Source organism: Vanessa cardui, chromosome 28 (genome assembly GCF_905220365.1).
Source record: "Vanessa cardui chromosome 28, ilVanCard2.1, whole genome shotgun sequence".
Taxonomy (NCBI): domain Eukaryota; kingdom Metazoa; phylum Arthropoda; class Insecta; order Lepidoptera; family Nymphalidae; genus Vanessa; species Vanessa cardui.
The window spans coordinates 406,552-526,176 of record NC_061150.1 but is presented as its reverse complement, the minus strand read 5'-3'; the positions used below and the strand labels follow the sequence as shown (position 1 = coordinate 526,176).

Below are 119,625 nucleotides of genomic sequence, written 5' to 3'. Positions count from 1 at the left end.
CCGTAAGATATTTGCGATTTTCGGATACAAGGTGTAAAAAAATCAACCAAAATCATCTTCTTAGTTCTATTTATTTTATTTTTTTTATTTTGAACCTATATGGGTTATTTTCATTTTCTTATAAGATGCACCATCCTGACAGAAATTCTAAATCTACGCGGACGAAGTAGCGGGCAGAAGCTAGTGTATTTATATTTTGGTATTTCTTTTGACTATTAATAAATATAGCTACATTCAAAACTGGGTTTTAAATTCAATACACTTACGAAATTTAGCACACGTGCTTGGAAGCCTAAATGGATCATCACAATCAAATATATTTCAATACTAACAATGTTACATACATATCGAACTGACAACCTCCTTTTTTAGAAGTCGGTTGATAAATTTAACTCTGTTTTTCTGTCTCTTTCTTTCGATCAACGTTAGTTACTCTTTTTCAACATTTATAAATACAAAGTCATGTTAGTTAAACATAATTATATAGATATGTATGCAGCATTATAGAAAATAAACTGGAATGGTATCATATATATGTTTTATATGTTAACTGTATTTGACATTGTATTGATTGTAGTATTAGTTTTTGCTTCTTAGCTATTAGTTCAATTAAAATAAGTTTAAATTTTATTATTATTATTTAAAATCACAACGCTTCCGTCAATTTGTCGATTTAAGTTTTATTTTGAAAACCAAAGACGTTTAACATTATCCTTTATTAAAATTTTAGAATGTCATCGCATTATAAATAAAAAATTGTGATTAAGACAGTCGCGTCGTGCGCAGCGAAACTCCAGGTTAAATTTTAAATGATTATGGAAACATAAGTCAGGGTGGAAAATTATAGAAGCCTTGAGGCTCCCATGACGTGGCGCAGTTATACTTTTTATGGTGGAATATTTTTTTTTAAACAATGCACTATAAAATTGAAATGTATATGTTAGTCCCTTTGCTTAATCAGTTATAAGTTTTTTTTATAATTGATAATGTTACATAAAGAAATTAACCTTCAATAAATCAATAAATCAAAATATACTATATTCAAGTAGGTTTTTACAAGCACTTTTGAATTATCATTTAACAAATATTTTAAGTGAAGATACCACCGGTTCGGAAAGTAGATTCTACCGAGAAGAACCGCTAAGAAACTTAGTACTTTTATCAACATTTAAATATACAGTTATGTTAGTTAATTACAATTATATTTGTATGTTGTATTCACTTGGTGGTAGGGCTATGTGCAAGCCCGTCTGGGTAGGTAACACCCACTCATCAGTTATTCTACCGCCAAATAACAGTACTCAATATTGTTGTGTTCTGTTTGAAGGGTGAGTGAGCCAGTGTAACTACAGGCACAAGGGACATAACATCTTAGTTTCCGAGGTTGGTTTACAGCTTCATTGTCTATGGGTGGGTGATGGTGACCACTTGCCATCAGTTGACCTTTATGCTCTTCCGCCAATCTATACCATAAAAAAAATGTAATTTATCCTGTTTTTACATCGCCAATGATATCAATCTTGGGAGCTAAGATGTTATGTCTCTTGTGGATGGATATATTTTTGGTAAAGTAATTCTGACTACTTCAACCTTCAAAGTATTACTGTGTTCCGGACACAGTAATACTGAGTACTAAAAAATAATCAAGACTGTTTTCATTTACAAGAGGATTTAAATAAATTAGGACAATATTGCATTGCTAATAATTTGCAGCTTAATGTTGACAAGTGTTGTGTAATTAAATTTTCAAGAAAAAAAGAACAAATAATTTTTGACTATTCCATATTTAATACTAAATTAAAAAGGGTAACCGAGGTGAGAGACCTTGGGGTACAACTAGACAACAAACTCATATTCGATAAGCATGCTGAGGAAATAGCGATGAAGTCGTATAAAATGCTTGGATTTATCTTTTTGCAAGGAGCAGATTTTAAAAATATTCATACCTTTGTAATTTTGTACAATACTTTCGTTAGATCACATTTAGAGTATGCGTCAACTGTTTGGAATCCACAATATGCAAAATATGTCAACAAAATTTTTTTTTTTCTTTATTAACATAAGAATTAATATCATTAAATGCTTAAATATATACAAATATGAACTAAAACTAGTTACTGTATAAATATTGACCGCGTGGAATGGTGGTAAGAATGCTAGCAGCATTTCCCCATTGAATCGCAATTCAGATCCTCTGGGCAAACGAACGAACGAACCAGCCCTACTGTCACCAGTGGAGGCAATGAGGCGAGGTGTTATACTTTTGATGAAGCTTTTTGCACCACTACTCCAAGGGCCAAGCGTTTCGACAGCAAATGGAACAAAAAAGTAATTAGGTATAATACCCGAATATTTAGTCCTTTTTTTGCTTCAGCTTTTTCCGCAGCGGCACCGGCTCTTAACATTGTTTCTTGGATATGAGATGGGGCCAACGTGTCAACGCATCAAGGGACCGACCTCGTTCCCAGGGAACCAATGTTAATCCATCAGGTCTCTTACCATCATCACGACTAATTCCACGAGGCTCAGTAAGAGCAGGAACGTCGATGGTGGCAAGAGCCCCCTTTATTATGTCATTAAGAGAACAGTGGCGGAACTTTGTGTCAAACTGTGTAGTGTAGCGTAAACCAATGACGTGTGGCATCTCGTTTTTGCTCTAAGAGATGGTAACAGGAATTTATGTTACGAAGACAAATTGCGTAGATTTAACATGATGGATTTGGACAAACGCAGAGATTTCTTGGATCTGACTTTTTTCTATAAAATTCTCCGAGACAAGACAGACTGTCAGCTTTTGAGCGAATTTAAGTTGAGAGTACCGTACAGATATCCACGTAAGAGAATTGAGAACCTTTTTTCTATTCCAAGGCGACGTATGGTTTTAGCCCGATATTTGCCGGTTCCACGTTTATCCGGCCTGTATAATAAATTCAGTAATGCACTTGATGTATACAATGACTCATCAATTCAATTTCGCAAAAAAATTAAAAATATACTTAAACTACCCTAAGCAAATATTACTAGTAGTTCAGATTTTTGCATCGTATAGTTTTTTCGTTTGTATAGTATATGTAGATTTTTCGTTTTTTTTTTTTAATTAAGTAAGCACTCTGTTATTTAAGGTGATTGTTCTTTTTCCCTATATTTTGTTTTCTCTTTATTGTTTTACATTAGATTTATATTTTACATAGTCTAACTGATTTTAAGTATTTTAAGCACATAGTCTATAAGTTTTTAAATAAGCATGCAGTGTTTATCTATAATTAGTTGTACAATTGCGTTTGATATTTTGTTTATTTTAATTGTACCTATAGTAAGTTTTATATTGTAACAACTGTTGATAAACCTAAATAAATAAATAAATAAATAAAAAAAAAAATCCCAAAGTTTTTGTTTTGTAACTTCCTTAGGGATATCATCATTAGGGCACTTTACCTTCCAGGTCTCTATCGCCTCATTAACATTCATGATTTAGACTGATTTTGATTTTAAAATTTCTAAAAAAAGGCCTGAAATGCTATGTACAGAAGAAAGAAAGGCCGGGAAGGCAACATTTGAAATTTTTTCTCACTCCGATGCCACCAAAACGAATGGGAAGTGTAGCTTGAGTCCAAGAATATTCATCAAGAGATAAATTTAGAATTTTTTCTAAAGCTTTTTTAAGGGTGGCATCGATTTGATTGGTAAGACTATATTCTACATGCGAGCCCAATCTGGAAAGGATATTTCCAGATCGGGCTCTCATGTAGAATATACATTAATTTTGGAACAAAAAGGCAATTTTTAAGATGGTATAAGCTATATGAGAATTTTAAATGCCCAATCTGTCGAAATTGTCCGAAAATATTTTAATTTTATCGTTAAGAATATGCTCCATGCCCTCATAAAATAGTGGTGCATCAAGGTTTATGAAGAATTTTTATGGTAGGTGCAATTTTGTTAAATTTATCCATTGCCAAACTAATATTTTCTTAAGTTAAATTGTTCGTAAAAAAAAATTTACACTTTGAAAAATTCAATTTAAGACCAATTTTATCAAATTGTTCTTATATTTTAATTAAATGTTCAATAACGTCATCTACTTTACCTCCTATAGTTCCATCATCTAGGTACCAAACGTTTAATTTAGATTTTAAATTCGAAATGCAGCTATGAATACCTAAGCTAAAAAGAGCAGGACCCAATGGATCTCCTTGCTGAACGCCTACATTAGAATGAATCGTATCTTCACAAAAAAATAATTTGGAAGGTGAACTATAACATTGCCAAACGTTTGGGTAAATTTCAGGCAGATTAGAGAAGACTTCGTTAAGCAAGGTTCCTCTATCTAAGGAGTTAAAAGCATTATTTACATCAACTTTCAGAAGTACCTCGGCCTCGTTTCCTTTTAGAAAGGTACGAGTAGAGTGCACTGCTGCTTCACAACCACCTCTGCTTCCAAAACCGAGTTGAATTGGTTGAAATTTGGTTTTTAGGGTGGAGACTATGTGCCTACATGCTAATTTAGATGCCAAACGGCGAAAAGTGGTCCCGATTGCTATTGGACGGATACTTCCGTCTTTTTTATTAAAGGCACAAAGTCTTGTACCATAAAGATGTGGTAAAAAGCCTTTGGAACTCCCTTCCTATTAGCATTAGAAAAGCGCAATCCCACACCTGTTTCAAAAAATACTTAAAAGAACATTACTTGTCGCTTAATACGTCATAACTTATTTTACACTTTTGTTAATATGTATGTATATGTATATGTATATGTATATGTATATATGTGTATGTATGTGCATGTGTATGTATGTATATATTTCATTTATATCTATTATTATATATTTATATATTTTTTCCATATTGATATATATTGATTCGCATGTAATATATTTTAGTCAATTAATTTATAACTTTTGTACGCCTCCAAACCGCTTCCATTTATTTTTTTCAGTCCTATGCCCAAAGGTTGTCTGGAAGAAATTGCTACCGTAGCGATAAGACCGCCTTTGTACTCAACATCTTACCCATTTGCCTTGTTTTTTATTATTGGTGTACAATAAAGAATATTTATTATTATTATTATTATTACTTTTGGACTATTTATCTCCCTAATAATGGGGCAAATATTCCAGTCACACGGGTCAATGACCAAGTGTATCTGGGGAGTGAAAAAGTCAGTCAGTACAGTCAGTCAGCTCATTATCAGATTCCAAAAACTTACGTACTATTCGACAAGTATTTAAAATAGCAGCTTTTTGCATGGTGATGTATGTGAGAGGTGGTAAATCAAGAATTTTTAAACTTTGGTGTAAGTGTTTAGGTATGACTCCGGTAGTGGAAAGCACGATAGGGACAATAAAAACCTTATTTAAATTCCAGATTCTAATTATTTCTTCTTTTAATTCTGTATATTTATTGATCTTTTCCGTAATAGTTTTTAATAAATTATGTGTGTTTGGAACAGAAACATCAATTAAGTAAGCTATTTTAGATGATTTGTTAACTAAAGTTATATCCGGTCTATTGTAATGAATTGTTTTATCAGTAAGAATTGCTCTATCATAATAAATTTTTATTTCTTCATTTTCTAAAACGGGGTTGGGTTGGTATTCATAGTAAGGTTTTAGTGGAGTATTTGTGAAGTTATATTTGTGTGCAAGTTTTTGATGTATGTAGTGAACTATTTGGTTGTGGCGATGGGTGTAATCTGTTTGAACTAGAGTAGGGCAAGCTCCTGTAATATGTTGTATATTTTCTGGCATTCTGTGACATTTTCGACATAAATCTGATTTTATTGATTCTTTAAGTATATATTTTTTATAATTTCTTGTATTGATAACCTGGTCTTGAATAGCAATTAGAAAGCCTTCTGTTTCGGGAAACAGGTACCCTTTTTGTAACCATTTATTTGACGCATCTAAATCTATGAAATTTTGCTCTAGATCGTGGATATGCCTACCATGTAGTTCTTTTCTTCTCCAATCTTTAATTTTTTCATTTATTTGTTCTTGGATAGTTTTAAACTCTTTATTATTATTTTTAAGGTTTAAAGGTGTGAAATTATCATCGACTTCTACTATAGCTGCGTGTATCTTACTAGTATTTGCTTTATTGTGGAAAAATTTTTGAATATTATGGATTTGGTTTTGCCAAAGTATTTTTAAATCAACTACCCCTCTTCCTCCTAATTGTCTTTTTAACGTTAATCTTTCTATAGCTGATTTCGGATGGTGATAATTATGTTTAGTTAGCGTGACTCTAGTTTTTATTTCTAAATTCTTAATATCTGTCTGAGACCATTTGATTATCCCGAAGGAGTAAGTTAGGACCGGAATAGCAAAAGTATTTATTGCTTTTACGAGATTTCGCGAATAAAGATGTTTTTTGCACAGCTGGTTTACTCTTTTGATGTACTCAGTGGTAAAATCTTGTTTTAATTTTGAGTGATTAATGTCCTTAGCTTGAAGTATACCCAAATATTTATATAAGTCCCCTTCTAACATCTCGGATATATTTATTTCCTCACTTATTTCATAATTTTTCTCAATTAATTTTCCTTTCTTTATAGTTAAAGTTTTGCATTTATCTAAGCCAAAGTTCATATTTATATCTTTACTAAATTGCGCTGTAATTTTTATAATTTCTTTCATTTCTTTCACAGATTTACTAAATAGTTTTATGTCATCCATGTACATCAAATGAGAAACCGCTATGTCACGTGTTAATTGGTATCCAAATTCAGAATCTGATAGTATTCTAGATAGAGGATTTAGGGCGAGGCAAAACCACAAAGGACTGAGAGAGTCTCCCTGGAAGATGCCATTTCTAATATGGATTTCGTCACACCAGATTTTAGATGTTTTTGTTGTTAAAGTTATTGTGGTTCTCCAATTAGACATGGCCTCTTTCAAAAATTTAATAATATTAGGATGAATCTTATATATTTGTAAAATTTTAACTAACCATGAATGTGGGACACTATCAAAAGCTTTTTTGAAATCTATATATGTGACATACAAATTTCTATTAAATTTATTTGAATGTTTTAGTATAGTTGAATCTATAATTAATTGCTCTTTACATCCTCTGTGGTTTCGCCTGCATCCCTTTTGTTCCTCTGACATTACATTATGTGCTTCCAGGTGTGAGACTATCTTATTAGTAATGCAGGATGTGATTATTTTATATATTGTTGGTAGGCAGGTTATGGGACGGTACTGTGATGGATCGTGGGTGTTTTGGGTTTTTGGTAGCATGTAGGTCAAGCCGGTTGTTATAAAATTTGGGAGTGGAGTTCTACAGTTAATTAGGTCTGAAATTATTTTTGTTAGAATATCATGTAATGACGTAAACTTTTTATACCAAAAATTATGTATCTGGTCTATTCCAGCAGCTTTCCAATTTTTCGTTTTCTTTAAAACTTCAGTTAAAACATCTAATTTTAATTCTATAAATTCCATATTTTCCATATAACCCCACTTCTGATTCTCTTCTTCAATCCATTTTGCCTGTAAATTGTGGTTACTTCTTTTTTCCCAAATCCCTGCCCAGTAGTTTTTAAGTTCATCTTTATTTGGTATTTGTTCTTCTTTGTTTGTATAATTCGAGGTACAACTATTCAATGATCTGTAAAAAGCTTTTTCGTTGGTACAATATAATTTATTATCTTGTTTTCTATTAAGTGCTTTCCTGTATCTTGCAAGTCTATGTGATTTTAAAGATAGTTTCTGTTTAAGAGTGTCGATATATTCTTCTGGTTTCTTGTTTTCTCGTTCGTGAATAGTGTGCAATTTGGTATTTTTAAATATTATCTCTACTTTTTCTACTACTTTTTTAGATCTATTGCCTTTTATATATTGAGTTAACCTACCAATGTCTGCTCTAAGCTTTTTTATATCGTTTTCTAATCTATGTTCCCATGCTGGCTTATGGCTCTTTTTCTTCTGTATGCTTGAATCTTCTATATTTCCCGACTTAATTTTATAGCCAAGTTTTGTTATTATTACTAAAGCCGAACAATATATTAATGTATGTAAATGCAGTAGGTCGGAATCTAATGAAAAAAAGGTAGGTAGTATATGAGTATTGAAGGTGTAAATCAGATCATGAAGTAATTTGCTCTCTTTTAATCGCGGTAATTTTGGTCGGGTTTTAGGATCAGTACCTTGAAATTTAGTTAGTGCTGTTTCAAAAAGATTCTTTAATTCTTCAATGTTTTCTTGTTGTGGGTTTTCTAAGGTTGTAGATTGAGTATATTGTACTTCTGTATCGTGAACTAGGGATGTTAAATTTGTCTGTGTAGAAGCATCAGATTGCGTAATATTGTAAGTTTTAGGGCTAGTAACTATATTGTGTGTCTGAATTAACGGTTGTGATTGTAAATGGGGTGAATGCAACGATGTATCTGTTTGATTATTTAAATCCGCTTCCCTTCTTAATTGTTCAGCAATTTCTGATTTAAGGTGTGCTATTTCATCTTCACTTATTAATTTATTTCTAATTATTACTCTTCTTTGATCTGCGATACGTTGTTGACTTACATTCCAATCCGGATATTGTGTTTTAAATTTGTCGAATAGCCGTTTAGGGTACATAACTTTATCAGTTTCTAATTTTGTAATATAAAGATAAGTACGCATAATAAACAAGTTAACTTCTTTGTCCCACTTCATGCGTACTCTGGGTTTACCAGCCTTGGTGGTCGCAGGTTGTGAGCTAGCGGCTCCCTGCGAAACATCCTCAGTTGGCCTGTTGAAACTAACAGCAGAATTTTGACTAGCACTAATAACGGGTAAACTATTGTCGGCTGTAGATAATTGTTCGGGGGGAACCCGCCTGCTCAGTCCCCCACCGCCAGTGGATCGCATGCTGTAACACCCAGCACTGGCTCCAGGTGTGCCCCGGCGACCCCCGGGTAGCGGCCCTATACGTAATCTCTCTGAATGTTGCTCCATGTTTGATGGGTTACCATAGCCTTGTTTGCCACATAAGTTTCAGATGTATGCGTGTCCGCCCCCCACGTGGTCTGGTGTTCGACTCGGACGTAAGGTTGGATTTTGGGGGGCTTATTATTATTATTATTATTATTATTATTATTAAAAAGGATGAAATCACCACAGATAGCATAAAATTGCAAAGATTAGTTATGTCACTTAATAGGGCACTGCCAGCGTCACCGGCCGAGGCACTCACAAGATCTTTGAGATGTTGTGGAGTGATACCATCAATGCCACTAGCAGACCCTCTAGAAAATGACATAATGGCGGAATAGGTATCTTCATCTTTAACCTGTAAAAAATTGTTCTGTGTAGGCGGAGCCGGAAATACTGTTGTTGAGTATGGCAAAGGATGCTTTTCTTGCAAGGATTCTAACGTTATATCATTAAAAGGTGCGATGGTATCGCTAGAAAAAAGAATGCGAGCTGCATTCTTAAAATCTCCATCCATTGCTTTATTCTCAACATTTTTTTTTAAATCAAATTTTTGAGGTCGTGATAAGTATTTTGGTATCGAAATTTGGTTATCTAATAAACTATTTTGTTTTAATTTGGTCGATAAGGAACCATTTTTGTTTTATCGACATGAAAAAATTTAAAAGAAAACGTAAAAAGATTTTGCCATGCCGAATTACTATTAGAAAGACAATTTTGAAGTACAATCTATAAGGTATATTAGGGTAGTCTAGCTAGAGATATTCTCGCTCCCTTAGGGATTCTTTTTATTAAAGGTATATATTTTGTGACATTTTGTTAATAGATTTTCAAAATTAATCTGTATCACTGTTTGCATTAGTAGGTAAAATAGGTACCTATGACAGCGGGTTGTATGAATTTTTAAGCCTTTTTGGCTTCTGAAAAGCCTTCCATTAGTACATTGGGGACATGTTAAGAGGGCCGGCTGGGAATTATTAGACAAATTGTACTAGAAATAATAAAAAAAAAAACAACTTTTACTGGGTTCCTTAACCTCTTTTGTTCATATAAAGATTAATGTAACTTATCATAACTTATAACGTGTACTTACAGTACATTAACTGGTTAATTTAAAGATTATAGAGAACAGGTTCCGAATGAATGCTTTACTAAATAATTTTTTATCGCGTAATATATTCATGAAACTACTTAATACTATCTTATGAGTATATTTTAATTCGAAGAATTTTCATATCTTGACACATTATTATGCTGTAAATGAGAAAATGTTTATTATTATATAGAATTAGTTACATGTACTATTTAAAATATTAATTGTAAAATTGTATTGACAATTTTGATCAAGATTATTTTTTTAAATGTTGCTTAATAGTTTATTCATTGATTCTAAAAGAAGGAGGTTACCATTTCGTCTGTTTTCACCAATGGCAAGCGTCTCGAAAATCAAGATGTGATATTGTACGAGATCTTTGATTGCTTGAATATACTGAATATTGTCGTTTAAAAGTTAATTAGTAAAAAACATACCGATTTCCAGCGGCGGATTTACAAATCTGCCGCTAATAGGCTAGTAGGCTATTCAATTTTTGCCGCCATTACTTGTCTTTGCAACATTTATGATTTGTGTTCTATCGTCCTCATTACATCGGTTTTCTCTCGTTATTAGTATGATTATAAACTAGGTGATATTTCTGTCAGTTACTAGATTATTTTTCCAACCCGCTATGTAGTGATGAGTATAAGGATTACGGACGTAATGTGTATACATATTTTTTTAATTTCTCTAAGATAATAACAAAGTTGGACTAAATTTGCCGGTCCTCTAAATCTGCCGCACTTGGCTCCAGTCTACTTAGCCGATTGGTAAATCCGCCACTGCCAATTTCTTAAAGTAGTCTCGTATTATTATAGTATTCGGGTTTTTTCCGTATATAGCAGTAATTTTTAACAAGAGTTTGGACACGGGTTCATTTCCTAACTTGTTAAAATGTAGTAAAGTTTTACCACTTTTTAAAACTGGAAACAGAAGCGATCCCGGTAAATACAGGCCTATTTCAATACTCCCATCCTTAAGTAAAATTTTCGAAAAAATTATTTTAAATCAACTTCTCGTCCATTTCGGTACAAATACTATTTTTCATGGTGAGCAATTCGGTTTTAGAAGAGGTCGCTCGACAACTGATGCGGGAATTGCACTTCTCAAACATATTTACGATGCTTGGGAGAAATCACAGAACGCTATTGGAGTATTCTGTGATTTATCTAAAGCATTCGATTGTGTAGAACACGAAACGCTTCTTTATAAGCTCAAATATTACGGTGTTAAAGGTAAAGCTCTTGATCTCATCGCTTCATATTTAAGTCAAAGAATCCAGCAAGTTTTCATTAATGGAATAAAGTCTTCTGGATCTACGTTAAAAATGGGAGTTCCACAAGGTTCAATTTTGGGTCCCTTTCTATTCCTAGTATATATAAATGATCTTCCTTTCTATGTGTGATATAGTGTTGTTTGCTGACGATACTTCGCTGATTTTTAAGGTTGACAGGAAAAAAAATGACTATGACGATGTGAACGGTGCATTATCACAGATACACAATTGGTTTACAGTTAATAATTTAGTTTTGAATGCTCAAAAAACAAAATGTGTAGTTTTTACCCTACCTAATGTTAGCAAGCAAAATTATAATATATCTTTAAATGGTGATCGTCTTGAAGTAGCTGATACTACGGTGTTTTTAGGAATAGAATTGGATTCCAGACTTCAGTGGACCTCTCATTTATCATCCCTAACAGGAAGACTCAGCTCCGCAACATACGCGGTTAGAAAAGTTAGACAACTAACTGATGTTGATACCGCTCGTTTAGTTTATTTTGGTTATTTTCACAGTATTATGTCATATGGCATATTACTTTGGGGTAACGCTGCAGATATTGAATCTGTCTTTATTTTACAAAAGAGAGCAATTCGGTTTATTTATAATCTTGGAGCTAGAGACTCTCTTCGGGATGTTTTTAACAGAGTAGGAATACTTACTGTTGCGTCGCAATATATTTACAACAATATCATGTATATTCACAGTAACATTGATCACTTTGATAAAATCAGTGATAATCATTGTATATGCACTAGAAGTAAGGATAGACTTATAACGCCAAGTTTCCGACTCCGCAAAGTCAATGGATCCTTCTTGGGGCAAGGTATCCGTTTCTATAATAAAATTCCGCAGAAATTTTTAACTTTGCCGTTTAGTAAATTCAAATCGTTTGTTAAAAATACATTGGTAGAAAAAGCATACTATTCGATACAAGATTTTGTAGATGATAAAAAAGCGTGGAGTTAATACCTGTTGACTTCCAAGCAGGATACATTAATTGAAATAATTGTATTTAATTAACATGACGTTGTATTTTTTAAATGTTAAAAAAGAGTAACTACTGAGTTTCTTGCCGGTTCTTCTCGGTAGAATCTACTTTCCGAACCGGTGGTAGCTTCACTTAATTGTAAAATGACGATTCAAAAGTGCTTATAAAAGCCTACTTGAATAAAGTTTATTTTGATTTTGATTTTTTTTTGATTTTCTTGGCCTAGGAGAACTCTAAAACAAATTCTGAATATGTAATTATTTTTTTTATTTATATTAATTTGTTTTGAAATAGTGTTTTTTTGGAACTCGTTTATTGCTTTAGATAAATAAATTATTTTTAATATCATAACCTGGTATTTCTTTTGGAGGCTACGTAGTAATAATTATTATTAGGGAGTTTACGTCATAACCCTATTCTAATAAATACTAGCGAACTGTCAAATATTACAGATACTAAAAAATAAATCAGTTAGGTATCTGAGTTTCATTTTTCAAAAGTAAACATTTGAGAGCGGTTCTGGGTCAGACATCTAACCCGTTTCTTTTGGGGTTCCACAGGGTTGTCATTTGGGACCTCTATACTTCTTCGTTCTCATCAATGACTTGGCATCTGAATAAGTAAAATTTAAAATTTTATGCAGATGATTTAGTATAATGTTTAAGTGTTTAATTGGATGGCTAATTAAGCTAGATGCATGTGACATAGATAAAACAATGTTCCATTGTCAGACCGAGGGTGAGGATAAACTTGTAGTTGATTCCTATACTTAACTAACCAAACCCATGGTCTGAATCTGTTCTATAAATCAACATAATAAATAAAAATTTTAACAAAAAGAAAAACCGACTTCAAACAAAACACTATTTTAAAACAAATGAATATGCACGAAAAAGTAATAAAAATAATTGCGTATTCAACATATATTTTAGAGTCTTCCTAAGTTAAATGAAATGAAAAATATTAGACTACTTAAAAGTCGATTAACGATTATATCATGTAGTTATAATTATTGGTATATTTGGAGCCGGTGTCAGCCAATTCAGCGTCAATGTCAATGTCAGCGTTTCGGAAAGTAGATACTACCGTAAAGAACCGGCAAGAAACTCAGTAGTTACACTTTTTCAACATTTTAAAATAAAACGACAGTTACTTTTAGGCTTCCGGGATGGATATATTTTATATGTATATAATACTTAAGCTTGAATAATCTATGATATTCACTACGGATACGAGGAAAATTTGACTACCAATCTTTTTGTCAGAACTATAGAAGTAAAATTAAAGTGAATATAAGTTGTTTAGTGGAAGAGTTTTGTATTATATGTAAATATTTATTAGTCAAAAATTGTTAATAGTGCTCAATATTGTTCTATTGAGGCATTCGTAAATCTAAGTTATTTTTATGTTTTTCTTCTTTTATTGGAACTGACTATAAAGGTATGTGTTGTCTCAGCAGAATCTCAAATGTGTAAGACTCTGTTTCATATGTTATCTTTACGAAACTGACTTCTGTAATGTCAATATTTTGACTGATTAGCTATTAATATTTCTACTTTAATATAATAATAAAATTATGAATAAATCAATGAAGATTTTCAATTGTAATTAATTTAGAAATTACGATTTTTTAAATGGGAAATTTGGTTAGTGAATGAACTATATTAAAAGTAGACTTATTGCTTTATATTGTTAGACTTCTGATTGTTTTTCTTATCTGCTTAGATTATCATCTATTTATTGAAGGTTCTGAGATATATAGTATTTATAGTTTGTGTCGCTCTGAAGACAAAATATCCAATGTTCGTCCCAACAGCTGACAGGAAAGACCAAAGTTTTCTATAAATAGTAGTAATGTTATGTAAGTATTTAATTGTTACCCGTGGCTTACTGGAATTATTCAGAAAAGTAGCCTATGTCCTTCTTTGGAGTTCAAGATTGCATCATAATAAATTTTATCAAATTTGGTTTCGCTGTTTGGTGGTGAAAGAACGACAGATAATCAGAGAGATAAAGTTACTTTAACATTCATAATATTAGTATAGTTTTGTTTGGTTTCATGGGCATGGGCACAAGAAAGCCAGGCTGCTGTATTAATTGTCCAGATAGTCGTTAAACGTAGTTTGTGTGTACCTAATAGTATCATAATAAGGGTGTCATCTCCATAACTTGAAGAAGCCTATAATTTTAGATTAAAAGATTATCATTTTTCATACTTAATACTTATAATTTATAAATTCAGCCAGGCCAACAACGTGGTCCACGCGCGCCGTTTGGAGGTCAAGGAGGACCTTTTGGAGGCCCAGGTGGTGGCCCGTTTGGAGGTCCTGGAGGTGGTCCGTTTGGAGGTCCAGGAGGTGGTCCATTTGGTGGTCCAGGAGGCGGTCCTTTTGGAGGTCCAGGAGGAGGGCCCTTTGGAGGGCCAGGAGGAGGTCCTTTTGGAGGACCAGGAGGAGGGCCATTTGGAGGTCCAGGAGGAGGGCCATTTGGAGGTCCAGGGGGTGGTCCATTCGGGGGTCAAGGTCCTCCGGTGTCCGGAGGATATCCTAGCCCTGGACAAGGACCACAAGATTCTGGCGGGTATCCTGGTGGACCACCCGTCGCTAACGTTTCTCCACCGCCATACGGACAGCAAGGTCCAGGATTGCCGGGAGAGGTAGTTATGGTCATATTTTTATATTTTTTACGTATATAGTCTAACAAAAACGGGCGCCCGGCAGTACTTAGCAAAACATTGGTATGAAATAAAATCTTCCTGTATACATCCTACTACTTTTGGGATAACCCCTAATCTCCTTGTAAGGAGACAAGTGATACTACAGTATATTTAGGGTTATTATACACATAAGGAACAGCGTGGTGGAACATGTTCCCAACCTTCTCCTCAAAGGGAAAGCAGGCCATAGACCAGCAGTGGGAAATTTACAGGCTGTTGTTGTTGTAGAGGATATCATTCATCACAACAATTTAGTAAATTGCTATCAAGAATCCTCGTTATTTTTCTCCACATCTACAGCTTGCTAAAACTTTTTTTTTATGGTATAGGTTGGCGGACGAGCATATGGGCCACCTGATGGTAAGTGGTCACCATTACCCATAGACAATGACGCTGTAAGAAATATTGACTATTCCTTAAATCGTCAATGCGTCACTAATCTTTTGAACTAAGATATTATGTCCCTCGTGCCTGTAGTTACACTGGCTCACTCAGTCTTCAAATCGGAACAAAACAATATTGAGTACTGTTGTTTAGCAACAGTATGTTTATAAAGAAAAATTCAAGATAAAACTCTTGTCAAAACTTTGATTGAACTAATTCTGTTGATAAAAAAAACACATTTAATAGAATCCCTGTGATTTTAGAGCACAGTTGCACCTGGTTATCAACAAGGGTATGGCTATCCCCCGGGACAAGGGTATCCTCAAGGCTATCATCAAGGCTATCCACCTCAAGGCTATCCACCTCAAGGCTATCACAGACAGGGTTATCCAGGTAAGCAAAGCCACTTTTTAGTTTTTTTTTTAATGGCAAATATGGCACACGAGCAGGAGGCTCACCTGATGGAAAGTGACTACCACCGCCCATGGACATCTACAACACCAGGGGGCTTGCAGATGCATTGCCGACCTTTAAGAAAGGAGTACGCTCTTTTCTTGAAGGTTCCCATGTCGTATCGGTTCGGAAAAACCGCCGGCGAAAGCTGGTTGCACAAAGTGCAATTCCAAATTTTTGGTTAATTATTGAAAGTAATAAAACAATGCTGCCACGTATGTTAAATAAATTTGCGTCATAAATGCAGGTTTCCTCACGAAGATTTTCATTAACTAATGGAACATTACCACCCCATTGTCACAAACAGTCTGCTGTTTAATATGACCGTTGATACACATTCAGATCGAACGATTTTATAAATATAGAAATATAAAGTCTTTGTGTCTATTGAAATCTTCCGCAAACGGCTTTTGTCCCTTGGATATTACTTTCGTTTTTTTTTAATGTTATATTATATTTTTGACAAACGAGCAGGAGGCTTACCTGATGGAAAGTTATCTCCGCCGCCCATGGACATCTGCAACACCAAGGAGTACGCTCTTTTTTTTTTACCACTGTGACCGGAAGTAAAAAAAAAGTCTTTTTTACGATCACCATCGTGACCGGAAACCGTCTACAGGACATTCATTTATGGCTTAATAGAGACTAGCCAACTAGTATGGAGGAGATCACAGTCTTGTTATGTGCACTCCTTAGCCTCGCTCTCATAATGCAATGAAACTCCAAATTAACTCGAGAATGCTCAAATGCAAGACACGACTTTACTTACTTTCCGAGGTTACTGTAAATAAATACCGTAAAAACTTCGAATCGAACAGTGTCCTAGGATTTCAAGCCTCATAAGCCATACTAAGTGAAGAATCCGCGAAGTAATGAAATATGTTATGATTACATTTATAATTGTATTTGACTAATATGATTGTATTTTTTAAATGTTGAAAAAGAGTAACTACTGAGTTTCTTGCCGGTTCTTCTCGGTAGAATCTACTTTCCGAACCGGTGGTAGCTTCACTTAATTGTTAAATGACGATTCAAAAGTGCTTATAAAAGCCTTTTGATTTTGATTTTGATATTGATTTCGATTTCGATATCGATTTCGATTTCGATTTCGATTTCGATTTCGATTTCGATTTCGATTTCGATTTCGATTTCGATTTTGATTTTGATTTACATTTTGATTTTGATTTTTGAATATTACAGGGCAACCTCCACCGCCTGGCGTGGGTGAAATGGCGTGCTGCGGAACGTGTATGGCGTGCCTTACTTGTCTGTTTTGTTCATGTTGCCAGGTTATAAAAATATTTTTTAATATATTAAAGAGTAGAGTACGATACAAATTAGATGTAGCATCGACAAAATCCGTAAAACCGATCACATCCGAAATGAGTACGCCATCGCAATTTTATCAATATTTATTTCTTATGCGAATATGATCTTTGCACAAACTTAATAACTTGTAATATCATATGACTTAATATATTCGTCACTTTGACGCGTCGATTAACATACACTCGCTGTCTCGGGTCGAACTGACGCGGGAATCTATAGCGACGAATAGCGTCGAATGGCGCGATAGGGAGTTACTTCTATTGGTTGTGTGGATCGGCAGTAATCGGTTTTATTGAATTTGCTTATGTTACATCTGTGTCGTACTATAATTTGCTACTAGGCAAACTTGGACCCCTAAAGATATCTAGTATATGATAGTACGTTATAAGACTACATAAAGGCCATTAAACAAATTAAAAAAAAAGGATTAAAGAATAATTATAAGCAAAATTCATCAAGAGTTAACGAAAGTTGAAAATAATACTTAATTTATTCAAATCCATAAATAAAAGTGCATTTTTTCAAACGTTTTTCACGTGACACAAAACGCTCCTGATTGGACGGGCTTATGGTGAAGTCACTTTCTTGTTAACCTTCCCTTTCTACTATATGTACCACAGATTAAAATACAAGAAAGTGACGTCAAGACCCCATTGCAGCGCCATATTGTCCAAGTAGCCTTTTTGCGAGCTTTTTAAACATGGAATTTTTAATATGATATTTTTCGGTAAATATGTACTAGAAATAAAAAAATCAACTTTTATTGGGTTCCTTAACTTCTACTAAATAACATAAAATGGATTTTAAAAACCAGTCAAATAGCCTATTGTCAATGAGAATCCGTTCAGTAGTTTAACTCGAACAAATAGACAAACAGACGCGTCTGAGAGACTCTGTTTCATAACATTTAGTTACATTGATTAGAATTAATCTTGTGTATAATGTCGCTTTCCATGCTGTGTCGAGATGGTCCAGTGGCTAGAACGCGTGCACCTTAACCGATGATTGCCGGTTCAAATCCCGTCAAGCACCACTGAATATTCATGTATTTAATTTGTGTTTATAATTCATCTCGTGCTCGCCAGTGAAGGAAAACATCGTGAGGAAATAGCATGTGTCTAATTTCATAGAAATTCTGCACAACAAACAACAACAACAACAGCCTGTAAATTCCCAGTGCTGGGCTAAAGGTCTCCTCTCCCTTTTGAGAAGAAGGATTGGAACATATTCCACCACGCTGTTCCAATGCGGGTTGGTGGAATACACATGTGGCAGAAATTCTATGAAATTTGTCACATGCAGGTTTCCTCACGATGTTTTCCTTCACCGCTGAGTACGAGATGAATTATAAACACAAATTAAGCACATGAATCAGCGGTGCTTGCCTGGGTGAATGAAATTCTGCACAGCATGGTGGAATATGTTCCAAACTTTGTCCTCAATGGAAGAAGAGGCCTTAGCCCAGCGTGGGAAATTTACAGGCTGTTATTCTTTTTGTTGTAATGTCGCTTTTCATTAATTAACTTTTGTGTTATTCTTCAAGGCGTTAATGGGAGCAGCTATGGGCCACGAGGGACCTGGTATTGGTGATGATGACGGTCCCCCTGCTACCGCAAATGTTACATCACCTGGTCAATTAGGTAGCCATACCAGCCTCTCATAATGACGACGACAGCTTACATTGAATAAAGCTTAAATTGATTGATTGATTTGACATGGAATGCTTGGATTATTTCAAATCAATTATCACCCATATCTAATTTCTAAATGAAGAATCGAAAAACAATAACGTAACTTCTCTTGGTGATGGGGCTTTGTGCTAGCTCGTATGGGTATGTGCAGCGTGGTGGAATATATTCCAAACCCTCTCCTTAATGGAAGAGGAGGCCTTATCTCAGCGGTGGGAAATGTACAGGCTGTTACTTAACTTTACTTACTTTACTTTTTTTCTTATCCGCACCGTAAGGGACACATACGAGGCTTGCCAGACCTCGCTGCTGATTGCATGTGTTTATAACTGCTACTATTATTAGACCTTATAGGTGTTTAAGTGGGTATAATTTGACCTTAGACTATTATGTATCATTTTTTTTATGGAATAGGTTGGCAAACGAGCACATGGGCCACCTGAGGGTAAGTGGTCACAAAAATCCATATGCAATGACGTTGTAAGAAATATTATCTATTCCTTACATCGTCAATGTGCCACCAACGTTGGGAACTAAGATGCTATGTCCCTTGTGTCTGTACTTACACTGGCTCACTCACCCAAACCGGAACACAACAATACTGCGTACTGTTGTTTAGCGGTAGAAAATCTGATGAGTGGGTGGTACCTACCCAGGCGGGCTTGCACAAAGCCCTACCACCAAGTACTTATTTATATTGTGTATAAATACTTATTTATATTGTGTTGTATATAAGATTTGCATTATGTACTAAATAAAACTTTATATAATACGTCATATGTCTTAATAGTATATTGTAAAAATAATGTCTAAAGTAATTATTATTTGTATTTTTGTTTTATAAATATTTAAAAAATGTAATTAATAAAAAAAAGTTAATTTGTAATTGCTTTTTTAAAATCTTATTATTAAAATAAATATTAAAATAATTATCTCTATGGTTGATTTTTTTATTGTATTTGGCAGACTAGCAAGTCCATCGTCATCTATGACTGCGGTACGGGGCGTTTAAGACCTCGTATACAATCTGTCATAATACCGGTACGGGCTTTATTAGACCCCGTAACGTTTACTAAATTGGTACGATTTCATAAAGAATTAATTGTACAAAAATAAAACGTTCGAACAGACATTGTCAGTTTACAATGAAATTAAATCAAAACAAAACATGTCATAGAGTCGAAATTCAAAAAAATCAGTTTCAATAACGCTATTTCGCGCGCTTCTCCCTATTTTGACATATCAGTGACATGACAGATATCACACATCATCCTGCAAGAGTCACTAGTTCTTTTTTTAAATTGTATCGGAAATAATTAGTGCCCCCTTAGTAAAATAAATGCCAAAATAAAAAAAATATTTGTAACTTCACCAGGTTGATTACGTTAATAGATGGTAAAACTAAAAAGCAATTATAATGTACTCATACACATAGGAGACAATAGCAATTATATTAGTATCATTACATTGTATAAAACAAATTTACTTCCCGCTGTCTCTCTGTCCATGGACTTAGATCCTAAAAATTATGCATCGGATTTTGATGCGATGGGATTATGGGAAAAATATATGCATAATATGCATGCATAGTAGAAAAATACTGATAAATTTTAAGATGTTCTAATATGATGAAATAAACATTTGTGTTTTTTGTGCCAACATTGTAAACGCTGGCTGAACCCTACTTAAAATGATTTACAAAAAAGTTCGCGATGGTATATGTATATCCCTTAGGCAATATCCATTTTTTATTGTTTAATTTTTACGAGAAATAATGGCTACAGCAATAATCCTCCAACTAAGTGCCTTAAATACATTTTGGGTGTAATATCAATATGAGCCTATATAGTATGTAATTTAAATGAATATTTTGGAAGATATCACGGATTCAAAATGTTGGCGTAATGTCTAATTAAATGTCAAAATACGTTGTATAAAATATATTGTCTAGTATATTTTATTAACAGCTTTGCAATCCTTCGAATCCGGGCGGATCTCTAGTATTATATAATTACATTTTAGGTTAAACTCAGTTCAAACTCAAATAACTTAATAAAATATAAGAGTATTACACTTTCATATTGATGGTCAATTAAAACAGTGCCACCGTTTGGGAAAAGAAAATACCCTGACCTGAGAAGAACCTTCGAAAGAAACTCAGTGGGGTTTTTTTGTCTCATATATTATATAAAGGCGATCGTTTCAATCCCAAGGTGTGCTATCGATCATAAACTCATTAATTGTATAATAATAACTTTTTGCAATTTTTTTTTCACAACTACGGCAATTTTACAAAGCCTACGTCCATAGACCTACATTCTTTACTGCGCTTTAATTTTATATGAAAGAAATATCAAGTCATGGCTTAAAAATATACTATTTTTCTGCAGGAAATAATAAAATACTTAATCAAATTAAATTTTATAAATACGTTTTTGTAACCATGTGTAGTTGTGCCTTAATATAATTGAGCCATGTAGGTTTTACTGTGATTGGCTGCAAAACTTTTTCTTATGACAGAATAATAAAAAGAAGAATCAAAATTTTAAATTCAGATATAATTACAACATCATTTGTTCCGGCAACACACAATTTTCCATCTACCATGGGCAAAAATTTTAAGTAAACCAAATAAAATAACAAAATTTTTCAAGTAATAGTAACAATATTCAAAATCAAAACAACAAATTTAAAATAATAATGGCGCTTGTATTACGGAAAGCGGTATTAACGAAGAATGTATCCTTATTGAAATGTATCAAGGGGCGTCAGTTGGCTACCACAAATAATAAGAAGCACGCCGCACCTATATGTAAGTATTCTTTACCCATTTAATTAATCTAAAAAAAAAACTCTGTTCAATCTCAATTAGATTTTTTTTTTGTGTATGGTATCTTTAATGTTAAAGGTTTACTAATGTTCATCCTAAATCTGCTTATAATTGAATTTAGATATAAAATGCTTGAAAAACAAAATTAATTTTATTTCTATCGTAATAATTTTCAACATATCATTATAAAAAGCGGCCCCTTAAAATGTATAATTTGAAATATATGACATGGCATAAAAATATTTGAAAAACGGTTTTTTTTTGACATAACTGCGACTTATCGATTTTTTAAGTGGTCGATAAAATGTCCTGTCATGCGTTTGTGTAAACGTTAATTTGTAAGGTTTTCGCTGGTGTCGTCTGTGTTATTTCGGAGAACGGTGGCCGCTGGCGAAGGACCTCCATCTATAATACTCGACTCGACCCTCGTTCTTCGAATAGCACTCATCGCCACCAGCTTTCCATCGCCGAGTATTATATGTATGGATGTTCTTTGCAGTGGCCCACCGTAGCGCGGTTTTCGGCTCCCTTGAGACTCGCCTAACCTGTTGCGGTGACTATTTCCCACAAATTCGCGGCTATGCTGAGAAAAAGAATGAAGGTAGCAATGAACCAAAGGGCGCCTGCCCTTGCGGCCCATGTGGACCTTGCGGCCCTTGTGGGCCATGTGGACCGTGCCGTTGTCCCTGTCCCTGTGGACCCTGTGGACCTTGTGGACCCTGTGGACCGTGTGGACCGTGTGGACCTTGTGGGCCTTGTGGACCATGCGGGCCCTGTGGTCCGTGTGGACCATGTGGCCCTTGTCGATGCCCAGGGCCTTGTGGACCTTGTGGACCGTGTGGTCCCTGTGGCCCTTGCGGACCGTGTGGACCCTGCGGACCCTGTGGACCTTGCGGCCCATGTTGCCCATGCCCTTGTCCGTGTCCACCCAAATGCCCGCCAAAGAAGTGCGAAGCCGCCGGCATTTGTCCAATGTGTGGAGCCCAACCCATAGCAGCAGCAGTAGCTGCAGCATCTGCGCAAGGCAATCCTCCACAAGAAGGAAATATGAATACACCCAATGCATCTCCAAGAGCTCCATTAAAAGAGAAAAAGCCTCGTATGGTTTCAAATCCGATAAAAATAGTACCATGATATTAGAAAATTGTTTTAAATATATTTTTGTATGAATAAATGTTTAAAATATATGGTCTTTTACAATCATTTTTTGTCTAATTTGAATTTGGATGATATAATTTTAAATTACGCTCATAAACTTATTATAACTTTAACTTGAAAGCAAACTAAGATTTATTTAAAGTAATTTATGAGACGAACTCGAGGTCTGTGTACAAAATATTTATGCAAAAGTAGTTAAATAGTATTAGTCTGCACGTTGATATCGTAATGGATTTTGGAATTTAATTTAGCCATAACTGAATTTCTCGATATACTGTTACTCGCCTATAATTTTAGTGCTTAATGAATTTACGTAGACCTTGAAAAGTGCAGGACGAAATATATTTGTACGCGAATAGCTCGCGACTTAAAATCCACAGTATAATGTAATTCCTACTTACAATTTTTTAGGTTATACAAATCCAGCACTCAATAAAACATTCAGAATGTACATTTTTCAGTCACGACCGTGCAACAGCGAGGTTTCACGAGCAAATCTTTCTCTCCGGTGCTTAAGAACATTAGAAGATCGAAGCTACCTTCCTTGCCAAGCAGCAAACGAATCGCCCCCAATCTAGGGCTGTCGACCTCTTGTCCAAACATTGCGATTCAGGGAAAGATGGCGGCACCTATTAGTCTTGTCAGGCGTTTTAGTTCCACGGCTTATTCGATCACGAGAACGGACAAAGCTGACCTTCTACGAGCGATGAGCAACGTGACTTTAAGGAAATATTCCTCTAAGCCCTGTGCCGCTCCTTGCCCTCCAATTCCATGTGGACCATGCTGCAAAAAGGGTTGCTGTCTCCCTCCCCCATGCAACACACCACCTCAATGTATCCAATACATGACTGGCTACTATTACTATCCATACGGAACATGGTTTTGTGGTCCATACCACGTAGCTAGCGCCTGTTTACCCGCCGGCGCTAAATGCCCTTGCCCAAAATGCTGTGCAGCGTGTGTGTGTTCAGTACCAAAACCGGAACCAGCCAAAGCTGATAAAACTATGGATAAGTATAAAGTGACTAGTGCTGAAGCCATGCCCGCGGAACCGTCTTGGGATGTTTTAGCAAAGACACAGGAGAAGAAAGGCGAATCTAAATTGAAAAATAAAAGTGATAAAACTGGACCAGATAGTACGAAGAAAATTTTTCCTCCTGTTTTAGCTTCGATCTTGCATCCTTTTTCACAGAGTAAAACTATGAGAGGAGCAGAGACTTCGTACCCAATGTATTATCCAAAAACAAAGTCAAACTCATATCATACCCAGGTTGATCCAATGGATTCGATATATCGTAATAAATCAGCTCATCAAAAACAGAGAATTGATAGAATACTTTTTAACGAAAGGAATCTGAGAAGTTCAGGAGAAAGAAATATATCATACAGGGAGAAGAGGGGAAGACGCTTTGATAAATTGAGATTGTATAATCATTCAACTGTACCCAGGTATTTGAAGGCCAATCGCAAACCGCGAGTTAAACCAGACTTTGAACAATATGATTTATAAAATTGCTATTTATTAAATACTGTAACTTATATCCAACTAATATAGTCATTGCTATTAACCACATTTATGTTTGTATTATAATCTTATAAAACAAAATAAACATTTAATAATTACCTACTTAGTTTTATTGAATTAATCATTTGCTGACCCCTTTAAAAAAATCTTTAAGATTCATTAATTATAATAGTCCAATCATCCTTTCAGTACACAATGTAATGAAGAGGAATTTGACAAAGCGAGTACAGAAAGCTGCCATTTCATTGACTAAGCCCAAGGATATTGAACTGAAAAGACAAAAGATCAAATTTGACAAAATCGCCAAGTGCCCATCATGCCCGAGCTTTGTACAGGCGAGAAAGGAACAGTTCATGGCATCCAATTTACGAAAAACCGCCTCGGTGCTGTGTCTCAGAAAATGCACATCGCTGCAAACATTCTTACCAAACTTAATGCGAATAAATATCATTCAAAACAGAGCGGTCTCGACGAATGTGGCGGAGATGTCTGCAGATGCAGCTGCTAAGGCTCTGAGCAGCGTGTGTGCCTGCCCCGCTGCCTGCTCTTGTCTACCACCACCGTGTAACACGCCCGCCAAGTGTCTGCAATACATGACAGGCTATTACTACTATCCCTATGGCACTTGGTTTTGTGGTCCATATCACGTATCCACGGGCTCATGTCCTGTAGCGGGTCCAGTTAAACCAGGCGGACCGTGTGGACCGATAGTACCATGCCCTGGTGATCCATGTGGTCCAATATGCTGTACCTGTAAACCACTCAGCTGCTGTGGCGTATGTGGTGTAGATGGACCGTTTCCGACTGACAATAGCGGCGCACATAGTAACTGGCAGTTTGGCTATGCCAACATGTATAGCCCGTACCCACAAGCCCCATTTAATCCTTATGTAGATTACAATTCGTACAATTCCTACAACTCGTACATGCCTTATGGATATTACAATAGTTTTAGTGGGGCCACTCCAAACTTTGGACCGTGTATTAATGTCCCTATCGTACCTGTTCCGATTGCACATCAAGAGGTAGAACCACCACAGCCAATCACACAACAAGCCATAACACCAGCTCCAAAAAGTGCAATCAGCTGGCCCTTATCTAGAGCTAACATCAATCAAGATACAAAAGTGTCTGCATATAAAGCCCCTTCAAACAATCCTGTTAGCCCTTCGACGAATAATCCAATGACCCCTAGTAGTCCAGTTAACCCCTCCGCTAACCCTCCGTATACCTCAAATCCTACTTCAAAGATACCTTACCCACCATCGAATTTGAATTCGAAACCAAATTTATCCAAAGGCAATCCTTATATGAAACCTAGAATCAATGCGCGCACTCTGCAGCCATCTAATTCAATTGGTATTTGTTACTTTTCTACTAAATTTATGAGGAAATATCATAAGAGTGGAAAAGTAGCACTGAATATAATACCAAGTGATATAAAGACGAAAAAATCTTCTAATCTAAATAGATCAGTAGGAAAAGATTCGAGAGTCTTAAGAAATAAATCTATTAACTATTGGAATCTTCTTGGCACTGAAAAGGATTCGAAAAAACCTTGAATTTTCAAATACTTAAACTCAAATTGCCTTCCATAGCTCATTTACTTTCAATATTCATTCGATTTTATTTCTTATCAAGCAACTGTAAGCAACTTATGTATTAAATGAATAAAAAATATTAGTTGTTGTTTTATTATCTTTTAGTATTAAGAATACAATGAATATCTGCGGTATTTCATAGAGCAAATGGACATTACTGCTAGGTAAGTTTGCTAATATTAATATGATGTACCCATTTATTTATCACACGTCATCAAAATATTAGGACATTTATACCAGTATGGCGGTTCTTCAGGGGTAAAAAAAAAAGTAGGCGGTAGCGTAATGCCATACTTCTCGGGCGTGTCTTGCCATACTGACGCGAATGCATTAATTTAAATAAAACAATTCAACCATTTGTACCAGGCTAAATTTTGGATAGCTAATCAGCGTCGAGTAGCCATTCACGAAAATCACCTTGCCATACTTTTCCGACAGTTCCCAATGGCCGCCATACCACTGCAAAAGAGTAATATTTTTTTTGCCAAACGGTTAGTACCACCTTGAAACTTCTTTTCCCTGTATGGTCATAAATAGAAGTCTGATAATGCCATACCTGTGGGAGGTGACGAATGTGAACAATATTTTATCAAAATTATCGAGTCTGGCGCCACTTTTTCCCTCTACTACAAGTATGGCAAATATATATGTCACATTGTATCGTATAAAGATGATACTTGAATCAACAATATTTAATTTTATACAATTTGAGTTTAAGCTTGGTAATTTTAGAATGTAGTTAGTAGTGGAGTGCTCAGAGGTTTTGATCTCAGAAAATGGTTACAGTGAATGAATGTTTTTGGTTGAGGTGGCAGTTTCTTTTTTATAATATAATTCGCGAAGTGTATTAATTAGTAGTAATTAGTAATTTTTAATTAAAAAAAGATAAAAATCTATCTATATTCCAGCATATAATTTAACTTCAAATAGCACTTTTTATATATACGTTGAATTTGACTTGAACAGGAATAGAAAATCATCTTTTGGAGATATCTGTGATTATAAGAGGTCGTAAAGACCTTAGACAGCTAGTAGAACGTGAACGGGAAGGACGGAGGGAAGGTTGAAGGATCTTTGGGTTCTAGCTGCAACGTGCTGAACAGATAGACTTTTTTTGGATAGCCCAGTTATAAAGGACACGTAGGATACCTATAGTACGATACAACATAGATGTAGCATCGACAAAATTCGTAAAATCGATCACATCCGAATTGAGTACGCCATCCCAAATTATCAATATTTATTTCTCATGCGAATATGATCTTTCCACAAACTTAATAAATTAATAATAATATCATATGACTTAATATATTCGTCAATTTGACGCGGCGATTTACATGCACTTGCTTTCTCTGACGCGAGAATCTGTAGCGACGAATAGCGTCGAATGGCGCGATAGGGAGCTATTTCTATTGGTTGTGTAAATCTGCAGTAATCGGTTTTCATTCTATTGCATTTTCCGATACTACATCTAATTTGTGTCGTACCATACATGTTGTTTATTTAAAAGTGAAAAATGATTTGTTATATGTTGCTACCGGAAATTTTATTGCAGACGATTTTTCGCTGTTGAACTTCTGTTCAAGATTTTTTAATTCTTCGTGTAATAGGGTAGTTTGATTAACAAGCTGCAATGAATATGAAAGAATTCAATAATTGATAGATGATTAAAGGTCAATTAAAGTAAAATAAAAAATGAATTAAACGCATTAACTATTGCTACTTTTTATTTTGGTTTTAAAAATCGATAAACAATGTTCCCGTATCATGACTGACAAGTGTAGTTGCATACTATGTGAAAAATTATGTTCATCATACGAAATTAAGTCATGTTTGGGTAAAATTTGAAAAATAATGAACGACGGGATGGATTATTACCTCGCCTGGAACGTTCCACGTTAAGAATGGGTGTTCCACAAGGTTCAATTTTGGGTCCCTTTCTATTCCTAGTATATATAAATGATCTTCCTTTCTATGTTAAAGGTATTTGTGATTTAGTGTTGTTTGCTGACGATACTTCGCTGATTTTTAAGGTTGACAGGAAAAAAACTGACTATGACGATGTGAACGGTGCATTATCACAGATACACAATTGGTTTACAGTAAATAATTTAATTTTTAATGCTCAAAAAACAAAATGTGTAGTTTTTACCCTACCCAATGTTAGAAAGCATTATAATATATCTTTAAACGGTGACCGTCTTGTAGTAGTTGATACTACGCTGTTCTTAGGAATGGAATTGGATTCCAAACTTCAGTGGAGTTCTCATTTATCATCCCTAACAGGAAGACTCAACTCCGCAGCATACGCGGTTAGAAAAGTTAGACAACTAACTGATATTGATACCGCTCGTCTAGTATATTTTGGTTATTTTCACAGTATTATGTCATATGGCATATTACTTTGAGGTAACGCTGCAGATATTGAATCTGTCTTTATTTTACAAAAGAGAGCAATCCGGTTTATTTTTAATCTTGGAGCTAGAGACTCTCTTCGGGATGTTTTTAACAAAGTAGGAATACTCACTGTTGCGTCGCAATATATTTACAACAATATTATGTATATTCACAGGAACATTGATCACTTTGATAAAATCAGTGATAATCATTGTATGTACACTAGGAATATGGATAAGCTTATAACGCCAAGTTTCCGACTTCGCAAAGTCAATAAATCCTTCTTGGGGCAAGGTATCCGTTTCTATAATAAAAATCCGCAGACATTTTTAACTTTGCCGTTTCGTAAATTCAAATAATTTGTAAAAAATACATTGGTAGAAAAAGCATATTATTCGATACAAGATTTTATAGATGATAAAAAGCATGGGGTTAATACCTGTTGACTTCCAAGCAGGATATATTAATTTAAATAATAATAACATGACTAACATGACTTTGTGTTGACTGAGTTTGTTGCCGGTTCTTCTCGGTAGAGTCTACAGAAAAATAACTATTATCGCGAAATTCATAAAAGAATAACAGATTTACAGAAGCAAAATATCATGTAGATTGTTATAATTCGATTTAAAGTTATTTTTACCTGACTAACGTTAAAAAGAAAATGAGTCTAGGAAATGTGATGATCGACACTCGGTCGGCAATGGAGCAAATATATGTATAAGTACAAGTACATAGAAGATAGTGAGGACTATTAAAAAATGACTCATAGATAGCTATCACGATGACATTGTTATTTCAACTAAATTTGGATCTGAAACCATTAATTTTTTTAAAAAAATCAACGAAGATGTACTAACAGAAAATTCAAATACACAATAATAAAGAGGAAAATCTTATTTGATGCAGATCAATGATGTAAAATGATTAAATAAAGCAAAACTTTAAATGTTACTTTTTTTCGATTATCCTTAAATTACTCAATTTTTCCGCTGATATATTTATAGAGAAATATGCATTAACTTAATACTGATTAGCCTAATATGCCTCATAGTACTTGAAATATCAATTAAAAAATCAAAAGCACAAATTTTCAATTGGTCAACTTTTTTATGTATGTTATTAGCTATACATTCCAATTTTTTTTCCACTATAATGAAAGTCCGAGGTTTGTTTGATTTTGATGCTCTAGGCACTCCACTATTATAAAATAATTAAATACATAGTGACTATTATTCTCTAAACTTTGTGTTTTTATTGTATGTACGTTTAAAACTGTTCGTAAACAATTATTTATTTATAAATGATTTATATGTTTATTTAAATGTAATCAAATGAAGCTTTTAAATATATTTAACATAATAATACACACAAAAACATGAAAACCGGGCTTTTTAAAAATCGATTTTCGCTCTATTGTTTTTTTTATGTCAATCCCTAGCGAAGCTACCGGCCGCCATTTTGGGAACAATGTTGTTCCGCCATTGCAAAATGTGGTTGTAGTGTTTGCCAAAAACATATAATTTAGGCATGCGGACATAAGTTTTTGTGAATATTAAGTGATAATTATTAAAAATGGAGGACGAATATATGAATACACAGGACTCGGGTATGAACGATGTTATTAATCGCAGTAGTGAAGGAAACGATAGTATAAGTGAAGCATCCAAAGATTTCGTTGATCCAGCCAATTATGATGATAGTTTTGAAGATGAAGACGGCGGTAACAGTTTTCGAGGTGGTCGAGGAGGACGAGGAAATTTTAGGTAAGATATATCTTTACTTATCACATTTACAAACAGTATAAAGTACAAACAATTTACTCATTTCCCTATTATGCTTAGACTTATTCTATAATAACTTAAATTATGACAGAATTTAGCAATGTTTATTCAGGATCTAGATTAAATTATTTTTATTATTAATATGAAACTAATATTCCCCCCAATTTCATGCAGAAATAATCATACACTTCTATGTCAATGCATTTATCGATTTACAAAGCTAGCCAATTAAAACCGCGTATAATTAATACAACAACCTTACATTTTAATTAATGAGACTCTTAAAACAAATAATTATTCCATACTATGAAACTATTAATATATTTTGATTGTTTAATTATTATAATTAGTTATAATCGCTGTGTCGGGTAAACTAAACCAATTTATGTAAAACATACAAAAAAATATCATACCAAATATTATTTAGATGTAGTAGATTAATAAATACATGTATTTACATAAGTTTAACTTATATAAAATCTAAATATTAAGAATAGTTACACCATAAATCACAGTGTATAGAAATAGGTATAACATTAGCTATATTTCTCTGTTACAATTACTATAATCTAGGTGAGAAATTAAAAGCACCCTTGTTACCGCAGCCAAAATCAGACAAGTAATTTCTTCTTGCTTTTTCTGTCCTATTACTCAAAGTCTGACTGAAAACGATCTGTAGATCTAAGATATGCATAACAAATTTATATTTTAAGATTTGATGATTGTTTTATATTTGTATTGACTTACTCGCCCATATATACACCTCATCATGTTAAATTCTTATTTCTGTGCATTTGTATAAGTAATTATAGTATTGTTAAGACAACTAAAAGATGATAAGATATGACTCCTAATATTGAATTTATTAAGTATAATATATTAGAAAAATAATTCAACATAGAGCATGCTTTGGCGATATAATAGATTATAACTAGTTTTTATTATGTACTTTATTAGCATCGTGTTATTCATCAAAATATATTGCTTGGTTCATGATTATGTTATATAAACTGTAATAATGTTTGTACATTATATAATATTGCAGTAATTTAATCTAGGAACATCAAAACTGGCTGGCAAATTTATATTAATTGCTTAGTAATAATAGTTGTTCTATTAAATTCATTTAATGTTTTTGTTTCAACTACTGAATTAATTGCTAAAATACATACATGCATTTGATAAAAGCGAGCAGACTCAGTTGGGTGACATACTGTGTTATTTAACAACAAAAAACCTAAAGAAATATCAAATATGTTATATGTGATGATCTTTATCACCGCCAATATGGATGTAAGTTATGAATGTTTTATCATATTCTCCATTTTTGTATTTGTAACACATATTATGTATAAATTACAGTTTTTTCACACCTCTATATAAACTTTAATGATGATCTAACACTTCTTTGCAATGTACTTAATAAAGTTTACCGTAAACATATAAAGATACTAGCTGTGCCCGTGGCCTTGTATGCGTTTGAATTTAATAAAAAAATTTATTGTAGCCAAAGTTTCTCTCCTCCTTATTATATCAGTTGTCTGCCAGTGAAAGTCCTGTCAAAATTGGTCCAGCCGGAATAAACAGACAGACAAAAATTGTAAAAAATGTATTGGTATATGTACCGTGTATGCATACATAAGCATTGAGTAAAAAGGGCTATTTTAATATTACAATGAGACATATAGATAATTTGACTATAGTTTGAGCGAGGCTAAACTAAACTATGTTGATATAATGTTGTATTCGCCATAGCAACAGTGCAACCAACCATGATAAATCAATAATAATATTGATTTGATTCTTCATTACATTTAATGGCAACTATAGGTTCTATGTTATTATGTTTGTTGAAACAAACCAAGCTTGGCGACTTTTTTTTTTCTTTCTCTTGATACTCATTTACACAAATGTAAAGGAGTGAAATCTGTTCTGATTGTATGTTATGGGAATATACTAAACTAATTTTTAAAATCAACAGCCCTATCATAAAAAAAATTTTTACTAATATTTTATATGTTGCTTAAAGTAATCTATATTAAATTGTTCATCAAAGCTCGGAATAGTAATTATTAGAATTACAGTGAACATCACATCTTTTATATTCTGCATCATTGATTTAGTCATATATTGTCTTCATATATTATAATTGTACAACTTTGTGTGAAATGTATGTATTATGTGCGTTCAATTGCTTATTTATTTGTATTTAACAACTAAACAACATTAAACACATAATTAGTTTCATAAAAAAATGTATACATGTGGATATTATTGTAATAATGACTACATAAGGACCTGTGTAACCAAGTCTGGGTAGGTCACACCCACTCATCAGGTATTTTACTGTCAGTACCCAGTATTTTTGTATTTTGAGTTGGCCAGTGTAACTACAAATCTAAGGCTCCCTACCTTGGAGGTGCATTGACAATGTGAGGAATGTTTAGTATTTTTCTGATTAACTGTTCACTCCACACATCTGAATCTTTTACATTATTATTATAAGATAAAAAAAAGCATGGAGTTAATACTTGCTGACTTTCCAGCCGTAGAATCTACATTTCGAACCAGTGGTAGATTCTTGTTTAATCCAATTATGTAAAATGCCAATTCAAAAGTGCTTTTGTATATATTGATTATTTGAATTAAGTATTGATCTCATAATCTAATTATTGTGTTATCATTTCTCATTCATTAATTTTTCCATTGTTCTCCTATAGGGGACGAGGCCGTGGCCCACCTCCAGGATGGATGAACGGTCCTCCACCACCGATGCGTTTCCGCGGCAGGGGCTACGGCCCTGGCGGCCCACCAATGAGAGGTCGAGGCTTTTTCCGGGGCCGCGGTGGACCTCGCTTTGGACCAAACAATGGACCAAATTTTGATAACAACTGGGGCCCTATGGGTCCTCCGCCTCCGGGTATGATGGGTGGTCCGCCACCGTTCGGTCCGCCACCCGGTATGATGCCACCTGGAGGTCCTATGGGTCCCCCGCCGAATATGATGGGTCAGCCTCCACCATTTGGACCACCAGGAATGCCACCACCAAATATGGTAAGCTATACTTTTATAATGTTCTATATTATGTGAACATAATGCTGATACTAGCCAGTAAAAGTATTAGATCTTTCAGAAACATAGTGTGATAATATTAATAAACTTAATAAAATTTCAAATGTTTATTAAGACTAAATTAATACATAAATTTTATTATTCACTAAAACAATACTTTTTAGAAATAAAATGCCTGTATTCAGGCTCTGGTTCCATCACAGGACATTAATTACTGTAAAAAAACAGCATTGTAAATCTATTTATTTGATTTGGGCTATGTAAGTCTCTAGTGGCGTTAGTATTTAAAAACTGACGATTCCTCATTGTAAAGTTGCTTGAATGAAATTGGTTTCACTTGATTTTAAATAAATATTACAACAATATAATGAGAGAATTTTGAAAAAATATTTTAATCGACCTTAAAAACAATGTATAATATTATAAATGTTTGTTCTTACACAACAGCCAGCGCCGGAACTCTGGGTGGAGACAAAGTCAGAGGAGGGGAAATCGTACTACTACCACGCGAGGACTCGTGAGACGACCTGGACGAGGCCCCAAGAGGGGCCCACCTGTAAGGTCATCACGCAGGCCGAGATGGAATCCATGGCTGTTACAGGTATATATTACTTTGCACACATTGTTGATAATATAACTTTTTCAGAAGTTACATATAATAATTAGCCACCTGCCCCGGCTTTGCACGGGTGCAATGTGCAATATACTATAGATATTTTCTTGTTTCTTTACCATATTGTTCATGTATTATATACAAAAACTACCTCTCTAAACACTCTATCTATTAAAAAGCCGCATCAAAATCCATTGCGTAATTTTAAAGATCTAAGCATACATAGGGACAAACAGCGGTGAGCGATTTCTATACCTACTATGTAATGATGAATAATTTTTTATTTGAACAGGGCAAATGCCAGGTATGGGTGGACAATCAATGCCAATGAATGGACCGATGGGTGGCCCACCGATGGGAGGTCCCCCCATGGGCATGATGAACGGTATGATGGGCATGATGCCGCCCGGCGTGGGTCCGGCGCCGGGAGCCGTGCCGCCCTTCATGACACAACCGCCTCCATGGGTTAAAGACAGTAAGTGCTTATTGCTGATACTACCAGTTCAATGTATTTTAAACAGACTCAGTTTGAATGAGGTGACAAACCTCAAGGCATGCTTTCTTGCCCGGGCTTGTCCTCAATGGTAGCTTCTGCTACCATGTCAATACAAACTCATGGTGAGGGTCAATTGGCCCTGTGGTGTGAGGTTGTTAGTGGGACAGATCATAAGCCATGTAACTAATTCAAATTAAGAACTAGAAGTATTTTGATTGATTGTGTTGGTTGCCATGAGTCAGAAAAAAAAGTAGCTTATGGTCTTGGAGTTCGAGTTTCTTTCATACCAGACTGTGAAAGAACAATAGACAGACAGACACTAGTACTTCAGATACTCTTCTAAATATTTGTATGGTTATTATGGAATATTATTAACAACTGACATCCGAGTTGATTCAGTCCAAGCTAACCTGGGCTAAGTTCCTTGGCTGGTTCTTCTCAGTATTTAGTGTTTCATTTGACATTCAATAAGTGAATGTAATGCTCTATATTGAATAAAGGAATTTGATTTGATTTAAATAACTAGCTGTATGCTAAAGACAGATTATGAATTCATAGAAGGAATTTTGCGTAACAGTAAATGAAAACATTTTGAGGAATTCTTGTGTGTGTTTGAGTGTATGTCCTATCAACCCACATAAAGGCAGTTAGGTAACATATATTGCTAACCTACTCTTCAAGTATAGAGAATTGTGTAGGTTGTTTAATGAAACCTGTTCTAAATATAAATCAATTATGATTCCAGACAACAATCAAATGTCCACACCGAAGTCACAGGACAAGCAGGACAGCTCCCCAGAAGACGAGGCGCCTCCAGGGGACTCTGCTCCCTCGCAGTCTCCCGCTCAGACCCCTACACAGCCACCAGGTAAACTTCCCTATAAGAGATGATAGTTGTTTCATCCGAGTTTTTGAATGTTAACATTGTGAGCTATATTTGTCTTGATGAAAAATTTTATTAACAAATAAATAATAATAACAAATATATATTGTACAACATCACATACATGACTCTGATCTCATTGTAAGTAGCTAAAGTACTTGTGTTGTGGAAAATCAGAAGTAACTATGGCACCACAAACACCCAGACCCGAGACAACATAGGAAAGTCAATATTTGTTTAAATAAGTGTGTGTGTGTGCTCGTAGGCGGCGCGTGGGGCGGCTGGGGCTGGGCGCCGCCGCTGGTGGGGCAGCCGCCCGGCCTGGCCGCCGCCGCCGTGCCCGACAAGGGTGAGCGCCCCACTGCAACCACTTGTAACACTAACTTCACCAATATTTCGAAATTATCAATGATATGCAACAGTGTGTATACTATATTCCAATGGCAGAAAGAATATAGATAAAAAAAATTACATATAAATATTGCATATATTAATATGGTATTACAAACAGTTCTTGATTAATATATTAATATTTTTAATAAAACACATATTCCACTTAACTACTTCTATCGACTCAGATTCAAAAAGTATCTCTTTATTTTTTTCACAATAACTGCCACAGATGATTCAAGATCTGGATCGATTCAAAGCCAATAATTAGTTTTCCTGTTGCTGTTATTGGATTAATTTATAGTTCTGTGTTAAATGGTTGGGATTAAACAGTTTCCGGTTCAAATCAGTGTAACTTAACCTTAGATAATGTTTACCATACAGGCAACTGAATAATATAAATTTTGTAGTCTCAACATTCTGAATGTTTTTTCCAGGCGCAGCCACACAGCTACCACAAATGGGCGCTCCGTTGGCCGGCAGCGAAGCACCCTCCGAGCAAGCTGCGGCACCGCCTAAGAAGGAGGAAACTGTAAGCATCTTATGCCTACACTTTTATTAAGTATCAATAATATTAAGTTTAGTGATGGATGTGTCAAATACACAGAGTATATCTTATTTATAGTCACATGTGCACCAGTTTATGCACGCTTGTGCACAGTAATATGTCTTCTGTATTTGGATTCACCATTGATTTACCCTAAGGGAGTCTCAGTTAGGTTAGTCCATTAGTAATTAGTAGTAGACTATCAAATCAACTTCACCAAGACCACAGTTACTGAATAAACTTGGATCCGGCCAATAGTAGAAAATAAATGTCTTTATTATACACAAAATATGTAAAAGGAGAGCTAACACATTAATCTGTTAGATTTCTTGTACAAAAGCGAATTTGTTGCTGTAAGCTATCTATATTAAATTCACAAGAATTATTGCTATTTTGCTAAAAATGCTTCGCAATTAAGCCATTACTTAAAAAGTAAAGTAAAAGAATGTATATTTAGTGTGTGCTATCCTTAAGAAGTAGACATATAGCATCATGGACTTTATTTAAGACATTTTTAAGGTTTACAATACTGTACAGTATTATTTAGATCTATCTAATAGGGTTCAACCAGCGTTTGCATGTAAGCACTAAAATATATTTAAGAAATCACTTTAGAAATCTCAATTATCAGTATTTCTCTATGATATTGTGCATGTATTATACATATGTACCTTCCTCTATTAAAAATACCTTATACAAGAACCAAATTCACACAAAACAGTTTTATATTCCGATCTTGTAGAAACTATAATAAATACTTTTCTAGTGTTGATTTATTTGTAACCTCACTAAATTATTTAAAAGAATTAATTAAAAATGTTTTAGATAATCGGTAATTAGAGTTACTTTTAAAGATGATGTAATTTGATGTATTTTTATTAATTTATTATTGTTATCATTATTTTATTTTAATTAAATGCTTTTTTCTTCAGATTTTATATTAGGTTAGATTAGTTAATTAATATATTTAATTAAATTCATATCATTGTATTCAAATTGCTCTAATTCTGTATTATTTGTAAGAGGAAACTTAATTGGTATCTGTATTATCTTTTTCAATCATATATTTCTGTATTATGTTACTGTTTGTTTCCCAAATGAAATAAAATAAATACTTTAATGAATTAGCCGTGATTAATAGTGATATGATATATGAGCCCGGCGTGTAGTCGGATGAGTGTGACGCGTGTTGTGTGTCGCAGGCCGTGCCCGCGTCGCTGCAGGCGCTGGCGGCCGAGTGGAGCTCGCACCGCGCGCCCGACGGCCGCCCCTACTACTACCACGCCGCCACGCAGCACAGCGTCTGGGAGAAGCCGCCGCCGCTGCGCGACCTCGAGGGTACTTTTATGCCTTCGAATTTATATTCAAATAACACCAAATACCTTTATTCAGAGCGCGTGCATCTTAATTGATGATTTCGGGTTCAAACCCAGGCAAGCACCACTATATATATAAGCTTAATTTGTGTTTATAACACATTTCGAGCTCGGCGGTGAAGGAAAACATCGGAAGGAACGAGGGTGAGGGACGCCAGAGTACTTTTATACTTTCTAATTTATATTCAAATAACACCAAATACTTTTATTAAGAGCTGAGATGGCTCAGTGGTTAGAGGCAAGCACCACTATATATATATATAAGCTTAATTTGTGTCTATAACACATATGAGCTCGGTGGTGAAGGAAAACATCGTGAGGAAACCTGAAAGAGTCTAATTTCATCGAAATTCTGCCACATGTATATTCCATCATTGTTCCAGCATTATATTTAAGATCAATATTATTCAAGGTATTTACTTTTGAATCGTCCTTATTACCTAAAGACATGTTTTTGTTTATTTGTTACAGAGTTGCAAGCTAAAATAGCTATAGAGAAGGCGGACAAGTCCGAGAAGAAGTCGGACAGGATAGACCTCGACGACAGTAAAATTGAAGGTAATGGCTTTCGTTCACTTTGACCGCCATCTGTTGTGCTATAAAGCCTCCATAGTGTACCATAAGTATGTATTATACAAATACTACTAATATAGATTAAAAATCTTCAATAACTTTTTATATTCTGCTTACAAATTTAAGAATACGTATTTTTGGAAAAACAAAATATATCAGATATATTTAAAGAAAATATGTATTATTATTATTATTAAATATTAGTTTTTCCAAGTGAGTGAGAATTTGGATTAGTATTTTTTTAATTAATAAGGATGATGATACATTTCACTACCGACTCTGCAAAATCAGAATGTTTATTACAATGACTTGATTCTGACAGACAGATTATTATATATTTCTGGCTATTTTCTTAGTTTTTCAAGTGAGTGAGAATTTCGATTAATATTTTTTTTTTATTAATAAGGATGATGATACATTTTACTACCGACTCTTCAAAATCAGAATGTTTATTACAATGACTTGATTCTGACAGACAGATTATTATATATTTCTGGCTATTTTCTCCTTTATAATGTGAATACAGAGTTTCACTGTTCTCATTGAAATAATACTAATGCGAGAGAGATGCTGAGACATGTCCTCGCTCGGAAGACATTCAGTATGGTGCGCTGCTCCCAGTGATAGACGTGGAGGCGCACGCGGAGGCGCAGGCGGCGGCCGAGGCGGCGGCGGAGCGCGAGCGCGCCGACCGCGAGCGCGACGAGCTGGAGCGCCGCGAGCGCGAGCGCGCCGAGCGGGAGCGCGCCGAGCGCGAGCGCGCCGACAAGGAGAAGGCCAAGACCGACAAGAGCCGCCCCGTCTCCAGCACGCCCATCTCCGGCACGCCCTGGTGACTAACCTAACCTAACCCAACCACCAACGACGCCAACCACAGCCTGTGAATATCCCACTGCTGGGCTAAGGTAGCATGCTCTAAACCTATTCTTCTCCCTTTGAGGAGATGGTTTGGAGGATATTCAACCGCGCTGCTCTCATGCGCGTTTTTGGATTTACATGTGACAGGATTTCCTTGAAATTAGACACGTTTAGGTTTCCTCACGATGTTTTCTTTCACCGCCATGCGTGAGATTTTAAATCCAAATTTTTTTTTTGTTCATGAAAGTAAGTTTTGGTCCTTCGAGCCGGATTCTCGGTTGGTTTCACTCCGATCAACGTATATTACACCGTGAGCGTGTACTTGGCTAAATATTATTATGGCGGTGCAGGTGCGTGGTGTGGACGGGCGACGGTCGCGTGTTCTTCTACAACCCGACGGCGCGCCTGTCGGTGTGGGAGCGTCCGGCGCAGCTGGCGGGCCGCCCCGACGTCGACCAAGCCGTGTCGCAGCCGCCGCACGGCAAGGAAGCCGCGGTGAGTGACATTACTTATACCGGTTACAACACGTTAATCGCATCCCCCACGTAATGGAAGTTGAGGGGGGGGGGTACTATGTGGGACTCTCCGGTGCCTTGAACTGGTTCACCAGTATAAATAATATTTTAGTGGTAAATGTATTTCAAACTGTTACTGGTAGCTCGATGTTTCGACATTATCTACGAATGTCTTGTTCGCGAGATATTAAATAACTTAAATAATAAAAAGTGACCATGTTAATTTAAAATCTTGTATATTTGTTTAAGTTCCAAAGTCCTAATGTAATTTAGTAAAGAAATATACAATTGTCTTTAGCTTGTGTGATAACGAATGTCTTGTTTTAGGCTAAAGAGAAAGTAGCAACGACGCCGGCAAAGAATGCAAATGGAGAGTTAAAGAGAAACGCGGAGTCCGAATCCTCAGACTCCGAAGCGGAGCCCGCTAAGAAAGCCAAACCGGAAGAGAGTTAGTATACTAAACTTTGTAAAAGTATTTAAATTTGACTGATAATGGTTAAATAGCCTCCTCCCACCCATACTTGGTGGTAGGGCTTTGTGCAAGCCCGTCTGGGTAGGTACCACCCACTCATCAGTTATTCTACCGCCAAACAACAGTACTCAGTATTGTTGTGTTCCGGTCTGAAGGGTGAGTGAGCCAGTGTAACTACAGGCACAAGGGACATAACATCTTAGTTCCCAAGGTTGGTGGCACATTGAGCACACGATGTAAGGAATAGTTAATAATTCTTACAGCGTTAATGTCTATGGGCGATGGTGACCACTTACCATCAGGTGGCCCATATGCTCGTCCACCAAACCATAAAAAAAAAAGTTGACCCGTCTTAGTTCCATAGATTGGTGGCGCTTTGGCGATGTAAGGAATGGTCAGTGTATCTTACGGCGTTATTGTCTATGTGGTGACTAACGTGTGCTATACGTGTGTGCGTGTGTGCGTGCGGCAGGCGGCGCGGGGGCGGCGGGCGCGGCGGGCGCGGCGGGCGAGGCGCCGCGGCGGCGCGCGCTGCAGATCGACGCGGGCGCGGAGGCGGCCATGGAGGCGGAGTCGCGCGCGGCCCGCGAGCGCGCCGTGGTGCCGTTCGAGCAGCGCGTGCGCGCCTTCCTGCAGATGCTGCACGAGAGCGACGTGTCCGCCTTCTCGCCCTGGGAGAAGGAGCTGCACAAGATCGTCTTCGACAGCCGCTACCTGCTGCTCGACTCCAAGGAGCGCAAGCAGGTGACGCACGCATCTCTACCTGTACTAGACGTATCTATCCGAAAAATACGGTAGATGAGACTCAGCGGGATGGTCCATAATTTCTAATGAAATTTTTACCTCAGACATTGTAGCATTGTAATGGAATATGCTCCAATATAATATCAATTAAGGAGAAAGCCTTAAGATGAGCCCTTCCCGACCATGAATATGATATATATATATATATATATATATATATATATATATATATATATATATATATATATATATATATATATATATATATATATATATATATATATATATATATATATATCATATTCAATATTAAAACATTTCTTCCTAAATAACCACTATTTTTATTTAACCAATATAGCTATAAGATATAGTCATATATGTAATGTTGTACTTGGTATCATTCCAGGTGTTTGACAAATACGTCCGCGAACGTGCTGAGGAAGAGAGGAAGGAGAAGAAAAACAGGTTGCAACAGAAGAAACAGGCGTTCAGGCTGCTCATGGAGGAGGCCAAGCTGCATTCCAAGTAAGAACTAATATTATATATGAAATACCTCATTGATAAGAAAAAATATAGGTATTATATTAAAATGGACGAAATAAGATCAAGGAATCCCTGAAAGGGGTATATTTGTTGTTAATAATATTTTAAATATATATATTTAATTAAAACGTTAAATTCAAACGCGTACTAGTACATAAAAAACCAACTCTGGTTTACATAAAATTGAAAACGTCCACAGATCGTCGTTCATGGACTTTTCGAGCAAGTACAGTCGCGACGAGCGTTTCAAGAATATCGAGAAGATGCGCGACAGGGAGGCGTACTTCAACGACTACATCGCGGAGGTCAGGAAGAAGGAGAAGGAGGACAAGGACAGGAAGAGGGAACAGGTGAGCGCCACTATAAGGAGGACTTGTACGAATGGGAGACACGCGTCGTACACGAGCCGCTCTTGTGTAAAGTGCAAACATGATCTTATAATACGCTTTGAAAGGAGACCTCGAGCGTACACATTTGTACGATTTGGAAATTAAATGTACCCCTGAGAAGTGTACTGATGTACACTAAGTACATAATTAGAATTGTTGAACTTGCATTGAACGTTGGTCAGTTGAAAGAATGATTTGTCTGTCTGAGTTTCATCAAAATCGATCGTGCTTTTTTTTTGCTAATATGCGTGGAAGCGATTCGGAAATTATTTAAAGTAATGCTCAAAGAAAGATTTGTATTCAATTTACTGAAACTAAACTAACATACATTTTTTTTCATTTGATTTCAGAATACTTGATATAAAATGTTTTTGATACTTTAAAATTACTTATAAATGAATTAAAAAAACAACTTTCAAAGCTTTCTCGTGTCGAGTTCGATTCTCGATTAAATATCGATTTAATTTTGTAATTATTATACGCGAAATTAATGTGCTCTGCGAATTTGAACCTTAATGAGATTATGATTAATGTTATTATTGTTGAAACTTTAGTCTAATAATGTTTTTTAATTTGATATGATATATTTTAATATTTCCGATATAACCTCTTTCTTTTGAAGTATATATTTTTATTATCTGTTGAGATGTTTAATTAATTAGATGAATTTTAATTAAGACAGATTATATCGAAAATGTTTTTTTTTTTTGTTTAAAATTGATTGAATACTATGCGTTATGAAATGTATGTTAATTTTATATATTTATATGAAGGGTTGAATCCTCGCTAATATAATGATTTATTGGTTGACTTTGGTTATGTATTCAGAACGCATAGTACATATGTAATGTTGTTTGTGTGTGTATAATGATAACTTTCCCCTTTCTATCAAGCGACTGTGTTTCATGATAATGCCGTTCAAGAAACGATGATTGAGAATATAGAGAATAACTATAATATACATGAATTTATAGTTTGATATATATAGGTAATTTTAATGAATGATTACGGAAGATTGTTGGACGAGAGATTAGTACGTTGTATGCGATACGGCAGACGCGACTCGGGCGGCGGCGGCGGCGGCGGCGCGGGGGAGCACTTGACGAGCGCACTCGCCCGCGAGCTCTGGAGTCTCGTTACGTACACTGCCCGCACGGCGCTTGCGCGTGGACCGAATCTGGTCCATGCATATTGCCGTGGACCAAATGTGGTCCATGATTTTTTTTCATTGATTCGATTAAATTAGAGACTAGCTTTGTTGATTTGAGATTTAAAGCTTGGTATCGTGATAAAAGTTTACATCAAAATGAGTTGATATGACATTAAGGAAATAAAATAGCCATTTCTTATTGAATGATATAATTCAATATTTTTTAAATATTACCAAGTGTAATTTAATATTTAAAACAAATTTTGAAATTTAAATATAGTATTTATATCATAACATACTATGTTGTATTAGCGAGACTCCATTGCTAGTTTATAGAATTTGTTATATTATGAAAAAAAAAATAAGTCGTTACATTACTTTGAAACCGTTGCGTTATTTAACGAATGTAACGTTACGTTAATAACGTATATGTAAATTTTTTTTAGACAACGCGATAAATTGATATATACATCGTCAAGTGATCGCCCCGGTTCACAAGACGCGACATAAGGTTAGAAAAAATAATTTTAAGCAAATAAAAATAATATATATATATATCTTAATTATATATAGACGATAGTTATCCCCCTAACATTGGCAGACACCGTCTTATCTAGCGGTGAGTCGAATTTTATTATTAAAATAGCAAAAGGCCCGGAATGCGTTGCGATGCCAAGCTTTTTTTTTTTTAATTCTCATCCAAGACTTGGTGGTTCAAAGTCGTAAGTTCAAGTGGTATAGCAACGCATAAGGGACGATGAAACAGATAATATTATATAGATAAAGATATCCCCCCTATATAGCTTTGAAAGCTACGAGATGCATGCCCGATCAGTGTTGCCACGCTGCATCGGATCATTCGATAGTACATGGTGATGGGTTGCCAGTGAAAAAAATAAAAACGAGATGATTGTTAAATTATTGTAAATAATTAAATTCTTAATCAGTAGAGTCAGTTGATTGATTACGAGGAATTATATTGAGGTCCCCCGAACAACTAATAATTTCTTTTTCAGGTTTTTTTAATTATAATTTTTTGTTTTGTTTGAAATGTTTACGGAGACTTTTTTTTTTGTATATATTGAATATATATACATATATTTGTATGTTTGTACTTGGAAACTACTGAACCGTATATAATTGTTTTTGGATTATATATATATTTAAATAATATAGATTAAATATACATGTTGATGTAAATAAAAACTCTCCGTTGACTTTCAATGAAAGCACATCAAATAAATGTGTGTATCTAGTTTATTTTTGTGAATTAATTGAAACAATCTATAAAAAGTAGTCAATATATATAAATTAATTTCAAATATGTCTGTCCGTTTGTAAAACAGAATATATATAAATTTTTTTTCAAATTTAAATTAATATTTGAAATATTTTTTCAATGACAAAACGAAATGTAATCAAAGATATATTTAGGCGTTGGCAGTTTTACGGGTTCGTATTTAGAAGTTATAGAAATATAAGTGATTATAGGAGTAAGACGGTTAGCTGCTGATCTGATGACCTGGGTTCGAACCCCAAGTCAGACAAATAGAAAGATGTCAGTGCGATTGGTTGGTTATTGTCCAACAGGTATTAGGGATATAACGTCATCTCATAGTTTGTTTTATGTTGGCCTTGGATAAAGTTGTCACATACACATATATTATATATATCTATACATATAATAAAATTGGAGTGTCTGTTTGTAATATTAAAACAGCACTTTTTTACTCAATGTATATCTATTTATACTCGGTACTTATACCGAAGTAACACTTTTTACGATTTTTATCTGTCTGTCTGTTTTTTTGTTCCGGCTAATCTCTGGAACGGCTGGACCGATTTCGAAGGGTCTTTCAGTGGCACATAACTGATATAATAAGGAGTAACTTAGGCTACGATAATACTATTTTTTCTTAAATTCAAACGCGTACCAGGTCACGGGCACAGCTACTATAGTATATATTATAGTAAATATAATCAGCCTTATATCGAAACCAATAATATATACTACTACTAATCATAGTTAGCGTTATATAAATATTTGTAATTTTGTCAATTTTGTATATTTTTTCACAATTTTTTAAATATATGTAAAGTAACATACTTCAAACAACGCGACATAAAATTTTCCTTGTCGATATGATGAAAGTCTGTACATATATATTCATTTATATACGAATTTTTGGTCATGTCTTGCTAAATAGTTATTAATATGTAAGTCTCTTGTTACTAATGGGTATACAGGGGGTACTTTTAACCGTCAAAAGTACCCCCTAAAAGTATCAATCCACGATGGATTTCCCCCCTATGTATACACAGACATACATTCGTTAACAAGTAACAAATTAAAGATGACGACCACACTAATACAATCGAGGGATTCCCCGTAAATCGTAAATGAAAAGGGTTGCCAGTTACCCAAATTGATTCCCTAATCTTTAATTTAAAAAAATAACTGCTACGTAACGTGTTGTAGGAAGGACCCCCTCCCCCTGCTACACATCGTACACCCCCTCCCCCTCAAATAGCGTTACATAATACTTGAAGGCTTAATAGGATCCTCGATACCAAATATTCCATCAATTTGTTAAACAGTGGTAATCCCACATAGACAAATACTCCAATCTTTGAATAATATTTTGTTATAAGCTTGATGGTGATTTCGGCCCAATGCATCAATGATGGTAAATGGTCACTGTCTTAGACATTGCTGTTACAGTAATATTGACCATTCCTTAATTTGACACTAGACGTTATGTCCCTTGTGCCTGTAGTTACACTGACCTACACACTCCTTAAAACTCAACACAGCTATACTAAGCGCTTCTGTTTGACGGTACCATATCTGACAGACCCAGACATTTACACGAAACCCTATCATTAAGTAAATTTGTTGCTATTTATTACTAGACCTCCGTGGTCGAGTAGTGTGTACGCCTGTTTTCATGGGTACGACACTCCGAGGTCCCGGGTTCGATTCCCGGCCGAGTCGATGTAGATTATCATTAGTTTTCTAAGATGTCTTGGGTCTTTATGTGTGGTACTGTCGTTACTTCTGATTCTGATTTTCCACAACACAAGTGCTTTAGCTACTCACATTGGGATCAGAGTAATGTGTGTGATGTTGTCCAATATTTATTTATTATTATATATATTCTTGAATAGCTGTAGTCTGAATTATGTAAAATGTTTCCTACTAATGAACCCGTAAGGCTGTTTATCGCTAGCACCATAAAATTAGGTAGGTTATAAGATCTGAAAACGAAAATGGAGGTCGAGATCAATTAAATACGTATTCCGTTAAATATATTTCAATATATATGTCATACATAAATACTTTAGGTAATAATAATAAATAATGTAATGATAACAGCCTGTAAATTTCCCACTGCTGGTTAGGAGCATATTCAACCACGCTACTCCAATGCATGTTGGTGGATTCACATGTGTCAGAATTTCGTTGAAATTAGACACATGCAGGTTTCCTCACGATGCTTTCCTTTTTCCGAGCACGAGATGAATTGTAAACACAAATTAAGCACATATAGTATTGCTTGCCTGGATTTGAACCCGCAACCATCGGGTAAGATGCACGCGTTGTAACCACTGGGTCATAACAGACAAACAAAGACAGTGCGTTCAGTTTATAAATTTGTTGAAAATACTGTAATATGAAATTTATTTCGAAAAATTTAGATCTCATTAAAATGTCGTCAGTAATATTTCGTAAGAAATAGGTACATATTTTTTTGTTTTTTCATATTTAATTATAAGTGAAAGTGATCAAATTAAAATCTTTACATATAATAAAATTAGAGAGTCTGTTTGTAATATGAAAATAACCGCCTCTTTGCAAATTCATATGTATAACATATTTACACGGTTCATACATCAATATAAATTTTTCTATGCAAATTTTTGTCTGTTCCTGCTGAACGGATTTTGATGGGACTTTCACTGGAAGAAAGTTGAAGTAATAAAGCGTAACTTAAGTTACAACAATATATTTTTTTTAAAATGCTAAAAGTCGAGGGCACGGCTGTTAAATATATTTACAATATTGCTGTACAATAAATGATGGCGTTTTTAATGTCAGAAAATATAAAACAAAGTCGCTCACCGCTGTCTGTCCATATGTATGCTTATATCTTTGAAAATACTCAACGGATTTTGATGTGGTTTATTTTATAGATACAGTGATTCGAGAGGAAGATTTATATGTATAATACATGGACAATGTAAAAGAGAAACATTGATTATTTTAGAGGTTTTAAAGTGATGTCATAAATAAACCTAATAGATATAAAATATAAAAAATACTTTAAAAGGTCTCAAAAAAGACTAATTAGTGAATAACTGTGAATGTTATGAAAGCTTATCTAGTATATCAGCATTTCACCAGTGCAAAGCCAGGCGTGTCGCTAGTCTATGACGTATGACTTACATATATCTATATCTCTACATATAATAAAATTGGTGTGTCTGTTTGTAATATTAAAACAGCCCTTTTTTACTGAATGCATTTGTATATATACACGTTGCATATACCAAAGTAACATTTTTTACAATTTTTGTCTGTCTATTTGTTCCGGCTAATCTCTGGAACGGCTGGACCGATTTTGACGGGACTTTCACTGGCAGATAACTGATATAATAGGGATTAACTTAGGCTACAATAGTAATTTTTTTTTTGTTAATTTCAATCGCGTACAAGTTTGCGGGCACAACTAGTATGTTATATGCTATATAGAGTAAGCGTTTATGTCGTTTGAAAGCTTCCGGTTTCGCCTCCATCTTCGTTTCCAGTAAACTAATGCCGATTCTCTTCCAGGAACTAATATTTCTTTCATTCCACAGCATTTAAAGTTTATTTTCTTATATTCTTTCAATCTTTTCAGCTCCTAATACGATGTCTTGTCTTTCAGGAGTTGCTGATAACAGAGCGCTTTTATTTGGGAGTTACGTGCGGTTTGCTTTCTGTTCTGGGGGATACTTGCTATGCGAAGTAGTTTTTAAGGAGGGGGGGGGGGGTTGTCTCTGATTCGGGATTGTTTATGTTTTATTTCGTATATTTACGACCTTTTCTGATGTTGTTTAGAGGTCCATTGGTTTGTTGATGCTCTGTTTATGTTATGACACAGGGTGGCAAATATTTGTCCAACTAATGACCCCCTAAACAATGTTTGTTGTTAAGGTCGGAAATATTCGAATGAATGATAAATAATCTCCATTTTGTATGTCTTTATGGTTAGATTTGAATGTTCGTAGATAAATGATAAAAGATTTCTCCCAGAGCACGAAGCAATCCGCTCGTCCCCCGCACCCAGTCGCGCCGGTCATGAGGCCCGGACTAATGCCGCCCCCCCTGTTTTAGGCCAAGACGGAGTTCATAGCGCTCCTCAAGGAGAAGGCGGTCGATCGCCACGCGCGCTGGGTCGACGTCAAGAAGAAAATCGACTCGGACTCGCGATACAAGGCCGTCGAGAGTAGCTCGATGAGGGAGGATTACTTTAGGGAGTACTGTAAGATCGTTAAGGAGGAGAGGAAGAAGGAGAAGGACGGAAAGGAGAAAGGTGAGTCGGTTGAGTTAGTGTTGCTTATCGATGGAAGATGTGGGTTTACGGTTTAATCAAAATGTACTTTATTCATTAGTATACATAGTATTTGAGAAGAATTTGCGTGATTTTAAACGCGTGTCACACTATGGCAAAGAATACTTTTTGATTACATAAATATTTGCACAGTTATACTAAAAATAGTATATAATCATAATATACTTTATTAAAGTAGGCTTTTACAAGCATTTTTGAATCGTCATTTAACAACTTTTTTAAGTGAATCTATCACCGGTTTCAAATATAGATTATTGAGAAGATCCGGCAAAAAAATTCATCCTGCCTGAAAGTCAACAAGAATTGAGTGTAAGATTCAAAAGTGCTTGTAAAAGCCTACTTGAATAAAGTATATTTTGATATAATGAATATCAAAATACACTTTATTCAAGTATTGTATAAGTATTCAAGTATAGTACGACACAACATAGATGTCGCATCGGCAAAATTCGTAAAACCGATCACATCCGAATTGAATACGCTATCCCAAATTATCAATATTTATTTGCCATGCGAATATGATCTTTACACAAACGTAATAACTTGTAATATCATGTGACCTAATATATTCATTAATTTGACGCGTCGATGTACATGCACTTGTTTTCTCTGACGCGTGAATCTATAGCGACGAATAGCGTCGAGTGGCGCGATAGCGAGCTATTTCTATTGGTTGTGTAAATCGGCAATAAACGTTTTTATTTTCATTCCATTGCATTTTCCGATGCTACATCTAATTTGTGTCATACTATATTACAGTATTGAATGTGTAGATGAAGCTTCACGAATATTTTCAACTGGTACTGATTGTAATTGTCGTATGTCCGTCAGAGCGCGAGCGAGGCAGCAAAAAAGACAAAAAGGACAAAGAGCGAGACAAGGATAAGGACAGAGAGAAGGACAGCAAGAAGGATAAGAAGAAGGAGAAGGCCGGTGACGTAAGTACACGAGCTATATTTGGGTCGGTCGGGTCGAAACGGAAGATGCAGCCGTCTCTTTCTGTTGCTATTGACTTTAATGAAGGGAATGATTGATTTTAAAGGATTGTTTGACTGATACATTGAATAATATTAGTAGATGATGTCTTTTGAATGTTTTAAATTTCGAATGTATGTTTTTTGGGTACAATGATTTGCGGCGGCGGGGGGTTAAAAAATAGGTTTCATTTTTTCCCGCCGTACAAGATTACTTTATAAGACAGTTACGGTGATTACTTTGGTGATATAATTATCAATATTGAGGAATAATAAATATTGCACTCTTATTTCTATTCTGATCAATCTTCTGCATTTGCTGTGTGAAAAGGCTTGATCGAATTTACGATTGTTGATGTTAGTACGATAGGCTGTTTGAGTGGGTTTTAAAATCCGTTTTATTTTATTTAGTAGAGGTTAAGGAACCGAGCAAAAGTTGATTATCAAATTAAAAGTTCCATATATAAATAGCGCGCGAAAACGCTGCTTGGACAATATGGCGCAGCGATGGGCTCGGTGACGTCACTTGCCTGTATTGTAATCTGTAGTACGTTCAGTAGGCAAACGAGGTTAACAAGCAAGTGACGTCATCATAAACCCGACCAATCAGGAGCGTTGTGTGTCACGTGCCAAACGTTTTAAAAAATTTTTTTTTTGAATAACTTAATTATATTAAACTCATAATATACACTGATTACAATAATTGAAATTTTTTGTCGCATTGTCAAATAGCCTATTGTTGATCTCGTGAGACAGGGAATACGATAGGGACCATTCGCTTACGTAAGACTTGCGCTACTTTTTGACCTCCCCCCATCTAATATAAGAAAACATAGGCAGTAGACCAACCCCCCTACTTTAGTATTTATTGCGTTAGAATCTAAAGGAAGAAATGTATACACGTTTGGTTTATTTTAATATTTATTTCAAAGGAACTGATTCAGAGGATTTGAACCTTGATTTTAACTTATTGTGCATTATTTCGTTCTTACATAAGAACAAACGAAACTTCCTATCACTCCTTTGTTAGAAAACATGGTGGACACCCCATAATCTAAATCGTCTTATGTATTTAACGTACGGCTCGATATCTATTCGAATAATTTCGAATATATCTACAAGATGAATTAATAATCGAAGCCCTTGTTCGAATCCGATGTAATCAAAATCAAAATAAACTTAATTCAAATGGGCTTTTAGAAGCACTTTTGAATCGTCAATTAACAATTAAGTGAAGTAACACCGATTTGTAAAGTAGATTCTACCGAGGAGAACCGGCAAGAAACTCAGTAGTTACTCTTTTTCAACATTTAAAATATAACAAACAACATTTAATATTAGTCAAATACAATTATATGTGTATGTAATATATCCTGCCTGGAAGTCAACATGTATTAATTCCAAGCTTTTTTATCATCTACAAAATATTGTATGGAATAATACGCCTTTTTTACCGATGTGTTTTTTATAAACGGTCTGAATTTACGAAACGGCAAAGTTAAAAAATGTCTGTAATGTTGGTAACATAATTTGTTACTCATTAAAAGAGTACTTTCTAGATAAAAAATACGCCTGGATTTAGGCTCGGGTTCCATCATTGAACACCAATTGCTGTAAAGAACAGCATTGTAAATCTGTTTGTTTGAAAAGAGCAACTATGCGAGTTTCTTGTCGTTTCTTGCTAGAAGCTGCTTTCCGAAACGGTGGTAGTGTTTAATTGTTGACGATTCAAAAACGCTTCATTGTGAAGTTGAGAATTAAGGTTGATTTGATTCGATACCAGGACGAATTATTTCGATCGATTGATTGTGCAATGGAATACAATTGTATTAATAATGTATTTTTTAAGGCTTTTTTTTTAATTTACAGGTGTTATTTTATCAAAATTTTTATCAATTTTTTTGAAAGCTAATCTGCGACGGACAATACTTATTGCTATCGTTTCATTAATCGTCATTTCGTAACACTTACAACTATTTTATTTTTTTTATTCGATCCCTGGACGTATAGTAGAGGTCTTGGCCTCTTGTCTATGGCCCGTAACAGACAGCGCGAGACCGCGAAGTGTAACTCGTCCCCGAGTGTCAGGCGACTGTCATAATCTGCGGGGGTCGTTGCCCCGCGGGAAAAAGAAAGAAAATAAAAAAAAAAATCAATTAAAAGTGTGTGGTTTTACAGTGTGTTTTGTTTTATTTAATCTGTGGAAGAGGCAGACGGAGCAACGGTGAGGTACAAGTAGGGAACCTACATCGGACATCCCGCAGAATTATGACAGGCATAGGGTGTGGGCACATCTAACTTTATATATAAAATTATATACAAAATAAATCATTAACTAAAAATGTCTCTGTATGTATTTCGAATCGAGCCACAGAACCGTTAGATGTGGCCTTAACCTAATACCGCCATAAATACGTCGTGTTATCAGCGACGTTACTATATATATTATGACTACTATAATTATAAATTATAATGAATAATTGCATTGTAGTTAACATGCCTTGGAATGCATACGATTCTGAAGCTCTTCTAATTGTACAGTATAACCATTGATTTATTGGTCGTATGTTTGTATGAAATTATTTTCTCCTGAATGATTAAATAACGGCTAAGCGAAATATGTTGTATATGTTTCATTGCTAAATTTAAATCTGTAATTGATTTTTTTAAGACAAGTCGATTTTTTTTGCATATTTACTTATAAAGCACGTGTCCGATGCAGGTTCGCTTGAAATATATTTGATATTAGATTTTTCGATTTCTTTTTTTTTGTCTTCTCTATCGCTTCTGAAGTGCTCCCTTTGTCTCGCAGAAGCAATCCGACCTGTCGACGGAAGACGAGAAGAAGCAACCGACTCCGCCCCCCGACCAGTGGGCGGAGATCCTCGGCATACCCGGCGAGGAGGACTCGAAGGAGTCCAAGTCGACCAAGTCGTCGAAGGAGAAGAAGGAGGAGTCCTCGGAGGCCAGCGAGGCCAAGTCCCGGTCGCCGACGCCGGAGAAGGAGATGAGGTCCCCGAAACAGCTGCGCTCCTCGAAGAAGGAGCTGCCGACGCCCGAGAAGAAGTCCCCGATCAAATCGCCGCCCAAGAAACGCCGGCAGGACTTCAAGTCGCCGGAACCGGAGCCCGAGAAGAAGGGTAAGAAGAAGGCGGCCGAGAAGTCGGAGAAAACGGAGAAGAGGAAACGGAAGAAGTCCGAGAAAGAATAGTGTTTACTTTACGTGTTCTGCAAACGCTGATCGCTGGAACAGCGCCGGTTACTGTGCGGCCGGGACAATTAGGCGTCGCGCGCTGCGACTGCCCCACACTTGCGCGTTGAAATTACCCGACCCTTATGTTTAAATAGCTGTAACTTATATTGTACATAGTCATTTATATATTTCTGTATGTCGATTTTATTTATAACGATATTCGTCGAAGCAATGACATATTGGACAGTAACATAGCCCAGCTGTATATCTACTGACTTGTATTTGGGGGGGGGGGGCGTGACGTCATTAGTAACAGTAACAAAATAGATGATACGATTACATAGTTGATAATAAATTCGGTAATTTCAAATCGCAAGGAATCTCTGTGTCGTTTTATTTTCGTATATTTAAGAGTAATCACTTTTTTTTGAATGTAAATGTAATCGAATAGCAATAATCGATATATTAATTTGTCGAACGAATCGATTTTCTTTTTGTACAGTTGACGATTTATCGATATGTCTTTGTAAATAGTAAATATATGAAACGCTACGTTCAAAATATTAAATATTGCCGTCTCTCTCTGGTCATAGTTGATTCGATGAGACGGAAGACATTGTATAACTCTTATAAACAATGTTTTTGTAAGTCATTCAATTGATTGTTGATTAAAAGGCTCTATATGACATATAATATGATCAATATATCTTTATGTATTCGTTATTTATGTAATTTTATTCGAATTTAATCGTGATATGTTTTTTGTTTTGCTAACCTTACTAGAAGGTTTTTTATCAAATGCGGTAAGTAATTCAATGGATTTTATTTCTCAATCTGTTAAATATATTAGTTTTTATTGAGTATATATGTATATGTACTACTAACGACCCGCCCGGTATCGCACGGGTGCAATACTGATACTAAATATACTACAGAATTTGTTTATTTACGACATCACATTAGAAACTTCTAAAATTATCAGTGTTTCTTTACTATATTGTTCATGTATATATACAAAAAGCTTCCTATCGAATCGCTCTATCTGTTAAAAGAATCGCATCAAAATCCGTTGAGTAATTTCAAAGATCTAAGCATACATAGGGACAGACAGCGGTGAGCGACTTTGTTTTATACTGTGTAATGATGTAAGATATTAATGTTCCTCTATATATAGGGTAACAGGTTCGAATCCGCGTAAGCTTAAAATTAAATTATTAAATATCGATTATTGCGATTCGATAACATATGTATATGAAAACTCGGACATTGTAAATATTGACAAAAAAATATATGTAATGTATATTAATATAGATATATAAAATTATATGTAAGGTTTTTATGTATTGAAAAATGTTTTTTTTTTTTTGTAATTACTCCATCCTGATATATTTTTATCTCTTTCTAATTCCATTAAACGATGACTCGAGTTTATATACTTTTCTCTTCAAAATATATGTTATATATTTCAATAATTTTAACATTAAGACCTTATGGAATGGAATAATGTAGATATATAATACGAAGTTTGGTCACTCCACGTCGATTCTCCCGTAAACAATGTGGCAACACTAAATAATGATATCTCTCTCGAATATAAGGCGTTAAAACGAGATAGCGAGTGTTTTCGTTCCTTTTATAGGTTGTAATAGATTATATCAGTGAATTTTATAAAGACATTTGTTTGAATCGTGGATATTTGAAATAGGACATAAATTGACTGCGGGTAGACGTGCGGTATTACTTACAACGCCGTTGTCTATGGTGGTGACCACTTACCATTAGGTGGACCATTTAATCGTCTATACCTTTAGCATAAATATATATGTACATATATATTAGAAATAATCATAATAATCATCAATACGCCCCTGACCACTATACACTCGTACACTGACTTCAAACTCAGAACTCAATACATTCACAGGCTGGCACTTTGACCAATAAATGATGCATCCAAATTGATGTTTATTAAAAGAACCAATAAATTAAAATGAGTTAAATCGCTCTACGCAAATAAAACACAGTGGAAAATGGCGGTGAAGAGTGCCGACATGATAGAGCGTCACGTCATTTCCTGCCACGGTATTCGAGTCGGTATTAACAAAATGTGTAAACTTTTTTTTCTGACGGTACTCTGTCCATATCCTCACAATGAATGCAGACTCTTTTAATGCTATTTCCAAGATGCGTTATCTCATATTTACAATTTTAAAAAATATAAATTATATTGCGGTATTTTTTTTCTGACGGTACTTGCCAACATCCTCACGTGAGTGAAGCTTCTTTTATTTTAATGTCAATTCCATCACGCCCTATTTCAAATTTCCACTTTTTATAACATACGAATTTATAAACGGCTTTTCTAACTCAAAGTCTAGACCAGGGGCGTAGCTACCGCCGTATCTATCGTATCAATTAAACGAGGGCCACGGGGGCCAAATTACCCTTCCTAAGGTACCTAAACATTTTTTTTATTAGAGGCCCCGTCAAAGCACGCTACCCTTCTGGTCTTCACAAAATAATTACCAGAAATTTACACGTAGGATATATATACATATATAGTATAGATATATAAGGTATGATTTATTTGTATGCCTGTCTATAGTACATACTACATAGTAAATATATAAAAAAAAATGGTTATTTTGCAATTATTGTCACAAATATAGATAAACACATCGCATTGCTCAACTGAATGTTTTTAATTCGATAAACTTTTGATTTTTGATGTCGTAATCAAATTCGGATTAAATTATTTGAAAATCTATCTAATTAAGAAGTTTTGTACAGTTTAAGATCAATCAGCGTTTAGTTATGAGCGTTAATCCGAGTTTGATCGTCGTTTCAGAAACGGACGGTTCGTCGAATATTTTTTTCGTATTAATTCAGTAATTTTAAGTCAACAATAGGTTAGTGATATAATTTTAACTTTACACATTAAAACCGTTGAATAAACTCACTGACTTATTGAGTTAAAAATTAAGTTATGTTTCAATATCGGATTATTTTTCTTTACAGAATATACTGATTATTTAAATATTTAACCACAGATTAAATACTTACGTTACAGCGTTTTAGTTTCTATCTTGGTCGTCATATCATGTCATGTTAAAATATCATGAAATTCGGTTCAGCGGTTTGGTCGTGAAAGACCGACAGACAGACGCAGTTACTTTCACATTTATGATATTAATATAGATAAATCTTAGGTGCGTATAGTACGACACGACTTAGATGTCGCATCGGCAAAATTCGTAAAACCGATCACATCCGAATTGAGTACGCTATCCCCAATTATCAATATTTATTTCTCATGTGAATATGATCTTTACCCAAATGTAATAAGTTGTAATATCATATGACCTAATGTATTCATCAATTTGACGCGTCGATTTACACGCACTCGCTGTCTTGGGTTGAACTGATGCGGGAATCGATAGCGACGAATAGCGTCGAATGGCGCGATAGGGAGCTGTTTTTATGGTTGTGTATATTGGCAGTAATCGGTTTCATTGAATTTGCCTGCCGATGCTACGTCTAAGTTTTGTCGTACTATACTTATATACAAACAGACAGACCGCTTGTAATAAAATCGTCACATGAAATCAGCTGTTAGCTGTCAGCCATTTTGAATCGACCACAGACTGTAAATAAATGTCATTTTAATCATATAACTGATAGTACACTCGCGTACTTTATATTTCTACGTATTATAATTGTAAATAATATTTGAATTCTTTTTTTATTTTTTAAAAAAAATAAACACTTATTAGTGACTATGGAATGATTGAGTTGTATTAAATATGTTGTATTGACGTTGTGTTTTATTTACTTTTTAATTTTTTTGTATATGGCTAGTAGTCGCCTGCGGTGTCGCTCGCGTTTTCGTGAGGCTGTTATCATGTTTTAGGCAAAAAAGTAGCCTATGTCCTTTCTTAGAGTTTAAGTTTGCTTCATACCAAATTTCATCAAATTAGATTCAGCGGTTTAGTCGTCAAAGAGCGAAAGATAGACATAAATAGTTACTTTCAAATTTATAATATTAATTTAGATTATATGACAAAGGTATTATATATAACATTTTAAATGAACATAGTTATTTTTATTATTACAGTTATTACAAACGGGATTTTTACAATGATTTTAAATTGACGCAGACACAATATCGTGAACAAGACATACGTAGATAATGTCGAAATATCGAGCTACACCAAATACAAATAAAACCATAGTAAATATCCCGTATTTAATAACTGTAATAAGGGTGTTATATTCATGTGAAGAAATTAAAGCTCCTTTCTGGTAGGATAAATGCAGCCTTTTGATATGTTATTGTAATTGAAAACGATTGATTTGTCTGTAGACACAACTAAGGATTTGAGATTGTTTTTGTTGCTGGACTATTATATTCTAAGCGTTCTGCCTTATCGACAGAATAGGCTATTTGACTAGTTTTTAAAATCCATTTTATATTATTTAGTAGAAGTTAAGGAACCCAGTAAAAGTAGATTTTTTTTATTTCTAGTACATATTTGCCGAAACATATCATATTAAAAATTCCATATTTAAATAGCGCGCAAAAACGCTACTTGGAAGACTAAAATCAGGAGCGTTTTGTGTCACCTGACAAACGTTTGAAATAATGCATTTTTATTCTTGGATTTTTAAATAAATTAAGTATTATTTTCAACGTTCGTTAGTAAATAACCATTTTTAAACTCATAATATACACTGATTACAATGATTCACAACTTATTTTACGCATTGTCAAATAGCCTATTACGAAATACAGACTTCTCAGTAAAATAGTCTCAACAAAATGTTGTTACGGACGGACGTTTCATTACCTCCGACTTTTTGATTTTTGAGGATGCAGAGTTTTTCAATCAATTTTCTCAGCAGATAATATAATATACAGACTTTCAACTTTCATTAGTAACTCTTTGACTTTTTCAAACAAAGCTCAGACTTTTCCAATATTTGGTCTGCGTTGATATGTTGCACAGATAAAATTAAATAGAAATATGTGCCAAGTCTGTGATGCGTGGACCTACCATGAAGGCCCACAATATTATTCATTGTATATAAATTTTATAATAATAAATAAATATTTTAAGAAAATAACGTAATCGTTTTCAAGTAGTTTTTATGAGTTTTAGTTATTTAAATATTATGTTTTGTTTTTCGTTTTGGTTCCTTCTGTGTTGGTTATATTAGTTTTAACATGGTAAATATATGTTGTATAATAACTTATTGTGTCAAAAAATGTTAACAGAATATCATTTAACAAACAGCATTTCATAAACTGATGTGTTACTTTATATACTCCGAAATCTTTTTACAGAAGATTTGATTTCAATCGCAAAGGATGCAATTTTCTGAATTACATTGAAAGTCGTCATCGAACATTACATGCAACAGTAATTTAAGTTCCCTATATTACAAATAATAATTAAAATCATTCTGCGATAATAAAATTTCCTAGTATCAACAGACTTTGTAAAAAGGTAGACAATAAATGTAAAAGATAATAAACAGGAGCCGGTAGCGGAGGCGTCGGAGGCGGAAGAGGCGGAACCCGAGGAGACGGAGAGCGAGGCGGCCAAGGAGCGCGAGGCGCGCGCGCAGGCTTCCATCAAGGAGCGCGAGCGGCAGGTGCAGCGCGCGCTCGCCACCAGCCTGCGCGACCGCGACAAGGAGCGCGAGTACCACAAGCGCGACGAGGCCGTGCAGGTGACGACCACTCGGTGGTAGGGCTCTGTGCGAGACCGTCTGGGTAGCTACCACCCACTCATCTGATATTCTACCAGACAACAGTACTTGGTATTGTTGTGTTTCGGTTTGAAGGATGAGCCAGTGTAACTAGCACAAGGGACATAGCATCGTAGTCCCCAAGAAAGTGGCGCATTGGTGTTGAAAGGAATGGTTAATGTTTCTTACAGCGCCATTGTCTGTGGTAGTGACCACTTACCATCAAGTGGCCCATATGCTCGTCCGCCAACCAATAGAATAAAAAAATACAACATCACATACATTACTCTGATCCCAATGTAAGTAGCTAACGCGCTAGTGTTGTGGAAAATCAGAAGTAACGACGGTACCACAAACACCCAGACCCGAGACGACATAGAAAACTAATTAACTTTTTTTACATCTACTTTTACTACTCGATCACGGAGATCGTCATATCTAACGAAGGCCCCTGTTCGGGCGCCATATCTTACTGCCAATGTTGCAGTCCAAGAGTACAGTTTCAAGTAGTTATGATGACATCCGCTTATCCCTTTTCAGCACTTCAACGCTCTCCTGGCTGACCTGGTACGGAACCCCGACTTGACGTGGCGCGAAGCCAAGAAACAACTGAAGAAGGACCATCGATACGGCCTCGCTGAGGAACTCAACAAAGACGATAAGGTATGTTACAATATGATGTTTAGGCAAAGTAAGTATATATAGTCCATTCCAATGACAAAAGGAAACATTCAAAACATACCGTATTTTTCAATATCACAAGTGTTTTGTTGATAATTCCACTATAAGATTAACTACAAACAGTTCTTGATTAATATATCTTCATTTGTAATACAACAATATTTCACTAAACTACATAGATCCACTTTAATTTCACTTCCAAAGTAACGAAAACAGTTTTGTCGACATTCAAGACGCTATTTCTCGCTGACGAACATTAAAAATAGAGGCCTCAACTAGGCATGTTCGCTAAACGAATGTAGACGAATGAATTATACAGATAAAAAATATATTATTTTGGTTTTAAAATTCATTATAGATATTTTTTTTTAATATATTTATTTAATTGGTTGTAATAAATAATATGAATTATTTATTACAAACGTAAAAAGTTACCTAACGATAGATAAAAAAGTTATTTTTATACAGTAAGGTTTTTACATAAAAATAATATTTTTACCAAAAATGTTAAAAGAATTATTTTACTTAAAAATAATCTCTTATCTCGAAATGTAGATCAGTTTTGTGCATAGCAATTTTATAGTTTTGAAAATAATACAATGTTAAGAAAGACATTCGTCTCTCATCTTTCGTATCATGTGCACGGATGCATATTCGGAATTCTCTGAAGTTTTTTATTACGACCTGACTTTGTTTAAACGGAAAATTACTTTTAAAATAAAAAAAATATATATCGTTCTTTAGCATTAATTACCCATTCATTCAATTATTTTCACCTCACTAGTCGAACGCAAATGACATATCAATTCAAGGTCCAAGTTGTTTATTTACCTTTTCTCCTCTTCCCATTGGAATAGACTATACTATTATTTGTTCAGACAGTAGTCGAAGTCAGTCAGTCAGTCTGCCTCAGCAGTGGACTGTGACTTGGATCTATTTCTTGTTAAATATTTGGAAAACAGCGTTTAATTTTTGAGCCGAGTTGTCAGAGTGGTCAGAACGCGTGCATCTTAACCGATGATTGCGAGTTCAAATCCAAGCACTGCTGAATATTCACGTGTTTTTAATCCATCTCGTGCTCGGCGGTGAAGGAACGCATCGTGGGGAAACCTGCAAGTGTCTAAATTCATAGAAATTCTGTAACATGTGTAGCAGTTTCTAGCATGAGTGTGAGCAAGAAGCTGAGTAAATAAATGATCTTCAACTTCAATTCATTGAGATATTACTTTTGTTAATCAAGATCTCAATAAATTGAAGTTCTATTTAATCCACGGTGGATTTCAGAAGGAATAGCATTGAGTATGCCTCGAAATTAATATTAAGTGTATGTATGTTGTGTGTGTTCCACCAACCCGCATTGGAACAGCGTGGTGGAATAAGTTCCAAACCTTCTCCTCAAAGGGAGAGGAGGCCTTTAGCCCAGCAGTGGGAATTTACAGGCTGTTGTTGTTGTTTGTTGTATAAAAGGAGTCAAAAGCAAGTTGTACTGTTTATAACCTTAGAGAGAGACAGTAGAGCTATCTCTCTCTCTCTGTAAGTGGAGTTTAGTTTAGCATGTATAGTGACGGTGGTGGTGACGCCCGCAGGAGCGGCTGTTCAGCCAGCACGTGGGCGCGCTGGCGGGCCGGCGGCGCGACAAGCTGCGCGCGCTGCTGGGCGAGCTGGGCGTGGGCTGCACGGCGCACTGGCGCGACGTGCGCAAGCAGCTCGCCGACCACGCCGCCGCGCCCGCCTACCGCAGCGCGCCGCAGGTCGCACTCGTGTTGTTTTGCTGACGCTACTCTTACTCTTACGCACGCTGAGACGTCTCGTGAGCACGAGCGTCGCCTCATATTATTTTGCTGACGTTACTCTTACTTGTCGTGTACACGAGTGGCACTCACTTGCACGTCAATTATAGTTTAAAGTAAAGGGACATATTATTTTGCTGACGCTACTCTTACTTGCCGTGTACACGAGCGTCACTCACTCGCACTAATGCACGCCAATTATAATTTAAAGTAAAAAGACGCCATTGTGACTGAATAAGTGCTTATGTCAGGGCCTGTGTGTGCAAACTCACAGACTAATGATAAAAATAATATAAGTGTTTTTCTGCTAACCGTATATACCTTTTTATAACTGGTTTCTTTTTAAGTATATTTTAAAGAATTAGTAATGCCTCAAAGTAGTTAATAAATGATTAATATTCCCTTGTTGACGCTACTTTTAGTCTTACGCACGCTGAGACGTCTTGTGAGCACGAGTGGCACTCACTTGCACGCCAATTATAATTTAAAGTGAAAGGACGCCTTCGTGACTGATTAAGGACTTATGCCAGGGCCTGTGTGTGCAAACTCACAGACTAATAATAAAAATAATATAAGTGTTTTTCTGCTAACCGTATATACCTTTTTTTGACGGGTTTCTTTTTAAGTATATTTTAAAGAGTATTGGTAATAGCTCAAAGTAATTAAAAAAATACTAATATTCCCATTTACCCCTCCTTTTAAGTTAGGAGTTGGGACAACTAAAGCCCAAGGAGTCAGGATCAATTACGATATTGACGCTTAAATAGTTTTGACGCGTCTTATAAGAAAGTATAACTTAATAAATATGCAACGCGCCCGCAGATGGAGCGCGAGTTCCGCGACTACCAGCGCGACAAGCAGAGCGCGGCCAAGGCGGCGCTCCGCCAGCTCTTGCTCGAGACGCGCTCCATCACGCACCGCTCGCTCGCCGCCGTGCGCGACGCGCCCGCCGCGCTGCCGCTGCTGCACGACACGCTCCGGCACGACGCCAGGTACGCGGCGCTCGACCACGTCGCGGACGAGCGCCAGCAGATCATCATGGGCTACCTCGAGGAGTTGGAGAAGAAGGGCCCCCCGCCGCCGCCCACGGCCACGGAGCCCTCGCGCCGCGCCAAGCAGTGACGGGTGAACACACATTACATTAAATATATCAAATAAAATTCTTCATTTCTCGATGGAACTTTGTTGCACGGACTCACTCTGTTTATAGTAGGATGTATAGCAAATTCAATAAAACCGATTACTGCCGATTTACCCGACCAATAGAAATAGCTCCCTATCGCGCCACTCGACGCTATTCCTCGCTATAGATTCTCGCGTCAGTTCGACCCGAGACAGCGAGTGCGTGTTTAAGTCAACGTGTCAAATTGACGAATATATTAGGTCATATGATATTACAAGTTATTACGTGTTAGGAGAGTAACCTTAACCTTCAATATGGTGTTATGACATTTGATTCAATATCACAATTTGTATCACATTTTTATTGCATATTATTAATATAGCAGGAGCTATTGAATTTACTTTATTATGTACAATTATTATTGTAATTAATTGATCAATAATTTGTAAAACTGTAATTAATATTATTTCATTTGGTATAGCATTTAATATTGGTACGTAACAATATTTCTTATTTTAAATGATTGAATGTCATTGGAAAAACAATTGGTCGATAGCGTAGACATTCTAACAGAGGATAGAGAGATTGAATCATCATTGTAAAACGATAATATTATTTTGGACATCCCGAACTACTGAAATTACATACGTTTGCGTAAAGATCATATTCACATGAGAAATAAATGTTGATAATTTGGGATAGCGTACTTAATTCGGATGTGATCGGTTTTACGAATTTTGCCGATGGTACGTCTAAGTCGTGTCGTACTATGCCCAGACCATCTTGCACAAGCCCTACTTCCAAGTATAATTCCTATTTGTTCTTTTCCAGTTGCACAGTGACGACTGACGGAGCATTCTGTTTACTAAGAAGCTGTAAGCCTCGGCTGCGATTTGTGTCTGTGAATACATTAGTTATAAATTGTAATAAAAAAATAAAAACACGTTTTAATAATTCGTCTTTTATTATCTGTTTTTAATTCATATCTATCTACGTAAGAAAAATATAATATATATCCTATAATCTATTTTAATTTAAATAAAAAAATACATGTTTTAAATATTGTTATCATTAATAAAGATATATTTTTGCATAATTATTTATGTATACAGACAGATCACGCTTGTACAATTTTAAACAACATTTATTTAACTGGTTGTGCAAAATAATGCATTAGTTTGCATTATTAAAAAAAATAATTAATACGAGCGTAAAAAAATAAACACAAATTTGGCTTCTCTTATTAGTATAATAATTTCTTTCCTTCTAAACGTTTCATAACTAACCTATGATACAAATTAAAAGCTATCTACCTCTATAAATAACACATGCTCAACATTTACGACCGGTTTCTGAACGGCTAATCAAACGTCAGTTTTAACTGTCAAATCGACATCATTAGGGTTAACAGATATAAAATAGTTTAACTTTTAAACCCCTTTTGTTTTTTAAGAAATAACTTAGAACGTAGGAATTATTTCAAATACTTAATTTATTAATGAATCATTAAAACTGCAAAATCCAACTGCCAGCTGCATTTATATATTTTTTTATGTAACTTAATAAATAAATTATTGATATATAACTAACATTATTCGACTCGTCGTTCAGAAACCAGCACCAGTTTCTTTAAAAAAAAACTGAAAACATAAAAGTTTATTACATATTATTAAAAAAGTTAAAAGTCTAAGTCGTCGTCCGATAGCTTGAAGTGTCGCGTGGGCAGCTCCCAAACCTTAACATTGCCGTCGCTGTCGCCAGCGGCGACGCGACACGATCTGAAAAATAAATATACATGTATATTATTAATAACAACATATACTTAGCCTCTGCGGTATAACAATGTGTGAATAAAAAAAAGTGACCTGACTAGCAGTGTCCATTACCAGTAAACTATTAGCTTATTGAAGATTGAAAAAAAAAGTTCCGTAACCAATGTATGCTAATGTCGGAAATTAAACATTATATTTAATGATATTCTAACATTAGTGGAATGGTGGCAAGAATGCTGAATTCGCGGTCAAGATTTATAGAGTAATTATATTTAATTCATATTTGTATATAATTAAGCATTTAATGTAATACTTTTAGTAATATTAATCGGTCTATTTTGGGAAAATAATTTAATAATAGACTAGTTTTATAATATGTCAAAATTCCAAAATATATTTCGATTCTCCCCATTCCTGTTATACTTAAATTGTAATTTAATTCAACTCTGTACTCTCATTGTAACCCAAGAGGGTCAGGTTTAATACTGACCCAAACTGGTTGACAGACACACAAGTGACATCGCCGCAGCCATTCATCCCGGTTACGGGAACAACCCGGCCGCTGTTCACGTTGTACACGCGCAGAGACTCCTCGCAACCAGACAGACCCAGCACCACGCACGGCGGCGACAACCAGCTCATACACGATATCGGAATGTCGAGACAGACAATCTGACAGAAAATAAATAAATAAAAGCAAAACGTCAAATATCTAAGATGGCGGCTGAGAGCTGTCATTTTATTACAACGATAATTTCTAGGGCATTACACAATTGACATTATAATTATAAATAAAGGTAACATTATAAACAGAATACTTGTTAAGATATTTAATACCTATTTTTCTTTAGTTACAAACAAAAGAACCATTTTATAAGAACTCTTTGAGAATAGGATCGTAAATTTCAGAAAGCTCTAGGAGGTTCTTGTGTCTAGATAGAGCAACGTACTACAAAATAATTGAATCAAACAGGCCCGCTATACGGGGTTATTGGTAATTGGTAATAATAAATGTCAATAAAAATCTATTTTTTTCTTCTGATTTATAAAAACGAATAAACACTGGATATTTGTGAATAATTAAACAATCATTATCAGCCCAAATTTAAAAATGGCAGTCAGAAAACGATATTATTTTAATATTTTAAAAAAAATCCTCTATAACGCCTTAAAAACTAAATAAATCATTATGAAACTTGGTCAGTTGCAGATTATTTTAAAAACATAACGGTTTTCTTATCTTTCCAAAAATGTATAAAAACTAGGAATTTATTTCAAAGCAGCCGAAATATAATGACCAGAAAGTACACTGGAGGGAATTCGTATTCGAACATGAACGAATTTGTACTAAAGGTCGCTCATTAAAATTCCCACAAAATTAATTAAAAATAATATCCAATGTAAAATATCTTACTTACTCACTTAACTTACTCACTTAATTAATACAAGTTTAAAATAAAATTTAGGTTTTAATACGCGAGTCCTCTCTAAAAAACTAAAACTCTCTACAACAATGCACAGTACACACAGCATGTTCTACAGTGAATCAGGCAGGATTCTATCCTTATCTAAGAGATCTCTGAAAGAAGCGTTATTTTTTTTAAATCGTACTTAAAGCAGATTCAGGAGTCGCGTCTTGGAAAAAAATCTGCAGACCATTTGAAGTTAAATTCGACCAATATTGCATATGCATATGGGGGTTAAAATTATTGCAAATAGTCACCCCTATCACCTCCTAGCGGATGTACGTCGCATTACCAATGCTAATCTTGATACTCTACAAACATCTTTCTATTATACTAGTATGCGTGTACAGTGACCAAAAGTAGTTTAGTATAAGATTATAAATTAACATGGTCATTTTTATTATTACAGTTATTGATTACGTTCGGTGGAGACTCAGTCTCGTGAACAAGACATTCGTAGTTAATGTCGAAATATCGAGCTCCACCGAACAGAAATAAAAAACAGCGGTTTAATATTTTTGTAACATGACTCCAGTTCTGACAGACAATCTAGACACGTAATCTAAGGTTATACGTATTAAACTATTTCGATTCGTATCGTATCGTGAGATATGAAACCTTACTGCTATTTAAAACGGGTATTTACCATGCTGATATACCATTCAAAACGTCATAAATAAACCGTTTTAAATATTTAGTAGTAATTAAAATAACCATGTTAGTTTAAAATCTTGTATGCAGATTTATTTCAGACTAATGTAATTGAGGAAATGGTATTTAAAATGTAAACAAAAAGACATACCTTCAACGGACTCCCCTGGCTGATATCATACACCCTCAGCTCGGAATCCATGGATATGGAGACGAATATGCCCGGTCTCTGATAGCTGAAGGCCACGTCGAGGACGCAAGTCCCGTGCCCCTCGAGGACATCGTACACCGGATTGCAACCCTCAGCTTCCGCCTTAATCTTGCACAGGAATAACTTCCCAGTCTTCGTCCCCACCACGAAAACATCATCGGGGACTTTCTCGTCAGTCGGGCGCAACGGATAGATCACAATGAAATCGAAGCACGTTATATCGGGTGCCAGTTTCTGGTCGCCGTTGATATTGTAGCAAACTATATTTTCGAATACTTTTTGATCAGCGTTCACCTGCCACGCGTTTAGGGTGCCGTCACATCCAGCGGAGAATAGAACCTGGTTTAAGGATTATGTAAATTTCAATATATTACACAGGTAGAATTAGACATTATGTAGGTACATACAGTCAGTGTGAGAAAACCTTCGTCAGTTATCAAATTCATTCCTTTATCAAGCCTTAAACTCTTAGTACCTTTTGAAATTGAACATCGAATCAACACACAAAACAACAACAACAGCCCGTAAATTTCCCACTGCTGGGCTAAGGCCTCCTCTCCCTTTGAGGAGAAGGATCGGAACATATTCCACCACGATGATCCAATGCGGGTTGCTGGAATACACATGTGGTAGAATTTCAATGAAATTAGACATATGCAGGTTTCCTCACGATGTTTTCCTTCACCGCCGAGCGCGAGATCAATCAAATCAAATGAATTTTATTCAAGTAAACTTCACAGTGAAGCGTTTTTGTATTGTTAACAATTAAATACTACCACCGTTTCGGAAAGCAGCTTCTAGCGAGAAGAAACGGCAAGAAACTCGCATAGTTGCTCTTTTTAAATAAACAGATTTACAATGCTGTTGTAAATGTGCAATTTACAGTATTTAGTGTCCTATGATGGAACCCGAGCCTGACTCCAGGCGTTTCTTTCTAAAAAGTACTCTTTTAATGAATAATAAGGTTTATTAATTTAGTCTTAGATGAATTATAAACACATGGAAATTCAGTGTTGCCTGCCACTAAGCACTGGGCCATCTCGGCTTCGAACGATTGCGACGCAATATGTCACTCTCGATCGAGTATAACAGCTCAACAAATGCGCAACGAGCACATAACGCGCGCGCCCGCAGATGGAGCGCGAGTTCCGCGACTACCAGCGCGACAAGCAGAGCGCGGCCAAGGCGGCGCTCCGCCAGCTCTTGCTCGAGACGCGCTCCATCACGCACCGCTCGCTCGCCGCCGTGCGCGACGCGCCCGCCGCGCTGCCGCTGCTGCACGACACGCTCCGGCACGACGCCAGGTACGCGGCGCTCGACCACGTCGCGGACGAGCGCCAGCAGATCATCATGGGCTACCTCGAGGAGTTGGAGAAGAAGGGCCCCCCGCCGCCGCCCACGGCCACGGAGCCCTCGCGCCGCGCCAAGCAGTGACGGGTGACACGCGCTTCTTTAATATTACCTCATTACATTAAATATATCAAATAAAATTCTTCATTTCTCGATGGAACTTTGTTGCACGGACTCACTCTGTTTATAGTAGGATGTATAGCAAATTCAATAAAACCGATTACTGCCGATCCACACAACCAATAGACACAGCTCCCTGTCGCGCCACTCGACGCTATTCGTCGCTATAGATTCTCGCGTCAGTTCAACCCGAGACAGCGAGTGCGTGTAAATCGACGCGTCAAATTGACAAATATTTTAGGTCATATGATATTACAAGTTATTACGTGTTAGGAGAGTAACCTTAGCGATACGGCCATACGGTGTTATGACATTTGATTCAATATCACAATTTATATCACATTTTTATTGCATATTATTAATATAGCAGGAGCTATTGAATTTACTTTATTATGTACAATTATTATTGTAATTAATTGATCAATAATTTGTAAAACTGTTATTAATATTATTTTATATGGCATAGCATTTAATACTGGCATGTAACACTATTTCTTATTTAAAATTGAGCTGTCATTAGAAAACAATTGGACGATAGCGTGGCATTCTAACAGAGGATAGAGAGATTGAATCATCATTGTAAAACGGTAATATTATTTTGGCCATACCGAACTACTGAAATTACATACGTTAGCGTAAAAATCATATTCACATAAGAAATAAATATTGATAATTTGGGATAGCGTACTTAATTCGGATGTGATCGATTTTACGAAATTTGCCGATAATACATCTAAGTCGTGTCGTACTATGCCCAGACCATCTTGCACAAGCCCTACTTCCAAGTAATTCCTATTTGTTCTTTTCCAGTTGCACAGTGACGACTGACGGAGCATTCTTTTTACTAAGAAGCTGTAAGCCTCGGCTGCGATTTGTGTCTGTGAATACATTAGTTATAAATTGTAATAAAAAAAATAAAAAAACATTTTAACAATTCGTTTTTTATTATCTACGTAACGTATCGTACGTAAGAAAAATATAATATATATCCTATAATCTATTTTAATTTAAATAAAAAAAAATACATGTTTTAAATATTGTTATCATTAATAAATATATAATTTTGCATAATTATTTATGTATATATCACGCTTGTACAATTTTAAACAACATTTATTTACCTGTTTGTGCAAAATATTGTAAACTAATAATTATTAAAAAAATAATTTACACGAGCATAAAAATAAATAAACATAAATTTGGCTTCTCTTATTAGTATAATAATTTCTTTCCTTCTAAACGTTTCATAACTAACCTATGATACTTCAAATTAAAAGCTATCTACCTCTATAACTTAACACATGCTCAACATTTACGACCGGTTTCTGAGCGGCTATTTAAACGTCAGATTTAACTGTCAAACCGACATCATTAGGGTTAATAGATGTAAAAAATAAGTTTAACTTTTAAACCCATTTTTTTATTTAAGAAATAACTTAGAACGTAGGAATTATTTTAAATACTTAATTTATTTATTAATCATTAAAACTGCAAAATCCAACTGTCAGCTGCATTTATATATTTTTTTTATGTAACTTAATATATAAATTATTGATATATAACTAACGTTATTCGATTCGTCGTTCAGAAACCAGCAGTAACATTAAAAAAAACTGAAAACATAAAAGTTTATTACATATTATTAAAAAAGTTAAAAGTCTAAGTCGTCGTCCGATAGCTTGAAGTGTCGCGTGGGCAGCTCCCAAACCTTAACATTGCCGTCGCTGTCGCCAGCGGCGACGCGACACGATCTGAAAAATAAATACACATATATATTATTAATAACAACATATACTTAGCCCCTGCGGTATAACAATGTGTGAATGAAAAAAGTGACCTGACTAGCAGTGTCCATTACAAGTAAACTGCATAGCTTATTTAAGATTCAAAAAAAAGGTCCGTAACCAATGTATTCTAGTCAATGATATTCTAATAAACAGATATGTTATACCCATACTAAACAACAGAAAAAGTGTGAAGCCCGGGGACCGTTTATTTTACATTTCGTTACAAGTAAAAAGGATAGCTTGATAAAAACAATAAGTAAAAGGGATAACTAGATGTTTTAATTACGCAAAACGTATTACTACGTAATTATGATGTATTGTAACGTATTACTACGTAAAACGACTAAAAGCAAACGTCCTAATTAGGACGTTTTCTAGTCTTCACTATTTGCGCGTTAATAACATATCTGTTTACTACAACATCATTGATTCTAGTGTCGGAAATTAAGTATTATATTTATTAATATTCTAATATTAGTGGAATGGTGGCAAGACTGATGAATTCGCGGTCAAGATTTATAGAGTAACTATATTTAATTCACATTTGTATATATTTAAGCATTTATAACATTATAACATTTATAACATTATATTATATTTATAATTAACATTATATTATATAATTTATTTATTTAATTAAATAAATAAATAAATAAATTTAATGTTATACTTTTAGTAATATCGGTCTATTTTTGGAAAATAGTTTAATAACAGACTAATTTTATAATATGTCAAATTGCCGAAATATAGTTCGATGCACCACCGTTCCTGTTATACTTGAATTGTAATTAAATTCAACTCTGTATTCTCATTGCAACCAAAGATAGTCAGGTTTAATACTGACCCAAACTGGTTGACAGATACACAAGTGACATCGCCGCAGCCATTCATCCCGGTTACGAGAACAACCCGGCCGCTGTTCACGTTGTACACGCGCAGAGACTCCTCGCAACCAGACAGACCCAGCACCACGCACGGCGGCGACAACCAGCTCATACACGATATCGGAATGTCGAGACAGACAATCTGAGAGAAAATAAATAAATAACAACAAACAACAAAACGTCAAATATCTAAGATGGCGGCTGAGAGCTGTCATTTTATTGAAACGATAATTTCTAGGACATTACGCAAATATCATTATAATTAGGTATAAATAAAGATAATATTATAAATAGAATACTTGTTAGGATATTTAATACCTATTTTTCTTTAGTTACAAACAATAGAACCATTTTATAAGAACTCTTTGAGAATAGGATCGTAAATTTCAGAAAGTTCTAGGAGATTCTTGTGTCTAGACTCTAGATAGAGCGACGTACTTCAATATTTGTCAAAAACGCAACTTCAAAAAATGATTTAATAAAAAAATATCAATAAAAATCAATTTTTTTCTTCTGATTTATAAAAACGAATAAACACTGGATGTTTGTGAATATTTAAACAATCATTATCAGCCAAAATTTAAAAATGGCAGTCAGAAAACGATATTATTTTAATATTTTTAAAAAAAAATCCTCTATAACGCCTTAAAAACTAAAAAAATCATTATGAAACCTGGTCTGCAGATTATTTTAAAAACATAACGGTTTTCTTATCTTTCCAAAAATGTATAAAAACTAGGAATTTATTTCAAAGCAGCCGAAATATAATGACCAGAAAGGACGCTGGTGGGAATTCGTATTAGAAAATGAACGAATTTGTATTAAAGGTCGCTCATTAAAATTCCCACAAAATTAATTAAAAATAATATCCAATGTAAAATATCTTACTTACTCACTTAATTAATACGAGTTTAAAATAAAATTTAGGTTTTAATACGCGAGTCCTCTCTAAAAAACTAAAACTCTCTACAACAATGCACAGTACACACAGCATGTTCTACAGTGAATCAGGCAGGATTCTATCCTTATCTAGGAGATCTCTGAAAGAAGCGTTATTTTTTTTAAATCGTACTTAAAGCAGATTCAGGAGTCGCGTCTTGGAAAAAAATCTGCAGACCATTTGAAGTTAAATTCGACCAATATTGCATATGCATATGGGGGTTAAAATTATTGCAAATAGTCACCCCTATCACCTCCTAGCGGATGTACGTCGCATTACCAATGTAATACCCTGTATTTTCTAAGTATGCGTGTCAGCTAATCTTGATACTCTACAAACATCTTTCTATTATACTAGTATGCGTGTACAGTGACCAAAAGTGGTTTAGTATAAGATTATAAATTAACATGGTCATTTTTATTATTACAGTTATTGATTACGTTCGGTGGAGACTCAGTCTCGTGAACAAGACATTCGTAGTTAATGTCGAAATATCGAGCTGCACCGAACAGAAATAAAAAACAGCGGTTTAATATTTTTGTAACACGACTCCAGTTCTGACAGACAATCTAGACACGTAATCTAAGGTTATACGTATTAAACTATTTCGATTCGTATCGTATCGTGAGATATGAAACCTTACTGCTATTTAAAACGGGTATTTACCATGCTGATATACCATTCAAAACATGATAAATAAACCGTTTTAAATATTTAGTAGTAATTAAAATAACCATGTTAGTTTAAAATCTTGTATGCAGATTTATTTCAGACTAATGTACTTGAGGAAATGGTATTTAAAATGTAAACAAAAAGACATACCTTCAACGGACTCCCCTGGCTGATATCATAGACCCTCAGCTCGGAATCCATGGATATGGAGACGAATATGCCCGGTCTCTGATAGCTGAAGGCCACGTCGAGGACGCAAGTCCCGTGCCCCTCGAGGACATCGTACACCGGATCGCAACCCTCAGCTTCCGCCTTAATCTCGCACAGGAATAACTTCCCAGTCTTCGTCCCCACCACGAAGACATCATCGGGGACTTTCTCGTCAGTCGGGCGCAACGGATAGATCACAATGAAATCGAAGCACGTTATATCGGGTGCCAGTTTCTGGTCGCCGTTGATATTGTAGCAAACTATATTCTCGAATACTTTTTGATCAGCGTTCACCTGCCACGCGTTTAGGGTGCCGTCACATCCAGCGGAGAATAGAACCTGGTTTAAGGATTATGTAAATTTCAATATATTACACAGGTGGGATAAGACATTATGTACATACAGTCAGTGTGAGAAAACCTTCGTCAGTTATCAAATTCATTCCTTTATCAAGTCTTAAACTCTTATACTAGCGGCAAGATACGATGGCCGTTTTGACACATTAAAAAAGTGATGTGAAATGTAAATTTATTATAAATATAATATATTCACATCTTTGTTTTTTTGCAAGTAATTTAATTCAAGTTTTTGTTGCAAGTAGTATCTGATTAAAAAGGTTTAATAAAAAATATATAAAATAAGTTTAAGTAAAATATTCGAACTAAATCAAATTAAATCAAAAATTGGAATTAGAATGAATAACTTTATAAACACATTACATACAAGAAATAAATTGATACAAAAAAGAAACCAAAAACACTAGTGGCTATATTTAATCGGAGTCGTCCATACTGCTGCTTACACTCTCACTGCAATCGTCACTCACATTAATTATAAGTTCATTTTCTAAAATATTATCTATTTTCACATTTATTTAATAATCGTCCTTTATTAATCTAATAGTTCTATTTACAACCTTTTCTTATTCTTCTTTAGTCAGATGTTCACAAGCTTAGTTTAGAAATCACATTCGATAAATTTTATGACTAACTGCACGTCACTATTGACAATAAAGAACAACAATTTGCTCCTTTGATGTAATTATTTATTAAATAAGAAACTTCATGAGCGGGCAAACGTCAAAACGGCCATCATAGCGTGCCGCTACTATATTAACTTTTGAAACTAAACATCGAATCAACACACAAAACAATACAACAACAGCCCGTAAATTTCCCACTTTGTGGAGGTTTGGAACATATTCCAACACACTTAGCCAATGCGGGTTGGTGGAATACATATGTGGCAGAATTTCGATGAAATTAGACACATGCAGGTTTCCTCATGAGGTTTTCCTTCACCGCTGAACGCGAGATGAATTATAAACACAAATTAAGCACATGAAAATTCAGTGGTGCTTGCCTGGATTTCATCCGAATCATCGGTTAAGATGCACGGGTCCTTATCACTGGGCCATCTCGGCTTCAAATGATTGCGACGCAATTTGTCATTCTCGATCGGTAAGGCAGATTATTGATCATACTGAGCACACGGAAATAGATCTTTATATGACGAATCTTATTACCCCGACTGTACATACTATACCTACACTTAAGTAAGGAATTAGATAAGTAATAATGTCATTTGAAAACCTGATCAGCAGCCCCACGTCGCTTCCCCTTGCTAGTAATCTGCATCATCAAGAAAGTGTTCGCTAGCGGCGCGTCTGCCCAGCGCAGAGCCGAGACCCGCCTGGACCCGTGGCATCCAGCCGGTGAAGCCAACTGGGTGCCTTCATCCAAGCTCCCATTTCTCAAATTACAAAGTACAATTTCACCAGAAGTGGTCCCATATGCCAACAAGGCGGCGACAGTTGGGTGGTACTTCAGAACACTGACGCAATCTTTTTCAGTAACCTCCATAGCTTGGACGAACCGTTCCTCGCTCCTCTTCAGCATGAATACTTTGATGAGGCCGGAGTTCTGACACCAGGTTTCGTGTTGCATCGCGCCGATGGACACAGCGATCGAGTTACCGGCGCTGCTCCAAGTGACGCCTAGTATGGAGGTGTCGTGGTCGCCGCACCCGAGGCCGTGCTTGAGTTTGATCTCTTGCAATAGTTTCGCGGCGATGACGTCTTCTTCGTCAGAATCTGAGGACTCGTTGACGAATTCCCTGTCGTTTTGTTCCAATTGCTCCATCATGGCTGGAGCAACTCGCCTGAGAAACTCGTTCAGACCCGCGGGTATTTCTGATTCGTTCGTGTCTCCGTCTTCGGGCTGGGTCATGCAGCCCTCGTCTTTCGACAAGGACGTCTGAGTAGCGATGCCCTGCTCACTGAACTCCGTGGTCTGAACTGAACTGCTGGCGAGGGATCTGGTGTCTTGAGTAACGCAGTCGAAGCCCACGACTTCGCTGTCGTACCCGCTTAAACCAGACATGCTTGTTTCGGCAAATTTTAGACCGTTTGTGTTTTGTTTTGTATGTGTTGCACGTTGCCATGGTAACCGGCCATGTGTCCGCAAATTGTTGCCAAGTGTTTTGTGTTTAACGAGACTTATGATTTTTTTTTTTCATTTCTCTCGAAAATTACAAACTTCGTAAAAATTTTCACCAATGTTTAGCCGTCTTTTTTATTGATATATAAATGTTGTCGGTATAATTTTTGAAGTGAGCAGCATTAGAAAATGAAGACATTAGCGGGGAAATTGAAGTGTCTTTGCGGAATACTTTGAAACCGGAAACATTGTTATAACTTTATCTTTCATTACTGTATTATATTTTTCTACATTAATTGCTTAATTTTAATAAAGAAGAAAAAAGTTATATAGACTAATATTGTTTTGTTATCACTATAAGTTGCATTCATGAAATAAATTTAGCATCTGTAAGTTAAAAGATTGTCAAATGTCTTTATTTATTTGATTGGCGATTTGATTTCTAGTAATCCTATGATTTTAATGACTAGGTTTCTCCAGATGCTTATACTTTAAACAGAAAGGTTCGTTAATCATTCGTAAAAGTACTAACCGATTAACATTATAAAAGACTAAAGATGTCAAATGCTGTCGTATTTTTGAAACGGTAGACTTATTAAAGATTTATAAATCTTTTCATTTTCATGACAGGAGCAACTGAGTAACAGTAATAACATGCTGTGTTTGTTCCTTGTACCAATGTTATGATTATCACATATTGTCATAAAATTATTAATATTTTTCCGTACATTCATAACATTACAGAATATATTGATTTTAATATAAAACATAATTAATATATCCATGTAAATCAGTGTTGGGCAAATTTTAATTGCAAGAACAATTAAAGATTAACAACTAATTAATTGTTAATTGTTACTAATACAGTTAACAATTAATCAATTGTAATTGTGGAAAATCACAACTAACAATTAATTAATTGTTAACTGTATTAGTAACAATTAACAATTAATTAATTTTTAATTGTTTTGCTAATTTTAATTAAAAAATAACAATTAAAAATACTGCTATAATATAAAGCTGGTATATATAAATATACAATATACCCGTATGGTTCCGGGTAGTAGAATAGTGCCCCCATCTTTTCATGTAGTTAAATAAATATGTTAGCAACAAATAAAAGACTTGAACGAAGACGACGACTTGAAATGTTTTTGTTTTACACCTACGCTGCGGAAATATTGATCAGTGCAACTTTATATTATATAATATAAAAATGAACACTTTTTTTTCTGTGGAAAGAGAGATTTAGAAAAAATAAGCTATACTTAAGAGCCTTTGACCACATTTTTATTCGTCTGAAGTCTAATACTTATAGCTTAATTTTCCTAAATCTTTACTAATTTCATTTTGATATATAAAGTTAATTGTTAGTTTTAATTGTTTTATAAAACAATTAAAAAAGTTAATTGCAATTATTTTAATTGTAAGTTGCAATTGACATACGTTAATCAAATTAATTTAATTGCAAGGTGCAATTAAAAGTGTAATTGCGATTAATTTAATTGTAATTAATTTAATTGCAATTACTTTTTTAGTCAATTAATAAAATAATTGACAATTGCTTGATTAATGCCCAACACTGATGTAAATAAATACTTTAATTCCGCTTAAACGTTATTGTATTGTGGACAGATCTATATTCATTTATATTTTATCTGTGTATTTATGCATCTGTCATCCCGACTGACACATCGTGAAAGCGCGGGAATAGGATATATATATAGACTCGAAAACTCGTTATTTAGGTAATCTTTGGAGATATGACGTACTTATTTTATATTTCATTTACTATAAATATTTATGAAAATAAACCTTATGATAAATAAAACGACATATTAAATTCAACACTTTTATATTATATATTTTCAATCAACTTAATAAAATACAATTTATGGCATCAAATACGTGTCCGTGTGACGTGTGGGTGAAATGTCAAAATGTGTTGACGTGTAGTTTTTTGGCGGGAAAACCAATAATTTTTTTTTTTTTTAAATATCGAAACTGATTTTAATCGTTCCATCAACGTATGCTACCATTATTATTATCCATTATTTTTTAATTAAAAATAAAACAAGTAAACACAGCAAAAAAGTTGTTTTTTTAATTATATTTTCTGATTATAATCATCGTAATTTTTTTTTTGTTAACCTTAAATTCAATATAAATTTATTTTTAATCACAATTTAACAAAGTAAAAAAAAAATAGTTTTCCCGCCAACTTAAGACAGCTTAAGCGTGGCAATGTGATACAGATCTAACAAAACAAAATTAACATACATTATAATGATTACATACTAGACATTTTAACTCGAGCCTCATTGCTTGAAAGATATTGAGTGTAGGAGTAAGAAGTATGTCTTTAGAAATAATTCCGTAAAATATATTGGGTTGGTTTTACTCACACAAGGAATTATAGTAAATTAGAAATCAATTCAAAAGCTTAAAATAATTCCGTTAAGACACAAATACTTCGTAAATTTTAGTTATTTGAATAAAGACCTCCATTTTTTTAACGTCGGTATTGACAGACTGAAAGATTCTTACGGTAGCCATATTTTTTTTTTTTGACATTATTTAATAAGATACCAATGACATTATTTTTTTATCATCTGTGATATATTTTATTGATTATAAATATAATGTTAAATTACGTTAGCCTCTGTTACGTTAATTACAATAATTATAAAATGAATAAATATAAATTCATTAAAAATATAATGGTCAGATACTTTGGTACTTGAATTAATATAATTAATTAATTGCATGAAACAATAACAAGTAATAAGGGTTATTACATACTAGGCATTTAGGCATTTGCTTTAGCCATATACGATGAAAAATAATTTGATTTCCACGAATTTGACTCAGTGGCGCGATCGTTTGTCTCTCTCACACTTGTTGCATTTACATGATTTGAAAAGAGAAAGTGCATATTTAACACTATTTTTCTGGCTTATTATAGAATTATTTGACATCTGTCTAGTTATAAAAAAAAAATTTTTGAATGTGACATTGGCGAAATAATCTATGCCTTACATAAAATCTTTAAAATAAAACTTTACCGATTATAGTATGGAGTTATTTAGTGCGTTAGTTAGTTCAGAAACTTATTTCTTTAATTTATAATACAACAATATTATTATATAGCTTTTTTTATGATGTTACTGTAGTGTACACAGATCTGTTATAATATAATTATTATTATTTGAATTATATTGTATATGGATATATTATCTATGTATTTATGTATCTGTACCCAGGAGTGACATACGTCTCGGAAAGCGCGGGAATATAAAGTATATGATATAATATAACATATATTCATATATAACTTGTAAATCGATCTTACAATCATATATGTGAACATTACAGTTACTATATACTTAATACTGTTATTTCAATTGATTTATTGTTATGGATGTTAAGACGCATTCTCTCGGCCATTAAAAGTTACAATTAAGAAATACAATGCGAGTTAAACGGATAAAAGAATTAGTTATATTATACTTACAAATTACATTAATTTATGTAGAAAATTCTATAAAAGCTATATTATATATTATAACTTTAATAAATTTTTAAGTCATTTAATTTAAGTGCATATTAAAAGATATATTTAAATATAATTTAAACAATATTACTGAATTATTTAACGTCTCAAATATAATAATAAAAAAAAAACAATTCGAGACAAAATATGACAGAAACTAAACATATAGATTATTAAAAGTTATTTTTAAAAAAAACGGACACAATTTCAAGTTAACCTTTTTTTTTTTTTAATTTAAAGCCTAAGGCATATTTTAAAGGTTCCCATATCCGTACACCACGATAAATATATTTTTATTTGGTCACATTTAATAATGTAATTTTATAATTGTGCTTAAAAATATACGCTTAAGAAATCTCTAAGAAATTAATTAGGCTCCATTTTCTTTTTCTACAGATTAAAAATAATCCAATACTTTCAACGCTATTAACAATCATCGGACATATTTTTTTTTAATCTAAGGGTGGCGCCTGACTTACGCTATATGATCGTAATACAACATTCGTACACTTATGAATGTTCGGTCTTTGCTTGCTATCCATTCGACAAATTGTTACCGAATGTACTGTGTATGACGAAAAGTCATTACAGGACCAATTCTTTCAACAATGGTACACACTCCAAATTCAGTTAATACCTGTTGACTTCCAAGCATGATATATTAATTTAAATAATTGTTTTTAACTAACATGACTTTGTATTTTTTTAAATGTTGAAAAAGAGTAACTACTGACTTACTTGGCGGTTCTTCTCGGTAGAATATACTTTCCGAACCGGTGGTAGCTTCATTTAATTGTTAAATGACGATGACGAAAAGTTCTTGTAAGAGCCTACTTGAATAAAGTTTATTTTGATTATTTACTTTTGTGTTAAATACTCCACTGGCTGACGAGCAAAATGGAGCGTTCAGTAGTGTTTAATTGTAGGTTGATATACTACTTGTAAATATTAGACACGTACCAATTGACGAATTAATGTCAATACTTGATATCGCAAACATTCGTCTAACCACGCATGTCTGGCGCCAGCATAACACGAATTATAATCACAATTTAATTTGCAACGAAATATTAAAATACTTTATAGAAAACGATGTATCTAAATACTTTTTTTTACGTCTTATTACATATATATTATATTATCTATGTAAAGGCGAGTTTACTCCATCCAGTCGTCGCCACCAAATTCAACAGCTGGTGCCTGAAAACAATAATTGTTCACGTCATCGTTACACACACACACACACACACACATTACACAGTATAAAACAAAGTCGCTACTCAACGGATTTTGATGCGATTTTTTTAAATAGATAGTGACCGACCTGCCCTGCTTCGCACGGGTACAGTATCGATACTAAATATACTACAGATTTTGTTAATTTACGACACTACATTAGAAACCTCCAAAACTATAAGTGCTTATTTATTATGTTGTCCATGTATTGTATACAAAAACCTTCCTCTCTACTGACCTTGGGAAATAAAATGTTATGTCCCTCCCCTGTAGTTACACATAATCTCCCTTCAAACCGAAACACAACAATACTAAGCACTGTTGTTTGGTGATAGAATATCTGACGAGTGGGTACTACTACCTACCCAGACGGGCTTGCACAAAGCCCTACCACAAAGGGCTACATTGATAACATTAATTATTTGGATTCGATCGAAACGTTAGTCTGTGTATATGGTGAATTGTTACAGAAACCCACTGTCCACAATTTTAAGTAACTATCAGATTCCAACCCAGCGAACTCCGAACTTTGCTTTCGATCTTGTGCTCGTAGTCCAGGAATTTTAGCACCAAAAATCGGTCCGCTCTGCACAAAATCCTTCTACGTGATTTTTCGATTGGATTATGTCGGAGGGTGCCCCCCAAGTATAAAACCGAGTTTCTGTCGCCCGAAACCGCGAGCGTTAGCCGCCATCTTGGAAAACGTTTTTTTTTTGCATATATCTCGGAAACGGTAAGTTTTACGTTAAAAACCGAAGAAATATTTTTTGTAGAGAACAAAATTTCCCACCTTTTTCAGATTTTATGCAGAGCGGATAGAGATAGAGAGTCGAGATGGCCCAGTGGTTAGAACGCGTGCATCTTAACCGATGATTGCGGGTTCAAATCCAGGCAAGCACCTTTGTTTCATGTGCTTAATTTGTCTTTATAATTCATCTCGTGCTCAGCGGTGAAGGAAAACATCGTGAGGAAACCTGCATGTGACAAATTTCATAGAAATTCTGCCACATGTGTATTCCACCAACCCGCATTGGAACAGCGTGGTGGAATATGTTCCAAACCTTCTCCTCAAAAGGAGAGGAGGCCTTATCCCAGCAGTGGGAATTTACAGGCTGTTGTTGTTGATATCTAAAAATCTTGGACTATCAGATAAGCTTAATTTCGAAATGTCCAACATTGACGCTGCCAAACTCCTGTCGTCTAAAACTTTAAGAGCTGTTCTCACCTCACTGGGCGGACTGTCATTACTGAAGCCGCCGGCCATCGCGTACCCCGCGAGCCCGCCGGCCGCCAGCGCGCCCACCCCGAGCCCGACGGCCGCGCCCGTGCCGAGCCCGCGACGCTGGTCACCTTGCACGTACTGCCCACCGTATCCTTGAGGCTGCTGTTAATTGTACCACAATTGCACATACATTATAAGTACCATAAGTTTTGGATATTTACAAACATTATGAATTAACTACAACTTTTTAGTACGACGGAGGAGTACGGAGTCGAGATGGCTCAGTAGTTAGAACGCGAGCATCTTAACCGATGATTGCGGATTCAAACCCAGGCAAGCACCGCTGTTTCATGTGCTTAATTTGTCTTTATAATTCATCTCGTGCTCAGCGGTGAAGGAAAACATCGTGAGGAAACCTGTATGTGACAAATTTCATAGATATTCTACCACATGTGTATTCCACCAACCCGCATTGGAGCAGCGTGGTGGAATATGTTCCAAACCTTCTCCTCAAAGGGAGAGGAGGCCTTTAGGCCAGCAGCAGTTTTACAGGCTGTTGTTGTTGTTGTTGTTGTTATAGTACGACACAACTTAGACGTAGCATCGGCAGATTCAATAAACCCGATTACTGCCGATTTACACAACCCATAGAAACAGCTTCCTATCGCGCCGTTCGACGCTATTCGTCGCTGTAGATTTTCACGTCAGTTCGACACGAGACAGCGAGTGCGTGTAAATCGACGTGTCAAACTGACGAATATATTAGGTCGTATGATATTACAAGTTATTACGTTTGAGTAAAGATCATATTCACATGAGAAATAAATGTTGATAATTTGTGAGAGCGTACTTAATTCGGATGTGATCGGTTTTACAAACTAAGTTGTGTCGTACTATATGTTTTATACTAGTACTATATAATTCTTGTACTCTTATTAGCAAAAATATTAATAAATCGATACATTCAGATTTGACAATAATAAAAAAAAACGTAGCACCCGTCGACCAAGCTTATTAGTGCTCCCAAATTTTAGACCAAAATTTGAAAAATAAAGTAGTACTTTCCATATGTACTTTCGGTTGGTAGTTTGTTATATATTTTTGCTGGAGCACTTAAAAATGTAAGCTCAGTTAACGGATTCAAGTCTCAACTCTCAAAATAAGAAGTGATTATCAAATAAGTACTTACCGCTCCCCCCACGAAACCTGCAACAAGCAATATTTCATTTAATCATCACACTTTACGTAAACAGACTTTAGAAGGAGAGGAAATTTGGAAATAAAATTATTTTTAATATTGGACAACAATGTGAGTAGCTAAAGCACTTGTGTTATGGAAAATCAGAAGTAACCACCACAAACACCCAGACCCAAGACGACATAGACAAGTAATGAACTTTTTCTACATCGACTCGGGACCTCGGAGTGACGTACCCATAAAAACCGGTGTACACACTACTAGACCACGGAATTCGACAATAATCTCTGACCGAGTATTCTCGATAGAATCTACGTTAAAACTTTTAGTTACCATTACATTCAACTTCATTACGTAACGCGACCATAATAAACGTTGGTCAATATATTCGGCTACATGGTATTCAATTCTATAAGAAAACCCTTTTATAACTTTCCTTGACCTTGTAATTGTAAGAGCCTTTTTAAATAAAGTATATTTAGATTTATCTTCTATTTTTTTTATGGAATAGCTTGGCGGACGAGCATATGGGCCACCTCATGGTAAGTGGTCACCATCACCGATAGACAATGACGCTGTAAGAAATATTAACTATTCCTTACATCGTCAATGCGCCACCAACCTTGGAAACTAAGATGTTATGTCCCTTGTGCCTGTAGTTGCACTGGCTCAGCCTTCAAACCGGAACACAAAAATACTGCGTACTGTTGTTTAGCGGTAGAATATCTGATGAGTGGTTGGTACCTATCCAGGCGGACTTGCACAAAGCAAAGATTATTCGATAAAGGATGTTTTAATAAAATTTCATTGAAAGATTTTCCTTATTTTTAGACTCAAGGCAGATCTTTCACATCATACTGATGGAACTCTTTTAATTTAATTTAATTTAAAATTCTTTATTGACCAACAACATAAGTTGTGACAAAAGGCGGACTTAATGCCTGAAGGCATTCTCTACCAGTCAACCTTTAGGCCAAACAGAAAGTCATGAAGGCGGTAACAATAAATTTTATAATAAATACGATAGTAATAATAATAAAACAAGAACATAGAGGTAATATTGTATATATGCATAAGAATACACATTTATAACTATATATATATATATAATACATACATGATATAAAATAACAGAGTTGTAATAGAAATTATAAAAACACAGCGTAGTGAGAAAAAAAAGAGAAAATTAAGAGAGGTTTTTAATAAGATGATCCTGTAAACGACGCTTGAAGAATGTCTTAGTAGGAGCCTTTCTAATTTCTACCGGAAGTTTATTCCATAATCTGACAGCTTGGACAGAGAAAGCGTTAGTTACGAAACCAGAGAAGTGACAGGGAAAAGAGAGAAGGAGAGAATCAATAGAGCGTAGCTGTCGATCGTGATTGTCAGAGAGAAATTTGAATTTATCTTTTAAGTAATCAGGGGAAAGAGGGTCAAAAAGAATAGAAAAAAGAGTACACAGTAGCCGTAAATCCCTGCGTTGGCGGATAGGGAGCCATTTGAGTTCGGCTCGACAATGGGAAATGTGGTCGAATTTTCGAAGGCAGAAGATGAAACGCAGGGAATTATTTATGAGGCGATCGAAATCGAACACACATCAGCGTAATCGATGATCGGATATATAAGGGCTTGCACTAGCAAAACTTTGGTTTTAATAGGGAGAAAATTTCTAAATCTATTGAGACACCTTAAGGTAGCGGTGACAGAGCGACTAACTTCATTAATGTGCACCTTCCAGCTCAAAGTTGAATCAATGTGCAGTCCGAGATCTTTAACATTTTGAGAGTAAGGTATGATATTGTTATTAAACACGATATTTGGCAAAGAAGAAATATCGCACTTGGAAATGATACGCGAACTACCAACAATGATCGCCTGACACTTAGCTGGATTTACCATGATACCATATTTATTAGACCAGTCATATATATAAGTAAGGTTTCGATTAATTTTATTTACAGCTGAATCGATATCCTCCAACTTAGTATGAATATAGAGTTGCAGATCGTCGGCGTAGAAATGGTAAGAACAGTCGATGTTATAAGTAAGAAAATTTATAAAAATAGAAAAAATAATAGGAGAAAGGATGCCACCTTGCGGCACACCAGCAGATAGATCAAGCCACCCTGAAAGAGATTGATCCAGCCTGACCGCTTGCTGGCGGCCGCGAAGATATGAGGAGAACCAGTCCAGAGCTGATGAAGAAAAGTTTAAATACTTAAAAATGGCAAGAACAATATCAAGATCAACCAAGTTAAACGCGTTAGAAAAATCAATGAGGACCAGTATGGTGATCAATCTATTCTCCATACCAATCCGAATATCCTCAGTTACTTTGAGAAGAGCAGTAGCTGTACCATGGCCTGGTCGAAAACCTGACTGATATGAGCTGAGAATATTATTGTTATAAACAAAGGAAGAAACTTGTTGGTAAATACTTAATTCTAAGACTTTTGACAGGAAAGGAAGAATGGAAATGGGTCTGTAGTGATTTAACTGGGAGGGGTTGGAAACTTTAGGAAGAGGAATAACATAAGCTCTACGCCATAGTACAGGGAACTCTCCTGATGAAATAGAAAAATTTACAATGTGAGTTATAGCTGGCAGTATATAGTCTAGAATAGATGTTATCATGTATCGATTAATGCCATCAACACCAGTAGCATTAGAAGAGATTGACAGTATAATTTTACGAATTTCTTCATCAGACACTGGAGAAAGGACGAAGTCGTTAAAAGAAGGAGAGGCCATGGATTCAATTTCTGAAATAGTACGTAATTTAATATTAGGACATAATAGAGTACAAGAAGAAAAATGTGAGTTTAAACTATCAGGAGACAATGAAGGCAAAGAAAAATTATTGTTTCGCTTATTTATGCCTAATGTTTGTAGAAATTTCCATATTGAGGCCGGAGACGAGTTACTTACGTTAATATGACAATAGTGGCGTTTGGCTGTTCTTACCATTAAGTTACACCGGTTGCGTGCGGCCCTATATAACTCCCAATTTTCTTTGCACCTGTCATGTTTATATTTGCGGAAAGCACGATCACGACGAGACATAGCCATACGCACCCCTTTGGTAATCCAAGGAGCGGGCGGTCTTCTTATTTTGACAGGACTCATTGGTGCATGTTTATCAAAAAGTGATGAAATGGATGTATTGAAGTGAGAAACTTTATCATTAATTGTTGATGAATTATACACCAAAGACATGTCAAGCGATACTGCATCATTTTTTAGGTTTTCTAAGTTAATTTTAGCAAGATTGCGCATCCACACTGTAGGAGGTTTAATTTTAGGAGGCTTAAGCTTGTAGGACACATATTAAAGATCGTGACGAGAGAATCCGGGAGCTGATAATTGACCATATTTAATGACATCATTTGTTGAGGAGACTATAATAACATCCAACCAAGTATCGTTCGAGTCAAAGTTATGATGTGTAGCTCCAGAAGGGAGAATGTTGAAATTAATAGAATTTAAGAGACTAGAAAGTTTTAAAGAACGTGGTGTCATTTTTAACATATCTGTATTCAGATCACCCATGATTACATGATGTGTGTAATCCGATGAAAGGGACTCAAGGACAGATTCAAGTGAAGAGAAATAGTCAACAGCAGGAGGGCAATAAATAACTCCAAGAACCACTTTCACACCCCTGAGACGGATTTCAATGAATAAAAATTCAGCAGAGAACGAAGAAGAAGAAGGAGATGAAAAAAGAATATTATAGGGAATCTCAGAGCGTAGGTAAATAGCCACACCTCCGCCACCTTTGCCTATACGGTCGTTCCGAATTAGCACAAATCCAGGAAGACTGTATAAGCAGGAACTAAGAGAAGGTTTTAACCAACTTTCGGATATTAAAATGGCGTCTACAGGGGCATTGGAAAAGGCTTCAAGAAAATCAGAAAAATGAGAAGGACTCTTTTCATTGTAGTCAGCAATTCATTGAAGCATCTATAGCGCAATGGTTAATGGGAATAGCGATGTAAAAGTCGCAAGTTCGATCCTGATTCCTTGGTCTATTGTGGTACCCATTAAAACAAGTGATAAGCTTAAAAGGAGGAGTAAATAGGAATATTAGTTATTTCTTAATATGGGACATTGCTAGTCTTCTGTTAAAGAAAAACATCTGTCTGTCTAAAAAGTGCTTGTAAGCCTACTTGATTAAATTATATCTTGATTTTTGTTTGGTACAATAACCTCACGTCTTTTAAGCAATCCTAGTTAGTACCGTTTACCACAAATACTGATGTGCCAGACTCTGTCGAATGCCTTTGTAAAATCGGTGAAAAGAACTACCGTATCAGTGAAGTGTGTCGGGTGAAGGAGTGGTTTGGTAAAACCATCAATTTATTTAGCAATAACAGTGGAGCCAGATATTTCAACCCTCCACTTTAATTGTAAACTTTTAATACTAAGTTTTTAATTTTTTTTTATCAAGAAGACGAGCCAAAAGGTCTCGTCATGTTCAAATCTACCAGCCAATGTCTTTCGGAATAAAGTCAATTTTTACTCTCGATTAAGAACAATTCAGCTTGGTGTCCCACAAGGCTATATTTTGGGTCCACTGTTGTTTGTTATCTATATCGATGAGCTACCATTGGTAACTGAAGATAACATAGGTAATATAGCAAATATTAAAACATAATGAATGACCCTAATGTTATAATAGTCATATATTATACATGACTTAAAAATGCTAAAAATTAGTATTAAATGTTGAATAAAATTGGAAAAAATAATATACAGTATTTAAATACGGATGTTCATCTTCTACTTTCTAAGTTTGTAATAAACAACTTGGATTTACAAATACTTTATATATATATAGTTATAGCAACGCCACATCGCATTGACCCTTTTTTTGAGGAATTTATAAAATTGTTAATATCATGAAATAAAGATTATTTAAATGGTTGCGTTTAATATCTCCGAAATATTCTATATAATTGGAAGGAGTTACAGTTTGATTATTTTACACGCCCAACTTAAATCAAATTGAAAAGGATAATTTAAAAAAAATACAAGATATCGTGTAATATTTTTATTAACCACCATTATTGTACACAAAGTTTACATAAAACGAGAAAATGCAACATAGGATGCCTAATGTTATATATAATACTAACAAGAAATAAATTAAAACAGTGTTAAAGCGACTTTAAAAAAAAAAAAGACAAAAATAAAAAAGAGGTCGCATATATGTTTTGACAAATGATATTAAAAAAAAGACAATGAGCTAATTTGATTTCTTTCTTTCTTACAAACACTTCTGATGTAAAAAATGTTTGTTAATAAATAGGATTATAATTAACCCAATAAGTACTGAATTACTGCAATTAAAATATTAGTCCAATAGCACAATAATCAATAAAATAATTCAAAAGATCTGTATCATTTAAATACTCATAGCTGCCGAAAGTTTACTATAAATGAAACAATACCAAGCTGTATCAATAGCAATAAGAAAAACTATTACATTAAAAAACCAGCCACTTTAACACTGAATATAGTAAAAACCAACTTCAAACTCGACGTAGAACTCGTTCGTGAAATATCATATATATGTATATATATGTTAACAAGTTTACATTCCACTTTAGCCTCCAGGTTCAAAATCCTTTCATATATAAAAATTTAGCAGATTTTAGCTAGCCGCCACACTTGATAACACCGTGCAGCAAGTATGGCTGCAGCATAATTTAACACTCAAATATATCGACGATATGGAAATATAAAAACAAAAATATTACGTTATTTATAATAGTATCTCGTTCAAAAATAATTTGAAAATAATAGAAATTTGGTCTTTATTAATAATCTGTTTCGTATATATTGTCTATTACAAATGGAGGGGTTGTGACCTTGAAATGAAGTGCTATCATTGGTCGAAATTCAACTCATCTGTGATTAGTGAAAAAAAAACAAATTATGTATTACACATACAGACGTATTAATCAGTAATCATGAGCTGTAGAACACGCTTTGCATAAATTTCTGATGACATAAATAAAAATAAATCGTACGAATAAAAACATATAATGACAAAAACAACCTAATAAATCATATATAAAACAATACATCACATAGTATATATTAAAAATGAGATACAAATTAAAAATACGGTAAGGTGCGACTCTACGTCATAGAACATAGACTATATTATCTTTGCTTCCTCTCGATACTTCACAAACCACCTGAAATTAAAAAAAAAACACGTAATCATTACGGAATTACTTACAAACAGAATACTGAAGAGAAACTCTTTTGATCTAGACTCTTTTGATAACAATACGCTACCTTTGTAATGAAAAACAAGAGAGAGCTGAGATGGCCCAGTGGTAAGAACGCGTGCGTCTTAACCGATGATTGCGAGATCGGGCCTAGACAAGCACCACTGTATTTACATGTGCTTAATTTGTGTTCATAATTCATCTCGAGCTCGGCGGTGAAAGAAAACTTCATGAGTAAATCTGATGGTGACCACTTACCATCATTTTGCCCATATACTCGTCCGCAAACGTATACCATAAAAAAGTCTAATTTCAACGACATTGTGGCATATGAGAGTCCACAAACCCGCATTGGAGCAGCGCGGAGGAATATGCTATGAATATGGAAGAGGCCTTAGCCCAACAGTGAGAAATTTACAGGCTGTTACTTTTATCAAACAAGAGAACTAAATATATCGACCAATTGACGGGTAAGTATCCCAGTGTTACTAGACACAAGAAACGCAACGAAATAGTTGCCAAGCTTTGGGGGGGGGGGGGGGGTATCTTAAGCAATGATGGTTAACATTGCTTTTATTGTAACCCACTCAGATCCAGAATTAAAACTATCGATCGCGAGCAAAAAAGTATCACTTCACGAATTTATATATTAATTGAAATACATAACATATAGATTGTATATTTATCGATATTAGGCATGGGCTATAACCGAATTTTGTGACATCGGTTGTGTATCGAATATTTGGATCGAATATCGGCGTGACATCCAATTTCAGATATCGCTGTCTCTGTTTAACTTAAGATTGTACGGTATGGGAGAAAGAGATGAAACGGACGTCATCATCAAATCGATCTGATGCTCCGACGACATCCGACTTTAAATTATATTCGATATATCGAACTCATGCCTAATCGATATTACATTTAACATATTTGTAATGAACTACAAATGAGAACAATGCAGAATACTGATGGAGTAAGCTATACTTAAAACTTAATACTACAGATTAAATTAAACAAAAAAATAAGGTAATACCTACACACGACGACCTGTATCACCGCTAAGGAACAAAAGCCCTCAGTAGAAGCCTGCGAAATGAAAAAAAAAAGTAAAAACATAATGTTGCAATAGCAAAAAATAAAAGTGCTACATTTCTAGCATTACGAAAAAACTATTAGTGTTAATATAATTAGTATCATTATTGTATACATACAAAAAATAATGAGAACAAATTAAAATAATAACATACATAATTGTGTGTGGCGACTTTTGCCATTAACAAACCTACCACGAATAATTGGCGCGATATAATTGGTCGAGAATTTTGAATCTTTAATAATCTATACTATAATCCAATCAAAACAAGGAAAAAGTCAAATAAACAGCATATGACAGTGAATTGACGCGATCTCATTGGTCGAGAGCTTGATTAGTCTATGATCACTATGGATATGAGAAATCATGCCCTTTTGAACGTTAACGATGCTGTATATACAAATTTTGGGAGTAAATTCAAAGTGCATATAAGTAGTTGTATGCCAAATTAAAAAAATATATTAAGGAACGCTTGTGTGCAAAAGGTTATTATACAATTAATGAGTTTATGATCGATAGCACACATTGGGAATGAGACGATCGCCTCCTGGCTATTTCATCTCATATTAAATTGTTTATATAATATATGAGACAAACAAAAAAAAAACCCGCTGAGTTTATTTCGCCGGTTCTTCTCAGGTCGGGGTATTTTCTTTTCCGAACCGGTGGTAGTGTTTCAATTGACCATCAATAAGAAAGCGTAATGCTTCTATATTGAATAAAGTTATTTGAGTTTGAGTTTGTAACATTGTTGCATTATAATTTTCATTTTTTATGTTATAGGTTGGCGGACGAGCATATGGGCCACCTGATGGTAAGTGGTCACCATCACCCACAAGTAATAACGCTGTAAAAAAATACTAACTATTCCTTATATCGTCAATGTGCCACCAACCTTGGGAACTAAGATGTTATGTCCCATGTGCCTGTAGTTACACTGGCTCACTCACCCTTCAAACCGGAACACAACAATACTGAGTACTGTTATTTGGCGGTAGAATAACTGATGAGTGGGTGGTACCTACCCAGACGGGCTTGCACAAAGCCCTACCACCAAGTAAATAGAGATATATTAATATATATTAATAATAAATTCTTAGTAGTGCACAATATAGCTGAGTTATTAGCGAATCACATGATATACGTGAATCTGAAGTTTCTTTATCTTTATACCTCCTTTCATTGGAATATGATATTCACTGTGGATAACCGAAATGTTTTAATTGTTGTCGAAGATGCTGTAGGAACGTTACAAGTTAAATTGAAGTGGGTATGAGTATTTTAATGTTACAGTATTGTATTATATATGTCACACTAAAATTGTTAATGCCGTTAGAATAATCTATCTCCTGAGATTGTTCGAAAGATTGTGAACCGTAACATACTCTTTACAATTTAACGCATTTCTTTTTGGTTAGATTATAATCTATCGAAGTAAATTTCAGTTAAATTATAAAAACTCCTACCCGAAATATTATGAACTATCGAAATTGTATGTGTTTTTTAATTGCGCGAGATAGATTATAATCTAAATTGCAATCATATTTTACGGTTCATAATATTTCGACAGTTTACCATCTCACGAGATATATTGTAATCTAACGATGTTTGGAATCTTACGGTGACATATATATACGACAAATGTTTATGGTGCGTGGTATAGTGATTTTGAACAATTTGATATATGATGTTATTCAACAGGTGTTTGACATGTGTGCTTTTTAGGATATCTGTAATACGTGTCTTATTATTATATATCAATGAATTAATTTATAGACCTTGGTAAGTACATCGTCTATGTAAATATCGTTTACATTATATCTATAAAAAAAACGGAACGGGGACGAAATATCTTAATAGTCGAGTTATAACTAAACGTCTGTTCAGACTGTATAATATTATCCAATAACTATAATTTTGAAATCGGATCTTAGTTTTATTTTTATTCTAAATAATCCTCATTGTACATTCGCAATATTGTTTTGCTGACTGTACTGAGTAACGTTCAAAAATTTTAGAGCGTTGACATAAACATCAACAAAAACTCTTAAACGATTATTAATATTATATACAATACCTAGTGAGTTTGCACAACAATAATATACATTTACATAAGTAAAACCGTCACCAAAACAAGTGTTAAACGCAAAAAATACACAACCACAACCAGTAACTACAAAATGAAAAAGAATACTTACCTTTCACATTCTTAGGCACCCATTTACACTTTATTAATTAAAAAAAAACAACAGCGTTACAGAAAATTATGTAACTCTCATTAATACGATTATTACAATTGAAACAGCTAATTATTTAACAAACGTTATCTACAAGAATCATCTAACAATTTTTTTCACAAAGTTAAAAACAAAAACGCTTTACACCCTCTCAAACCTATACCGTTAACCCCAGAGGGTTGAAAATTGTAATTTGTTATCATTTTAACATCCCAAACCACATCATAATGATTTACTTAAGCTTCACGGTCTTTATTGAATGGCCAAGGTAATCATATTCTAAATTCGTAGTTGCAATATCGTAATCATAGATGGCGCTTTAGAGTGGGAGCGTTCACGTATTACGAAACGCAATTTGGGAGAGAGGGGGCGGGTCTTTCCTGCATCACATTATGTAACATTTTTTAAAAATATAATATTAAGGAATGAAATCTCCCAAAATGGCCAACCTTTTAATTTATGTTTCACGGGGAATCCCTCGATTGTATTAGTCTGGTCGTTATTTGTTAAAAAACAACAAAAATACCCAGGCGTTGTGGACTAAAAATCTCGTGTTTAAATTAGTTTTATCAACACCAACGATAATAACTATTACATAACTTTCTGTGATTTTAGGGTAAATATAATCACTTGATCTAACGCTTAGAGATCTAACGCTTAGAGATCTAACGCTTAGAGATGGGGAGGGGGGGGGGGGGTACAGAAAAATATTACAGTGCGTTACAAAGGGGTACTAAAAATCTTCAAAAATTGCATTATGTAATACTTTGAACGCTCTAACCTCGGAGGACTTCGGAGTCGCGTACCCATGAAAACTAGACCACGGAAGTCGTCATAAACTTTCGAGAAAGTAAATCATCCTCTTTTTTGTGTACCGTCATCGTGTACTTGGCAACCGTATACTTGTATTTGAACTGTTATATCCGGGCTTCGGGGTTAGTTAGCTAAAATGCTGGTTTATATATAATGACATCTGATCGTTTTTCACTTCTGATGGCATATTGATGAGAAAGAGATTCTCTATCGACATATATACGCTATTTTTGATATCTTGATTATTTTTGGAATTTCATGGTCTTATCGTCGATAAGTTACATAGATTTACATTTTTTACACACAGCTCATTATTTAAATTAAATAGATAACTTTTTACATGAACTTTTACACACTCTGTATTTACAATTGTTTTGACGACTGTACATGTTATATAACCACGTTGTTGTCAACCGTACCGATTAATTGCCTCAAACTCGCTTACTATATTCAAAATACGACTCGTTTTGCTTACGAAGAGTAACGTAAATATTTATTTATTAAAACACCATTAGGTTAACTTGTAAAGATATGGCATTTTTACAATTTAACCAAACTGACCAATGGAGAGGTAGAAGAGGGAAGGAGGGGTAGAGGCGAGATGGCCCAGCGGTTAGAACGCGTGCATATTAACCGATGATTGCGGGTTCAAACCTAGACAAGCACCACTTTATATGTACTTAATTTGTGTTTATAATTCATCTCGTGCTCGGCGGTGAAGGAAAACATCGTGAGGAAAACTACATGTGTCTAATTTCATCGAAATTCTGCCACATGTGCATACCATCAACCCGCATTAGAACAGCGTGATGGAATATGTTCCAACAACATCAGCCTGTAAATTCCCACTGCTGGGCTAAAGGCCTCCTCTCCCTTTGAGGAGAGGGTTTGGAGATATGTTCCAAATTACAGGCTGTTATTTTCAATTGTAAAACACAAATGTTAATTTCATGTAATACTAGCTTCGTTGGTTGTCATGTATTAGGCAAAAAGGTAGTCTTTTTGCCTTTCTTAGAGTTTAAGTTTGCCTCGTATCATATTTCATCAAAATCGGTTCAGCGGTTTGGTAGTGAAAGAGTGACAAACAGAGTTACTTTCACTTTTATCATACATAACAATAAACAAACGTTTAAAATAATACAAATTTATTTATGGATTTTTGAATAAATTGAGTATTATTTTCAACCCTCGTTGCAGGCATAAGGGACATAACATCTTAGTTCCCAAGCTTGATGGCACATTGACAATGTAAGGAATAGTTAATATTTCTTACAACGTTATTGTCTATGAGTGATGGTGATCACTTACAATCAGGTGGCCCATATGATAGTCCGCCAACATACACCATAAAAATACTAATATTATCAAATAGCCTATTAAATACAAAAACAATCCAACTGCACGTAAGCAAAACGAGTCTTTCTTTCTATAGTCAGAATAGGAAAACCTTCGTCAGTTTTCAAATTAATTCTTATCAAGTCTTAAGCCCTTAGTACCTTTTGAATCTAAACATCGAATCATTGCGACGGAATATGTCACTCTCGATCCGTAAAGCAGATTATCGCTCGTACTGAGCACGCGAAAATAGATCTTATGGTGACGAACCTTTTATTGCACCGACTATACCTTATAACCGGGCATCGATCGTTTTTAAAGGGGATGAAATATACTTCTGCTACCAAGCACAAGTATATCAAACCAGGTCGAAGATATTCGCTGGAATTTTTATTAAAAGTTGAAAATACTTGCACAGAAAATCAATGCTTTGGAAGCAAGTCTCAAGACTGCCTGACCTTGAATTTACGCTATACCATTGGTCGAAGTGAATTATCTATGGTATTCATTAGGGTATCGAAAAGAAATGGCGTTTTGTATGTTATCGGAACTGAGCGGCAAAATTAAAGTGTATATAAGTTGTTAAGTGCAATAGAGATTGAGAGCCGAGATGGCCCAGTGGTTAGAACGCGTGCATCTTAACCGATGATTGCGGGTTCAAATCCAGGCAGGCACCACTATATATATGTGCTTAATTTGTGTTTATAATTCATCTCGTGCTCGGCGGTGAAGGAAAACAGCGCGAGGAAACCTGCATCTGTCTAATTTCTTCGAAATTCTGCCACATGTGCATTCCACCAACCCGCATTGAAACAGCGTGGTGGAATATGTTCCAAACCCTCTACTTAACGGAAGAGAAGGCCTTATCCCAGCAGTGGGAAATTTACAGGCTGTTACTTTACTTTTTTTACTTAAGTGCAATAGTGATGTATTATAAATAAAGATATATTAATCAAGAACAGTTCGCAGTGGAAAATATTAATGGAATAATATGTCACTATGTACATACATGGTTTATGGGTATTTTTAAAACCTTTGAAATTACAAATAAACGTTTCAAAAATTGTTACATTGAAAAATGAAGCAAAATTGATTTTTACGTAATAAATATTAAGCAGGAGAAGATGGGCCTATTATTATTATTATTTTTTATATTAGGGGGAAGAGACACAAAAACTAGCCAAAATTGTCTTACGTAAAAAAAATGGTCCCTTTTTTCTCTCTGAAAAAACACTACGCGTTTCCCCCACGTGAAGTGAGGAGGTATGTGGGACTTGCCTGTGCCCAAGACGACGAGCTGCGGCACAACGGAATACCCACTTAAAAAACCACTGAAACCCACTCCGTCTTTCCAGAGGGCGCCACACGATACCTCATCGCATGATACTCTGACGAAATGGTCTCGAAACTATACCATCAAGATGGTAATGTGAAGGATTCCTTTCGATAATACGATATACAATAATGCTTCTTATCTTACATAGCAATACGGTTCAATTTCCCTTACAAGTATTTTCAACTTAGATAATCCCTAAGCTATACCACCAAGACGTAAGGTTCTTTGAAGGATTTTTTATCAGCAAAATTATCAATAGGAATCAACGTTTCAATAATACGATATAATGCTTCTTATTTGTATGGCAATACGGCTCATTTCCCCTACAAGTATTTTCAACTTAGATAAGCTATACCACCAAGACGTAATGTTCTTTGAAGGATTCCATATTAGCATAATTGTCAATAGGAATCAACGTTTTGATAACACGATATACAATAATGCTTCTTATTTATATAGCGATAAGGATCAATTTCCATTACAAGTATTTTCAACTTTTTTAGAAACATGTAACCTCATCCTCTTTTAATAAAACATGCATTCATAAGCGAAACCAATGGATATTATCGACATATCTACAATGTTAGTTGATTAGTTATTATTATTTCGTGTAATGTTGTGTCTTGAATATCACATTAAATATACTGTTCTGCTAACCGGCCAAATTGACGACGGATAGCAAAACAGTTACAATTTTTTTTTTGTTTATTTATATAAAGGTATCCAAATAGATTTGATGGTAGGTGTTTATTATCATTGAAATTATTATAACATTTTAATTATAATGATATTCATGTTTGGTGGTACCATCACCATTACAAGTCTGAAAAATCACAGATTTTAAATTACCACCAGTTTAGAAAACCAATTAACCCCAAAAAGAAAACCGTAAGATAATCTAATTATATATTAATTATTATAACCATATGTACCACCTACCATCATCAAAAACTAACTAAAAACACAACAATACACAAAATCATTAGTCAATCTTTATTACGCATTTCATTTAATCAACGCTTTCCTGTCAGAACTCACATTTCACCTCACTTGTGACAAAACGACTTAGGATTAGCGTTATATATACAAGTCATCTGACATTTCACGTTTGTGAGAGTGAGTTTCGAGTTTCTCACAGGATAGCTGTATAGGTTGAAGGCTTACCTTGTGGCGCTCCGTAGCCGGGGGCGCCGTACGCGGGCGGGGCTCCGTACGCGCCATACGCGGGCGGTTCAGACTGAAAATAATATAAAAAAAACATTTCAGTACTCAGAGCAGAAATGGCCCAGCGGTTAGAACGCGTGCATCTTAACCGATGATTGCGGGTTCAAATCCAGGCAAACACGACTGAATATTCATGTAAATAATTTGTTTTTATAATTCATCTCGTGCTCAGCGGTGATGGAAAAACATTATGAGAAAACCTGCATGTGTCTAATTTCATAGAAAATCTGCTACACGTGTATTCCACCAAACCGCGTTGGAACAGCGTAGTGGAATATGTTCCGAACTTTCTCCTCAAAAGGCTTTAGCCCAACAGTGGGAAATTTACAGGCTGTAGTTTTCAATACTTATATAAAAAAAGCATCTCATTCAATTTAGGATTTTACAGATGATAAAAAAGCATGGAGCATACTTGTCGACAACCAGCCTAGATATATCACATACATATACAATTGTATTTAACTAACATGCCTATTTTTAAATGTCAAAAAAGAGTAACTACTGATTTTCCGCCGGTTGTTCTCGGTAGAATCTACATTCAGAACCGGCGGTAGCTTCACTTGATACAGTTGTTAAATGATTCAAAAGCATATTTCAATTTCGATATGATTACTTTTATTACATATGTATTTCCAACGATCAATATTTCTAACAGCGCTACTGTCGCGCTTACCATCAGCTGGTCCATTTCCCCCTCAATTTTTTTCATAGCGCTTGAAGCGCTCTTTTTACAGTTTACACCATTGTCATTATTATGTGTGAGACTTGTCACGCTATCATTGATCAGCTGAATATATTTCGATTCTGAATGGAAGCGTCTTACACGAAGGTCGAAGGTCAGTGTGACCTTCAAGCGTTTAGGCTATGTACGTGTGGCTGTGTGCGTGACTCACACAGCTTTAGATAATATCAATAAAATTAATTTCAATGTAATTTACTGCCGGTTTAAATGTAGATTCTATTTTAAAGAACCGGTAAGATATTTCATAGTTTATATTGATTGAGTTATGAATACTACGAGTGTTATGATTTTTCTTATCTCTTCACGCTTAAATTGCTGATACGATTTAGATGGGATTTTGTATTAGACAGTTTGAGTTCCGGGAAAATACATAGAATACTTTTTTATTTATCACTTGATTGGGTGAAACGGGGGTTATGCTAGCTATAGGTAAAGTTTTATACGTTAATCAAAATATACTTTATTCAAGTAGGCTTTTACAAGAACTTCTGAATCGTCATTTAACAACTATATTAAATTCAAATGCAGATTCTACCGAGAAGTAATAAAACGTTCATATCTCGAAAACTACAAAAAAAAACATACATAGAGGTACAATCAGCAGGTATTGGAATCCCCAGAACACAGGCTTTCACTGGTACAGGCAGGGCCGTATTTAGGGGAGGGCAACCGGGACAACTGCCCTGGGGCCTCCACATTAGTGGGGGCCACAGTTTTCAGCAAGTTAACAAATACCGAGATATAGTCAAATTATAATAATGTTATTATTTAATATTTTAAAAGTTAACGATACAAGTAAATATTATGTGTACAAATAAGTTTTAAGGGTTTTTTTCTTAATTTTGAATGTTTATTTAGAAAAACTGGTACAGTGTATATTATTCAAAATATTGCCTGTCGCTTTGTATTACCTTTGCCCATTTTTCATGTAGCATACGAATACCGCGTTTAAAAAAATCCTCATCTTTTGAGGCGATCCAATAATCAAGCCAAGTTTTCAAATCTTCGTGAGAAGTAAAGTGCTGCTCAGACAGTGCATGAGCCATGGACCGGAACAAGTGGTAATCCGAAGGAGCAATGTCTGGCGAATATGGCGGGTGTGGTAGGACATCCCAGTTCAGTGCCTCTAAAGTTTCCTTGACAACTTTAGCAACATGTGGCCGAGCGTTATCGTGCTGAAAGATGACTTTGTCATGTCTTTTGACATATTGGGGGCGTTTCAGCTTTAATGTTCGACTCAATTGCATCAATTTCTGTCGATAACGTTCTCCAGTGATAGTTTCGTTAGGCTGGAGTAGCTCATAGTAGATAACTCCAAGTTGATCCCACCAGATGCACAGCATTATCTTCTTGCCATGAATATTGGGTTTGGCCGTTAAAGTTGAGGTATGGCCGGGCTTACCCCAGGATTTTCTGCGCTTTGGATTGTCGTACTTGATCCACTTTTCATCTCCTGTCACTATTCGATGCAAAAAACTCTTCCGGTTTTGCCTTTGGAGCAGTTGTTCGCACGTGAAAAAACGGCGTTCGACGTCTCTCGGTTTGAGTTCGTGCGGAACCCAATGTCCTTCTTTTTGCACCATACCTAATGCCTTGAGACGGCTTGAAACCGTTTGTTGAGTCACTCCTAAGGTTTTAGCAAGTTCCTCTTGAGTTTGGCATGAATCTTGGTCCAATAATGCCTTTAACTCAGCGCCTTCAAACTTTACTGGCCGTCCTTCGCGTTCTTTGTCAGTGATGTCAAAGTCACCATTTTTAAAACGTCGGAACCAATATTCGCATGTTTTTATTGATGGAGCATGCTCTCCATACGCTTCACATAGCTGTCGATGCCCTTCAGCTGCACTTTTCTTTAAGTTGAAACAAAAAGGCAGCGCTTCCCGCAAATGCTGTTTAGTTGGCACAAAAGTTGACATTGTTGGGGCTCAAAAATACCTGTCGTTTACACTTCAACGAAGTAAATGTTCCTACGATAGGAAAATGGACACGTTTTAACATGAATACACAAGTTTCAAGATAGTTCAATGCAATGTAGTACTAGTTATACCATCTTTTGTAAACCCCTCAAAACTTATTTGTACACCTATTAACTCATAGCATTTAAATAAAACTATTTATAACGGATGAATCGCGTATATTAATTATTTTTAAACATCCCGACGTTTCGAGCACTTTGCAGTGTTCGTGGTCACGGGCAGACTGCAAAGTGCTCGAAACGTCGGGATGTTTAAAAATAATTAATATACGCGATTCATCCGTTATAAATAGTTTTATTTAAATGTGTAATCATCGCGAAAATTTAAGACAACATAACTCATAGCATAATGATTGCTATAAAAAAAGTAATTAATTCATGATAATATAATTATTAGGTTGTTCACGCTTCTGTTTGTCTAGGCCCCCACTGCTTTGTGGCCCGGGGGCCTCCAGACCTTTAAATGCGGCTCTGGGTACAGGTCTCCTATATAATCTTGTATGACTTAGATATTTCATTTCTGCAACTCACCATGTACATCTGGCTGGGTGGTGGCTGTTCACCCTCGAATCCGATGAACTGCATCATCACGTCACCGTCGATGGTCAGGTGGGAGATGCGCTGGAACGGCAGGCGGTGAGGGAACTCGCAGAAGTGGACGCCGTTGAGAGCGATCTGTAATACATTATATTAGGAATGTATTCTTAATAATACTAAACTACTTGCAAAAAGCCAACCAGAGGGTCGCAGCCTAAACTACTTGCAGAAAGCCAATCAGAGGGTCGCAGAAACCCAGGAAAACCAAAGCTTAGATGGCAAGATGGTGTTAATAAGGACGCAAGAACTGCGGGAATTTCGGACTGGAAAACAACATCTCTCGATAGAAAAAGCCCACAAGAGGCTGTAGCGCCAGAGATGATGATGATTCTTAATAATACGTGGAAACAGTTGCGTTGCTATCGCATAGACAGCTGCTGCAGTGCACCGGGGCCCCGGAGTTCAGGGGGGCCCTCTAAACTAAACCTTAAGCTTGTGAAGCTACAACAACACGACCCTGCCCATTAGATTTCTTATAAGAGGGATGAGAAAGAGGGGATGAGGGCCTGATTATTTTTCTATGCACCGGGACCCTTCTTCACCTAACTACGACACTGCGTAGAAATATAAAGTACGCGAGTGTACTATCAGTTATATGATTAAAATGACATTTATTTAGAATCTGTGGTACGATTCAAAATGACTGACGGCTGATTTTATGTTTAATTAATTGATTTAAGGCGTGCAGCCCATGGGTCTGTTTGTATGTATGTGTATATACGTCATCGTAAATTTTAAAATACCGTTAGATTATAATCTATTCCGCGAGATTGTAAGCTGTCGAAAGATTGAACAGTGACATACCGCTGACAATGTGACGCATTTCATACATAGTCTATTTTGAAATATATTTCAGTTAAATTATAAAAAAAATACCTAAACTAAATATGTGATTTGTAGAGGACTGTTCGCTTGGAATTCAGTTAAGACGAAGAATTGATCTATACAACCTTTATGCCTTAGGGGATTATAAGTTCCTATGTCCTTGGAGTTAGTTTTTTTACACATTACCCTCATCCCAATGTAAGTAGCTGAAGCACTTGTGTTATGGAAGATCAGAAGTAACGACGGCACCACAAACACTCAGACCCAAGACAACATAGAAAACTAATGATAATCTACATCGACTCGGCTGGGAATCGAGCCCGGGACCTCAGAGTTGCGTACCCATGAAAACCGGTGTACACAACACTCGACCATGGAGGTCGTCATAACAACGTCATAACAAATTCCATTATAATCGACTCATTGCTATACGATGTGAATATAATTCCAAAACCTTCTCCTTAAAGGGAAAGGCCTTAGCCCAGCAGTGGGAAAATTTACAAACTGTTGTAGCTATTCGGCCAATGTAAGGTATCCCTATCCCTTAAATAGTATAACAATCTTGCACTATGATCTTTTCATGACTTACCTTAAAGGACTGAGTATCACAGAGCACGAGGGCCTCAAACGGCTGCCCCCTGACCAGGGGCATGCCCCCGTTGGTCTCCTCGACGCCCCAGTTCATGGCCGTCAGGTGGTTCCTGACCACGCACATCTCCACGAAACGAAAGTTAAGATGCATCGCTATGTCGTCACGAGGGTCCGTGTTGGGGCCGCATTGGAAGTTGATGGCGAACCTGGTGACGAAGGTATACTTCATTCAAGTAGGCTTTCATTTTTAATGGTATAGGTTGGGGGACGTGCATATGGGCCACCTGATGGTAAGTGATCACCATCACCCATTGACAATGACGCTGTAAGAAATATTGACTATTGAAATAAAACTAGTTATAACGGATTTGAATCGCGTATATTAATTATTTTTGGCATCCCGACGTTTCGAGCACTTTACAGCGTTCGTGGTCACGGGTAGACTGTAATATACGCGATCAAATCCATTATAACTAGTTTTATTTCAATGTGTAATCGCGAAAATTTAAGACAACATAATATTAACTATTCCTTACATCGTAAATGTGCCACCAACCTTGGGAACTGAGATGTTATGTCCCTTGTGTCTGTAGTTACACTGGCTCACTCACCCTTCAGACCGAAACACAACAATACTGAGTACTGTTGTTTGGCGGTAGAATAACTGATGAGTGGCTGGTACCTACCCAGACGGGCTTGCACAAAGCCCTACCACCATGTAAAAGTCATTTAACAACTGTATTAAGTGAAGCTACCACCGGTTCGGAATGTGGATTCTACTGAGACGAAAATAAGATTAAAATATTCCATGCGTTTTGTTATAGTTCTACTACAACAACAACAGTCTGTAAATTTCCCACTGCTGGGCTAAGACCTCCTCTCCCTTTGAAGAGAAGGTTCGGAACATATTCCACAAAGCTGTTCCAACGCTGGTTGTTGGAATACACATGTGGCAGAATTTCTATTAAATTAGACTCATACAGGTTTCCTCACGATGTTTTCCTTCACCGGCGAGTACGAAATGAATAATGAACACAAATTAAGCACATGAATATTCAGTAGTGCTTGCCTGGGTTTGAACCAGCAATCATCGGTTAAGATGCGCGCATTCTAACAACCGGGCCATTTCGCCTCTACAACACAAAAATAAATTTACAGGCTGTTGTTATTATTTTATATTTTATAGTGTTCTACATAAAGAGAGTAACTGTTTTCAACCGACTTCCAAACGGAGGAGGTTATCAATTCGTCTGTATTTTTTTTTTTTTTTTTTTTTTTTTTTTTTTTTTATGTTTGTTACCTCATAACTTTTCACTGGGTGGACCGATTTTGATAATTTTTTTTTTTGTTTGAAAGGTAGTGCTTCCCGTGGGGTCCCATTTTTTTTATTTTTTTTTCCGATGATGGTATCCATGTGAAAACGACATAAGTCTTAAATTTGCATTATGTATATGCGCGACGAATAGGTGAATAACTGAAAATCACGTTAACCAATTTTGATAATTCTTTTTTTATTATAAAATATATACTTCAAGGGTAATTTGGTGAAAGTTTGGTAAGGTTCTGAGCACAGGATCCATGACAAAGTAACGGAACGGAAGGGAACGGAACGATTCTGAGGAGCACGTTAGCGATACTCGGTCGAATCTTTTATTTATAGGTTATTTGGATATTTGAGTCACCTTCCGTAATGTGGTTATGTTTATGTAATTATCATAGTCGAATATTATAATCAACTAGCTACCCACCCCCGCTTCGCACGGGTGCAATACTGATACTAAATATACTACAGAATTTGTTTATATACGACATCACATCGCAAACTTCTAAAATTATCAGTGTTTCTTTACTATATTGTTCATGTATTATATACACAAACCTTCCCCTTGAATCACACTATCTTTTAAAAACAACCGCATCAAAATCCTTTGCGTAGATTTAAAGATATAGGGACAGAGAAAGCGACTTTGTTTTATACTATGTAGTGATGGAACTCCTATACGGGTCGCAGTTAGGGTGCGATATGGGGCAGAATTTCTTACTATCTTTAATCAAATTTTGTGTATGTGATGTGATGTCATATGATGTACGAAATATAGTTGGTCTTTTTCAAAGTTTTTTTGCTGAGTTCGATTACAGCTCTTTCGAGGGATCCTTGTAGTTTACGCCGCGTGACGTATTAAATCCGCATTTTCGAAAGTCTATTTTTGCTTTATTCGCAAGTTTCCTTTGAAATTGTCCTCGAAGTAGTTTCTGACTCATATAAACGGAACGTTTAATCTATCCATATTAAAAAAAATTAGTTAGTCAACATCAGCTTCACTTAAAATCAAAAAATAAATAAAATTTTAACAAAAAGAAAAACCGACTTCAAACAAAACACTATTTTAAAACAAATGAATATGCACGAAAAAGTAATAAAAATAATTGCGTATTCAACATATTTTGTAGAGTCTTCCTAAGTTAAATGAAATGAAAAATATTAGACTACTTAAAAGTCGATTAACGATTATATCATGTAGTTATAATTATTGTTATATTTGGAGTCGGTGTCAGCCAATAAAACCCTACAGTATATCTATCAAAAAACAGTACGAGAATACTTTGACAAATATGTTTTTTACAAATTACCTTTTACACAATAATATACTGGATCAATCAAGGGGCTCGTATCGCTTCTTTCTTTTGATTGTTGGGGCAAGGGCACCGTGGCTGACACCGGCTCCAAATATAACAATAATTATAACTACATGATATAATCGTTAATCGACTTTTAAGTAGTCTAATATTTTTCATTTCATTTAACTTAGGAAGACTCTACAAAATATGTTGAATACGCAATTATTTTTATTACTTTTTCGTGCATATTCATTTGTTTTAAAATAGTGTTTTGTTTGAAGTCGGTTTTTCTTTTTGTTAAAATTTTATTTGTTATAATTATTAAAAATTGACTCACCTTTGACCACCTGGTGGAACGTTGCCTTGGAAACGGACCATGCGGCCAGGGTACATGCCCCCAGGAATTGGTTGGACGCATGGTATTACCTGCGAATAAAAGACAATTGATGAAAAGTAATACGAGAGCAGCACTACACATGATAGAAGTAAATCTTCTTAAAATATAAAGCTGTGGTTCTATCTTATCTGTTGCCACGAAAAGTGCCTAAATCCTTCTTTAAATTCTTGTCCATTTCATAATTATTAAATCTTTGCCTAGCAAGACTTACTTCCTTTAAAGTTTATTTTAGAAAAGCGTTAGAACATACGGTATATTATTCAGTATACGACACTATTTTTTTTTTATGCTATTGGTTGGCGGACGAGTATATGGACCTGATAAGAGGTCACCACCGCCCATAGGCAATGGCACAGTAAGAAACATTCTTTTCATCACCAATGCGCCACCAACCTTGGGAAATAAGATGTTATGCCTATATGTTGAAAAGAGCAACTAGGCGAGTGAAAAGAGCAACTATGCGAGTTTTTGCCGTTTCTTCTCGCTAGAAGCTGCTTTCCGAAACGGTGGTAGTATTTGATTATTGACGATTCAAAAACGCTTCATTGTGAAGTTTACTTGAATAAAATCGATTTGATTTGATTTGATTTGCCTGTAGTTATACTGGATCACTCGTCCTTCAAACCGGGACACAACAATACCAAGTACTGTTGTTTAGCGCTAGAATATCTGATCAGTGGGTGGTACCCAGACGGGCTAGCACAAAGCCCTACCTACCTAAGACACATATATAAGACATAATAACAAATCTTGGGAGTCAGTATTACTTGATCTGAATAGCATATTCGTAATGCTTGGAGATCGCAGAGTGCTGGTGCATATCTGGATTTATCTAAAGCATTCGATTGTGTGACCCATGAAAAGTTTTTACGTAACTTTTAACAGTAAAGTAGTGAAATACAATATGTTTACCTCATAGCAATACTCGAGGAAAGGAACTCAGGAAATTTTCGTTAATGGAATGAAGACTTTTGAGTCTTTGCTATAAATAGGAGTTCCATAGGGATCAATTTTGAGTCCTCTTTTATATTTGATATGTAATAATAGTATTTTTAATATTGTAATGTTTCTACTGATATTTTAAGGATTAGAAAATTATTAAGGAATAACTTTAGATTGAATCCTTGTTTCAAAATTTCAATTTATATTTCTTGATGATGTTTTGGGCATTATGTTAATGCCCAAAGCAATAAGTGTAGTTTTATTGAACATATATGTATATATATTTTTATGCATAGGCAGGCAATAACCTTTATAAATTTAAGATAACCAATAGCAAATGGACCTCTTGATAGTAAGTGGTCTCTGTCCTTAAGAATATTGACCATTCGACACCAATGCACCACCATGATGATATAACTACTGGGGTAAGCCCAGTAGTTACACTGGCTCACTCTATCAATAGCACAACAATTGCACAAGAATGTATTGATAGAGTACACAATTTGATTATATGTGATAGTTATCAATTAGGGCTTTTTAAATTAATGTGAATAGATTAATGAAAAAAAAATGTTAATATATATATAATTCAATTGACATAATAATGAAATATACTATCTAAACACAATAACATATGTATACTATTGTCCTTCGTTTTACGACATTTATATTTAACGAATAATTTAAATTTGAAAAGATAAAACATTTTCATGAATAAAACATAAAGAATGAAGATTCAGAGGTTATTTCTCAAATTTTAGAATATTTTATAAAACAAAATATTTACATCAATATTTTATAGATTTATTTATTCAGCTGATATGACCCAGTGGTTAGAGCACTTACATCTTAACAAATGATTACAGATTCAAACCCAGGCAAGCATCACCAAATTTTCATGTACTTAATACGAACTTTCACGAGCTTGGAGCTGAAGGAAAACATTGTGAGGAAACCTGCATGTGTCAAAGGAATTCTACCACAGGTCAATCAACTAATCCACATTGGAGCATCATGGTGGAATATGCTTGTAACTTTCTCTTCAAAGAGACATGAGGCCTTAGACATAAATTTCCAAGCTATTACTATTTACTACTAAAATGTTTTATTAGTGCTTTGGATTGTCATTTCCTAATTTAAACTCAACCAAGAAAAATTGGAAAGGATATTAGTAGTTAGTCTTCCTATTAATAAAAGATAATCAAACACAATTCAATTTAAATAGGTCAATGAGTTTTTTTTTTACGGTATAAGTTAGCGCACGAACATATATGGCTATTTTCCATAGACAATGAGGCTGTAAGAAATATTAACTATTTCTTAAATCGTCAATGCGCCACTAACCTTGGGAACTAAGATATTATGTCCCAAATTGTTTGTTGCAGCACTTCCCTCCGTGTTCATTAATTTTCAATAATATATTCTGTACTAAGACAACTCAAGTGCTTTCATGAGTTACTAGATCTTCATTCTATATAAAACTCAATGAAATCTAACTCCAAGCTCTTTTATCATCTAACCAAACCTTATTTATACTTTGTTAACATGAGTTTTCATTTGTTTATTGCCAATTGTAAAATTGTCTATGGGAATGTTTTTTTTAATTATATTATGTAATTATAGAGTTATGTCTTTGTGTAATGGGCAGCAATAAATTATAAAATTTCTATTGTAATTAGCAATCTAATTAGATAAGAAAACTATATTTGTATGTCATAAATGTTACTAATGATTTGTTTTTCCCAAAGGTAATTTTATTGTGAACAGGAAAAAACTATTTAGGCATAACCACGACGCACTCGCAGAAAGGAAAGGGGCCTTGAACTGAGTTAGAACAGCATCTTTTTGATCAACAGTTTCATTGAAATCGGTATGTAAAACTTTCAACGTAAGAACGACGATTATATTCTATTTACTTTGTAAATTACGTTGACGAACAACTGATATCGAAGTGATGCCCTTGGAATCACCAAAGACGTTGTAATAAGCTCGCTATGTGAGTTAAATTCATTAAAAATGCAGAATATAAAAGGTTTTCTTACCGGGCTGTAAATCGGCGGTGCGGCCATATTTATGTCGTATATTAACTGTCCTTGTTAAACTTAAATAATACTGCTTTATATATCTCCAATGATTTAGCAAATATTATACTTAAATTCACCGGTTACGCCTTAATCGCAAGTAAAATACAGTTTGCAATTGATTATTAGACGAGAATGCGTCATACGTCATATGACGGCATCTGAAAAAACAATACGTCAAAACTGAATGAAATATTGCCATACCAAAAAAGGCCGTATGAAGACCACGTAAATATAACAATTATTTCATTTTTGAACCATATTATATGTATTACATCTCGTACATATATCTATTTTTTTTATAAAAAAAGGTATAGGTACCGTATGTTTAGTGGTTTACTTAACATCTGATTAAGATTAAAAAGCAGGATGCCAATGCAATTATGTCATGCAATGAAATTGTAAATATTGCAAGTGGCAACAAAAGAAAATATTTTTCTCCATTCTTTGACGCATTAAGCCTATTGTAATAATGATTATTCAGATGTAAAACCAATTTAAGCTAATTAAATTTGTTTATTACGCCAGACGATTGTCATACAATTCGTCGCAGTTGCGTCTGAATCTGATAAAACTTGTGAACCATCAAAATGACGATCGAAGGCAACAAGGACGAAGCAGATAGGTGCATAGAGATTGCGCAAAATGCATTCTCTGCTGGAAACGCTGAGAAAGCTGAACGTTTTCTGCTCAAAGCCGAGCGTTTATATCCTACAGCGCGTGCTAAGGAACTATTAGCGCGAGTCAGAGCTGCGGGCAGTACGGGAAATGTGCCCAAACGTACGCCTCCGAGCAGCCCCAGTGCGGAAGATATTCGACGGAGGAAAACCCCTACGCATCAAGCACCTCAAAGGGAGTACACTTCAGAGCAGCAAGAAGCCGTACGCCGAGTGAAAACCAAGTGTAAGGATTACTACGAAGTACTAGGTCAGTACAGAAATAGTTATATTCAAGGTCGATTACATTGCTCAATATAATCGTTATAATAGTCAGAAAAATGAACAGTATGTTCTAATTTTATAAAAGTCATATAAAATGCGTAGTATATGCAAGTAAACACAAAGTAAATCTTATTAGGCTTAATTAACAGCCTTAGGCACAGGTAATTAACAATGAGTAATAAGAAATTTATAAATTTTTAAGACAAAAACAAACATGTACAAAAGTGCCGTGTGTTATATTGCCTATTGTTTCTGTGCCTTTGTTTCTCTTACTATGTTATGTGGCATTAACATTCATTTTAAAAGCATCTATACACAAATATATACAAACACATGCCGTTCGAGGCAATTTATTTAGAACTTTGCTTTTAGTAACAAATAGAATATGACATATATTGAAGAACTATACAATTAACTGTATGAATGATTTGTTTATTCATTGTAGTATTTGGTTGCTTTAGTAATATTTTTTAAATTTTACTGGCGACAGTGTGTATATTGCTCTATGTTGTCTAGCCCTGGGTACGTCTTTTTTATTCACTGGATATTCTAATGCTAAATCAGTTTGTAATGCTGTATGGCTTTGAATTATGCCTGTCACGCAGTGCATAAACAGGTTTTAAAGCAGGCTGACAAGTAACCTCGTCAAGTTGGTATTGTTAATGTTGTCTTCCTTATGCTTAATACATATGCTATACTTGTTTTATACAATTCATTTCATATGTGGTGCTGAAGGGAAACATTGTGAGGAAACCTATGTGTGTCTAGTTTCAATGAATTTCTGTCACAAAGGTATCCAATTCACATTGGATCATAGTACGAAAAACTCTGAACCTCTTACTTAACAATTTTACTTTATAATTGCTTATTAGGTTCTACATAGATCAATAAGATATTACTCAATACAAGATTATATCAATAATAAAAAGGTGCCGACTCATTGTTATGTTGATCTTGTGACAGGATAAATTTAAATAATTTGTACTTTATAGGCATACTCTGTAATTAAAATTGTGGAAAAGAGTAAAATCAGACTTTCTTGCCAGTTCTTCTCGGTGAATCTACTTGTCGAACCCGTGTTTTCTTTAGCTTTAACTCAACATGTAACAGGACAATTCTTGAGTGCTTCATTGAGCCTTCATGAATAAAGAATGTATTGATTATGAGATGCATGCGTTTTTACATCTAGGTCATGTCAGCTCATAAGCTACTTTCCAAACCAGTAGTAAATGTAAAGTACATCTAAGTCAGAACTGTAACAAGATGCTTCAAAGGTGTTTTTTTATATTATTCCCTCTGAAAAAACGCGTTATGCATTTTCCATACATTTCCCCATCAAGTCAGGGTATGTCAGACTTGCTGCTAGCTGATGCCCAAGACACCCAGTGCCTTCTATTTTCGGAATACCCATTAACAGTCTCTTCCTCGGACATCACAGGATCCCTTTCGCATGCTACTTATGCCATATGACATACTTTCATGAGTCTACTTACTAATTATCATAATATCTCTGTCAACAGGAGTGACCAAGGAGGCCACAGACTCGGACATAAAGAAGGCCTACAAGAAATTAGCTCTTCAGCTCCATCCAGACAAGAACCACGCCCCAGGTGCTGCCGAGGCTTTTAAGGTATTCAAGGAGTCTCTATTTTCATATCAAGACCATAGGACCACTACTAGACTAGTGAATTAGTAATTAGACATGCTGGTATATGCTCATGAATATATTTGGCCATGTCGGCATTTCCAAAGTATACGTGTGTAAGAAATATACTTCAATATTTTGATTTCAAGTCGTAAACGCGCATTATTATTATGTTATATTAAAATTAAAAGTCGTTATTTAAGTCTGTATATCACGTGACCTAGAACACGAGCCGCCATATTGTGACGTCAGAACGGCAATAACTGTCATTTCAATTTGCCTAACACGTTGATGAATAACTTTTCTGGAGTTTTAATTCTAGTATTGGTAATTCATTGTTTTCCCAAAAACATCAAATATTTACAGCTTTTAACGTAACTGTTGACTTCCAGGCAGGATACATTATACATATATAATTGTATTTAACTATGACTGTCTCTTTTAATTTTTGAAAAAGAGTATCTACTCAGTTTCTTGCCGATTCTTCTCGGTATAATCTACTTTCAGAACCGTTGGTAGCTTCACTTAATTGTAAAATGACGATTCAAAAGTGCTTGTAAAAGACCACCTGAATAAAGTTTATTTTGATTTTGATTTTTGAAATATTCAACGTAAAAAAGTTACGACCTTTTATATAGCAAAACAATAATGTGCTTTTATTACTCAAAATTAGTTTGTTTAATTATATTCGTATTACTACATATGAACTTTTATCATACAACAACAACAACAACAGCCTGCAAATTCCCACTGCTGGGCTAAAGGCCTCCTCTCCTTTTGAGGAGAAGGTTTGGAACATGTTCTACCACGCTGTTCCAATGCGGGTTGGTGGAATACACATGTGGCAGAATTTCTATGAAATTTGTCACATGCAGGTTTCCTCACGATGTTTTCCTTCACCGCTGAGCACGAGATGAATTAAAAAGTCAAATGAAGCACATGAATCAGCGGTGCTTGCCTGGGTTTAGACCGCAATCATCGGTTAAGATGCACGCGTTCTAACCACGCGGCCATATCGACTCTTGTCATATCTCGTAATTTATTTTTCACTAACGAAAAAATACCTATATAACCTTCTGACTAAACACAAACAAGTCATATATTTGTAGCAAAAAAAAACCGCTTTCAAGGCGATTGTTTTCCACAAGGTTAGGTGTCTTGAAAGATTGTAAATCCGAGGTTCCGGTTTCAAACCTCAAGTCGGAACAATAAAGTACGTAATTGGATTTTTCTGACAGTAAATACTAAAGTAGTGATCCTGAGTCTGTAGTTTGGTAGTGATTGTTGATCGTCTGACGAGATTTGTCTGACAGATTTGTACAGATATGGAAAGAGCGCGTGTGTTTGCGCGGTATTGTATAAAAGAAATAGATATAAAAACACTGTTGGTTGTCATGTGTCAGGCAAAAAAGTAGCCTGTGTCCTTCTTTCTGTTGTTTTTTCTTTTTAGTCCAGTCATTATAGACATTCAAAATCGAAAATTTAACTATAATTCCAAAAGTTTTCAAACTTCGGCCAAGTGAATGGTACATTGGGACGACAATAAATCTCATTTTGCAACCTTGTCCGCAGTCCGGAACATTGTTAAAATTGCAATTAAATTAATTTTGGCTGTATGGACGTGAAAAAAATTCCAAAAGTTCTGCAAACTTAGGGAAGTTTTCGATATAATATTTCATATCACGTATTAAATTTGCAACCAATCTAAGTGTACGGAACATTTTTTGTTATTGAAAATTAATGTTTTTTTTTAATTAAACTGAATAAAAACGTTCCAAAAGTTCTGCAAACTTGACACATATGTCGGAAAAATATACCGAACGGTTGTATAAATTTGCAACCTTTTTCGTTGACCGGAACATGTTTATTTATAATTCTTTTTAATTCGTGGTCATTTTTTCGAGTAAAGTGGTCTCGGAATAATTACAAAAGTTTTGAAACTTGGTTGCAAACTTCGAAAACATCTATTCTGATGCATTAACAAATTTGCAACCTCATACGCGATCCGGAACTTTAAGCAATTTGCAAAAATGTATTTTTTTTTATTTTTTTACCTTCAAGAAAATTTTAAAAGTTTTGCAAATCGAGGGGACTGTTTAATTTTGGGATTAATGTTAGTATTAATTTTTGCAACCTCTCACGCAATCCCGAATCTTGTGTGATTTAACTCTATGGCATTTTTCATTTTCGAGAAAATTGCAAAAATTCAAATCGAGCCAATGATTGTTTCTTTGAGGTGCATGTCATATATTAAAATTTGCAACCCCACATGAGATCCGCAACTTCAAAAGTATAGAAAAAAAGTATGAGGATATCAAATATTCGTAAGAAAGGTAAGTAAACATTAATGAACGACAATGCGTAGGTTCAATTCGTTTTATTAATCAAAAAATACGTACCGCTAAAATCCTACGTCCGGTTTAAATAAGCCCAACGGAATTTATTTTTGGCATAATCACCTGTCATGTAAAAATAGTACTATATTAACATCTGCTAGAAACAAATTTTGTTACAAACAATTTCAATGATTAGCATGTGAATGGTATAGTATTGATTTATTTGAGAGACGAATTTACATCAATAGAAAAATGAACTAGGGGGATCCATAGTACCTTAAAAAGATAATGAAAAATTGAATAGTAGAAAAATTTGTTGATGAAGCATGCTGAAAAATACTAAATGCCTCATATAGCACAATAGTTAGGCCCTGAATATATAACAGCGATGTGTACGGAAATAATATTTTGCGTGTATGTGATTAAAAAATACTTCCGAATTCCGGATATGGTTGCAAATTCAAATACTGACATTAATCCCAAAATTAAACAGTCCCCTCGATTTGCAGAACTTTTGAAATTTTCTTGAAGGTGAAAAAATAAAAAAAATACATTTTTGCAAATTGCATAAAGTTCCGGATCGCGTATGAGGTTGCAAATTTGTAAATGCATCAGAATAGATGTTTTTGAAGTTTGCAACCAAGTTTCAAAACTTTTGTAATTATTCCGAGACCACCTTACTCGAAAAAATGACCACGAATTAAAAAGAATTATAAATAAACATGTTCCGGTCAACATAAAAGGTTGCAAATTTAGACAATCGTTCGGTATATTTTTCCGATACATCTGTCAAATTTTCAGAACTTTTGGAACGTTTTCCTTCAGCTTAATAAAGAAAACATTCATTTTTAAAAAGAAAAAAATGTTCCGTACACTTAAATTGGTCGCAAATTTGACACGTGATGTAAAATAATATATTTAACACCACTCCAACTTTGCAGAACTTTTGGAATTTTGGTCTCAAGAACAGAGCAAATTATCATTTATTGCATTTTTAACAATGTTCCGGACCGCAGAACAGGTTGCAAAATTTTATAGTTTGTTTTAATACCATTCCCGACCTTACATAAAAATTTGAAAACTTTTGGAATTATAATGAATTAATTGTCTTAAATGACTGGACTATTTATCAAATTCGGTTCAGCGGTTTGGTCGTGAAAGAGCGACAGACAGACAGAGTTACTTTCACATTTATAATTTTAATATAGATAATATAGTTTATTCACGTGGGTGTTAGAGGGGGGGGGGTAGGTTCGTTGATTTTAGGTATTAAGAAAATAGATAACAGAAAATAAATAACAGTACGCAGTATTGCTGTGTTCCGGTTTGTAGGGTGAGTGAGCCAGTGTCTACAGGCACAAGGGACATAGCATCTTAATTCCCAAGGTTGGTGGCGCATTGACGATGTAAGGAATAGTTAATATTTCTTTCAGCGTCATCGTCTATGGGTGATGGTGACCGCTTATCAGGTGGTCCATATGCTCGTCCGCCAAACAAATCAAATTAGGTACAGTCGATACGAAAACGTAAGCGTTTATTTACTTTTGGATATATGTGAATATGTTGTTAATTCAAACAGGCAATAGGCAATGCGGCAGCCATCCTCACAGACCCGGAGAAGAGGAAACAGTACGATCTTCGCGGCGAGGAGCCGTCCCATGCGACCCACACCCACCACCAGTACTACGCGAGGGGTTTCGAGTCGGACCTCACCGCTGAGGAACTGTTCAACATGTTCTTCGGGGCCGCTGGTGAGGCTTTTTTTCTAACAACTACATTCTTTTCTAACAATATACATATTAATTGATGGCTTACACAACATCCAAAAAAAGAAAAACAGCTTCTCATATGTACATCGATTACAAGTGTACATAACATTCATAGTGTATCGTGTCAACATATTTGTCAATATATTTTTTTTCTTTTTTTTTTATAAATATGAGACAACATCACATATATTACTCTGATCCCAATGTAAGTAGCTGAAGCACTTGTGTTATGGAAATCAGAAGTACTGACGGCACCATAAACACCCAGACCCAAGACAACATAGAAAACAAATGGTAATCTACATCGACTCGGTCGGGAATCGAACCCGGGACCTCAGAGTGGCGTACACACCACTCGACCACGGAGGTCGTCAATATATATCGAGTCTTCTGAGCTTACCTTAAGATGTGGACCCCACCACTGTCGATGAAATGGTGCTGATGTCAATTAATGGTGATGTTCCAATATAAATTTAACTGGGTGATCACTTTGCTGTTTCTAGCTGCTCTCAATCCAATCTTGGGACTGCAGAGCACAGTTCCTCAGGTTGTAAGATCAAAAAATCAAAATCGAAATGTACTTTATTCAAGTAGGCTTTTACGAGCACTTTTGAATCGTCGTTTAATAAATAAGTGAAGCTACCACCGGTTCGGAAAGTAGATTCTACCGAGAAGAACCGCCAAGAAAATCAGTAGTTACTCTTTTACAACATTTAAAAATGCAGTCATGCTGGTTAGAATACAATTTCAAATATGTATAGTAAGTTATCCTGCCTGGAAGTCAACAAGTATTATCTCAACGCTTTTTTATCATCTATATAATCTTGTTCTGAACAGTATGTCTTCATTACCAATTTATTTTAAAAAAACTAATAAAATTTATAAAACGACAAAATTCTGCGGAATTTTAGTAAAGAAACGGATAACATACCCTAAAATTGATTTAAAGAAGTAGAAAATAGTGGTATATTCCTATTTATAACATAGTTAAGGATATGTTCTATTAATGAGGCATCTGCAGAAGCAGTATGATGGGGCACGCTCCAAACTCACTGTATATTATCCCCCCCTATTCCTATTTATAACATAGTTAAGGACATGTGATGATGGGGCACGCTCCAAACTCACTGTACTGTATATTATCCCCCCCTATTCCTATTCATAACATAGTTGAGGATATGTTCTATGAACGAGGTACCCCCCCCCCCACATAGTTAAGGACATGTGATGATGGGGTAGCTCCAAACTCACTGTATATCTTATCCCCCCCTATTCCTATTCATAACATAGTTGAGGATATGTTCTATGAACGAGGTACCCCCCCCCACATAGTTAAGGACATGTGATGATGGGGTAGCTCCAAACTCATGGTATGTCTTTGCCCCCCCCCAGCGTTCCCGGGCGGCGGCCCCACGGTGTACGCGCGGCGGCGCGCGCGCGAGCCCGAGCCGCGCGACAGCCACGCCGGCGTCGTGCAGCTGCTGCCCGTGCTCGTGCTCGTGCTGCTCTCCATGATGTCCGGCTTCTTCATCAGCGAGCCCGTCTACAGCCTCAGCCCGAGCCCCAAGTACCCCGTGCCCAGGGAGACTGTCAACCTCAAGGTAATTCAATTCAATTCTTGGTTTAATGGCTTTTAGTTGTGCCGACAGGGCAATGTCACGTAGGATGGAGAAGACACGAAAGAGATTGATTGGTACAGTTGAGGAAACAAACTCAATTAAATTTTGAAGACTAGCATAGTCGTAGTAATTTCCTTGTTAATCCTTAACCTAGAACAACACAAACATTAAGGGTTAATGAAAAGGTACAGTAAAAATAATTGTTAGTACTCTAAACTATATAATATACTTAAATATCACACTCAATTGGACTATTTACAACTTAATTTTATTGCATTTAATATATTTACATAGAAAAGAACAAAATGGACTAAACACAAACGTCAACAAACATTCAACATTTAAACCTCAAAGTATATTTGAAAGCTATTGTAATGAAACATATCATGATAACTGAGATGGCCCAGTGGTTAGAACTCGTGCATCTCAACCGATGATTTCGGGTTCAAACCCAGGCAAGCACCGCTATATATATGTGCTTAATTTGTGTTTATAATTCATCTCGTGTTCATGCATGCCTGCATGTGTCTAATTTCATTGAAATTCTGACACATGTGCATTCCACTAACCCGCATAGGAACAGCGTGGTGGAATATGTTCCAAGCCCTCTCCTAAATGAGAGAGGAGGCCATTAGCCCAGCAGTGGGAAATTTACAGGCTGTTACTTTGTAATAAAACACGTGAAGATCGCTAACGGAACAACTCTATTTTAAAAAAAAGAAATTGCCCTCGTCACTGTACCACAGATAAAATAAAAACAAAAGGTTAATAATATACGTTAGGGGTATAGTTCTTACATAATACAAGAGATGGCGTTACTTGTATTCAAATACAAACATTTTATTGTTTTGATACACCATTCCAACAAAAACATCACGTACATTACTCTGATCCCAATGTGAGTAGCTAACGCACTTGTGTTATGGAAGATCAGAAGCAACGGCACCACAAACACCCAGACCCAAGACAACATAGAAAACTAATGAACTTTTGCATCACATGAAGACCCGTGCATACAGTATTGACCACGGAGGCAGTGACGTAACTATCCTAAGGCCAGGTGGTGTAGTGTGCCAGGGCCCCGGAGTTCAGGGGGCCCTCTAAACTAAACCTTGAACTTCTAAAGCTTGAAAATCACGACCCTGCGTACAAGATTTCTTATTTGATATCTACAATTTTTAAAGGGTAATTATTGGTGAAAGAGAGGGTGAGGGCCCGATTCTTCTTCCATGCACCGAGGCCCTTCCTCATCTAGCTACGTCACAGAAGTCGTCATATATTTACTAAACGAAAAACAAGCGTATATAAGCGTGCAAAGTCCGGTACCTCCTCACTAATATCTGATAAGAGCAAGTGTAGCTCCGTAGAGTTTCTTTATACTTCTTGCCGATGTCTCCTGACATCCTGTTTGCAAGGAAACACACATTACTCACCCTTCGTACCTCCACGTGGAAGTGGAGGGGGTATGGGGGTGTGTGGTGGTACTCTGGATCAAACTAAATCAAAATGAACTTTATTCAAGTAGGCTTTAACAAGCACTTTTGAATCGTCATTTTACAATTAAGTGAAACTACCGCCGGTTCGGAAAGTAGACTCTACCGAGAAGAATCGGCAAGAAATTCAGTAGTTACCCTTTTTCAACGTTTAAAAATACAGTCATGTTAGTTAAATACAATTATATATGTAGGTAATGTATCCTGCGTGGAAGTCAACAGGTATTAACTCCACGCTCTTTTATCATCTATAAAATCTTGTATCGAATAATACGCCTTTTTTTACCAATGTATTTTTTACAAACGGTAGTTTAAAATGCCGAATACACCAGAATAGCCTATAAAAACTACCCTCTCTTTCACTTCGGTGGGGGTGGGTGACACGGAATCGCTTGCGTATGCTTCCATGGCCGAGTCGAGATGGCCCAGTGGTTAGAACGCGTGCATCTTAACCGATGATTACGGGTTCAAACCCAGGCAAGCACCGCTGATTCATGTGCTTAGTTTGTCATAATTCATCTCCTGCTCAGCGGCGAAGGAAAACATCGTGAGGAAACCTGCATGTGACAAATTTCATAGAAATTCTGCCACATGTGTATTCCACCAACCCGCATTGGAACAGCGTGGTGGAATATGTTCCAAACCTTCTCCTTAAAGGAAGGGGAGGCCTTTAGCCCAACAGTGGAAATTTACAGGCTGTTGTTGTTGTTGTAAGCTTCCATGACGCCTTGACGATGGCCTCCAAGACCATGGAGGTATTCTTAGGGTATCATCAACAGCCCTAAGCTTATATCGTCTCAATCTGTCCGAAGACAAATACCTCACACACAGAATAAATCTTATGGCGTTTCAATTGATGCTATCGTTGTTTCAAGGCCAACAACAACAGCCTGTAAATTCCCACTGCTAGGCTAAAGGCCTCCTCTCCCTTTGAGGAGAAGGTTTGCAATATATTCCACTACGCTGTTCCAATGCGGGTTGGTGGAATGCAAATGTGGCAGAATTTCTATGAAATTTGTCACATGCAGGTTTCCTCACGATGTTTTCCTTCACTGCTGAGTAAGAGATGAATTATAAAGACAAATTAAGCACATGAAACAAAGGTGCTTGCCTGGGTTTGAACCCGCAACCATCGGTTAAGATGCACGCATTCTAACCACTGGGCCATCTCGACTCAATCAAGGTCAACACTTTTTATTAAATAGGCTATTTGACTGGTTTTTAAAATCCGTTTTATATTATTTAATAGAAATTAAGGAACCCAGTAAAAGTTGTGTTTTTTATTACTAGTAAATATTTGTCGAAAAATAGCATATTAAAAATTCCATATTTAGATACCGCGCAAAAACGCTACTTAGACAATATGGCGCTGCAATGCGGTTGGTGACGTCACTTTGCTGTATTTTAATCTGTGCTAGATATAGTAGATGAGCAAAGTTTACAAGAAAGTGACTTCATCATAAGCCCGGCCAATCAGGAGCGTTTTGTGTCACGTGACAAACGTTTGAAAAAATGCATTTTTATTTATGGATTTTTGAATAAATTAAGTATTATTTTCAAGTTTCGTCAGTAAATAACCATTTTTAAACGCATAATATACACTGATTACAACAATTCATAATTTATTTTTCGCATTGTCAAATAGCCCATTGCACTCCTCCAATCGTTGAAATGGACTTTCATAACTATGGTGTTACCACTCGTGGGTTGAAGGCCTGGTACCCCTGAGCTGATTCGAGTGTGTCCCACGTTCCAGGTGCCGTACTACGTGAAGGAGAACTTCCACACAGATTACCAGGGCTCGCTGAGAAGACTCGAGATGGCCATCGAAGAGGAATATCTGGGTGAGATTCTTAGCTTAGCGGAGGATAACTTGTTGTGTTCCGGTCTGAAGGGTGAGTGAGCCAGTGTAACTACAGGCACAAGGGACATAACGTCTTAGTTCCCAAGGTTGGTACATTGACGATGTAAGGAATAGTTAATATTTCTTACAGCGTCATTGTCTATGGGTCATGGTGACCATCAGGTGCCCATATGCTCCATAACCAATGGACCATCCTAATAATGATTACATATAGAAAAATAATTAGATTTTTTATAAAAATATGTTTTATTTCGTGCGTGTGTATACTAATACTATCGCGCGGCGTGCGCGTGCGCAGTGGGGCTGAAGCACGCGTGCCAGCGCGAGCGCAACTACCGCGACAGCGTGGCGTGGAAGGCGCGCAACTTCGGCGACTCGCGCCACTCGGCCGACGCGCAGCGCCTGCGCATGCCGTCCTGCGAGAAGCTGCAGCAGTACCAGCGGTAGGCGCTCCGCCCCCGGCCGCCTTCTGTTTCCTTATATGCATTTGTTTCTCGGTTACGACCCTTGGAAAGACTTGCGCTCAGTTGCGACTCAGTACTCCTTACCCCCCCCCCCCCCTAGTGGCCTACGGAACGTTCAAGTATTACTCCCCCTGTAACGCACTGTAACGTTTTTATATAACCCCCCCCCCCCTTTCTCTAAACGTAACGTTGGTATAGTTTATACTATGACTTTGCGGTTATAATACTATATTAAACAAGAGAGAGAGAGGGGATCCCTGTAAAATGTAAATGATAATGAAAAGGGAAGTTTGGGAGTTTTGATTCCCTAATTTTGATTAAAAAAGAAACAATGTTAGGTAAATTGTTTTAAGATACCCCCCCCCAAATCCCGGTATGTAATACTTGAACGCCCCCTTATATAAGACCTGATCTGCAGTACTGTATACAATCAACCTCCCCTCACCTCTATGAGCTACTTTTCATCATATTCCATTATAATGACCATGTAACATGTATTTATTTAAAATGTTTATATAATAATATGTTATAGGCAGAAATTGGACTTAGCGAAGGCAGGTTAATAGGTTACCAAACTCTTTTGCGTCAAAAATAACCATTTTTTTTACCAAAATTTTTGTTATCTGTAATAATAGCAAAATTTATGGGATCCGAATAGCAAGTCACCGTAGTTTTCCATTATCACTTGAAAATACGATTACTAGTAACAGAATAGTAGTCTCAATACTAAATCAATAGTGTGTTAAGTCCTTTTTCAAATGTTATGAGAATTTGTAACCGTATTGCCAGTTAATACAAAAGGTTGTAAGTGTACAGTTTTATTTTTTATCTGTGGGT

At 35.4% G+C, this 119,625-nt stretch overlaps 6 protein-coding genes across 11 annotated transcripts; 3 read left to right on the top strand and 3 right to left on the bottom strand.

Moving 5' to 3' along the window:
- The first annotated feature begins 21,407 nt into the window (after positions 1–21,407).
- LOC124541631 (keratin-associated protein 5-2-like) lies at positions 21,408–26,014 on the top strand. 2 transcript variants are annotated; one of them, XM_047119555.1, is made up of 2 exons: positions 21,408–21,664; positions 24,555–26,014. In XM_047119555.1, the coding sequence occupies exons 1-2, from the start codon at positions 21,553–21,555 to the stop codon at positions 25,925–25,927; spliced, it is 1,485 nt and encodes a 494-aa protein (XP_046975511.1). In that variant the 5' UTR covers positions 21,408–21,552; the 3' UTR covers positions 25,928–26,014. The 2 variants fall into 2 exon arrangements, with proteins under 2 accessions (XP_046975511.1, XP_046975512.1); XM_047119556.1 differs by lacking the exon at positions 24,555–26,014 and adding an exon at positions 22,182–22,863.
- Positions 26,015–29,810: 3,796 nt separating this feature from the next.
- Positions 29,811–62,849, top strand: LOC124541733 (transcription elongation regulator 1). Of its 4 annotated transcripts, none has more exons than XM_047119672.1 (22): positions 29,811–30,129; positions 32,868–33,201; positions 33,667–33,820; positions 34,125–34,307; positions 35,074–35,196; positions 35,477–35,560; positions 36,039–36,133; positions 37,351–37,486; positions 37,996–38,082; positions 38,725–38,929; positions 39,306–39,450; positions 39,798–39,918; positions 40,415–40,686; positions 41,093–41,211; positions 41,429–41,579; positions 48,146–48,344; positions 49,215–49,321; positions 58,089–58,283; positions 58,842–58,964; positions 60,569–60,733; positions 61,595–61,897; positions 62,727–62,849. In XM_047119672.1, the coding sequence occupies exons 1-21, from the start codon at positions 29,939–29,941 to the stop codon at positions 61,892–61,894; spliced, it is 3,489 nt and encodes a 1,162-aa protein (XP_046975628.1). In that variant the 5' UTR covers positions 29,811–29,938; the 3' UTR covers positions 61,895–61,897; positions 62,727–62,849. The 4 variants fall into 4 exon arrangements, with proteins under 4 accessions (XP_046975628.1, XP_046975627.1, XP_046975629.1 ...); XM_047119671.1 differs by having other exon boundaries at positions 38,719–38,929; XM_047119673.1 differs by lacking the exon at positions 35,477–35,560 and having other exon boundaries at positions 38,719–38,929.
- Positions 62,850–63,567: 718 nt separating this feature from the next.
- LOC124541346 (cytoplasmic dynein 2 intermediate chain 2-like) lies at positions 63,568–66,387 on the bottom strand. Its single transcript, XM_047119198.1, has 4 exons — positions 66,370–66,387; positions 65,936–66,334; positions 64,158–64,339; positions 63,568–63,673 (listed from the first exon to the last, which is right to left on the bottom strand). Exons 1-4 carry the CDS (start codon positions 66,385–66,387, stop codon positions 63,574–63,576), a joined length of 699 nt encoding a protein of 232 aa, XP_046975154.1. The 3' UTR covers positions 63,568–63,573.
- Positions 66,388–69,110: 2,723 nt separating this feature from the next.
- LOC124541734 (cytoplasmic dynein 2 intermediate chain 2-like) lies at positions 69,111–74,436 on the bottom strand. The gene is made up of 4 exons (XM_047119675.1): positions 73,551–74,436; positions 71,899–72,297; positions 70,097–70,278; positions 69,111–69,216 (listed from the first exon to the last, which is right to left on the bottom strand). The coding sequence occupies exons 1-4, from the start codon at positions 74,337–74,339 to the stop codon at positions 69,117–69,119; spliced, it is 1,470 nt and encodes a 489-aa protein (XP_046975631.1). The 5' UTR covers positions 74,340–74,436; the 3' UTR covers positions 69,111–69,116.
- Positions 74,437–79,034: 4,598 nt separating this feature from the next.
- On the bottom strand, positions 79,035–106,824 carry LOC124541549 (galectin-4-like). 2 transcript variants are annotated; one of them, XM_047119466.1, is made up of 8 exons: positions 106,619–106,824; positions 103,575–103,663; positions 100,617–100,824; positions 99,137–99,280; positions 95,829–95,901; positions 81,597–81,613; positions 80,411–80,569; positions 79,035–79,149 (listed from the first exon to the last, which is right to left on the bottom strand). In XM_047119466.1, the coding sequence occupies exons 1-8, from the start codon at positions 106,643–106,645 to the stop codon at positions 79,108–79,110; spliced, it is 759 nt and encodes a 252-aa protein (XP_046975422.1). In that variant the 5' UTR covers positions 106,646–106,824; the 3' UTR covers positions 79,035–79,107. The 2 variants fall into 2 exon arrangements, with proteins under 2 accessions (XP_046975422.1, XP_046975423.1); XM_047119467.1 differs by having other exon boundaries at positions 80,411–80,566.
- Positions 106,825–107,066: 242 nt separating this feature from the next.
- Positions 107,067–118,972, top strand: LOC124541662 (dnaJ homolog subfamily B member 12). Its single transcript, XM_047119588.1, has 6 exons — positions 107,067–107,584; positions 109,119–109,228; positions 113,159–113,330; positions 114,741–114,949; positions 118,217–118,304; positions 118,623–118,972. Exons 1-6 carry the CDS (start codon positions 107,248–107,250, stop codon positions 118,769–118,771), a joined length of 1,065 nt encoding a protein of 354 aa, XP_046975544.1. The 5' UTR covers positions 107,067–107,247; the 3' UTR covers positions 118,772–118,972.
- Positions 118,973–119,625: the final 653 nt, after the last annotated feature.

Coding starts and splice junctions, on each gene's coding strand:
- LOC124541734 (XM_047119675.1), bottom strand. CDS start 74,339: ATGTCTGGTTTAAGCGGGTACGACAGCGAAGTCGTGGGCTTCGACTGC. Junction 70,279..71,898: donor GCCAGGGGAGTCCGTTGAAG/GTATGTCTTTTT, acceptor ATTTTCTCTCAG/ATTGTCTGTCTCGACATTCC. Junction 69,217..70,096: donor GTATCTGTCAACCAGTTTGG/GTCAGTATTAAA, acceptor TTTATTTTTCAG/ATCGTGTCGCGTCGCCGCTG.
- LOC124541549 (XM_047119466.1), bottom strand. CDS start 106,645: ATGGCCGCACCGCCGATTTACAGCCCG. Junction 103,664..106,618: donor CACCGCCGATTTACAGCCCG/GTAAGAAAACCT, acceptor TTTTATTCGCAG/GTAATACCATGCGTCCAACC. Junction 99,281..100,616: donor GTGATACTCAGTCCTTTAAG/GTAAGTCATGAA, acceptor AATGTATTACAG/ATCGCTCTCAACGGCGTCCA.
- LOC124541631 (XM_047119555.1), top strand. CDS start 21,553: ATGGCGCTTGTATTACGGAAAGCGGTATTAACGAAGAATGTATCCTTA. Junction 21,665..24,554: donor GAAGCACGCCGCACCTATAT/GTAAGTATTCTT, acceptor TCATCCTTTCAG/TACACAATGTAATGAAGAGG.
- LOC124541346 (XM_047119198.1), bottom strand. Junction 64,340..65,935: donor GCCAGGGGAGTCCGTTGAAG/GTATGTCTTTTT, acceptor ATTTTCTGTCAG/ATTGTCTGTCTCGACATTCC. Junction 63,674..64,157: donor GTGTCTGTCAACCAGTTTGG/GTCAGTATTAAA, acceptor TTTATTTTTCAG/ATCGTGTCGCGTCGCCGCTG.
- LOC124541662 (XM_047119588.1), top strand. CDS start 107,248: ATGACGATCGAAGGCAACAAGGACGAAGCAGATAGGTGCATAGAGATT. Junction 107,585..109,118: donor GGATTACTACGAAGTACTAG/GTCAGTACAGAA, acceptor CTCTGTCAACAG/GAGTGACCAAGGAGGCCACA. Junction 113,331..114,740: donor CATGTTCTTCGGGGCCGCTG/GTGAGGCTTTTT, acceptor GCCCCCCCCCAG/CGTTCCCGGGCGGCGGCCCC.
- LOC124541733 (XM_047119671.1), top strand. CDS start 29,939: ATGGAGGACGAATATATGAATACACAGGACTCGGGTATGAACGATGTT. Junction 35,197..35,476: donor GACCCCTACACAGCCACCAG/GTAAACTTCCCT, acceptor GTGTGCTCGTAG/GCGGCGCGTGGGGCGGCTGG. Junction 39,919..40,414: donor GAAAGCCAAACCGGAAGAGA/GTTAGTATACTA, acceptor TGCGTGCGGCAG/GCGGCGCGGGGGCGGCGGGC.